This window comes from Hemiscyllium ocellatum, chromosome 20 (genome assembly GCF_020745735.1).
Source record: "Hemiscyllium ocellatum isolate sHemOce1 chromosome 20, sHemOce1.pat.X.cur, whole genome shotgun sequence".
Classification (NCBI taxonomy): Eukaryota; Metazoa; Chordata; class Chondrichthyes; order Orectolobiformes; family Hemiscylliidae; genus Hemiscyllium; species Hemiscyllium ocellatum.
Genome location: NC_083420.1, coordinates 20,899,237 through 21,043,415, shown reverse-complemented (window position 1 = coordinate 21,043,415; position 144,179 = coordinate 20,899,237). Strand labels below are relative to the sequence as shown.

Sequence of the window (144,179 nt, the reverse complement as noted above, 5' to 3'; positions counted from 1 at the left end):
TGATGGATTATGTTCATCTTGGAGCGCAGTTACTAGCGGTGTACCACAAGGATCTGTTTTGGGACCATTGCTTTTTGTTATCTTTATAAATGATCTAGAGGAAGGACTTGAAAGCTGGGTAAGCAAGTTTGCGGATGACACAAAAGTCGGTGGAGTTGTGGATAGTGAGGAAGGAAGTGGTAGGTTACAGCGGGATATAGATAAGTTGCAGAGCTGGGCGGAAATGTGGCAAATGGAATTCAATGTAGCTAAGTGCGAAGTCGTTCACTTTGGTAGGAATAACAAGATGATGGATTACTGGGCTAATGGTAGGCTACTTGGTAGTGTGGATGAGCAGAGGGATCTTGGTGTCCATGTACACAGATCTCTGAAAGTTGCCACCCAGGTAAATAGTGCTGTGAGGAAGGCATATGGTGTACTGGGCTTTATTGGCAGAGGAATTGAGTTCCGGAGTCCTGAGGTCATGTTGCAGTTGTATAAGACTCTGGTGAGGCCTCATCTGGAGTATTGTGTGCAGTTTTGGTCGCCATACTATAGGAAGGATGTGGAAGCTTTAGAACGAGTGCAGAGGAGGTTTACCAGGATGTTGCCTGGAATGGTAGGAAAATCTTATGAGGAAAGGCTGAGGCACTTGGGGCTGTTCTCATTGGAGAAGAGAAGGTTTAGGGGAGATCTGATAGAAGTGTATAAGATGATTAGGGGTTTAGATAGGGTAGATACTAAGAACCTTTTACCACTAATGGAGTCAGGTGTTACTAGGGGACATAGCTTTAAATTAAGGAGTGGTAGGTATAGGACAGATGTTAGGGGTAGATTCTTCACACAGCGGGTTGTGAGTTCATGGAATGCCCTGCCCGTATCAGTGGTGAACTCTCCTTCTTTATGGTCATTTAAGCGGGCATTGGATAGGCATTTGGAAGTTATTGGGCTAGTATAGGTTAGGTAGGATTCGGTCGGCGCAACATCGAGGGCCGAAGGGCCTGTACTGCGCTGTATCCTTCTATGTTCTATGTTCTAAAGTGAGAACTGAAGATTCTGGAGGGTCTGAGTTGAGAAGCGTGGCACTGGAAAAACACAGCAGGCAGCATTCGAGGAGCAGGAGAGTCAACGTTTCGGGCACAGTACCCTTAACAGGGCTTTTTGCCTGAAGCATCGACTCTGCTGCTCCTCGGCTGCTGCCTGATGGGCTGTGCTTTTTCCAGCACCACATTTTTCAACTTCATTCACTCCTGCACAGGCCAATTGGTGTTTCATAAAGTTCCATAATTAATCTACAATTCCTGAACACGCTCAGGCATTTACTTGGATTATGCTGTGAACGACCCTAGGAGAAAAATCCCAGTTGTTTTGAAAAAAGTGTGGTTTATTTTTCATATTTTTTAACCATTTGCTTTGATAGTTGTTATAACTTTACAGGCTGAAGAAAGGGCTGTTGGTCCAGCATAGAAGTAGATGGAATGGGAGATCGCATGACAAAGACTTCAGAAATACATGTAACTAAAGATGAGGAGCCTAACTGCAGATATTCTCAAAATCAACCTGTTCAGAGATAGTCGGGCACACCTCTACAGTAGGTCAGATTTGAGCTCTAGCCACTGGGCTCAGAGTTAAAGGCTTTGCAATGTTTGAAGGTAAATCTTCCAGTTAATATTGGTCACTTTCCAGGACATACATGAACCATTAATCTGTGACAGTGCAAGTAGCCCAGGGTAACAGCAACAATCAGCGCTTGTGAAAAGTAACTGAAGGTACCACTAAATGAACTGCAATACCAATGTAAGTTACCTGAAAACTAATTTGTTCGCAGCTTGTTTTCAGCTGAATAAAATCATTTATAGTTCATTTCCTTGCACTGAACAGAAATAGAAATTGACAGTGAAAGATGGCAAATTTACCTCAGCCTGCTTTCTGCCTGGTGCTGTTTGTAATTGTCTTTCAGGTTTTATTTTACACTGCTGTTTGTAATTACCTCTCCCAAGAAGGCTTCAGTAAATATTCCACATCTGGTCTGTTCCAACAGTCAAGAGGAAATCTTTAATCACAGCTTCTGACATCGATGCTACATTCCCTTCAGTTGCCTGCTATTCCCCAGTGGACCAGTTAGGCTGCGATTTCTGTGTCGATGTGACACTGCCTTCACATCGCAACCATTCACAGACCATTTTATGGTTAATGGGCCAAATGGCTGATTGCTACGAATTCAGTCTGTCCTCGCTGACCTACATTGGCACGTGGTCAAACAGAACAATAACTTTAGGATTCTTATCCTTTGAGTTCAGAACCCTCCATAGTCAGACCCTCACCCTAATCTGTAACCTCATCCAGCCCTACAACTCCAAGAATTCTGTATTCCTTCAATTCTGGAATCCATGCATCCACAATTTCCTTCACTACTCCACTGGTAGCTAGGCCTTCAGTGGTTCAGAATTTAACTCTGGAATTTTCAGATAGCTCATAGGACGCAGATTCCCAGCATACTCAGGACAATAAAATCACCAGCCAGAACTAATAATAATCCACAGTGTGATTTTTACCATGGGGAATACTTCATGTTATAACTAGTCCTGTAAATTCAGTTTCTTTCGAAGGTGGGTGTTAATGTTCGAGAAGCACTGGTATCCTAAAATATTGTTTAACAATTCAATATACCAGCACAGAAATTAAACCTGCTTAATTTACAGTCTGTTAAACTGCATATGTTAATATTGCAAAGTTTTCCTGCTGATTTTTGAACTGGAATTTAATTGAAATTGCAGCTCCTTGTGATTGACATGCCACTCGAATTAGCATATAAAATACTCAGCAGTCTTTCTAACAGACTAGTAATTCAATTAGCTTCTTCCAGACAGCTGCCCTGCATTTTCCATGTTCGCGTGATAAAAGAAGCCAATTTATTTGTGAGTTGAGATATTTTAGAAACTATTTGAAACAAATGAGCAAATTATCCGATTTACCATAAGGCAAGAACTCTTTCCACTAGGACTGTATCCTCAGGTAGCTGTCTCCTATATAGGGAGCGTAGATTGAATAAGCATTTCAAATACGCCGTTTTGCTTTATTGTTCCTGATGTGGTTTTAACATTGGTTAATGGAATGGTTAGAAACCTATAGTTTCTTGAGAATGGTGAGGTGGTATTTGTGTGGATGATTCTAGAAACACTACATTCTCCAAAGCATTTATACCTGATTTTAACATTCGGGATAATTCAGTCACTTCTTCCCTGTCAATACTTGTATTAACCTTTGATGGGATCATCTCAATCTGATGCCAAACTGCTAGTTCTACTTTCTTGGTAGCTAGGCGTTTTAGTTGCCTTTATGTACCACTTCAAAGGCACTGGCTTAATGTGTTCATAAATTCTCTACAGTGCAGGAAGAGGCCATTTGGCCCATTGAGTCTGTACCGAAGAAGAACATGCCACGCAGACAAAGCCCCAATCCTCAACCTATCCCTGACACTTCGCATTCCCCCGGCCAATCCACCTAACCTGCACGCCTTTGGAATGTGGGAGGAAATCGGAGCACCCGGAGGAAACCCAGGCAGGCACGAGGAAAACGTCAAACTCCACATAGGCCGAGGCTGGAATCGAACATGGGTCCTTGGGCTGGAGATGTCAATGTGGTCATTAGCATAGTTAAAGCCAAGAATGACTGGGTTTTAATGGGAACCTAATGTAACATATGAGTCAACTTGCTTAAACTAATGCAAAAGAGGTAACCTAGATTACTAACCTGACAGGTGGCATATGCCTGTGGAGCTGACATTGCCTGCCCCACCACTTCTTCCACCACTAGACCTGACAAACCCTCACTATCCCCTCGAAGACCCCACAACCTGCCCTAAATGTCGCTTTGCCAATGTGTGTCCTCGCATCCTACTTGCTTGTCAAGCTAACCACCTGGACACTATCCACCTGGTACCTTATCCAGTGATATCAGACAGTATGTATGTGTGTGTACATTTAGACACACACCCTCATGTGGCATTGGCAATGTAAACTCATTAACCAATGTCTTTTTGAATAGATAAATTTTCAGGCAAACCATTGAAAATGGTCATTGGGACAAAGGGAGAGAAGGCCATTTGACTCTCTTATATCTTGAAATTAGATCATAGCTCATCTGTCTATTAATTCTATTTAGCCATCTTGGTTCTATATCCCTCCCTTAATTATCCATTCCTAATCCAAACTGATTAATCCCGGTTTTGTTATTTTCTAGTCTCAAAAGTGGTTTGGGGAGAGAGATCCAGATTTTCACTACCCTCTGGGTGAAGAAGTGCTTCCCCACTTCACCCCAAACAGACACTGGTTCAAATTTCAAGGCTGTTCTGTCTGTTCCCCCACCGGGGGGGAAATACTTTCTCTCACAATTCTCTTAAGCATGTGCAGATGGGAACCTGGGCCTTCTGGCTGAGAGGTAGGGACACTATCACTGCACCAGCAAAACATCCTACTCAATCAAATCCTTTAATTGCCTTTATCATCTCAATTACTCATTTAATCCTTAATGATCTATACTTAAGGCAATACAACAATAACAAGAGGTGGTACTTACAGAATATCTTTAAGGTGATCAAGCATTTCACAGATGCAATCCAAACCAAAATATAACACCAAACTATGTGAGATATTAGGGCAGGTACCTTAAAGCTTGCTCAAAGGTATTTTGCCTGGATCTTCCTGGTGAACGGCAATCTGATGTGGGCTGTCATTCCATTCCATTTGCAACTAAACAGCTCTACATTTCTGAAGGGAGATTCTAGTCAGGGCTCCTTCAGAAATGTGGAGTAATGCTCCCATTCTGACAACTCCTACTCCCCCACAGAACAGTCAGGGGAAGGTGAATCAAGTCCTGTTTCTCTCAGCAGTCAGTTGTTGTGTCTGTAATTTAACAGTCCAGCATCACAGGCAGCTACATTGAGAAATGCTGTCAAATGATAATTACAGAAGGTAACTGTGTGGTTAGGGCACATGGAGAGTAAAATGCCCTGGTGGGGTGAAGAGTGCCAGGTGGGTAAGGGTAGTGAGCCAGGTGGATAGGACACCAAATGGGTAGTGTGACAGGTGATTAGGGTACTAATGAGTATTGTGCCATCTGGTTAGGGTACCAGATGGGTAGTGTGCCAGGTGGGTAGCATTCCAGCTGAGTACTAAGCCAGGTGGTTAGGGTACCAGGTGGGTAGTGTGCCAGATGGTTAAGGTACCAGCTGGGTCCTGAGCCAGGTGGATAAGGTACCAGGTGGATAGTGTCCAGGTGGTTAGCTTGACAAGCAAGTAGGATGCGAGGACACACATTGGCAAAGCGACATTTAGGGCAGGTTGTGGGGTCTTCGAGGGGATAGTGAGGGTTTGTCAGGTCTAGTGGTGGAAGAAGTGGTGGGGCAGGCAATGTCAGCTCCAATAATGGGAAAGGAGTTGTTGGGGTCTCCATTTCCAGAGGGGTTGACTGGACTGGTAACATGGTGAGTGCCAGGTCCGCAGAGTAGAGATTGTCAGATCCCAGAGCAAGGTGAGTGTCAGGTCCGTGGGGGAATGAGGTTTTGGCTCAGGATCTAATAGTGTTGTGGATCAGAGAGATATGGCATGAGTAAGAAAACAAAGAGTTTGGGATGATGTCAAGTGGTTCAGTGTAGAAGGCCGTGCAGGAGTGCATTAGAATGGATAGACCCAAGAGTATACATCTTACAGATAAGACCTTTGGGGGGTTTGACAGGGTAGATATGGAAAGATTGTTTCCCCTTGTGGGAGAGTCGAGAACCAAAGGGAAAAATGTCAGGGTAAGGGGTCACCTTTTAGGATAGAGATGAGGAGGAATTTCTTCTGTCAGAAGATGGTGAATCTGTGTAGTTTTTTTCTAGTAGAGAAGACAGCTAACTGTAGAGGCTGGGTTTTTATGTAAGTTCAAGGCTGAGATAGACAGACTTTTTTTAATCAGTAAGGGATCGAGGTTTTGGGGAAAAGACAGGAAATCGGGGCTGAAGACTATCAGATCAGCCATGATCTCATTGAATGGAGGAGGACACTTAATGGGCTGAATGGTCTATTTAGAGGTACACTAAGTCCTAGAGTAATACAGCGCAGAAGAGGCCCTTCAGCCCATCAAGACTATAATAACTTTTCCACCAATCCTACTTGATGGCACTTGACCCAAGAACTTGAACATTATGGTATTTCAAGCGCTGCTCCACATACATTTTAAAGGTTATGAAGTTTCCCACCTCAACTACCTTCCCAGGAAGTGCACTCCAGATTTTCGTCAGATTTTCATCACCCTCTGGATGAAAACATTTTCCTTATATCCCCTCTAAACCCCCAGGCCTACACCTTAAAATCATGCTTCCTTGTTAATGACCCTTCAGCTATGAGGAACAAATACTTCCTGTCCACTCTGTCAATGTCCCTCAAACTTTATGCACCACTATCAGGTTCCCCCTCATCCTTCTCCACTCCTTGATAAGTATGTACTGGTCAGGCAGGGAGGAAGTGGTGGAGCAAGGGAGCCGTGGTTTACTAAGGAAGTTGAATCTCTTGTCAAGAGGAAGAGGAAGGCTTATGTTAGGATGAGATGTGAAGGCTCAGTAAGGGTGCTGGAGAATTACAAGTTACACAGGGAAGCCCTAAAGAGAGAGCTAAGAAGAGCCAGGAGAGGACATGAGAAGTCTTTGGCAGGTAGGATCAAGGAAAACCCTAAAACTTTCTTCAGGTATGCCAGGAATAAAAGAATGATTAAAGTAAGATTAGGGCCAGTCAAGGACAGTAGTGGGAAGCTGTGCCCAGAGTCCAAGAAGAAAGGAATGGCGCTAAATGAATATTTTTGTCAAGGAGATACTGAGATATTATTAGACGAGACTGGATTGAGATTCATAAGGAAGAGGTGTTAGTAATTCTGGGAAGTATGAAAATAGATATGTTCCCTGAGTTTTATCCTAAGATTTATCCTAAGATTCGCTGGGAAGCCAGGGAGGAGTTTGCAGAGCCTTTGGCTTTGATCTTTATGTCGTCATTGTCTACAGGAATAATGGCAGAAGACTGGAGGATAGCAAATGTTGTCCCTTTGTTCAAGAAAGGGAGTAGAGACCATCCTGGTGATTATAGACCAGTGAGCCTTACTTTGGTTCTGGGTAAAGTGTTGAAAAGGATTATAAGAGATAGGATTCATAATCATCTAGAAAGGAATAATTTGATTAGGGATTGTCAACATGATTTTGTGAAGGGTAGGTCGTACCTCATAAACCTTATTGAGTTCTTTGAGAAAGTTACCAAACATATGGATGAGAGTAAAGCAGTTGATGTGGTGAGTATGGATTTCAGTAAAGCATTTGATAAGGTTCCCCGCGGTAGGCTATTGCACAAAATATGGAGAAGGAGAAAGTGAGGACTGCAGATGCTGGATATCAGAGTTGAGAGTGTGGTGCTGGAAAAGCACAGGTCAGGCAGCATCCGAGGAGCAGGAGAATCAATTCTCCTGCTCCTCGGATGCTGCCTGACCTGCTGTACTTTTCCAACACCACACTCTCGACAGAAAGTACAGAGACATGGGATTGAAAGTGATTTAGTGGTGCGGATCTGAAATTAGCTAGGTGTAAGAAAACAGAGGGTGGTGGTTGATGGGAAGTATTCATCCTGGAGTTCAGTTGCTGGTGGTGTACCGCAAGGATCTGTTTTGGGGCCACTGCTGTTTGTCATTTTTATAAATGACCTGGATGAGGGCATAGAAGGATGGGTTAGTAAATTTGTGGATGAGTTTAAGGTCGGTGGAGTTGTGGACAGTGCGAAAGGATGTTTCAGGTTACAAAGGGACATAGATAAGTTGCAGAGTTGTGCTGAGAGGTGGCAAATGGAGTTTAATGCAGAAAATTGTGAGGTGATTCACTTTGGAAGAAGTAACAGGAATACAGAGTACTGGGCTGACGGTAAGATGAGCACAGAGATCTTGGTGTCCGTGTGCGCAGATTCCTGAAAGTTGCCACCCAGATTGATAGGGTTGTTACGAAGCCATATGGTGTGTTTGTTTTATTGGCAGAGGGATTGAGTTTCGGAGCCATGAGGACATGTAGCAGCTGTACAAAACTCTGGTGTGGCCGTACCTAGAGCATTGCGTACAGTTCTGGTCACCGCATTATTGGAAGGATGTGGAAGCGTTGGAAAAGGTGGAGAGGTAATTTACCAGGATGTTGCCTGGTATGGAGGGAAGGGCTTATGAGGAAAGGCTAAAGGACTTGAGGCTGTTTTTGTTAAGAGAAGAAGGTTGAGAGGTGACTTAATAGAGACATACAAGATGACCAGAGGATTAGATAGCGTGGACAGGAAGAGCCTTTTTCTTCAGATGGTGATGGCTAGCAAGAGGGGACATAGTTTTAAATTGAGGGGTGACAAATATAGAACAGATGTCAGAGGTAGTTTCTTTACTCAGAGAGGATTAAGAACATGGAACTCCCTGCCTGCAACAGTAGTTGACTCACCAACTTTAAGGGCATTTAAATGATCATTGGATAAACATATGGATGATAATGGATTAGTGTCGGTTAGATGGGCTTCGGGTTGGTTTCACAGGTCGGTGCAACATCCAGGGCCAAAGGGCCTGTACTGCATTGTAATGTTCTATGTTCTATTTCTATGATTTTTTCCTCCAGTACAATCATATCCTTCCTTTAGTTTAGATTAGATTAGATTACTTACAGTGTGGAAACAGGCCCTTCGGCCCAACAAGTCCACACCGACCCGCCGAAGCATAACCCACCCAGACCCATTCTCCTACATTTGCCCCTTTATCTAACACTACGGCCAATTTAGCATGGTCATGGTCAATTTACCTAACCTGCACTTTTTTGGATTGTGGGAGGAAACTGGAGCACCTGGAGGAAACCCACGCAGACACGGGAAGAATGTGCAAACTCCACACAGAGAGTCACCTGAGGAGGGAATTGAACCCGGGTCTCTGGCGCTGTGAGGCAGCAGTGCTCACCACTGTGCCACCATGCCGCCCACCCACCGTGCCACCCAGGATTATCAGGATTGCACACAGTATGGTCTAACCAAAGTTTTGTACAGCTCTTACATAACCTCCCTGTTGATATCATCTCTGCCACAGCTGGTAAAAGCAAGTGCCCCCATGCACTATTGCATTTTGCTGCCTCTTCCCCATAACCTTGATTCCGTTACTTCTGTTCCTATGACATTTGGTCTTACATGGTCATCCTATTCTCAGAATTTCACCCATTAAATAATCCTAGTGTCACTGTGACATCATTAACCCTTTAGTGAGGGTAGTGCCAAATATTAACTGTTTTTGGTGTCCTGCTCACTGTTTCACTCTCCAGAGACAATAAAATGAACAGAATAAAGCTACCAATTCCAGACTATTATCAGCCTGTAGCTCTGTGGGGAGAATATCTAAAGAACTGAAGGCTCCATCTCAGTGATTTACACATCATGGAATCCCCACAGTGCAGATGTAGGCCATTCAGCCCATCGAGTCTACATTGACGCTCCGAGGAACATCCCACCCCCTACCTTGTAACCCAGCATTTCCCATGGCTAATTCACATATCCTTGGGTAATTTAGCATAGCCAATCCATCCAACCTTTGGACTGTGGGGGGGAAATGGAGTACCCAGGGGAAACCCACACAGGCACAGGGATAACACACAAACTCCACATAGACAGTCACCCAAGGGTGGAACTGAACCTGGGAGCCTGGTGCTGTGAGGTAGCAGTGCTAACCACTGAGCCACTGTGTTGGAACAATCCTGTTGAATGCTCCCAATGCTGAGGGAAAGCTATAGTGAGGGTGATGCCATCTTTTAGCTGATACATTAAAGTATGACCCTACCTGCCCTCCCAGGTATAAGTAAAGGAACCAATAGTACTGTTTCATGGAAAACTGTGAAGCTCTTTGGCCAATAATTATCCTTCAATCTATATCAGTAAAGAAAAGCGACAGATTATCAAGACATTAGTACATTGCTGCTTTTGGGAGCTTACTGTTCTCAACTTGGCTGCTACATTTCCCAGATCACAAACACTTTGCTTGAATGCCTTGGATTCCTCTCAGCACTTTCGAAGCACGCTGAAAAACCTAATGTGAGGTTTACTAAACCAGTTCAGCTTGTATAAAACAGCCTACTGACCCTCACCTCTTTGAAGATCACAGAATTCATTTCTATGGAGAAGGTACTTTGGATTACATCTTTGCCATTTCATCTTTGAGAATCACAGCTTTCGTTTAAGATTAAAGGATATGTTCAAAGTCTGCGTTCACATTTTGAGTTTATAAAATGCAGAAGTCTGCACTTTTACTTTGCTGCACTGGTGGGTGGAGGTGAAGTTGTTGAGTCTGTGGAGCCTGTAAATAAAACTGTTTTGAAACTCCCACTCAATTATTATACAAACAGTCAAATACTAAACTTTTATTAAAGTATCTCCATGTCCCTACATGACTAGATTCCTCTACAGTTTGGACTTCTTATTTGCAAATGCCTGTCTCTGATTAATAAGATAAGTTTGGTTTTGATATATCACAAGTAAGTTCACTAAGTGGAGAATTAGATTAGATTCCCTACAGTGTGGAAACAGGCCGTTCGGCCCAGCAAGTCCACACCAACCCTCTGAAGAGTAACCCACCCAGACCCATTCTTCTACCCTTACTTGGGGATTTAGCATGGCTAATTCACCTGGCCTGCACATCTTTGGATAGCAGGAGGAAACCCACACAGACACGGGGAGAATGTGCAAACTCCATACAGTCATCCGAAGCAGGAATCGAACCCACGTCTCTGGCACTGCAAGGCACAGTGGGCAACTATAAGGTTCTCTGGGAAGGCCAGATTGGTCAGACAGTTACACATTTCTACATGCATTCTGACCATAAAGTTCGCTTTCGTAATTCTATTGGCTTTGGCAGTGCTATATTTTTAAACATTCTAACTACAAAGATTTTAGAGCAGAAACAAAAAGCCCTTTCACATCAGGTCCATACTTCTTTGGCCAGATCCATTTTTCTGTTTTGCATGACTTTCCTCCCTCTCCTGTTCCTCTTGTCTCATCAACAAATCCTTTCAAGATATTATGATTGAACAAAAGTAATTTTTACAAAGCATGTGGTTAAAAACTACCTGGCATAAATCGCACTGATTCATGTGCATGGGACCATATTGCAATTTTACAATTAGAAGCACGTCAGGAGGGAAGCACTAACTTCAATTAAAAACAACTGAAAATAGCTTCATGCTGCGTCTCTACAAGAAGCTTAGCTGATTCATCTGCAATCAGCCTCACATGTGAATACACCAGCACTAACCCATAACCTTATATATATGTGTGTGTATATATATATATATATATATATGTATACAGGAACACTCAGACACAACAGCACTGAACAATGCCAACCAGGTCAACAAGAAAGAAGGAACTTGTATCTATATATCTTTCAAGATCTCAAAACGTAATAAAGCGCTTCACACATAATTGAATATTTTTGAGATGTGGTCACTTTCATAATGCAGGAAATGTGGCAGTGAGTTTGTACAGAGCAAGATCATACAAATGTCCATGAAATAAATCAACCACTCCAGCAGTACTGGTTGTGAGACAACGGGGATAATTCTTCTTCAAATAATAGCTACACAATTATTTAATTCTGCACCAGATAATCCAGAAAGGGCCTGATTTTAACATCTCCATTTGACAGATTCTCCTTGAATAGTGCAGAATTGACTGCATCCTGGAACTGAGAGCACAAGATCCTGGGACAGGATTAGAACCTACAACTCCTTTCATATCCAGGCAAGGCAGGTACCCACAGATGTAGCTGACAAGCCCAAGGATGGGCAACAGCTCTAACAGAGACTGAAATATCAGATTCTTTCACTGCTACTGACATTTTTAAAAAATTCACTCATGGGACAAGGTGGTGATGAGCTGGCTTCTTGAAGCACTGCTGTCCATGTGTTGTCTGCAGAGTCACAATGCCCTTAGCGAGGGATTCCTCATGACCAGCTATGTACCGACAGCGCTTATTTCCAGATTTCCTGTGCCTGAAGTTTTTTTTAATTCATTCATAGGTTTGGATACCTCTGGCATTTATTGCCATCCAGAATTACCCTTGAGAAGGTGATGGTTGTAGCCAAGTGGACCTCATCGAATATGAATTCTCCAATCAGGGAGCTCTGACTGACAGATAGGTGTCAGACCTCCTGCTCACTCTGACAGCTGGTTCTGCGGGAGCTGGATCAGTGTCAAGGACTCTCCGTGTGTAAATAAGGGGTGATTCGGAGGCAGGACACCCGCCTCTGGAGTTATTTCACTGGTGATCTGCCATCTGGAGTACAACTGAATGGCTTGCTAGGCCATTCCAGAGGGCAGTTAAGAGTCAATCACCATTCTGTGGGTCTGCATCAGGTCAGATTTATTTTATTCCTAAAGGGCATCAGTGAGCCAGATGTGTTTTATGACAATCTGGTAATTTCAGGGTCACTTTTAGTAACTTTTATGGCAGATTTATTGAATTAAAATTCCTCAGCTGCTCTGGTGAGAGTTGAACCCTTGACTCGAGATAATTAGTCCAGTCCTCTGGATTACTAGTTCTACAACATAACTATGCGTGTGACTAAACAGCACCTCCTCCCCTCTTGCTCCTCAGCACCGTCCACCTGACACTGACATGTCCGAACACAATCCTGTTTGAATTTGGACATGCAGCATTTTAGCAAAAGCTTTGTAAATAGCACACTATTTGTAGAATTGCCAGCCTTTTTATTTGTTTTAGAAAATTCAGTCATTGTGCACAAACATTTCATAAATACAGTCCAATGAGGTGATTTGACATGGCTCAAGTTATGCTTGACTCTGAACTGTTTAATATCATCACTAGGTGTAAAATAGAAAGTGTTGCATTGTTCTCTCCATTCCCTCCCAATGTAACTATGAAAACCCGTTACTTTAAGATGATCTGTTTCTATGTCTCCAACAGTCTATTTTGATTCATGTGTGTCAATAATTTAAAGAGCCTGGCACAGGCACCAGCTTGTACATCTTGCTTTCAAGAATTTCTGAATATTGTTGTTGCCTCTCTCTAATACTCATCCAGAGGTTGTTCACTGATTCGCTCACAGGAGATACAGTGTCAGCTGATTTCACAGCCTCAGAGTGCTTTCCCCATATGGTCTTGTCTCTCGAGCCCAGGAGAAAAATAATCAGGAAAGGCTGGAAATGCAGAACGGGTCAGACAGCATCTGTGCAGAGGGAATCAGGTCGCATGTTTCAGGGTCATCGGGTGACATTCCTGATTTTATAACATTGGCAGCGATGCCTTGGTTACCTAAACTCTGGAATTTCCTCTCCAACCCTCTTGTCATTGCTCTCATCCTCCCAGTTGCTCTTTTGTCTGCAACCTCTTTGTCCAGACTTTAGATTGCCTGTCTCCATATGCAGCTCAGTGTCCAATTTAGCCTATGTCCTCTTGAGAAAATTTAAAATGCTAAAGGTTCTATATAAATGCAAGTTTATATTTTTCTATTTTTCCCTCTACAAATTCTCCTGACCTGTTGGATATTTTCAGTGCTTTATTCCTGCAATGTATTCCGCTTTGAGAAAGGGATGAGAGCTGAACTCCGAGATTCTCCTCACCCCACATCTGCACAGGTGTTCGGAATGGGAGCACTGACAGCCCAAGGCTTGGGAATGACCACTGCCATTCAGAAGGTCAAGGGCAACAGGTAGTTGGGAACACCACCAGCTCTCTCCCCGCCCCCGCAGGTTTTCCTCCAAGCCACTTGCCATCCTGGACTTGGATATGCATGGCAGTTCCTTCACTGTCGCTGGGTCAGAATCCTGGAATTCCCTCCCCAATGGCTTTGTGGCTCCATCCAGGGCATGTAGATTGCAGCCATTGGGGAAGGCAGCTCACCATCACCTTCCAAGGCAACTGGAGATGGGCAATAAATGCTGGTCCAGCTAGCGGCACTCATGTGCCATGAGTGAATAAAATACTACCAACCACCACATCACAAAAGCAAGCTCAACCTTTGGCAAGTTCTCTTACAGATTTTGGAAAGCGAACGGAGCCTGTTCCAGAGCAAAGGTTACGGTATATCCAGCACTGGCTCTTACATCCCTTCATCAAGGATGTGAGTCTTGGATAGCCTACTGGCATCACAGAAAGCAACTAGAAGCATTCCATCTTCACTGTCTGAGATCTATTTGCAACATCAGGCCTGAGGTTCTTGTCAAATGTTGCATGTACCTCGAGCATGTTCATTAGCTTTGCTGGGTCCGTCATGTGGTTGACATGGAGGATACCTGGATACCAAAGTCAATGACCTACAGCCAGATGAACCCAATCACCCACACCACAGGACACCCCCAGCTTGCATAGTAAGACAAGCTGAAAGTCAACCTTAAAGAGCTTCAAACTGCTCTCCAAAACAACTGACGGGAGACCTTATAGAGCTTTATAAAATCATGAGGGGGATAAACACAGTGAATAGCCAAGGTCTTTTCCCCAGAGGAGAAAAGTCCAAAACTAGAGGGCCTAGGTTTAAGATGAGAGAGAAAAGATCTAAAAGAGACCTGAGGGGCAACCTTTTCACGCAAGGGGTTGTATACGTATGGAACGAGCTGTCAGAGGAGGTGGTGGAGGCTGGTCCAATTACAGCATTTAAGAGGCCTCTGGATGGGTATATGAATAGGAAGGGTTTAGAGAGATATGGGCCAATTGCTCACAAATGGGTCTAGGTCAGTTTTGGATATCTGGTCAGCACAGATGAGTTGGACTGAGGGGTCTGTTTACGTGCTGCCTAATTCCATGACTCTGTGACATGGTGGTAAAAGAATAGACTTAGACAGGTGATTTTGACTTTTGGGGAGACCAGACTGAAGGGTGTTCCCGATGCACAAAGATTTACAGTGTTACACTCATCCTCTCAGTGGAAAGCCATCAGCTCCTAGAAAATAGACCTGAACTTCTCACTTGTTGGGTGGAGCACTTCAACAATCTTTTAAATCAACAATCCTTCATGTGAAATGATGCTATTGATGTCCTCTTGGGAAGGTTTAAAATGTTAAAGGTTCTATATAAATGCAGTTCATTGCTGCTGAAGGTTTACCTCTACTTCTCCCTCCCTTTATTTTAAGACAATCTGGTAATTTCAGGATCACTATTAGTAAGTTTTATGGCAGATTTATTGAACTAAAATTCCCCAGCTGCTCTGGTGAGAGTTGAACCTTTGTCTCGAGATAATTAGTCCAGTCCAATTTCACCAGATGGTCACTCAAGGTGAGAATCAAACCCAGGTTTCTAGTACTGCAAGGCAGCAGTGCTAACCACTGAGCCACCGTGCCACACCATGGTTATTGGAATGTCTGGAGTGGAAATAAATCAAAAAGAGAGACTTGCATTTCTTTTTATCTCAAGATGTCCAAAAGTCTTTCCAGCCAAAGAAGTATTTTTGATGTGTAGCCAGTGAAGGAACACAGCCATCAATTGGTGCACAGCATGATCCCGAAAACACCAAAGTGATAAAGACTCAATAATTGCTTTTTAAGACCTGGATAACTATTGGCCAGAACTCCATGGAGAACACACCTCTTTGCCTCCAAAATAAAGAGACTTGCACAGCACCACTGGTGGGAAAGTTCACATTCCAACTTTCTCAAGCAGAGGGTCACAAAGGCCACAGAGCAATTTTCATGTGAGAAATTTGCAAGGAATTGATGACATTCCATGTGAAGTATTCAGCTATGGAGAGATCCGTTACCACTCAAACAGTAAGGGTAGAAAATTCCCCTCTTTCAATAACGTCAGTGATAGTGCACTCAGAATCCCCACCAGGGTTATTGAGATTAGCACAACATTAGACCATTATTACTCACCACTTTGGCATTCTATTCTCTCCCTTCTCTAACTGCATCTACTTTGCTCCAATTCCCTCAGCTTTCAAATGTTTGCTTAAAAATTATTGTTTCTCTCATGCACCTGGGCTCCTTATGTTAAGCCTATCTTAATGCTCACTCCATATGTGCTGCATTAATGGTGTTGGATGAGCACCTTGTTATATAATTGGGATTCAGTTAACATTTTTATTGGGTAAAGACATCAAGGGATATGAAGCAATGGTGCCATAGAGTCATAGAGTTGTGCAGCACAGAAATCGATCCTTCAGTCCAACTTGTCCATGCCGACCAGATATCCTAAGTTAGTCTAGTCCTATTTGCCAGCATTTGGCCCATATCGCTCTAACCCCTTCCTATTCATGTTCACATACTGATGCCTTTTAAATGTTGCAATTGTAACAGCCTCCCTCTCTTCCTCTGGCAGCTCATTCCATATACATACCACCCTCTGTGTGAAAAAGTTGCCCCTTAGATCCATTTCAAATCTTTCCCCTCTCATCTTGAGCCTATGCCTTGTAGTTCTGGGAAAAGGACCTTGGCTATTCACCCTAGCCATGCCCCTCATGATTTTATAAACCTCTGTAAGTCAAATGGACCCAAGGTGGAGATCAGCCACAGTCTGGAACTATAATAGAACAGGCTCCATTGATTGAATATCCTGTCCCTAATGTTCTGAAATGTACTCAGTGAGATAATCTATAATGTGTGTCATCAATATTAATTTGCAGATATAAGGGTCAGATCCTGAACATAATAATTATCTGACTTGTCTCCCTTAAAAGATTTTGGTCATAATAGAATGATGCTGAAGATGATATGATTTTTGCATGTCAGTACATACATAGCAGAGATTTGATGTGGGTTGCAAGCATGATTAAGATCACTGGTCAACACATTAGAATGATCACTTTGCTAACATTAATGTTTAATTTAAAGGCACAATTTCGTCAAATTAGAGAGACATCTTATTCTAGCATATACTATTTCAAAATGTTTTAATCATTCCAAGTTAAAGAAAAGAGTTCAACCAACCCCCACCTGCCAGACTGCCATTAGTTCCAGTCAATTATAAACTGCTCTGAACATTTGAATTGCAGCAATATTTTAAGAAATGACATGTAGCTGTTTCAGAATCTCAGATGATAATATAAGACATGGTTGCTGCAATTAAGCACAGATATTTTAGTATAAAGGAATTTAAACACAAATCATTTCTCCCTTTAATCGTCATTTAATTGAAATGATTTGTACTCATGTGATTATCATTGGTAAGAAGACTGCGTGCTAACTTGCTCTGTCTGCCGATTTATAGAGAACCTCTTTAATTTTAAAGAAAGGTCTTCATCAGGAAGAAATGGGCCTCAGAAAAAAAAAGCTTTTCATTGAAAGGTGTCTGATTGATCTTTCTTCAGGTTTGTCAATTCAACCTCATTGCGATCATCTAGCAGAGCATCAGGACGACGAAAGTTGATCCTTTGTATGGGTATAAGTCAATGGTCACAAATTTGGTCTCTGAGGCACTGATGGTTTCAGCTTGATGGGGGATCAAAGGAGTTAAAATGATGGCAGATCTGCATTGAATAAGTGGCAGAAAGCATTAACGGGTCTTCTTGTGTTTCTCATTGGTTTAACTGGATTCGGTATGGGGTCGAGATTGGATCCATGGTAAGGGTCAGTGAATTAAATTTAAATGTAAGGAATGTGGATAAAGTTTGTGGGTGTGATGCAGAAGTTGGCAGTTTGGTTGATAATGAGGAAAAATGCTGTTGGCTGCAAGAATTTAGCAATGGACTGGTCAGGCAGAATTCATTCCAGAGAAGTGTGAAGTAATGTATGTGACAAGGACAAACTAGGCAAGGGATTCAACAATGATTAGAAGGAAACTGAGCAGTGAGTTGTGGAAGGGAATGTCCACATAGCTCCAAAAGGAGCATGACAGTAGATAAAGTGGTTAAGAAGGCATACAGGATATTTCTTTTATTATTCAACACAAAATAAATGCTGGTTATGCACAATTAGGAAAGACCATTGACTTGAGTGCTTCCAGCACTTTCTATTGTTAAGTATCTGTTGGGAAAGATAAGGAGGATTTTCAAACCAAAGCTGATTGGTAGAGCTGGCAGGTGAGCCAATTCTTAGTGGGCCAGGCTCAAGTAGGAGTCTCGCATCCTTGTCAGTTTAAGTGTGTGGTGTAGGTAGTCAGTATTGAGCTTTATAGCGTTAGTCACCTCCTCACCCAATAATGAGACTGGCCAACAATAAATAGACACCAGGCAGGTTAGAGAAGTCCACAATCATGAATCATAAGGCAAGTGATGAAAACATTGTAAAACTAAAACAGTTTTCAATTTGATCAGTGGTCAGTCATGACTGTTTGTCAACCTCTCTTATTTATCAGTGTGGCTCAATTAGTAGCAATCTTGCCACTGATTTGCAAGACTTTGCGTTCAGACCCCACTCCAGGATGTGTGTACAAAGTCAAGGCTGACTTTCCAGTGCAGTACTGACAGAAGGCCACACTGTCTGACCTGTTAGCTGATACCTGAGATCTTAAACCAAGGTCCAGTCTGCCTATTCATAACAGACAGCATGGCACTATTTGAAAGAGGCAGGGGCATTATTCCAATATCCTGGCCGATAGCTACCTCCCAGACAGCGTGCCTGGTCATTATCATATTGTGGGAGCTTGCTGTATACATGTTGACTGTGTGTTTCTTACATTACAACAGGCATTACATATTGAAAGTAAAGTACTTCATTAGTAAAGCATTTTGTATTGCCCAGTGATCATGAAAAAGTACTATATAAATGCAAGGATTTCTTCTTTATGTTTTCATCCAAAACAGATGCTTGTCTAAATATAATATATTGATTTTTTTAATAATCAGCTGAATCCTGTAGGATCCTGAATGCCATGGGCTATGGTGAGAAATGTGTGAATTATGAGGTTGAGTCAGGCCTCCTTGAGGTTAGGGGCAACCTGGAGTATTTAGAACCAGAGTTCTGGGTGTCAGAAAGAGATTCTCATTCACATTAGGGAACGGCAAGATGCCGATACATGGCAATATTAACAGCCTCAGTAATGACGAATCTCACCTTAAAAATGGGCAGCTTCTCATTTACCATCTTCATTGGGGAAACTAGACATCGACGTTACCTGAACTGTAACTCTGAATGTGTACCTAGTGACTTCTGTTCCCCACTTGCTACTCTAGAGTGCCATCTTGGACAGTCAGCAACGTCGCAAGGCACAATCCAGGGCTGCAGGCATATCCATGGGCCCTGGCAGCCTTTCAGAACCCTCATGGCACATCTCTGGTCCACTCGCATGAGGTCTCTGCACTTTAACGCTGCACTTCAGGACACACCAGCAATTAGTATTGCAATGCTGCTGCAAGGACACTTTGCAGATAGGACCAGGCATCCAGCCCACAGGTTGGACCAGGCTATACCTCAGAGCAGCTCATTTGCACTGTCAGTGTTTGCTCACTTAGTGCCTAGCTGCATGCACACAGCATCCCTGCATGGCTTTGCCTTTTAGCAACATGGAACTTCAGCCAGAGCTGGAAGGTTCACAATTCATGACATCTGGACTTGATCTTTAGCACAGAGCTAAGCTGCTTGCCATGGTTGTCTTTCGTGATCAGGCCAGGGGATGGACATGGACACAGCAAACACGGGTAACCTACCAAATGGCCAGGTCTCATAGTGGGTGCGCAGTCATCCAGCAAGTCTAAGAGGAGGGTCTATCCTTACTCAGAAAGTGTCCCAGAAGCATCAGTCAATTGAGGAGTCTGTGAACAGTCAAGGGGCTGGGATACGTTCACTCATCCGCAGGGAACACATCTGAGTGCTGTCTGGTGGTTGGCCGATAGTCAGGCCTGAGGGACCAATTAGGGGAATTGCATAGCACCAGTCAGCAAGCTGCAAGCACACTTGTGTGGGATCTGATCGATCCTTTCCTGAACACTGTTTGTTCAAGTCAATCCTAGGGGTCCACATGTTGAATGGTGATGAGGGGCATAAGGGATCTGGTGGCTTGGCAAGGATGGACTGTAGCGAAAGGAGGGAATGGGAACCAGAAGGTCATGTTGAGGTGAGGACAAGGATAGTGAGCAGGGAAAGGTTGAGGTATGAGGCAGGTAAGCAGCACAGAACAGGAAGCCATGAAGTCTATGTGCTGGTATGCGATTCACGTTGACCACAATCATGGCCTCTCTGGTACAGGACCATGCCGGGTATCATTACAGTATAATGTCGGGGTTCAGAGGCAAAAGGGAAAATTGCAGGCGGAGATCCATTGGATGTAATCAGTGGAAATGCAGCCTGGGCAGTGCATAGTAAAATGGAACTGGAGACTCTGGGGAGAGCCTTCTGTGAAACTCAGAAAATTAGCACATAGTCAAAATATCATAAGATTCAGTCTAACATATCTAGAAGCTACAGTTAAAAGTGACCAATAAATATTCTGCAATTTCAGCCTTTTAATGTGCTGGGTAAATCCCATGGATTTTAATGGATGTTTTCTATGTGAGAGCAGGGAAAATTTTAAGTAAACGACAAGGAATAAGAACATTCTTCTGTCTGCTGTCAGGTCCAAAATTTCATCTGGTGCACTGTGCTTGGCAGAGAACATAAACTGAGTATCTGGAAAACAAATCTCATTCAATCAAGCTTCTCAGACAGGGAGGGCTTGACACAAGCACTTTGACAGAACAAAAGATAGAAAGTTCAGTGAGAAACTCAGGTTCAGGCATGTGCTGTCACGTCTGTATAAAAGAAAATGAAAGTATGTCAAAAATTGCAACAGAAAGAGAGTCAAAACAAGCCCAGCTCAATTACAAAGGTAAATCTTTACAACAGTTCTCTCCTGATCGTCTAATAACATTGGCAGAACAGCCTTACAATGATATGAACATAAACCCACCAATTAGCCAATGCTTAGATCAGAGTTCCATCTGGACACTTATTGTATATATTTAACCCATTTTTTCCATCCATTACTTATTTCCCGGTGTGCGCTTTCAACAGCTCTCTCTCTTTCTCTCTCTCCGCAACTCTACCAATCTTTGCAAGGTCCACAAACTTATTAGTTAGACCAGCTACATTTTCCTCCAAATCATTTATGTAGATCATGAACTGCAGAGGTCCCAGCACAGATGCCTGTGGAAAACCACTTGTCACAACCTTCCATTCTGAACAGCATCCTTCACCGCTACCCTCTGCCTCCTATGACTAAGCCAGTTCTGTATCCATCTTGCCAGCTTACTGCTGATACCATGTGGTTTCACCTTTTGTACCAGTCTGGCATGAGAGACCATGTCAAAGGCTTTACTGAAGTCCATGTAGACGCTATCAATCACTTTTCCCTCATTAATCATCTTCGTCACCTCCTCAAAATACTGGATCAAGTTAACGAGGCCCCAACCTCCCCTGCACAAAACCATTCTGCCTGTAACTAATCATTCCATTTGTTCTGAATGTGCATAGGTTTTGTTCCTGAGAATCTTCTCCAATAACTGCCCAACCACCAACATGAGGCTCATAGGCCAGTAAATTCCTGGATTATCCCGACTACCCTTCTTAAACAATGGGACAACATTGGCTATTCTCCAGTCCTCTGGGACCTCACTTGTAACCAAAGAGGATACAAAGATATCTGTCAATGCTCTAGCAACTTGTTCTCTTTATCCCTCAATATTCTGGGATAGATCCCATCAGGACTTACCTACCTTAATACTTTTTGAGACACACAACATCTCTTCCTTTTTAATAGTAACTGGCTGAGAAATTCAAGACTCCCTTACTTGAGATAATCATCCACTAATTCTTCTCTTTGGTGAAACCTGACACAAAGTATTTGTTTAGGACCTCACTTACAGATTAGATTAGATTCCCTACAGTGTGGAAACAGGCCCTTCAGCCCAACCAGTTCACACCAACTCTCCAAAGACTAACCCATCCAGACACATTTCCCTCTGACTAATGCACCTTGCACTAGGGCAATTTAACATGACCAATTCACTTAACCTGCACATCTTTGGACTGTGGGAGGAAACCGGAGCACCCAGAGGAAACCCACGCAGGCACGGGGAGAATGTGCAAACTCCACACAGGCAGTCACCCAAGGCTGGAAATGAACCTAGAACCCTGGTGCTGAGAAGCAGCAATGCTAACCACTGAGTCATCATGCCGCCCATATCTCTTCTAGCATTTTGTTTTTGTGTGTGTGTGCGTGTGTGTCTGTGTGTATGCACCTGTGTGCGTGCGTGTGCGTGTTTGTGTGTGCGCGTGTGTGTTTATGTGTGTGTGTGTGTGTGTCCGCGTGTTTGTGTGTGCATGTGTGTCTGTGTGCATGCGTCTGTGTGTGTTCTGGAGAAGGTTCAGTGAACCCGAACCGTTAACTCTGCTTTCTCATCACAGATGCAGTCAGACCTGCTGAGCTTTTCCAGAAATTTCTGACTTTGTTAAAGATTTGAAGTCCCATTTATGCGGGGCAATGACGAGTGACGAAACTGGGGATTCAGTTGCAGTCTCATTTCTGCGAGCTTTGACTCAGGAGGCAACACAAGTTGACCAAAACTTGGCAACATGAACCATTTGTGATGCTGAGTCAATATGACTGTCAAGAGGGTGCATTATTCCTTGATCAGTTGCTGTCATGTCGGTTGTTAGCTTTGCAGAGCAGGAGGAATGAAAGAAATAGTAGGGTGCTAATTGAAACTCAGTGTGAGAAATCATAGTGCTTCAGCAAGGACAAACAGGCATGAAAGAGAAAAGACATGCAGTTTGTAATCCTGCCTTTAATGGAGATCTCTTCCTCTCCTCTTATAAAAAAGATTTGTCACCACACAGTCAGGCTGTCTGAATGCTTTATTTCTGCTAAGCTGCATAGCTCTTTTTAAAGAATTAAAATATTGTAAAGTAAATGTTCCTCTTAATGTACTTAGATGTGAAAGACTGATTAACATGTGGGGCTGGGAAACTGGGGAGAACTCCCCTGCTCTTCATCAAAGCGATGCTATCGGATTTTTTAAAAATCCACCCAAGAGTTCCATTTTGAAAATGCAGGCGCCACTGCAGTATTTTTTTTTCAGTACTCAAGTAGGAATATCGATCTAGATTCAGGAGTGAAGCTTCAACCACAGTTCTCTCCCTCAGAGATGAGATATCCAGGTACCCTGCAGTTGCAGCTCCCCATATGACATCTTCACGTCCAGTGACCTTTAACGTTCGGCATGTTGGTGTCCTTCAGACAAGCCCAAGAACCTCAGTAAGTGCCACAGAAAATCAACTCCCACATCGCCACTCGTCCTGCATGTGCTGGATGTTTTTGTTCTGTACCCTGAAGACAATGGCAAGAAGCTAGTTTCCTTTTCCAGCTAAAAACTGGAAGCTAGCTGCATTTAATTACAGGCCATGTAACATTATAAGAAGAACAGGCACCACTTATGGAAATAATATGCGCCATTCGGAACGGAAAGACATCGTTGATGCCTATCATTGAAAGATGTCAAGACGGGTAAGATATCCTCTGTGGCTTTGGTTTGGTAAACCACATCCTTGAGTGTTTATACCACAGTAACCTTTATAAAGACAAGCCACTTGAAATATTTTAAGAAGTCTCACTTATTTTGGTGCCTGTGCAGCAAATCACAATGAAACCATTCAGGGACTGGCATGCTATACCTGGTCTATATAATCATGCAGCACAGAAAGAGGCCGTTCAGCCCCTGTCCATTTAAGCCTGTTCACCTTGGCCTTTTGCCACAGGTCTGCAACAACAACAACACCAACCTGCATCTATCAAGCACCTTTAAAGTAGCAAAACAGCCAAGGAGCTTTGCGGAAGCATTACCAGGCAACTTTGACACTGGATCATATCAGGATCGATTTGAACATAGGTCACAACAAACATAAAGCAGGAGAGCGAGGTAAAGAGACAGACATGGTAAAGTGAAGGGGGTGGTGGTTAATTTCGCCCCAGGTTGTACATAGTTCTGGATTCCCAGTGGAACCACTTTCTCCTTTTGCCCTCAACACACCTCACAGTTTAACACTGGATCTCCAACAACGTAACAGAAAGAGCCTTTCTACTTCATACACAGGGACTCAAACAATTCTGGTTTAACCTTAAGAAACCATGCAATTTGTGGTCACTGATCATAGTGATCCTCCACTTGGAGGCCTGGTGCTCACTACAAAGTACTACCTCTAGGATGAAGAGATGCACTATAAAGGATACAATTCTAAACTTGATCCAGGAGAGATGGATCAGTGAGAATATGTTCATCAACATTGAAGGTGTCAGATCAGGCTGAGAAGGCAGTTATTAAACATATGGGATTCTGGGCTTTATAAATAGAGGCATGGAGTACAAAATATACAAAGTCAGGGTGATCAAGTTATGTGAAAAGATTGAAAAAAGGTTTGTCTTTTCTCCTTGGAGAATGACTGTGCAGTATTATCACTGGACTATTGATCCAGACGCCCAGGTAATGTTATGGGGACTTGGGCGCAAGTCCTGCTACAGCAGATGGTGCAATTTGATTTCAGCAAAACCCTGGAATTAAGGATCTAATGATGTCCATGAAGCTATTGTCAATTGTCAGAAAGATCCATCTGACTCACTCCTGTCCTTAAGATAATGTCCTTACCAGGTCTGGCCATCATGTGACTCCAAACCCACAGCAATGTGGTTGACTGCCCTCTGGGCAATAAATGCTGACCTCACCAGCGATGCCCACATCCTCTTAACGAATAAAGAAAGGGAGGCTAAATGAGGTTTAATAGAGGTCTTCCTCGATGCCAACGGTCTTTTTGCAGCAGAGAGCGGCGGGAGCTGGGCGGAAGTGAAGTCGGAGCGCAGAGCTGGTCGGGAAGGTAAGTGATTGTTATTTGAGTGGAGAAGGAACCCGAGACACTACACATGTAGTGTCTCCCACCCTCCCTCCTCCTCTAACCTAAAAGAAAAGGACTCAGTTGGCTGAACAGGTAAGCTACTTAGTGTTCTTGTTTTGGAGACTAAGTGTAGAGTTATGGCAGCGCAGGCAGTGGAATGTTCCTCCTGCAGGATGTTTGAGGCAGGGGTGACCACCGATGCTCCTGCCGACTTCACCTGCAGGAAGTACAGCCAGCTCCAGCTCCTCACAGACCGCGTTAGGGAACTGAAGCTGGAGTTGGATGAACTGAGGATTATTCGAGAGGTTGAGAGGGTGATAGATAGAAGCTACAGGGACATAGTTACTCCAGAGAAAAGAGGTAGCTGGGTAACAGTTAGAGGTGGGAAGGTGAGGAAACAGGCAGTGCAGGGATCCCCTGTGGTCGTTCCCCTCAACAATAAGTATACCGCTTTGAATACTGTTGTGGGGGGAAACGGCCTAGCAGGGGTAAGCTGCAGTGACCGGGTCTCTGGCACGAGGTCCGGCTCTGAGGCTCAGAAGGGAAAGGGGGAGAGGAGGAGAGCGTTGTTATAGGAGACTCTATAGTTCGAGGGACAGACAGGCGGTTCTGTGGATATGGGCGAGACTCTCAGATGGTTTGTTGCCTCCCGGGTGCAGGGTCCGAGATGTCTCGGACCGTGTCTACAGAATACTTAAGGGGGAGGATGTGCAGCTAGAAGTCGTGGTGCACATTGGCACCAATGACATAAGTAGGAAGAGGGGTGGGGAGGTCATTCAGGAGCTCAGGGAGTTAGGCTGGAAGCTAAAAGCTAGGACGGACAGAGTCGTCATCTCTGGGTTGTTGCCGTTGCCACGTGACAATGAGGCAAGGAATAGGGAGAGAGTGAAGTTGAACACGTGGCTGCAAGGATGGTGTAGGAGGGAGGGCTTCAGATATTTGGACAATTGGACTGCATTCTGGGGAAGGTGGGACCTGTACAAGCAGGACGGGTTGCACCTGAACCAGAAGGGCACCAATATCCTGGGAGGTAGGTTTGCTAGCACTCTTCGGGGGGGTTTAAACTAATTTGGCAGGAGGATGGGATCTGGACTTGTGGTCCAGCAAGTAGGTTAGCTGTTTTTCAGGACGTCCAAGAATGTGGGGAGGCTGTGGAGAAAGTATCACTGACAGGGAATACTTGCGGACACAGAGATGGGTTCAAGTGTGTATACTTCAATGCAAGGAGTATCAGAAACAAGGTGGGTGAACTTAAGGCGTGGATCAGTACTTGGGACTACGATGTTGTGGCCATCACGGAAACGTGGATAGAAGATGGACAGGAATGGTTGTTGGAGGTTCCTGGTTACAGATGTTTCAGTAAGATTAGGGAGGGTGGTAAAAAAGGAGGGAGGGTGGCGTTGCTAATTAGAAATGGTATAACGGCTGCAGAAACGCAGTTCGAGGGGGATCTGCCTTTGGAGGTAGTATGGGCTGAAGTCATAAATAGGAAAGGAGCAGTCACCTGGTTGGGTGTTTACTATAGACCCCCCAATAGCAGCAGAGATGTGGAGAAACAGATTGGGAAACAGATTTTGGAAAGGTGCAGAAGCTACAGGGTAGTAGTCATGGGCGATTTCAACTTCCCAAATATTGATTGGAAGCTCTTTAGATCAAGTAGATTGGATGGGGCGGTATTTGTGCAGTGTGTCAAGGAAGCTTTTCTAACTCAGAATGTAGATTGTCTGACCAGAGGGGAGGCCATATTGGATTTGGTACTTGGTAATGAATCGGGACAAGTGATGGGCTTGTTAGTGGGTGAGTATTTTGGTGATGGGGACCACAATTCTATGACTTTCACCTTGGTTATGGAGAGAGATAGGTGCGTGCAACAGGGTAGGTTTTACAATTGGGGGAAGGGTAAATACGATGCTGCAAGACAGGATCTGAGGAGCATAAATTGGGAGCATAGGCTGTCAGGGAAGGATGTCGTTGAAATGTGGAACTTTTTCAAGGAACAGATATGACGTGTCTTTAATATGTATGTACCTGTCAGGCAGGAAAGAGATGGTCGTGTGAGGGAACCTTGGTTTACGAGGGAGGTTGAATGTCTTGTAAAGAGGAATAACGAGGCTTACATAAGGTTGAGGAAACAAGATCACAGGATAGCCAGGAAGGAGCTGAAGAAAGGGATTAGGGGAGCTAAGAGAGGGCATGAAAAATCTTTGGTGGGTAAGATCAAGGAAAACCGCAAGGCCTTTTATGCGTATGTGAGAAATATGAGAATGACGAGAATGAGGGTAGGTCCGATCAAGGACAGTAGTGGGAGACTGTGTATTGAGTCAGAAGAGATAGGAGAGGTCTTGAATGAGTATTTTTCTTCAGTATTTACAAATGAGAGGGACCGTATTGTTGAAGAGAAGAGTATGAAACGGACTGGTAAGCTAGAGGAGATACTTGTTAGGAAGGAAGATGTGTTGGGCATTTTGAAAAACTTGAGGATAGACAAGACCCCGGGCCTGACGGGATATATCCTAGGATTATGTGGAAAGCAAGAGAGGAAATTGCAGAGCCGTTGGCAATGATCTTTTCGTCTTCACTGTCAATGGGGGTGGTACCAGGGGACTGGAGAGTGGCGAATGTTGTGCCCCTGTTCAAAAAAGGGAATAGGGATAACTCCGGGAATTACAGGCCAGTTAGTCTTACTTCGGTGGTTGGCAAAGTAATGGAAAGGGTACTGAGGGATAGGATTTATGAGTATCTGGAAAGACACTGCTTGATTAGGGACAGCCAGCACGGATTTGTGAGGGGTAGGCCTTGCCTTACAAGTCTTATTGAATTCTTTGAGGAGGTGACCAAGCATGTGGATTAGGGTAGAGCAGTGGATGTAGTGTACATGGATTTTAGTAAGGCATTTGATAAGGTTTCCCATGGTAGGCTTATGCGGAAAGTCAGGAAGCATGGGATAGTGGGAAATTTGGCCAGTTGGATAGAGAACTGGCTAACCAGTTGAAGTCAGAGAGTGGTGGTAGACGGTAAATATTCAGCCTGGAGCCCAGTTACAAGTGGAGTTCTGCAGGGATCAGTTCTGGGTCCTCTGCTGTTTGTAATGTTCATTAATGCCTTGGAAGAGGGAGTCAAAGGGTGGGCCAGTAAATTTGCAGACGATACGAAGAAAGGTGGAGTTGTGGATAGTGTGGAGAGCTGTTTTCAGCTGCAAAGGGGCTTAGATATGATGCAGAGCTGGGCTGAGGAGTGGCAGATGGAGTTTAACCCTGTCAAGTGTGAGGTTGTCCATTTTAGAAGGACAAATAAGAATGTGGAATACAGGGTTAACGGTAGGGTTCTTAGTAAGGTGGAGGAGCAGAGGGATCTTGGGGTCTATGTTCATAGCTCTTTGAAAGTTGCCACTCAGGTGGATAGAGCTTGTAAGGCGGCCAATGGTGTATTAGCGTTCATTAGCAGAGGGATTGAATTCAAGAGTCGCGAGGTGATGTTACAGCTGTACAGGACTTTGATAAGGCCATATTTGGAGTACTGTGTGCAGTTCTGGTCGCCTCATTTTAGGAAAGATGTGGAAGCTTTGGAGAGGGTGCAGAGGAGATTTCACAACATGTTGCGTGGAATGGAGAATAGGTCGTACGAGGATAGGTTGAGAGTGTTAGGCCTTTTCTCATTGGAACGGCAAAGGATGAGGGGTGACTTGATAGAGGTTTATAAGATGGTCAGGGGAATAGATAGAGTAGACAGTCAGAGACTTTTTCCCTGGGTACAACAGAGTGTTACAAGGGGACATAAATTTAAGGTGAAGGGTGGAAGGTATGGGGGGATGTCAGGGGTGGGCTCTTCACCCAGAGAGTGTGGGGGCATAGAATGCGCTGCCTGTGGGAGTGGCAGAGTCAAAATCATTGGTGACCTTTAAGCGGCAATTGGATAGGTACATGGATAGGTGCTTAAGCTAGGACAAATGTTCGGCACAACATCTGGGCCAAAGGGCCTGTTCTATGCTATATTGTTCTATGTTCCTAATGGTGACCATCTGGGCAGAGTAGATAGGGAGGAAACTGCTTCCTTTCCAGACAGATTGAGAACCAAAGGACACTGATTTAAGGTGTTTGGCTAAACAAGGAACAACAGCTTGGGGCAAACCGTTTTAATGTGGCGAGTGGATAGGATTTGCCAGACAGTGAAGGAGCCCAATTCATTCGAGGCCGTCAAAGGCGAAATCTATAATTATCTTGCAAGAAAATCTTTGCAGGGCAACCCAAAAATGATGGGGGAGTGGAACTTGGCTTTGTCCTTACTTTTGTCCTCGCAACAGTGAGCAATATCATGATGGACCCAATGGTCTCCTTCTGGGCTGTAATCATTCTATGGTGCTACAGCATATAAGTCTTCCTCTTTGACATGCTGATTTGGTAACAGTCTTAAATTGTGTCATCAAATTTGTCTATCAAATTCTCCCCACATGAGATGGCACCCAAGAGGTCACCAAATTCCAATGTTTTCCATCAGAATGGGATTACTGGGTCTGCTTCTGGGTGGTCACCACTAGATCCTGGTTGGAAGTATTTCATGGGGGGATAGGTTGCTCTGAACTGCCTGTATCTCTTCATTTCTTTGCTTTCCCACACTTGGAGAAGGAACGAGTGTTGCATTTTGGTTGAACAACTTAAGGACACCATGCAAACCGGACTATTTATACACCCTGAGATTTAAATATATCAGAAGCCTTTCATTTCTAGTGTAACTCTTTACTAGTTGAACACCTCGCAAAAAGGACGTTTTTTTTGTGTCATCCAGTCTCATTTTACTGATTAGTCTGTCAAGATACTCGTACTGGTTAGTATTACTGTGTAATTGGGAGAAAGTGAGGACCTGGAGACAGTGAGGTCTGCAGATGCTGGAGATCAGGGTTGACAGTGTGTTGCTGGAAAAGCACAGCAGGTCAGGCAGCATCCACGGAGCAGGAGAATCAATGTTTCAGGCATAAGATTCCTGATGAAGGGTTTATGCCTGAAATGTTGATTCTCCTGCTCTTTAGTAGTGTGTAATTGATTGAAATAAAGAAATGCTGAGCCAGTCCACTCTCTCGGTTTAACTACTTTGATTATTTCAGTGCTGACATCTTAAAGGGGCATTTGTTATACTGGCCTTTTCATCCAGCAACTTTAAATAAACTTTGTCTTTCCAACTAAATTGGGCACATTTCAGAGCTTCAGTAATTTGTCTCTATAGTAACTCACATTCAGGTGGAGATCTATGATTTTCCATAATTAGCTCTTGTCCAAGAGCCTGGGCCAATTGACAGTCTGTGAGTACCCTGATAATGGTGCCCCCCTGATAACAGCATTATTCTATTGGCACATCAAACCTTTCCAGCAACAGGAAGAATAATGGGCTTTAGCATGGTAAATACCATAGTACCATTATGTATCATTATCTGTGCATGACAGCCAACACTGTGGAGCTAAATGAACTAACATCATGAGTCACATTTATTGACAAAACATCAGGTTCGTACATCTTCAACATGCCACAGACGTGAACTTCAATATCTTCAGGAGCCCTTCCACTTCTTGCCTGCCTTTGACTTTTAGAAGCTAAATTATCATGCATCAATATGAGGAGCCCATTAAAGCCGTGGCATGGATTCCTTTTCACTCATCTTCAATTAACCTATTCAATATTTTTATATATTCTTTAATTATTCATAGGCTGTGGATATCAACGGCTGGGCCAACATTTATTGTTCATCAGTGATTGCCCTCAAGTAGGTCATTGTGCCTTGATTATTACAGACCATGTTGTGGATACCCCTGATGTTGTTAGGGAGAGTGTGTCAAGTCTCGGATTGAGCAAGAGTTAAGGAATGCCAATATGTGCTTGGAGGGGAACTTTCAAGTTGCAGCATCCAGTCTGCTTACTATCTTCGTCCTTCTGCGGTCACAAATTTGGAAGGTATTGCTTGAGAATTCTTTACAAATTCATAAGTTGTTAACTGTGGATGATATACAAGATGAAACATTGACCCAGTGGTTTGGGACGTTTTTGACATTTGCAGTTAAATAGTTGTTCCAGAGACTGTGTACAGTGTCTTTCACTCCAACTCAGTAGTGACCAGAGGAGACCATGTTTAAACACACAGCTGTCAGTGTCTACACTACATTGAATGGGATGAGCAGCCAAGCCACCAGTATAGGGTGTGAGAACAGGAGATAGAGGTGGTGAAGACACTGTCATCAGGAATTTAATCCGAAATTTCTTCAGCACTCTCCTGCTCTACCACATAACTTCCATTGAACTTCCTGGGGTTTCAGAAATTTCCAGGCACTTAGTTTGCCTTTTTGATACCTTCCAAACTAAGCTTGGAAGCCAACAGCCAACTGAATATTTCTGGGGGTGGGGGGTAAAACCTTTAACTAAAACAGAAATTGCCAGGAAAACTCAGCAGGTCAGGCAGCATCTGTGGAGCAAAAGCAGAATTAACGTTTTGGATCCAATGATCCTTTCATAGAAGTGCCTCCAACATACAGTTTTTGGTTCTTTTTTTTTAAATAAAACCTTTTAACAGTTTGAGATTTTCTTTTGCTCAGTAGCCAGTTCAATTACTCCTTTCAGGGTTATTGGATCTGTCACGGAATAAAACTCAAGAGTCATTTGCAGAGTGATGTTACCTGGGAAGTGGTTAGAAGGATACATTTCCTTCGAACAGGATTCCAATCCCATTGTGTTGAAAATCAGGACACAAGTCTTTAACTGGTTTAGAAAGCCAGCAAACATAGTCTGGATAGGCTACTGAATTACTACAGTCATAGACTCTTAGAGTCATCGAGTCAAAGAGCACAACTAGTCCATGCCGACTATAATCCCAAACTAAACTAGTCCTGTGCTTGACCCAAATCCCTCCAAACATTTCTTACTGATGTACTTATCCAAATGTCTTTTAAACATAACATAACCTGCATCCACCATGTCCTCTGGAACTTCGTTCTGCACACGAACCATTCTCTGGATACAAAAATCGCCCATCCATGCCTTTTTCGAACCTTTCTCTTCTCACCTTAAAAATATGCCCCTATCCTTGAAACCCCCAACACTAGGGAAAAGACACCTGCCATCGCCCATTCTGTATCCCTCATGATTCCTTAAACCTCGATAAGGTCACCCTTCAGCCTCCTACCTCCAGTGAAAAAGGTCCGATCCTATCCACTGCCTCCTTGTAATTCAAACCCTCCACTCCCAGTAATATCCTGATAAATCTCTACTGAACCCCCTCCAGCTTAATAATATTCTTCCTATAACAGGGCAACCAGAACTGGACACAGTACTCCAGCAGAGGCCTCACCACTGTTTTGTACATGACGTCCCAACTCCAAGACTCAAAGGTCTGAGCAATGAAAGCAAGGGAGCTAAACACTTTCCTAACCACCCCATCAATATGTGATGCAACCTTTAAAACATTATGTACCTGAACCCTGAGCTCTCTGTGTTTAACAAATCTTTTCATTGATGTGATGGTATAATTCTGTGATTGCAACTCAATTTGAAAAGAGATCCTTTGACAAAAGCAGTTGTATGGGTCACTGCTACAAGCAGAGTGGTGCACCTCTATTTTCTATTAGTTCTCAAAGGCAGTCTACACCCAAATGTCAGCATGTTTGCTTTCTTTAAAGACATCAATTGAGCTACATTAGCATCTTTGTTTTGAAGTTAATCAGCTTTCACTGATAAATATGTATCCATAGATTCATTATTCTGACATAAATGGCACACTTAACCCTTGTGGCTCTCTGATCTTTGCCCATGACTGGCATTATCTAGCCGTGAATTCACTGTTCGACATTCTGGTCATTATATTATGTTCCTTTTATCTCCCAGTGCCGGAAGATCTAAGGAATCGATAGCTGCCAGGTGATGGCTGGCCTAGAGAAGATCAGCCCTACTTCCTTAGAAACTTACCATGACAAGAACAAGTTTGAATAATAAATAAATGTTGCACTTCTCAGCTTATCACAATAATGACTGCAGTTGCAGAAAGCATGGGAGTACAAAATGAAATGCTTGGAAGCCTTTTCTGGCAGAAAATCAGTCAGCAATGTGCACTACTTCAGAATAGATTTCTTGTAGCACTGAAAGGTCTGTGAGGCATGCAAATTTTCCCTCTGCTCCACACTATTAACACACTGAGTAGCTATTGCTTTTATCTGTACTGAAATGTTTGCAAAATGTCAGTCGCTCTGGCAACCATGTTATATCTCGCTCTGTGTCAGCACAAGTTTTGTCAGTAATGGATATCCTGCAGATAAAGAGTTGCTCTCCATGAACTGATCGATTGACTCTTGACGGAGAAAAGGCTTTCGTAAAGTTACAGTGCCAATTGATCTTCAATATGTCAATAGGGGGGACAATGGGCTGGACAAGGAAAAAGGTTTGCATAACTGTTTACAGCTGATGATGAGCCTTTATCTATCATCTCAAAGATTTAAGAAGCTATGAAATGTGTCAAAGAACTGAAAGCTCTGCAGGGTATTGAAAAAAGAATTCAGTTGACATGCTTTCAAAATCCACTTCAGTCAAGAAGGCTGATGGTCAGGGGACACATTTCTGATGATAAAAGGTGTGCTATGTAAGCATGGCCACCTATTGTGAGTGAATAAGTCAAATTCTGTTTTTGCTACAGCGATTTTGGGGATTTTACAGATGATCTGGGAATTCATGAAACTCATTATTTTGTGAAAGAATGTAATTGTGTGTTCTTTTGTTTTATACTTATATTCCTTCATCCTTATGGAAAAACATTATTGAGGATAAGAGACAGAGATGATACTGGATTAATAAATGCTATTTGCAGAGCACCTCTAACATAGTATTGTCAACTTTTATTATGAAATATGCTTATTTTAATTTAGCTTCATTCAACATTTATTGGGCATATAAAATAAAAGGTCAGTTATTGAAAAAAAAGGATAGTTTTCATTAACTTGACTCAAAAGCGAATTGTGAGTGATTCAACTGACTCACTGTTTTACTTGTGTTTTTTCTTGCTGTTTTTACTGTTAGGTTCTCTCAAGTTACATGGACTTGGTGTTTTTATTCATTCTTTGGGGTTTATCATGAGTGATTTTGGAGTTAATTTTCTCACTTTTGGCTCCTAACTTATCAATTCTGATTTGCTGTCATTTTACTTTGAAAGAGCAAATGACAAAGAAGAATTTGTACAGGAAGTTCACTCTGGAAGTCTCAAAATGGCTCGATGACAAATTAATTACCTTTGAAGCACACTCACTGTTGCTTTGTAGATACGACCTCAATCAATTGAACACAAAAAGATCGCAGAAAGAGCAAATGAGATGCATGATACTTCTTTTTTTTAAAAAATGATGCTTGAGGGAACAATAATAAATTTTGGGGTTTATTATAGGTTGTCTTCACTGGTACATTTACATGAGCAGAACCTTGGACCTAGTTCTTTGTGGAAATAATTCATCTCAGTGCAACTTAAGGAACAAGATAACAGGCCAAATCTGACGTATTTTGGCTAAGTGCGGGTTTCACTGAGTATTCTGGAAAGTTTCTCACTGTGAGGCCTAGCAGGCTTTCTCACTGTTTCTTACCAAACTGGCCTCAATTATCATTACCCTGCACCTACGGTGTCCCACTCATCCATTTCCAGCTCCATTTCCATTTTCAGAACAAGTTGTCACTGTTAGGATATCCTGGATTAAAGTGGTATCCTTGGTAACTGTGGTATCTTTAAAAGGCCACTGTAGACCTGTTGACATGGAGCTGCCCTGTGTAGTTCCTGACATTTGTCCCGTACATGGCAGAGAGGGAAAATTGATGCTCCGCATTTTGGGTAATGACCTGGAGGTCTTGCTGGATGGGATGGCCTATGGGTGGCACATCTTCTTTGCCCAGAAGCAGCAAAGAACGTTCTGACCAGGCAGCCGGTCAGAGGTTTGCCACCTGGGTCAGTGCAGACTCAGCTATCTGAGGGAGTGGTCAGCAGTGTAGGTCAATGACTTTTCTCTCTCGGCCAGCGTATGTTCCAAGATCTTCTCACTGATACCTCACACTCACTGTATCTCTGTATCACTGTATTTTTCACCATGCTCTACCACTCTGTACTATTGCCCACTACATTTTCCCTAACTCACTCTCACCCAACCCAATCCCCAATACCACTAAACAAAAAAAGTCAAAGAACTGCAGATGCTGGAAATCAGAAACAAAAATATCTCCATAGATGCTACCAGATCTGTTGAGTTTTTCCAGCAATTTCTGTTTTTATTCCCAATACCACTAACTGTACATACCCTTCTACACTGCCTCAGCTCACCCTCTCAGGTCACTTCCCCACCTGCACCAACAGAAATAGCTGCGCCCCCACCTGCTTTTATCTCCTGAAATACTGTGTCACTCTCACTCCAGGAGAAAAGCAACCTACTATAGGGCAGAAAGGGGCTTGGCAGTTGGTGGGCTACCCAAGTTTGGCTCCTCAGCCATTTATGTGGACAGCATCACTGACTCTGACTAATCCGAGTGATGAACAGACTGACTGACATTATGCAAGCGTCTGGAGTGGTATCAGAGGCTGCCCTTGACATTGTGCTGTGACCCCCAACTGAAGGTTATCCCCTTGACTTGATTGCTGACTGCTAACAACTTCCTGGCTTTGTGTCTATGCTAAATGACGAGGCAGACAAGCAGGAAAGTGGGAGAACACAGCAAGCCAGGTTGCATCAGGAGGTGGACAAGTGAACGTTTCGGGGTTGTACCTGAACCATTGACTGCCCACCTCCTGATGCTGTCTGGCTTGCTGTGTTCTCCTAGCCTCCTGCTCCTCTACCTTGGATTCTAGCATCTGCAGCTTTTGTATCTCTAATCAAATGAAAAGCCAGCAGTACCATGAGGCTAGTATCTTTGGCTGAGAGAGGCAACATGCAAAAAGGAAAACAAGGCATTGGAAGATGGGGGTGCTTATACATCCAGGGTCACTCAGACTGGGTGTATGTTATGACAGTAAGCAAGCAGATTGGAGACCCAGCCTGGTCCAGTCTATGAGCTGGGTACATTTTCCTGAGCACACAGTGTCCTTTCACCACATTACAATGATAGTTATCTGTGCAGCATTGATACATGGAAGCATCCTGTGATTGGATTGGAGAGGTATTATATGGTGGTTTTTAGAGGCTGGCACAGGTAGAGTGCCAATGTCCCTGGTCCCTGCAGCATTCCTGGGGAGGTTCCTGACCAACATCCAACATGAAAGCCATTCACAGTCTGTGATGAGCTGAAGTCACCAGGTCCCTGCTCTGACTTCATGGAGAACTCTCAGCATCTGGTTTGTTTGGTAAGATAGGTAAGTGAATATTAAAGATGCAAGCTGTGGCATTAATACTATAATCCTCCCAATTGGCAGCTCGGTGGCACAGTGGCTCAGTGGTTAGCACTGTTGCCTCACAGCGCTAGGGACCTGGGTTCGATTCCAGCCTCAGGTGACTAACTGTGTAGAACTTGTGCATTCTCCCCGTGTCTGTGTGGGTTTCCTCTGGGTGCTCTGGTTTCCTCCCACAATCCAAAAGATGTGCAGGTTATGTAAATTGGCAATGTTAAATTATCCATATTGTTCAGGGATGTGGAGGTTAGATGCATTAGTCGGGGTAAATGTAGAATAATAGGGTTAGGGAATGGGTCTGGGAGGGATACTGTTCAGAGGGTCAATATGGCCATTGGCCTGTTTCCATGCTGTAGGGATTCTATCTCACTGCAGCCTAGAGAGAACTTTGCCCTGTTGCTCAGCAAATGCAGAAAAGATGCAAAGGGTTGCTCCCAAGGCCAAGAAAGGCCTTGGCTGTTTTCTCACCTGATTCCACCACAAATCTTGTCACAGGCAACACCACGAAAGCTGCTGCAAGTTTCTGCCTTACATTTCACACAGGGATGGAGAGCAGTGCTCCATGAACTCCAGCAGGATTCTCCAGATGTTCAGTACATAGAACATCCTAGATCTTCAATGATGTTAGATAAATGGACTGGTCAGTGATCAGAGGCCTCTCAATTTAAGATCATTAGAAAGTAACTCCAGTGGGTAAATGAAGAGGTTTTCTTTAATGCGGTAAAGTAATGCTGTGACCTACAACGCACAGTCTGAAAGAATGCTAGAAGGCAATTCAATAATAACTCTCAAACGGAAATTAGATATATATTGGCGAGAAAAAGTGTCACACTTATTGGATAGCTTTTTCTAGTCTAATGATGGCCAAATGGCCTCTTTCCTTCCAAGTTTATTGCAGGCAACACTGGAGAATTGTCTCACCTCAGAACTCACAAGATTTAAAATGTCACATTCAATATCTTTTTCAAAAAATGTATAACTTCCATTACACTGACTTGAATTTGTTGGTGCTGAATAAGACCAGTTTGACGTGTCCAGGTTGACGCAGCATGGTACTATTCAAAACTACGGCAAGACTAGCTTAAAGCCCAAGTAATGAATGATTACTTAGGCTTCTAATGGCATGAATGAGTAATTGCCATACTGAACTATGTTAGAAAATTCAAACCAACATGAACATTGTCTGAATGTGCTAGGGCAGGGCTATACCCAGAAGGCAATGATACTCTCTATCAATTACTGCCAGGTAGAAATAATCAAACAGATATTTCAGATTAACTATACAGTGTGTTAAGACTACAGCACACTGCTATAATTCTGTGCTCCTCTTCAGCTAGGTTCTTTGTCTATAACTTGTAATGCAACAGAGTGTTGGTGGTCAATTCAAAGAAATGAACATGTTTCTTCGCAACACCGTCTCCCAAACCCTACACCCACTCCATAAACTCATGTCACACTAGCCTCCAAATTCTGATGACCCTGTGGTCATTATATAAGCATAAACCAGGTGCCAAAGCATCCAGTATGGCAGGCAGTATACAGAGACACAATGTGGACCAAAAATGTGCTACTGCCATCTTAAGAGGTGTCCCTAAGACCGTGACACAGGTTCTCCACAGGCATCAGCCATGGCTCAGTATCTCTAAGAGGAAGGCAATGGTCTAATGATATAAACACTAGACTATCACTCCAGAAACCCAGGTAATGTCCTAGATGCCCAGGTTTGAATCCTACCATGGCAGACAATGGCAACTGAGTTGAAGGCAATTGAAATTGAATTCAATAAAAGTCCAGAATTAAGAATCTCATGATTACCATGAAACAACTGTCGATTATTGGAAAAAACCCACTAATGCCCCTTTGGTTCACTAATACCCCTTTGGGAAAGGAAACCTGCCTTCCCTACTCGGACTGGTCTACATATGACTCCAACCCACAGCAACGTAGTTGATTTTAACTGCCCTCTGGGGCAACTAGAGATAGACAGTAAATGCTGGCCCAGCCAGTGACACCCACCTCCCATGACTGAAGTTTTAAAAAAGCAGAAGTTAATGTGTTCAAGCTCCACTCTAATGACTCAAAAACAGGATCCATGTTAACACTGGGAGAAGGGCAGTACTGTTGGAGGTGCCGTCTTTCTCATGAAATGTTTGAGCACATCCACATCTGCCCTCTCACAACAAATATTAAAGGTTCTGTGACACTAATTGAGAAAGGGTAAAGGCTTTCTCCCACTGTTCTGCACAATAACTAATCCTCAAGCCACATCAAACAAAACAGACTCTCTGGCAAATTATCTGTTTGCTGTTTGAGCTTGCTGTATGCAAATCTTTTCTCTGTTTCCTATGTTACGTTAGTGACTTAATTCAAGAAGTATTTAATTGACCGCAAAAGCATTGTGAGACATTCTGATGTTATTAAAAGTGCTTCTTTTGAGCTCCTTCCAAGATGGCGCAAAGCTCCCCAGCCAGCACTCATTCACTCCATCCATTTCCTTCCTTTTCTGTCTTTATTTCTCTTTTGTGTTGTTTTCCTACTTTCTCGGCCTTTTCTTGAACTCCAGCCTCAGTGTGGACTTGGACTGTCAGCCTCAGCATGGAGTCAGACTCTCGGCCTCAGCACAGACCTAGTGAGGCAGTGTGCCAGCCCACGGTGGACACCAGGAGGTATAGCCCAGTGCGGACTAGACACTGGATTCCAGCATGAACTGGGTTGGAAGGACAGTTATTTCAAACTCTTTATTTTGTTATTTTTCTAGTTTATTCTCATGATCTGTAATGCTGGACTTTTCATTTCTTTATTTTACTCATTTTTTTTTCTCCCTAAGAATTTATAATTAAGAATCTGCACCTGGGTACCTTTGTCTTAAGATGGTTGTCATAAGTAGCAACCTGAAAATGTGTTGCTGGAAAAGCGCAGCAGGTCAGGCAGCATCCAAGGAGCAGGAGAATCGACATTTCGGGCATAAGCCCTTCTTCAGGAATTCTCCTGTTCCTTGGATGCTGCCTGACCTGCTGCGCTTTTCCAGCAACACATTTTCAGCTCTGATCTCCAGCATCTGCAGACCTCACTTTCTTCCATAAGTAGCAACCTGTTAACTTTTCACTGTACTCATGTGACAATAAAGTTAATTCCAATTCTAGTTCTAATTCTACTCAGTAAAATTAAGTTATTTCTTGAAAGGACTTCTTGCACGTTTCATGTTTCCTTTAACAATTTACCTTCCACTGATGAAACCACGGCTTGGCTGGATGCTTCCAGGCAAATTCAGTCTTCAATGTCCATGCAGCTTCACCAGTGGTACTCTGAAAGGGTTGCCCCAAAATAGCATTGGATGTGGAGCCTGGAACGTCAAGTATAGCTGTATATAGTTAACACAGGCCACTGAGAGGAAAGGAGTAAAATGATCTTATTGCAATTTCAACTTTAAGCAGCTTAATGAAAATGGATGCATTAGGAGCAATCAATAACTGGACAATCGATTTGGAAGGCACCTATAAGAATGCTGGTTGTCAAACTAAACAGTCACTAATTGGAGTGCTTTCCTGCTGCAACAGCATAGTCTCTACAATAGACAGAGGGAGGATGAAAAAGGCAGTGCAGCAAAGTGAGGTCAACTCGAGAAGCACGTCATTAGTGCCCAGGAGGCAACGCAAACTTAAATTACCATGGCACAACCATTTAGGTTACCTTCTATTGCTGGTAAGCATTATTAGCAAATGTTCTACCTCTGAGACATATACTGTCATTCACATATACCTTCAAACATAAGTGTTAACCTCAATGATATCACAAGACAATTTTTTTTGTAATGTCATAGCACCTTTCATATTCTCAGAACATCACAAAGCACCTCACAGCCAATGTGTTGCTTTACAAAGGGGAGTTTTATTGGCATCTGAAAGTACTGGGCCAACTTTCACACCAGTGAAATAATCAGTGTCACCACCAACCTCAAAGTAAGTTGCCCATAAAGACTGAGTGTATTTCTATAACCTGGATTTCATCTTTCCCAACATTAGTTTAAATCTGGCACAAAGTCAATGGGATCCTCAAATACCCAGGATTAGTGATGTGGTTAATTTGTGTACAAAGCCAATCACATTCACATGGACAGCGAATCAGAAACCAAAATCCAGTTCTTATTAAGTTTTAATTACAGTCTGCAGAAACTACAATCCATGATTAAAGAATGCAAATGAATTTAAGGTAAAAATGTCAACAAACTTTCGAAAAATATTTTCAAAAAATGATAACTGTTTTCTCATAAGTTCTTAAAATAGCATGAGATCTTGAAGGCCAAAGATATTTTTCAGTAATGGTTATGAACTTAGTACCCTGCTAGAAAAAAAGCCTCATTCAGTAATGTGCACATTTTTCAACAGTATTTACTATTAGGCTAGTAGCATCAAAGGGAAAGTTCTCATTAATCTCGTCATTTCTTTCTGATTGCAAAATGTGAGGACTTCAACTGTATATCTGATGGAGAAGAGCAGGATCACTGTCAGCAACGTTTAGACTTCTGCGTAAGTGCATGTGTACAGTCCAGAAGCTGCTGTCTGTTTCACAGAAGGAATACCAGTACATGTTTCAGTTTTGTTGTCAGTAGCACCATGAAGTCTGTTGTTTGTATGGTTACTTGTGCTTTGCACTTGAAGATGTGCAGCTTCCTAACGTGTCCTATGTTATGGACCGGACTAGACTCCACTCAAAATACTTTAAGGTAACCTAGACCCTAACCTTTTCTTATTTTAAAGGCAGATGTGATATGACTGGTCAAACTACTTGACTTTAAGCAGAACAAAATTTATTTAAATACAAAGTTAGAATAGAAATAAAAGAAAGAGGGATTTAGAATAACTTAATAATTGGAAAACTTAACCAAATAATAGATACAGTACGCATACTAATTAATTGTTCCAATATCGTAACATCCCATAAACACACCCCTTGCCAAAAAGGTAAATTCAGACACAGATTCTTATATGCTGTTCTCCAATCCAGGAGGAAACAACATCAAGATAGATTTCGGAGTAAGTAGCAGCTAGGAATCATTCACTGAAGCTTCCCGCTTTTCAGGAACCCTAAACAGCTTCTGATTGCTACAGCTAAAAAAGCTAGAGAGCCTGGGGTCTGTGAGAACTGGCTACTCCCCTTCCATTGTTACAACTGTTTTAAAAAGCATAAAAACCTCCCAAGTTATTTACTTAAGCCATTTCCAGTAGCCAGCTCGGTATCTCTGCCTTTACAACCTCTCCTCAAAAAAAAACCCAGGACAAAATAACCTCTTTGAAATGATGCCATTGCCACAACTATATCTGGAAATACATTTTAAAAATGACTGGGCTGGAGGAGACCTGTTCCAGTGAGATGGACTTCAGTTAAATCTTGCAGGGACCAGTGTCTCAGTGGATTGATTAATGACAGCTGTAGAGAGGGTTTTTAATTAAATGGAGATAGAGTTCCAGGTTTACAAGGCAAAAAGATACAGCAACATTAAAGGAAGCCATTTAGGTAATAATACTCAAGAGTGGGACAGAAAGGGACACAGTGTAGAAACATTTAAAAAAAGCAAATAGCGTCACAAAAGGAAAAGGTTTTAAAAGAGCCACAATTAAAGTTCTTTACTTAAATGTGTGTAGTATTCAGAATAAACTAAACAGCATATTATTCCAGAAGCAGTCTCACCAATGCTATGTAAAACTGAAGCATAACCTTCCTATTCTTGCATTCAATTCCCCTCACTATAAACCATAATAGACTATTTGGTTTCCTAAGGAGATCAAAACTGGGAATTAAATATTCAAAGGTATTTCATAGTACAAAAGGACAGGCACGAAAGAAAGGCTGGTCAGATAGGAATGGAATAAGTATGATAGCAAGAGATGATCTTGGATCAGAAGATGTCGAATCCATATGGGTGGGGGCAAGAAATGAGAAGGGGGTGAAGACACTGGTAGCTATAGACCCTATAACAATATCTATGTTGTAGGACAGAAGATAAATCAAGAGATAATGAGGCATCAAATACAGAGTTGCCTATTTAAGGCAGAGATGAAGAGCAACTTCTTCCCTCAGATGTGAGTGTGTCTGTGGAATTCTTTATTGCAGAGAACTGTAGAGGTTGGGTGATTTAGAATGTAGAAGAGTAACGCAGCCAAATTCTTAAGGAGTAAGGGAGTGAATGATTAGATTAGATTAGACTTACAGTGTGGAAACAGGCCCTTCGGCCCAACAAGTCCACACCGACCCGCCGAAGCGCAACCCACCCATACCCCCACATTTACCCCCCACCTAACACTACGGGCAATTTAGCATGGCCAATTCACCTGACCCGCACATCTTTGGACTGTGGGAGGAAACCGGAGCACCCGGAGGAAACCCACGCAGACACGGGGAGAACGTGCAAACTCCACACAGTCAGTCGCCTGAGTCGGGAATTGAACCCGGGTCTACAGGCGCTGTGAGGCAGCAGTGCTAACCACTGTGCCACCGTGCCGCCCACTATGCCACCGTGCCGCCCACTGTGCCACCGTGCCGCCCACGAATGGCTTTGGGAAAAGTGACATTGAGGATAATCAGATCAGCAGTGATCTCACTGAATGGCAGAACAGATTTGATGGACTGAATGGTCTATTTCTGCTCCTTTTCTTATGGTCTTATGGCACATACTTTTGCATCTACAATATTTTCACAGATTATCTATTACACAGCACCTAGCAGTGTACCAACACATGATGTGCCCCTGTACCCAACAGGATGCCAATATATTACATATTCTTTATTAATTCATGAAATGTAGCTTTCTCAGTCAAAGCTAGCATTTATTGCCTACTCCTATTCACTTTTCAGATGATATTGGTAGGTCACTTTCTTGAATTGCTGTAATCAATACGTTTGAACTGCTGTTAGGGAGGCAGTTCCATGTATTGGACTCAGTGACAGTGAAGGACGAAAGATATATCTCACAGTCCACATACCCATGATGTTCTTTCGTAACATTCCTGTGTGTCTGTAACCAATGACCCTTCTGCGGTTAGATATGTCAGATTTGAAATTTACTGTCACTGGAATGAAATGAGCTGCCAGAGGAAGTGGTGGAAGCAGGTACAATTACAAATTAAAAGGTATCTGGACGTGTAAATGAATAGGAAGGGTTTAGAGGATATGGGAAAAATGCTGGCAAATGGGACTCGGTCAGATTGGGATGTCTGATTGGTGTGGATGAATTGAACCAAAGGATCTGTTTCCATTCTATATGCTTCCATGGAATCACAGCACTGAACAGTATACCACGACATGTCATACAGCACAGCATCTGAAACTACATATGAGTGACATATACCTTTGTCTTTGATATCGTACTGACATAGCAATGTAACAACTCCTGATTGTATGTTATCACAGAGCAAAAACACTATCTGTTTTAAGATCTTTTAGAAACATGATTTTGAATTTTATTCAGTGTTTTGAATAGTTGAAAATCAGGTCTTACTGCTACCTAATGATGTATTGGTGCAAAATAGTTACCAAGTTTTTACAAATGGCAAGCTAATAAATCTGAGCAGTTTAACTGGCTGGCATGACCTGACATGGACTGTGTTGTCTTCCAGTATTGGGCTGTGACTGCAGAATACAAACTGGGAATCCATGTCAGGGTTTCATGTGTCATCCTGTTCATGCGCATACAGTTTTCCAAGTTACTCAGCAACAGCCACTTTTAAAAGGCTGAAATTAACCTATGATTGGGCAATACAACTCATCGGAAAACAAACAGTTCAAGTTATTGTCACATCTTCCACACACCCCCAAAGCATTTTAACCACAACATCTTTCATAATTTGACAGAATCATGCTGTGCTGGTAAATGTTGTAGCTGCACAGAAAGAGAGAGATGACAACAAAATGGATGTATCTTGGCCAAGGCACCATATCTCAGGAATAATATGTTGGTTTTAGCAGTGTAGATTCACTAGAATAATACTGGGCCTGAAGGGTTTAAATGATGTGGACAGTTTGCAGAAACATGACATGTATCCCCCTGATCACAGAAATCAAGGACTGATGAACTAAACTGAGGTGTTTAAGATAAAGCAGGCAGAGATGAACACTTACTTCTGTGGGGAGCGGAGCCCAGAACAGGGCATATAATTTTAAAATTAAATCTGGACCATTCAGAGATGATGTCAGGAAGCACTTTATCATATACAAGGTGGTGGAAATCTGGAACTTTCCCCTCTGAATGCCTGGAAGTCCATTGAAACATTGTAAATTGACTCTTTTTTTGTTAGACAATGGTATAAATCAATACGGAGTGGTAGGGTGGGAAAAGGAATTAAAAGTAAGAATCAGTCATGGATTAATATAGCATACAGCAGTCCAACTGGTCCATGCCAATCAAGTTTCCCAAACCACATTAGTCCCATTTGCCAGCATTTGGCCCACATCCCTCTAAACTTTTATTCTTCATCTACCTGTCCAAATGTCTTTTAAACTGTACCTATATCCACAACTTCCTCTGGCAGTTCATTCCACACATCAACTACCCACTGCGTGAAAGAGTTGCCCCTCAAGTCCCCTTTAAATTTTTACTCTTCGCACTTTGAACCTATGCCCTCTAGTTTTGGACTCCCCACCCCTCAGAAAAAGTCCTTTGCTATTCACCTTACTGATGCCCCTCATGATTTTATCAATCTTTATAAATCACGCCTGAACCTCCTCCACTCCAGCGAAAAATGTTCCAGCCTCTCCTTACAACCCAAACCCTCCAGTCCTGGCAAAATCCTCGTAACCTTTTTCTGAACCCTCTGCAATTTTGCATTATCCTTCCTATAGCAGGCCACCCAGAACTGTACACAGTACTCCAAAAGTGGCCTCACCAATGCTCTGGACAACATTAAAAAAAATCCAACTCCTACACTCAATGGTCTGAGCAATGAAGGCAAGCAAGCAAAACGTTTTCTTAACTATCCTGGCTACCTGTGATGCAAATTTCAAAAAACTATGTCTCTGAACCCTTGGTCTCTCTGTTTGACTACACTACCCAGGGCCCTATCATTAACTATTTAAGTCCTGCCCTTGTTTGTTTTACCAAGATGCAATATATTTTTAAATTAAACTCCATCTGCAACTTGTCAGCCCATTGGCCCAATTGATCAAGATCTCTTTCATGGAGTCAGAGATGTATAGCACAGAAACAGACCCTTCGGTCCAACTCATCCATGCTGACCAGATATCCCAACGCAATCTAGTCCTACCTGCCAGCACCCAGCCCATATCCCTCCAAACCCTTCCTATTCATATACCCATCCAAATGCCTTTTAAATGCTGCAATTATACCAGCCTCCACCACTTCCTCTGGCAGCTCATTCCATACACGCACCACCCTCTGCGTGAAAATGTTGCCCCTTAGGTCTCTTTTATATCTTGCCCCTCTCATCCTAAACCTATGCCCTCTACTTCTGGACTCCCCCACCCCAGGGAAAAGACTTTGTCTATTTATCCTCTCCATGCCCCTCATGATTTTATAAACCTCTATACGATCACCCCTCAGCCTCCGACGCTCCAAGGAAAACAGCCCCAGCTTGTTCAGCCTGTTCCTATAGCTCAAACCCTCCAACCCTGGCAGCATCCTTGTAAATCTTTTCTGAACCCTTTCAAGTTTCACAACATCTTTCCAATGGGCAGGAGACCAAAAATACACCCAATATTCCAACAGTGGCCTAACCAATTCCTATACATGACCTCCCAACTCCTGTACTCAATACTCTGACCAATAAAGGAAAGCATACCAAATGCCTTCTTCACTATCCTATCTACCTGCGACTCCACTTTCAAGGAGCTATGAACCTGCACTCCAAGGTCTCTTTGTTCAACAAAACTCCCCAGGCCCTTACAATTAAGTATATAAGTCCTGCTAAGATTTGCTTTCCCAAAATGCGCCACCTCACATTTATCTGAATTAAACTCCATCTGCCACTTCTCAGCCCATTTGCCCATCTGATCAGGATCTCGTTGCAATCTGAGGTAACCCTCTTCACTGTCCACTACACCTCCAATTTTGGTGTCATCAGCAAATTTACTAACTGTTTATCTTATGCTCATGTCCAAATCATTTATATAAATGATGAAAAGTAGTGGACTCAGCACTGATCCTTGAGGCACTCCGCTGGTCACAGGCCTCCAGCCTTAAAAACAACCCTCCACCACCACCCTGTCTTCTACGTTTGAGCCAGTTCTGTATCGTCTTAGGGAGCAGTCTTCACTATCGACTATAGCATGTGTTTTGTTTGAAGGATAAAATGGGGCTCTATGGCTGAATGGCCTCCCCCTTTCAAGACTGTTGCAATGTTAAACTGATTAGGTTTTTGGACTATCAAGTATTCACCCAGAGTGCGCTAATAAATACGCTGTCAAATTCGCAAACATAACGATGGTTATTGAACTTCCAAACAGTCCATTCTAAGAAGGGCTTGATAAAGTGCTATATAAATTCAAGTACTGATAAAGGCAGTGAAAGGATATTATTGGCACGCTTCCCCCCACCTTCCCATCCAAATAATGAGGTGCTCAGACAATAAAGAGCTGGCGCATTTAAGCGTGCTTGCAGACATAAAATCTACAAGGGTTGTTTTAACAGAAGCTGAGAACTCTTGAAGTCCCACGTTATTTAACGGCACAGGCCAAGAGGTTAATTATTACCCGAGATTTACTGCCGCCTGCATCAGGTACTCACGGCAGCGACCTGCAAATTTGCAAATTGTTTTCGGGTTGGTTGTCAGGGTGGGCAGATAAGAGGGAAATCTATTGTCCGTGTGGACAATGAGATACGATAATCCATTCAAATTACACATGCTATCGGACACTGACGCCGAATGAACGAAAAATGTCCTTGTGAAACAAAATAATCACCTTCCCCCCCCGCCGCAGATACGTTTAACCAGCTTGTTCAAACACGTTGTGATGCCTTTGTGGCAGAGAGTCTCACCCGGATCTTCCAGCCCAGAGATGTGGACACTATCACTGTTGCACTAACCTTCCTCTGGCATACATAAGTGTACTTTGTTGGAAGGGGATCCGCTCTCTTTATGGAACACTGGTAATGTATACGATCAGGGAAGGATTTACGGCAGAAATTGAGGCCTTTCCGCCCCTCAGGTTTCTGCTTGAATGAATCCTCTGGACTACCACTTGGGGGCGAGAAAAGGGGACGTGCATTGATTGGGTTAATACATATCAGGATCTGGTTCGCTTCATCGGGACTACTTGTTCAGAAATTGAGGGAAACTGGTTGGTTCAGGGTAATCTATGCAAAAATTAAGAAGCTGATTGGTTTGATGCTTTTTTAAAAAAATGTGACATCGCATGAAACCAGGCGGAGGGGGGTTTTGGTCAAATCCCGCTGTCATCTGGAGGCGGGTTCCCTTTAATACTTGGCGCGGAGTCTCTCGGGCAGTTAGGATGTTGTGGGGTGGAGGATCACCATCCCAATGTAACCCTGCTCCCACTCCCTCTGCTGTGTGGGCTGTCTGAGTGCGGAAGCAGAGAGAGATCATTGAGCCGTGCTCTTTAGGACTGGGACGGAATTAAAAATTCTCTCTGGTTGCTGGAGCTGCTGCTAAGATTGCGGAGATGATAATTCCATTAGCCGAAGGGGGGCCTTAGCGATCGAACAAATACCTTCATTTTTCTTTCAATATTGTTTTGCCTTGTAAACTACCAATGTTCTGTCATTGTAACAAGAGGCGCACTTAGGGCGACTACCTTGTGTGGTTCAAGTGTATAATTTATATTCTCTCGCAATGTCAGAGGGTGAGAGAAGGGATGGGTTCTGACAGGTCGGATGCTAGGCAGACGGGGAGGGAGCAGACAAATCCCCGGAAACAACACGGAGATCTCTCTCCACACATGCTGTCTGACCTGCAGAGTATTTTCCAGCATTCCCTGGCTTTATGACCCCTCCCATTTGTGATGGTCACCCAGGAGAGACTGGTTCGAACAAACAGAGAAACTGAAGGCTGTTCCCTTCCTTACAGACAATTGAATGAAGTGTGTAAAGAGATACAGCGACACAAGGTGATAAGCGGAAAAGAGAGAGGGAGACGCAGAGACCGAGAAAGCGAGGCACAGACTGGGGGGGGGGGGGGGGGGAACGAGACTGGGGGAGGCAGAGAGCGGGAGTGGGGCGGGGAGCAGGCGAGGGGAGGGGGTAAGAAAGAGGCTCTGTCCCTTCCCCAGGGTTTTACATTGACAGCCCAAAGCCGAAACGATGAAGCCCGTCAGTGCTGAACCTTCAAGGTGGTATATAAATGGGAGAGTTGACAATGATATGGGCCAAATGCTGACCAATCGGACTACATTAATTTAGGATATCTGGTCGGCATGGGACGGGTTGGCCCGACTGGTCTGTTTCCGTGCTGTACATCTCTATGACTCGGAGTTGTACAGTATCTGATGTGTTCAATGTGGGGACTTATCCCATTATACACTGGCCAGGTTATCGCAGTTATAAACGTGAACCTGAACTTTACATATTCGGCATCAGCCTCAAAGTAAGTCACTGTGGATTGTACAGTCCTGCTGCATTTGCTAACAAGATCCTGGTTTCACCTGAATAAAGGGGTGACAGAATAATGTCATTTCCCGACGATCTGTTCTGACAGGGAGAATGAAGGCGGCGGCCCGCGGGCGCGCAGACTTTACTCGGACATGGGGTCTGTTTGGAAGGAGCGAGGAGACATTCCACAGGGAATTGTGCAAGACTGGCTGTTTCTGTCTGTACATCCCTGTCTGCCTCTGCCTTCCTCCGTCCGTCTCTCTCTCTCTCACACGTCTGTCTTTTCCGTCTCCCGTCTCTTTCTGCTTGTTCCCTGCGTCCGCCTCTTTCTCGCCCCCCTCCCCTCGGCTGTCTCCCTGTCACTGTCGCTCTGTGTCTCCCCCAGTCTCGTTTCCCCCACCCCCCAGTCTGTGCCTCGCTTTCTCCCTCTCTATACCTACTTCCGTTTATCTCCTCATATCTCTTCACATAAACTGTATTTTCTTTGCAATTCTGTTGTTTCTTTTGCAAAGGGGAGTGGGTGGGTGGGGAAGTGGGAGGGTTTCATATAGAGCCGGCCCTTCCCTCTGATTGGCACCCCGGTAGATGAGAGTAGCCTGAGCTCGGGGGTTGGGGGAGGAGGGGAACTTGAGTTTGGCATCAACCCTCCGCCCAAATGTGACGTTTTCCTGCCCTTCATGGGGGCGGCTGAATAAAATATTTGCACATCTGGCAGGCTCATAGTTATTGGAGGCACTCACACACACACACACACCGAGAGAGACGGAGAAGGAGCGAGCTGTAAGGCTTCACTCACTCTGATCCTGTAACAATCTCACAGCCCCACACCTCTCCCTGGGCTGTCAAATGCGGATAGGAGCCTCAGAGCGGAGCTGTCTCGTCTTGGAGGAGGAACTGGGCATTGGGGAGTCTCCTGAGGTGGTGGTAGTGGAGTGGGGAGAGGATTTCGTGTGTCTTATGTGTTCCATTTGGACACTCGACCACCGCCGAGGAGCCGCCGCCGACTCTACATTTTAGAGGGGGGGGGGGAAACATGTTTTATGTTTCTTTGGGGTGACTGTTGTGTCTGGTTTTCGGAGTCAATGAAAGGTTAAGGACGAACAGGAAAACAAACACACTGCGCCAAATAAGATACATTTTATTTTCAGCAGCTGGGGATGCGCCGGGGCTAACGATGGAGACGAACTCAATGCGGATCCTTCCAAATGAGACGGGCCGCTCTGCAGCTGAATTGAAATCGTTTTAAAGTGTGCACGGGTTCGGTTTCGGGAGCCTGAGTTTGTACTGGCCTCTCTCCATCCCTCTCCCCCACGCCCTCGGCTTTCGGTCCCAGCAAAAACAAAATGATGCTGCTCCGCAGATTCCGGGTGCTCATCATTATGGTCTTCCTGATCGCCTGCACCATGCACATTCTGATCGACCTGCTGCCCAGGCTGGAGAGGAGACCGGAGCCGGGGCTGCCCGCCGGAGGGCCAGGAGCAGCGGGCTGCCCGTGTCAGCACCGGGACTCGCTGCTGCAGCCCGGGCTCCCAGCCTGGGGCAAACCGCTGGCCGGGGCCGCTCCCCCAGGAGGGGGTGGCGGGGCAGATGCTGCGAACAAGCACACCCTCCGGATCCTGCAGGACTTCAGCAGCGACCAGGCTGCCACCGGCTCCAACCGCAGCGGCTCACAGTCTGCGGTCAAGGCGGAAGAAGCCGGTCTGCAAGCGGCCAGGGGGCTGATCTCGGAGCGGTTGCTGGAAGCTGTCATCCGAGCCCCCAGCCAGTTCTCCAAACTGACCGCACTCTTCAAACATCCTCTCTACCAGCGACCGATCCCAGCACTGACACAGGGGGAAATCTTGTTCAACATCAACACAGACATAAAATTTAACCCTAAAGTTCCCCGGGACTGGTAAGTCAGTTTGACTCATTTCCCCCACCGCCCCTATCCTGCCCTCGCCCGCACACAGCGCTCTGTCCAGCCTCACTCAGCCTGACCTGTTCCCTCCCCACCGGCTCGGCGCTGCCCAGAGCTCCGTGATTCCTCCAGCCCCCGGGAATCCCACAGCCGCCGCTGCGGAACGAGGAGTCGGGCAAGTTTCTGAACACTTAGCTACAAGGTACCGAGTCACCCAAGGACACCAAGCGGTGCGCTGACAGAGAGGCAGAGGAAGTGACTGACAGATAATGGAAAGCACCCAGATCGAAAGAGCCTGGGAAATTGTCAACAGGGAGCGAGGGAGGGAAAGACTCAGAGAGAGGCAGAGGCAGAGAGAGAGTAACAGCGAGGTAGACAGAGAGAGACGGGGGTAGAGACAGAGGAACAGAGATAGAGAGACAGGGATAGAGACAGAGAGGTGGAGAGAGACAGATGGACAGAGAGAGACAGATGTATAGATAGAGAGACAGGGATAGACAGAGATAGATGGAGAGAGATGAAGAGACAGAGATAGAGAGAGAGAGATGGACAGAGAGAGACAGATGTATAGAGACAGGGATAAAGACAGAGAGAGACAGACAGATTTAGAGACAGTGAGGACTGCAGATGCTGGAGATCAGAGCTGAAAATGTGTTGCTGGAAAAGCGCAGCAGGTCAGGCAGCATCCAAGGAACAGGAAATTCGACGTTTCGGGCATAAGCCCTTCATCAGGAATCAGGAAGATTTAGAGGCAGGCAGACAGAGGAGTCGGAAGAAAGATAAGAGACAGAGAGAGGGAAACAGAGAAAGGCAGAGAGAGGTGGAAAGATAGAGACAGAAAGAAAGCGAGACAATGAAAGGCGAAGAGAGACAGCAAGTGGGGCAAACAGAGAGAGAGAAAGGCAAGCAGAGGAAGACAGGCTGAGAAGTAGACAAGCGAGTTATAAAGGCAAGACAAAAAAAGCTATAAAGGAGACAGGCAGCGACAGAGGTACAGGAAGAGACAGACACAGAATGGGGGGATATACCGTGACAGAAAGATGTGGGGAAATTGAACGAGAGACGGAGAGAAACAGAGAGAAGGAAGAAGGAGAGATCGAGATAGAGGCGAAGCCGCGGAGAATTTCCCGCCCTGAGGAAGCTGCTCCCTGGAGCAAGCTGTGTCATTGTACAACATCCTTTGGCCTGGATTGAGTTCTATCGTTGAGAATGTCCTCCCGCACATCCCCAACTCGCTGGAGAGGGACTAATGTTCCGGACGACTAAATAGCGCAGAATTAACATATTCCCTAACCATATTTTCCCCCTTTAACGTTAAAAAAACCGTCGTCTTCTGCAAAACCAATCTCAGGTAGGTTACCCCCCTCTCTGGGAGTGATATGGATTGAACCCGTACTCGATGTGGTTTAAATAGATTTCCTAGAATGTGGAAACAGGCCCTTCGGCCCAACAAGTCCATACCGACCCCTACCCTATATTTACTCCTAACCTACACATACCTGAACACTATGGGCAATTCATCTAACCCACGCACCGTTGGACTGTGAGCGGAAACCCAGGCAGACACGGGACAAACTCCATACAGTCACCTGAAGCTGGAATCGAACCCAGGTCCCTGGTGCTATGAGGCAGTAGTGCTAACCAATGTAAACACTGTGGCACCCCCATCTCAAAACCCGTTTCGCTCTGTCAGCTACATTGACCATCCTTTGCCTCTGGTCCAGCAGGACCCGGGTCCCTGCCCGTTCCTGCTCTCTCTGTCTTCTCCCTCTGGGTCCCACTCTCTACCTGCTCGCCTCTCACTGCGCTCTGCTTTCTCTCTCTCAATCCTCCCATTGGGACCTCCTTAATGTGTGGGGTCACTCGCACTGCCCGCTCTCCCCAGGAACTTTGTTTCACTCAATCCTCTCTTTTCCAGTCGCCCTTTCTGAAGTAATAGCTTTCTTTGAACGGGTTATTGGGGTATTATTTATACGGCCACACCGTCAAGACAAGGGATGGTATTAGATCCCGTGTGGAGACTCTGGGACCTGGCGAAAGTGGGGACTGCAGATGCTAGAGATCAGAGTCAAGATTAGAGTGGTGCTGGAAAAGCACAGCGGGTCAGGCAGCGTCCGAGGAGCAGGAAAATCGGGACATGGTCTGGCTTTGGTTGAAAGGGAAATTGGGTTTGTGTCACTCTCGCTCCCAAATGTGAGAAGCATTCTGTCCCTATTGTCCCAACTTTACACAGAAGGGTCAGTTCGCTATTCTCAGAAATAGGGTTTCCTGGTTTTATAGTTACCCAGTCTGTGTGTCAGCCCACTCTGAAGCTTCCCTTGGTGGGATTGTGTATGTGGGCTAAATGGAAGCGAATTTAGACGCGCCTTTCCCCCTTCTCCGTCTCCCTCTCCTTTTATTTCTTACCCATCTTTCTCTCACACGCTCTCTCTTGGTGTCCACCGTTCCCCACCTCTCTCCTTCCCTCCCTCTTTTGCTGTCTGTATCACAAACAGAGCCCCCCCTCCCCAGTGATACGGTGACAACTCCGCCAGTAGGTTTGACCCTCCTCCCCCACGCATTCTCTTTCAGGGTGAATGAAGATGAGGAGGATCTTGCAGCGACCGGCGATCCCCCCATAGACTCGTACCCCAACTGGTTAAAATTTCACATCGGGATAAACCGCTATGAGTTATATTCTCGCCACAATCCAGCCATTGAAGCTCTGCTGGGAGATCTACCGAGCCAGCGGATCTCCAGCGTAGGTAAGGAAAATCTCTATTTCAATAAGTGCTCCCTTGCTGTGACATGCCTGTTTGTCCTTGCATATTCCGTACCTCCCCCAAAACTAATTAGAGTTTGCTCCCAGTGTCTCAGGATAGAGAAATGCAGTTGAATGTAATCTGTCTTTGTCAGCCTGGCTGTAATGAGATAAATTGGAAGTGAGTGCACCTCGGAGGATGCGATTCTAAGATTATAGATCTCTCATTGAAAATTATTCCTTGTCAGAGATCATTATCTCGAGTAAGAGGTGCCGGAGAGTGGAGGATGGGAGTTAAGTAGGCTTTTTGGACTGACTTGTCCAGGAAATAAATAATGTTGATGTCTCAGAGGAGAGATGCAAACAGACACTGCAATATCATTATATACCAATCTTAAAGTGAGGTTGCTGAGACTGTGTACTGAGTATGATTTCTAACAAGTACTGGCTGCTGAGAGCACTATGCAAATGCTTCCAATTGACATGATAAACTGCAATATCTTAAGCAAAATACAGCAGTTTTCTTTCTAAACCAGAAGTTGTCCCAACTCCAACTGATTAATTCTAACTCAAGATTCCAGGGATAAGGGACTCCAGTTAATATAAATAGAGGAAGGGTTTAAAGGAGGATATGGACTAAATGCTGGCAAATGGGACTAGATTTATCCAGGATATTTGGTCAGCATGGATGAGTTGGACCAAAGGGCCTGTTTTCATGCAGTACATCTTTATCAGTTGTGGAGATTTTGAGATTATTTTCCACAGAACAGAAAAGGTTCAGAGGGAATTTAATGGAGGGCTTCTAATCCTGAATGGTTCAGGTAGAGAGAAAGAGAAATTTTTTTGCTGTGGCAGAATGATGGGTAACCGGAAGACTGACATTTATGGTGAGTGGCAAACCAAGCAGAGGTAACATGGAGAAACATTTCCCTACACGAGGAATTGTTGTCATCGACAGCAGGTGAGCTGAAAGGGTGGTGCAAACTGATTCAATATTAACTTTCAGAAGAGAACTGAATACAACGTACAAGTGGGTAAAATGACCAGGCTGTGGGGAAGCAGCAAGAGAATTGAATTAATTGGAGAACTCAGCCAAGCAGAAAGCAAGGGGCAAGTTGTCCTTCTCTGAGCTGTCTTGTTCTGGGACTTTGTCAAAGCTTTATCAGAACTGTCCACATGTTCACCTGTCTCCCAGGTTGATGTCAAATCAGTACCAATCAGGCAGGCGTCATCTGCGTTCAAGTCCTATCAAATTACGCTAATGATATGTTAATGGGTAATAATACACTAATTTCTATGTAAGAGCATTTCTGGATATTAACAAAAATATAATAATAGACTTTATCAGGATTTTAAAGTTAAATCCTGACTGCTATTGGTTCAGGCAACTGTAAATTAACATGTTCCATTCATGTTGATTTGTATGTTACTGACTGTCATTTCTTCACATTACTTATGCAAACTGTCAAAAGATTGAGTAGATGCATTTCCTCAATTAATATTGATCTGGCTGCTCAGTGCATCATGATTCACAATGCATTATGCAACCTTTCACAAAATTGTTGCAAATCTCCACTTCCTTTTGTCCTAATTTGCACCAATTCTCCATTGTCGCTGTACTCACTGACCTACATTGGCTCCCAGGCTGGCAATACCACAGGTTTATAATTCTCATCCTTCTTTTTAAATCCCTTCATGCCCTTAGTTCTCAGTATCACTGAAACTTCCTTTAGTCCTACCGCCCTCTATGATTTCCAAGCTTCTCTAATTCTGGCCTCTTGCTCATTCCAAAGTTCCATCACCAGTTTATCTTCAGCTGCAAAGTCATTAGCTCACTCCCAAACCTTTCTGTCTGTTTACTTCGCTGTCCTCAATGTTGCATCTTTACACCAATTTTTTTGACCAAACTTCTGATTTTTGCATCTCCTGCAAATCACAATATCAATTTCTTTTCTTCATAACAGTCCTGTGAACTACCATTAGGCATTACTGTGTTAAAGGTGCTGTATAACTACAATTTGCTGTTCAATTGGAAGCACAGAACAACTTGGGCCTTTCTGCACAGCTTAGATAGGTTCCCATTTCTTAATAGTTATTGTATTCTCCTGAATACAGTGAGTCTGGTATAAAGAAACACCAGCGGCACGGTGGCACAAATGGGCGGCACGGTGGCACAGTGGTTAGCATTGCTGCCTCACAGCGCCAGGGACCTGGGTTCAATTCCCGCCTCAGGCGACTGACTGTGTGGAGTTTGCACGTTCTCCCCGTGTCTGCGTGGGTTTCCTCCGGGTGCTCCGGTTTCCTCCCACAGTCCAAAGATGTGTGGGTCAGGTGAATTGGCTATGCTAAATTGCCCGTAGTGTTAGGTAAGGGGTATATGTAGGGGTATGGGTGGGTTGCGCTTCGGCGGGTCGGTGTGGACTTGTTGGCCGAAGGGCCTGTTTCCACACTGTAAGTAATCTAATCTAATCTCTGCATTGCCTTCCCCAAACTGACCAGCTTGCTGTGGTGAAATCATAACCAAGGCTGGTTGCCTCAGCACATGCTAAGTATGCATGCAACTATTCAACAGATGGTCTCTACTGAACAGGGACCACATCCCAACCCACACTGCCTCACTAATCAGCAAAAGGCATCAAAAGGCTTCTTCTCAACCTCCTACGTCAGTACTTACCTCTCAATCCAAAAGGCAAATGATCTGATCATTTTTCCACTCTACTTTGCATGACCTTGCTTTAAATATACATGGGGCAGTCACAAGTGTTTGATTACTGTACCAATCATTTTACATATTGGAACTGTGAAAGGTGCTGTGAGCTTCTCCAATCCTTTTTTCTTAATAGCTCATGCCATGTTTACGTTTTAGCAAGTTACAAAGTTTCAGAATGTGGGTAGTGCTGATGTTTATTTGTCTGTCCTGAGTCACCCTTTGGGAAGGATGGGCGAGGGCCCAGGTGATTGCAGGACTCGCCCTTCCCAGAACGTTGATTTTCCTGCTCCTTGGATGCTGCCTGATCTGCTGTGCTTTTCCAGCACCACTCTAATCTTCACTCTGATCTCCAGCATCTGCAGTCCTCACTTTCGCCACATGCTGATAAAACTCACTGAACAACTTCATGAGTCTTTTATTACTATCTCACAAAAGAAGAGGAAGACCAGACACCATCTTTCCCTTACAGTACAGCAATTTACATCTCCATCAGTAAATTCTTATAAATCACTGCTTAAATCTCAGCTTAGAGTATTGCATCCAATTCAGGGTACAACATTTCAGTAAGAATGTCAAGATCTTAAAGAAACTGTGAAGAAAATGTCAGCCGGTCTGGCAGCATCTGTGAAGAGAAATCAGAGTTGATGTTTCCGGTCAAGGGACCCTTCTTCAGGGTAGCTGAGAAAATGTTGTTTTTAAGTGGAAGATAGGGTGCGGTGGGGTGGGGGTGAGTAAACAATAGGTGGAGATAGAGCCCAAAGTGAGAGACAAACAGATGTATAAACAGAAGAGTAGGTAACAGTTAGCCGTGGAGAATGAGTAGTTACTAATGGGAACCATTAGTGGCTAACAATGGGTTGGCCAGGGAGCGGGGTGGTGTGTTGCAGTGGCAGGAACTGGAAATTCAGGATCCATTTTGCGGAGAGATTCTCCGAGCTACCATCAGTTCGGAGAAAGGATCTCAAAACGTTAACTCTGATTTCCCTCCACAGATGCTACCAGACCTGCTGAGCTTTTCCAGCAATTTATGTTTTTATTTCTGATGAACAGCATCTGCAGGTCGTTCGTTTTCTTTATTTTGTGAAGAAAATAGATAGGATGAGTGCATATCATCTTTTCCCCCCAGGAATTGGGAATTGAAAGCTGGAGGGCATAGATTTAAGGCAAGAGGTGAAAGATTAAAGGGGCAACTTCCACATGCAGAGAGTGGTGTGTGTATATGGAAATGAGCTGCCAGAGAAAGTGATTGAGGCAGATACAAGAGCGACATTTAAAAAACATTTGGATAAGTACATGAAAAGAAAGGGTTTAGAGGGATGTGGACCAAATGCGAGCAATTAGAACTAGCTGAATGGATACCATGATCAGCATGGACCAGTTTGGGTCAAAAGGCCTATTTCCATGCTATATCACTCTATAAACTAAAAATATACCAAAATGAGTTATTGAGTCATTGTGGCATGAAAGGTTGTCTTTCATCCCTTCAAGACCACGCCATTCTCTGTAGCACAGCGCAGTCAATTGCATTCCACACTGTATCCCTGGAGCCCTGTAAGTTCATTTCCCTCAAGTGCCAATCCAATTTCCTCGATAAATTATTCATTGTCTCTGCATCCTACGCCCTCCTAGGCAGTCAGTTCAGGTCATTGCCTCTTATTGGATAAGAAAGGTTTTCTTCACAGCCTTCTGCATCTCTTGCTCAATACCCTAAATCTGTGTCCCTGAGTCCTTGCCGCATCAGTTAATGAGAACAGCTTTTCTTTGTCTGTCCAAGCCAAAACTGTCATGTTTGCACACCTTAATCTCCTGGCATCAAGACAAAGAATACAGCTTTTTTTAATCTTAAAAATCTATAAACCCTGGGTATATTTTAGTAAATATCCCCTTTATGGTCCCTCACATCCTTCCTAAAAGTGTGGTGACCACAATTGGCAGCTGTGGTCTCACCAGAGCTTTATAAATATTCACCTTAAGTTTCCTGCTTTTGTACTTAATGCCTCTATTTATGTATACCATGATCACATATGCTTTGCTGACCACTGGTGTTATAGGATTTCAACAGTGTTGAGAGATTAAAAGAGCTGGAATTGTTGTCATTAGAATATAGAATGTTAAGAGGTTATTTAATAGCAGTCCTCAAAAGGTTGAGGACTTTCGACAGAGTAAATAGAGAGAAATTATTTCCATTAGCAGAAAGGTCGGTAACTAAAGGGTTTAAATATAATATAATTGTCAGAAAAAGGAAATCAGTAAAAACAAATGTAAGTTGTTACAATCTGGAATGAAAGGATAGTGGAAGCAGAATCAACAGCAACTTTCAAAAGTAATACTGTACACACAAAGGAAAAATCTGTATGGGTGTATACAACAGGGCAATGGGCCTAATTGGATAATGGAAATGGAAGGGGCAATGGCTGTGTTACCAGGTGGAGCTGGAATGCTGTAACAGTGGAACTGGTATCTGCTGTGATTAAGTCAACTTTTCACATTGAAATAAATAACAGAAGGTCACAGTGGAGCATGTACATTCTCTAGAGTATGAACTGATAGACTTTGATAAGCATTTTCAGGACAGATAGTTCCAAACAACAGGACATTTGGAGCCCCTGCACCTGAAATGTATACATTTGTTTCTAATAGATTTGAAGGTTCTGTGCCACTTTGATGTATGGTTTAAAAGAGTACTCTCTGCCCACGCCTTCACTGTCAGTCCCAGGCTCAAGCAAAGTCTTGCTTCTAAAATTCTCGTTCAGTGTTTTCATAGCCTTGCCCTTCCATAACTCTGTAATTTTCATAGCTCCATGACCTCTGAGATATCTATACTCATCTAATTCTGGACTCTTGAGCATCTTTGACTTTAATCTCTCCACATTTGGTGGTTATAACTTATGACCTAATATCTCCTTATGTAGCTTGGTTTCTGAATGAGTTTTGTGTTCCTGAAGAGCACTTAGAAATGTTTTATTTCATTAAATGCTTTGTATAAATACTAGTTGTTGTAGTGATCCTTTGTCCAACTGGCTTATATTAATATGTGGAAATAATTTATATAGCACGTTTCACATCGTCAGGATGTACCAGAGTATTTTTCAGTCAACTAAGTACTCTTTGAAGTATAATCCCTGTTGTAGTGTAATGAATACAACAGTTTAGATGCTCACAGCAACTCTTATAAATGACTTTAAAATAACCAACAAATCATTTCCTTAGTGACATTGAGTGATACAGTGATATGGAGAGAGGCGAGAGTCCTTTGTTTAACTCACTCATGGGATGTGGGCATCCCTGGCTAGGCCAGCATTTATTACCCATCCCTCATTGCCTAAGAGTCAACGACATTGCTGTGGGTCTAGAGTCACATGAAGGCCAGACCAGATAAGGATGACAGATTTCCTTTCCTAAAATACATTAATGAACCAGATGGGTTTTTCCAACAATAGCAATGATTTCATGGTTATCAGTGGACCCTTCATTCCAGATTCTTTATTGAATTCACATTTCACCACCTGCCATGATGGGATTTGAACCGAGGTTCCCAGAATATTAGCTGAGATTCCCTGCTTTGAAGTAGTTTCAAAGCATCTTGCACATCATGAAGGCAGCAGGGCATGGGTTTAATGGGTCACCTGAAAGATCCCACCTCCAACAGTATGAGCCTAGAAAGCGAATGCAGTCAGGCAGTTCAACCTTCAAGGCATCGCAACAGAGCCTGATGTTATCATCAGCCAGTAATCGCAGTTAGAAATGGTCCAGTGATAATAGCTGGATAGCAATCAGCAATGGGAAAGCTCTCTTGAGCAGACACGTGCTGACAGAATCAGATAACTCACTCCAGAGATTAGGAATTAAAACCCAGGAATATTCATTCCTTCAGAAGCTTTTGTTCCACACCAAACAAGGCACTTAACAAATGAACCATCAAGGAAGTCAACGATAGCCTGTAAGGATTCAGAAAGCTATTTAAAAGCTTCCTCATTATAGGACAGCTCAATCTCAAAATCCAGGATCTAGACTAGAGAGTTCAACCAACAATTCCCATCTTCTTCACTTCATCCACATTTCAATCCATCCCAGAAGGAGCAGAATTGGATTTTCATTATTATAAGCTAAACTTGACTGACTAACAGTAATTGGAAGCAAAATACAGAAAGTTTTGTATTTATATAGCATCTTTTTATGGGGCCACAAGATGTCTCAAAGTCCTTAACAGCCAATGAATTATCTTTGAATCATAGTCATGCTGTAATGCAGGAAATATGGCTGCCAATTTGTGCACAGCAAGCAACAATATGATCAGGTAATTTACTTTGTAATGTTTGCTGAGAGCTAGTTCCTGGATAGGCTAGCGTTCCTGTTTTCCTTTGAAACAGTTTTGTATGATCTTTTACATTCATGTATGAGAGCTAACCAGTGGGCCGTGGTTTAATGTCAGATCCCAAAAGAGCACCCTTGACAATGGAATATTCCTTCTGTGCTGCTCTGGGAATGTCATCCTCGATTGTTGTGTGCTGATTCTGGATTCGACTTGAACCCACAAAGTCTGACTCAGAAGCTAGAGTTACACCCATCCAGCCACAGCTTTGTTCTTCATTCTTGAAGCAAAATAGATGTGGTGGAAAGCAGCCTTATTAAAGCCGGGAGTCATGTGAGAGGAGGCTGGGAAATGCAAAAATGTAGCTATCGGCAGAAAGAGAACTATGGTATTTCTAATTAATGCAACAAATTGTCCAAACTGGAAATAAAGATATACCTTTAGAACCTGCATTCTCTGACTCTGGACTGAGATATTACAGTTTAGACAGAGAATGGTTGATCTGTATATTTCATTGTGCTCGGCATTCATAGCTCCATAGAATATCAATATATGTCCGATTATACTCCTACAAAATGCCTTGGGTCATTTTCCTACATTAAAGTTACTCTGAGCGCGCAATTTTGTTAACTGATTGCTTCAAAACAGATTGCAAATTACAGTTACTAATTGAACTCATCTCTATTAGATTAAGATATATGATTATGATAAAATACGCAGAATTTTAAGAAGTGTCAAACCTGGATTTTTCAAAAGAAAATAGATTTATGTTTTGTCATGCAGCTGGCTGTGTAACTCTCAGGTAATAATATTGCAAGGGAATTACCGGGTCCAAAGGCAAAAAATAAATAGCAGAGTAAGAGAGCTGATGTGGGAGTTACAGGGCTACGTCTCAATCAATGCATCTCACTGACAGTCACTTGCAAGAGCCAGGTTCCAATCTTATCAGGGGGAATATATGCCACTTATGCTTTTGAACTTAAAAAATAAATTGGAAACATTGAGCTGGTACAGCTGGTTTGTCAGAGAGGCCAGTAAATGGGAGTCACCAGTTTTAACACAGTGCTGTTGGAACACAACACAATAGTTGATTCAAAGTCCAAAGCACACGAGGATAGCAGCAAATAATTGATGGGACGGCACAAGAAAGCAGATTCACAGTGACAGACCGTGCCATTCTGTAATTGCAATAAATTCTAAATGTGCCATGCAGGCATAGCGACCTGCAAAGATCACTCAACCCTTCCAGCCTAATTCAAAGTCAATTCAATTATGGCTGGTCTGCAACTCATCTCCAATCACCTGCTTTGTTATTATTCCTTAATACCCTTGTCTAACAATATCAATAACCATCTTAGTTTTGCAATTCCCAATTGATCCCCACCCCCAGAGTTCCACTATCTTGTGTAAGGACGTGCTTCCTGGCATAAGCCATGCTTATACTCTCAGGTTATGCTCTATAGTTATGGACTGACTCACCAGAGGAAACAACTTCTCTCTATCCATCGCATCAACTCTTTTAATCATCTTAAACACCACAATTAGATCATCCTTTGAACTTCTACACTCAAGGGAGTGCAAGGCAACTCTGTGGAAGCTGCCTTCATGATTTAACGTGTTTATTCCTGATTTAAAACAATTTGAAACGTATTTCAAGTCAAAAATCATTAACTTACGTCTTCTAAAAATATTTGAGAGTGATAAATGAGTGACGACAAAGTGCCACATGTCACCAGTAATGTCAAAATCTAGAATACCATTCCTATGAGCTTTACGCTTGCTCCAACAACACTCTTCAATATCCTACGTGAACTACTTAAGAATAATTGCTCAATTAGCCAGTGTACAAATTTCAATGTTGTGATAAAAGCAAAATACTGCCGTTGCAATGTTGTGAACCGTGACCTGGTTTGTTGAGCTCCCTACTCATTTCACAATTTTCCTGCACATGACTTATCTTGAAAAACAATTGCTATTTCTAAAACAAGCCAGATTGGTCCTGTCACGTATTCAAAAGGAAACACTTGGAAAATGAAAGATTACTATTGTCCGTGGTGATAGTTGTTCATTCAAGTTGCAAGGTTTGTTCTGTATTATTTCATGGGATGGGGGCATTGATGGTAAGGCCAGTATTTGTCACTCATTGCTAAATGCCCTTGAACAGAATGGATGGCTAGGCCCTTCCAGAGAGTAGTTAAGAATCAACTGCATTCAAGCAAAATACTGCAGAGGCTGGAAATCTGAAACAAAAGAAATGTTGGAGAAACTCAGCAGGTCTGGCAGCATCTGTGGAGAGAGAGAGAGAGAGGGCGACAGTGTGAATATTTTGAATCTGTTAGGACTCTTCTCGTTATAGAGTCATAGAGATGTACAGAACTGAAACAGACCCTTCAGTCCAATTCATCCATGCCAATCAGATATCCTAAATTAATCTGGTTCCATTTGCCAGCATTTGGCTCATATCCCTCTAACCCTTTTATTCATGTGCCCATCCAGCTGTCATTGTACTAGCCTCCACTACTTCCTCTGGTCGTTGTTCTTTCTGTCTCCTCAGATGCTGGCAAACCTGTTGAGTTTTTCCAGCACCTTTTGTGTTTGTTTAAGAGTCAAGCACATTGCTGCAGATCTAGAATTACCTGCAGGCCAGAATTGAATTGAATTGAATTTATTGTCATGTGTACTGAGGAACAGTGAAAAGCTTTGTCTTGCGAGCAATACAGGCAGGTCACAGAGTTAAGTAGCATAGATAAGTAAATAATAGGTAACAGCAGCAAAACAAAAACACAGGTACATGCGAATGTTAAGTTTTTGTGAGTCCATTCAGTATTCTAGCAACAGTAGGGTAGAAACTGTTTCGAAACTGGCTGGTGCGTGTGTTCAGGCTAAAGTTGGCAGGATTATTTCCCCTAAGGGATATTTCTGAACAAAATAGGTTTTTACAACAACCAGTTTTTCATTGCACAATGATTAAGGCTAGCTTTACATTGCCAGACTTGTTAATTGAATTCAAATTTCCACTGGCTGTCACATTGCTATCTTCCCCACCTCTCTCGTAAAGTGCAATAAATATTGGATTATTTCTTCCACATCCATAAAAGTTTTTTTTTAAATCATAGGATGTAGGAGCACAGGAAGATCGGTTAGCTCTTTGAGCCTGCCCTGCTGGTGAAGACGATGATGGCTGATCTGGGACCAACCCACCTTTGACTAAACCCCTTAAGATCGCTGGTTAACAGAATCTTATCAATTACAAATCCCAAATTAATAATTGATGCAGCGTCAACTGCAGTTTGTGGGAGAGAATTCCAAACACCAGCATTGCACAGAAGCCTCCAAGCCCTGGCTCTAACCTATAGGCCGTGACCTCTTGTCCCAGCCTCTCCAGCCAGTGTAAATATTTTTTCACAATTTACCATTTACCATCCCCCTAAATATTAAGAAACCATTGAGCCATTATCACCCTTTAATCGTCTAAATTCCAAGGAATACAACCGTACTTTGTGTAACCTCTCCTCAGAATTTCAGCCAATCTCCAGGTTTCGTTCTGGAAGAACCAAACCTGCATTCCTTCTAATACCAATGTGCATTTTTTTAATGTATACTGTCTAGAATGGAACACTGTTCGCCTCCCTCCTGGACAGAATGTAGGACAATCTGAAGTGCTTTCTTCAACTTGCCCTATCAGTCTCAAACGAACACAAATTACTAGCAGAAGTAGGCCATTCAGCCCCTCGAGCCTGCTCCACCATTCAATTCGAAAATGGATTATCTATCTGTGTTCCATTCCCGTCTCTCTATGATAATCTTTGATTCCCTTGCCTACCAAGAATCAATCTCCTTGCACAGTTAAAGCATTGAATTACTCTACCTCTACTGCCTTCTGAGAGAGTTGCAAAGTCACACAATCCTCTGAGAGAAAGAATCCTGTCATCTCTGTATGTCAAGACGACCCTTACTTTGGAATAGTGTCGACACATACTGCCCTCACCCAAGAGTATAAACAAACTTTCCATGTCCACCTTGTCAAGTTTATTCAGAACCTTACAAACATCAATAAAATCACCCCCTCTCTCTTCTGAACATTTGTGGAAATTCTTCCCTTCCTGCAAACTTGCGATTTGCATGTATTTCTTTTTGTATCTATTTAGCAATTGCCTGTCTAGTTTTGCCAGTTCGCAAGGAAAACCACTCATGATTTATCACAAACTTATATACTTCTTGCATGTTTCATCCTACACAGCGCTTACAGCAATTTGGAGACTATTTCCACAAGTGAATTATTTCTTTTGGTGTGCCTCATCTAGCCCCCAAATCCTGATCTCCTGGCTGAAGGTTGTCTTTAGCTATTGCACCAATATCACCTCTGATTAGCAATACACATTGACCTGGCTTCCCACAATTCTTGAATGTCATATATGTTTCCATATTTGAAATCCATTCTTCGCCATCCAGCAGCCAAGCCTCCTGAAGGTGATCAGATTGTATTTATTCACTGCAATATGCACTATCAATTCATTTACTTCATTATCAATGATATGCACATTCAGATACAGAGCCTTTAACATTTTTATTATCGTTGCCGTATCCAGCCTTGACTGTTAGCCATCACACCCTGGCTAAAGGGCGTGCTGCTACCGAGAATAAAGTGCCCAGGTAATATATTTCCTGATGTGCTAACTGCAGATATGTTGCTTTAGATCACACTGGCATCCTGAAGCTCTCACATTCTGCAATCATCTGCCCTTTCATCTCTAATGTGTGTTCATTAATTACTAATTGCTCATTAATTAATAGATAATTAACAGCCAGCACAGCACAAAATGTTTTAGCACTGCCAGTAAACTTTATAATACTGTTAAAACAATACAATACTTACAGAACCGATAAAAAAATGTTGCTTCTAATAATACCAGTCGCTGATTTATCTGCTTCTGTTGCTGGACAAATCAGGATTGAAATGCTACAGGCTGAAAAATACTAGCTGAAAAATAAAGTGCTTCCTCCCCATCTTCACTGAACTCCCCCCTCAGTACACTTTACTTATTACAGTAAACCTTACTTAAAGCAACTCTTTCTTCTCTGCACTAAATTCCACTCTTGAACTAAATTCTCAGATAGACTCACTTGGCTGCTTTGTCACTCAGACGAGTTCTCCCTCACACTGTTTGTACTTTCTTACTCACTGTGTTGCCTCTTTGCCTTTCTCCATTTCACGGATATTCTTATTTCTTTACAGTTGTAACTGAGTCACTTGTTCTTCGTTATGTTAAAGGGCTTACAAATTATCTCGACAATCAAGCATTAGATCATCTGCCCTAATATCTCCTTACCTAAGTTGGTATCAGATTCTATGTATAACATTCCTGTGAAGCACTTTGGGATATTCATATTGCATTAAGGGTAATATACAAATGCAAGCTATTGCATTTTCACTGTGTTGGGATCAGGAATCATGTATTACTTCCAACATCTCACAAAAAGTCATAGAGAGGTACAGCATGGAAACAGACTCTTCTGTCCAACTCGTCCATGCCAACCAGATATTCCAGCTAATCAATTTCACAAGAACTATTTCCCTTTCGCAAAACTGTATTGACTTTAGCTGATGAATCTATGGTTTTCTAAGTGTGTTGTTGAAAACAGATTTAACAATAGCTGCCAGCGTTTTGTTAATGTCTACTAACAGGATACCTGACCTGCTCTTCACTCCTCTCTTGGATAACAGAGTTAGATCATTGCATCAATTGGAATCATTCTAAAATTGAGCAAATTTTAGAAAATTATAAGTATATCCACCACCACTGCAGCTTACCCTGTTGGAATCCTAGGTTCTGTGGAATTGTTGAATTTTAGTCATTTAAGTTCCTCCGTTACTTTATCTGTGCTCATATTAATGACCTTAAGTTACTCACTCTGGTTACAATCTATTTCTGGTATGTAATTTCAACCTCTTACTGTGAAGACAGACACAAAATATTTGTTCAGTGTTTTTGGCATTTTCTCAACCCCTCACAATAATTTTTACTGCCTGTTTGTAAGGAACCAATCTATAGTTACTCCCCTATTTATAAGAGCTTTTATAATCTGCTGTTAAGTTCCTGGCTTGTTTACTCTGATATCTCATCTTTTTCTTTTTTAAAAGAAGTTTTGATGAGCCTTTGTTGATTTCTACAAATTAACGTTATAAACCACTTGTTTTAACCTAATGCTATCCTTAATTGTTTTACGAAGCAAGGAATAGATCTTCCTTGCTGATTTGTTAAAATGAAGTGTTATTTTGGGTTACTTTTATAAATGTTTCCCACAGTTTATCTGTTGTAATATGTTATTTATCTAACCATATTCAGCTCGTCCTTCATTCTTATGGGATTGGCTTTGTTTAAGCTTTAGATTTTTGTGGGGGGCCTGGAGTATGTATTTTTCAAACTTGATGTGGAATTCAAGATCATATTTTCACAGCAGGTCAGTTACTGAGACTACAAATTAATCCTGCTTCATTGTCCAATACTAGATCTAACATTGGATTATTCCCAACGGTTTCAGGGAAACTGTCCTGAAATCAGGCTGCCAACTCACCGTCCAAACCACCTTTTCTGGTTTGGTTAGTCCAGTCTGTATCTAGATTAAAGTCTTTCACAATTATTGCATTACCTTGGTACGATAATTTCTTGCTCAATATTCTATCCAGTAGTATTCAGTACACCTACCAGCATTTTCTGATCATCATTATTCATTAGGCCACTCACACTTCTTAACTTACCAAGTCAAGATGCTATCTCACTATGGTCCCTATGTCTTTCCTTATTATCAAGGTTACTCCTCCTGGTCTAATCCTCCTCTCCTTCTGAAATTATCCATTTCCTAGCCTTTGTTACCTTGTAACCATGAGCAGAATTGCTTGATTGGTTTGAGTTACTCATTGGGTAATTTTGCTGACGGCATTAATTGACTGGAGAAGACAGAGGAACTTTGATTATCCAAACGAGATGGGTGGATACTATTTCGTTCAGATAATTGATTATTCGGTTAATAGGTTCAATGTCTCTCCTCTGGGACTCGGAGTTTTCGGAAGTTTCCTTTTACCTCGCTCTGCCTGCTTTTCTCCCTCTCTCTGTCTCAGGGTTTATTTCTGAGCAGACACACTTGTGTGTAAGGGACCTGCAGCATTGCTGAAGCCCCTCCCGCACCACACCTCCCCCCTCACCCCCAAACCCAACAGTTGGGATTGACACAGTGAGCACTTGCTAAGTCTGCTCCCTGCTCAGGAGACGCGGCAGCAACACTCCCCCTGCGCCCCCGCCCTGGGGCAGCCAGACTGGACACCAACAGAAAGACTGGTGCTGCATTTGGGGGGGTGAGTCTCCAAATAGCGCACGCACGCGCACACACACACACACACATCCAAATACACAATTTGTTACCGCAACCTTGTGTCAAGTTCCCACTATACCCTGCGCAGGACAATGTCGGAGAGGAGATTATCTGGGGAAGGGGGGTTTAGCGTACATCTTGTGGAGAACTACAGAGAAAGTGTGTGGTGGGGGGGAGGTGGTCAGTCACTTGGAGACAGTGCCTGGACTCCCATCAATGTCCAGGGCTGTTCTCTGCAGTGTTGCAGTAAGCCGGGTTCGTTTTAATCATTGTAAACAAAAGACGCAATCAGTGTTGAAATAGCTCTTTGGTGTAATGTTTCTATCAGGACTCGAGATCTCCTTCGGATAATCTGATGTTTGGATAATTGATATTCGCATAATTGAGGTTCCTCTGTACTGCTAGCGAGTTTGATTAGTTGGCAGGTTAAGAATCTCAGCAGCGCCACCAGGAATGATGGCAACTGCTCAGTGAGACAGGAGCTTTACAGCCTGCAGAAGGTAGGCCAAAGCTAATTTTAGAAACAGAAAAATTATGTGAATGAGCAACATGGTGGCTCAGTGGTCAGCACTGCTGTTTCACAGCACCAGGGACCAAAGGTCGATTGCACACTTGGGCAACTGTGTGGAGTTTGCACATTCTCCCTGTGTCTGTGTGGGTTTCCTCCGGGTGCTCCAGTATCCTCCCACAGACCAAAGATATGCAGGTTGGGTGGGTTAGCCACGGGAACTGCAGGGTTACAGGAATAGGGTAGAGGGTGCAGTTCTTGGTGGGATGCTCTTTGGACAGTCAGTGTGGACTCGATGGGCCGAATGGCCTGTTTCTACACTGTGGGTACTCTATGCTTCTAATGGAGGCGAAGCCCCTATGAGGCAGTCACTGAAGTGAAGGCAGCTGCTTTGCCAACCTGCAGCCCTCATTTTCAATAACCAAAGCTGGGCCCTGCTGTATCTCGGAGGCTGCCTGAATTTGGGTTAGTAAAGCTTTCTGCTTTCTTGTGGCTTGATGCCTGTCCAAAGCTAGTCTTGCCATCAGGAAAAGCCTCTGATGGTGTGACACGTTCAGGGAGCCATGGTTACTTCCACCTCTCAATAACACCGCAACTCTCTCAGCTCCTGCCAAAATCCAAATTTGTACAGGCCAGCTCGATGGTAATTAGATCAAAACCATTTATCTCCATCTGTGCAATTAACTCATTCACCTTCTGGTGAATGCCTTGCACATTCAGATCAAGAACGCTGAATTTTATTTCTTTATTGCTGTTTTTTGCATCGGCCATGTTTATCTGAAGCTGAATGGCAATGGAGAAGTTTCTGAGGGCACTGGTGTGGTTAACCATTTCAAAGACTGCAATCTGGCTGAGAAGGACGAAGGGAAACGAAAGGAAAGCTCATCTTTGTCCGTCATGTCAGGTGTCATTTATGATGTTGCTAAGAGCAATTTCAGTGATGTGACAGGGATAGGAAACTGATTGGACGGATTCATACCCAGACTTCCAGGAAAATAGGAACGGATTTGAGAGGCGATGATACTGTCAAAGGCCTCAGAGAGGAGAGCGAGGTTGGAGAGAAGAGGGTCGTTTGCAAGGAGAGTGTGATCAGCGGTTGGATTTTTGCGGAGAGGACTGATATCGACAGAACTGAAGGAGAGCAAAGCAACAGCTGAAGTACGTACCATAATATCAGCGAACATGGAGGTGGGGGAGAGGGCAGGGTCATCAGCAGTTTAGTGGGAATTGAGTCAAGAGAGCAGCAGGTGGGTCCCCTGTATGTGATGAACAGAGAGACCTTGAAGAGAGATAGCAGAGAAACTGGAGAAAGGTCGGAGTTAGGGCAGGGGGGTCCTGTGGAGGTTGGTGCGCTTTGGGAACGGGCAGGACACCACTGGTCGATTTTAGTGATGAAGAAACACGTGTTGTAGAAGAGGAGAAGGCTTTAAGATATATCTACAGAGAAAGAACAAACTTGGGTAGATCAAATATTCAAGAATTTTACCAGGTCAGAGAAGTGCAGCTGCCCCATGATGCAGGGCTAAACAACATGTTCACCAGCCCCCTTCATGACTGTGGTCTGTGAGCTGAAGGAAGTAGCTATGTTTCAGGAGAATGTCCAGCCTGAGAGAGGATCACACATCAGTCAGATGCTCCCCTGCCTTCCCTTGCTCTCTAATAACTTGCTAACTTTGCAACAAGAGCAAGCCAGGTGAAGACTTAGATCAGACACTCTCCCAAACACTCCACTTGACCTGAGAGCTCCCTCAACTCAGTTTTGTAAACACTGACAGGGTGACGTTGGAAGCCTAAGGTTTTACTGTGGTCATCACACTAACACTTCAACACTGAGGACCAACCCTCTCATTTCATGTTCTGTATGGTTCTCCACTTCAATTTATACTGCTAAGTAGCTTCTCAAACATTTAATACACTTTATATGTCATAAGACCTTTAATGGACAGTATATAAGTGTGGTTCAAATCCACTTCCACCCATATCTTCTGCTTCTACCCTCCAGGTTATGACAAGCAAGTATTTTTGTCTGAATAATTTATATACATCCTGAACCATCTACTCTTTACAATTAACTTGTTAAATGCCTCCTCGTGCTATCTATTACTCTTGTTTTGATGTCCCTTCCTGAAAGTAGTACTACAAATGTGGTCCTCTCAGCCAACACATTCCAACACATTTACCATTTGGCACAAATGATCCACAGTAGTGTTTACAGTCCACATGGGTTTCTTCCACCCACTTCACCTCACCCTATCACTATACCCTTTCATTCCTTTCTCCGTCACGTGTGTTAACTTAACTTTCATTAAATTGTTGAGTTCCATATTGAGACATTCTCTGGTTTAAGATGTTTCTCTCTAATAACTTGCTGGACTTTGCAACAAGAGCAAGCCAGGCAAAGATTTAGATCACTCTCCCAAACACTCCAGTTGACCTGAGAACGTCCTCAGCTCAGTTTTGTAAACACTGGCAGGGTTTATTTATGACTATTTTATTTTTATGTGTCCCGTTCTCCCCTGCAACTGGAATCATATTCTCACTTTTACTCTGTCAATCCATTTATTAATCATAAAGAGTTTCATTTAGTCACCCCCTAAGTCTTTTCAGAAGAAAAGAGCACCAGAATATTCAATTTTTCCCAACAGGTATAACTTCTCAGTTCTAGAAGATATTTTCTAAAACTCGTTTGGTCATAAAGAAATAAAGTATCACTGAAAATGACATGTTTTGTTAAAGCTTTCTGTCTTGAACTATTCAGACCAATTTTAAAGATTCCCAGATAAAGGGAAACAACATTTATACTGTATGAGAGAAAAGTACTGATTTCATGACAGATGAGTGCTGATTGGTAAAGATATTGTCTTGGAGAATGTACCAGTTAAACAACGACTGACAGTCAACTGCCAAGCTGCTTAAATTTTAAACCAGGCATGGTGGCTGCAATATGTATGACTTTGATTGGTCAAGAATAGCTGTCACTCATTTTGTTGAGTTGTAACAGGTGTGGTGTGCCCCATTACATATATAGAAGCCAAAAAGCTTCAACAAAATCTGTCTTCCTTCATCAATACTCAGTTATGTTTTTCTCTCCAGTGCTCTATCTCATTTTTATAGTGTACAACCCCGGATTCCCAAGTGTGATCTAATCAGGTTTCTGTTTTGCAGTTCTATCCCTCTGGAAAACAGCCCCAGTGTTCTTTTTGTATGGCTTTATAAACTGATATTGCTCACTTTACTAATTAGTGTATCTGTCCATCCTTCTCTTCTTTTTATTTTCTCACAGCTATTTTCAAAAGGTCGTCCCCTTAGTCTTCTAGTGTAAGCAGGCAGGAGGCTGGGTGAACACAGCAAGCTAGGCAGCACCAGGGGGTTCTGAAGAAGGGTTACACCCAAAACGCCGACATCTCCACCTCCTGGTGCTGCCTGGCTTGCTGTGTTCTTCCAGCCTCCTGCCTGTCTCCAATGGATTCCAGCATCTGCAGTTTTTTGTCTCCTTAGTCTTCAAACCAAAATGTGCCACATTACATTTATTTATCTGGAAATGGTTTTGCTAGTTTAGGTTTGCATCCTATAATTCTGGCTATATATAATCCAGGACCTTGCTAGCTATTAAAATTGCCTCAGTATATTATCTAGATATTGACGGTAATAAGTCCTCTGTTACCTCAAACCCTTGAAAAACCTTGCTATGCTCATTTATTTGAACTTACGCTGCATATTATTGAATCCAATGTGTATTTGTTAATATTAAATATAACTTTCTAACTGTCAGCCTACTTTGCAGAACATAACTAAATCTTACTTCAAATTCATCTCTACTTCCTTCTGCCTGTCACTTAGAGATCTGACTGTCTGGTTGTGGATTTCAGAATCCAGCTTATTTATAAAATATAAAAAGAAAAGGATTTACACTGAAGTGCAATGTGTGCTTTGTGTTTAAGAGACTGCATTAGATGTTGGCCATTAATCAGTGTTAGCTTATTCTATTAAATGCTTAGCCCTCAAACCAAACATTAGGAACAAATCATTTGGTCATTTTCATATTTTAAGATCTTGAAAAGCATTTTGGGACATTGCACCGCATATATGCAAGTATTTATTTTCTTTTTAACCAGCAATGCAGAAATTGACTGAAAGCTGTCAGGATTTTGTACATTCATCAATGTCATTAGACAATGGAATATTCATTGGAAGATTGCCTCAGTCACGTGAATGGGAGCGTTAAATTGTGAACAAAAGTTTCCATTCATGACACAACTGCATGGAATGCAATGATGCCATAAGAAAATCCTATTCCTATCCAGACTGTAACCAGCAATTATCAAATATTCTGACAGGTGGAAAGGTAGATTGAGACACTTTTGCAAAACAATTTGAACCAAACCTAACCAGAGGAAAGCCAACACAATTGGATGGGTTACTTGATTTACATGTCAAGCTGAATTTGGCTTCCAGCACTTTCCAATGCAGAGTAACTTGGTAGAGGTAGACAGTAAAGTGAAATAAATGGAGAGCAGAGTGAGCCAAGTTAATAAGATCATGAACGGCATGGATAGTATAAATAGTCAAGGTGCTTTTTTTCCACGGTAGGGGAGTCCAAAGCTAGAGGGAATAGGTTTAGGGTGACGGGGAAAGATTTAAAAGGGACCTAAGGGGCAACTTTTTCACACAGAAGCTGGTATGTGAATGGAATAATGCCAAAGAAAGTGGTGGAGGCTGGTACAGTTACAACATTTAAAAGGTATCTGGATGGGTATATGAATAGGAAGGGTTTAGAGGGATATGGGCCAAATGCTGGTAAATGGGACAAGATTAATTTAGGATATCTGGTCAGCACGGACGCATTGGACCGAAGGGTCTGTTTCTGTGCTATATAACTCTATGATTTCAAGACTCTACAACTCAGGAATATAGTGGATGAGATAGAATGTGAAATGGACGGCCCATTCAATACATGGTTTTCCTCTGAGACCCATCTACAACCTCCACAAGCGCATTAACAAACACACCGCCCTCTACTGGAGGTTTCCCTCATCATGGCTTCCCTCTCCATGGCCATTGCTCAGCCGGGATTGCACTACAGTTCCCACTCACCTATCCACGTGAGTTTAAGGTGTAGGTTTAAGGTGAGAGGGGAAAGATTTAAAAAGACACCTAAGGGGCAACTTTTTCACACAGAGAGTGGCGTGTGTTTGGATTGACCTGCCAGTGGACGTGGTGGAGGCTGGTAAAATTACATCATTTAAGAGGCATCCGTATGAGTATATGAATAGGAAGGTTTAGAGGGGGGTGGGCCAAATGCTGGCAAATGGGACTGGATTGTTTAGGGTATCTGGTCAGCATGGTCGAGTTAGACTGAAAGGTCTGTTTCTGTGCTGTACATCTCTCTGACTTTTTAAGGTGCTGATGGGATAAGGTTGTAAAGAGGTTAATGGAAGCTCATTCGGAACATAAGCTTTTGGGCTGAATAGCCTAATTCTAGGCTGTCGATTCAATGCAATTGTACAGTTAAAAAGCACAGCATTGAGTACCACCATCGCCCACACATGAGCTGTAAAGTGCTTTGCTTAAATGCCTTGGCATTCACCGGCTGGAGTCACAGCTTTTCCTGGTGAACTGTGCAACAGGGAGCCCGGCCTATACAGTTCGCCACATCGGGAACTCCTGATTGTAACCGGGCTGGAATTAAAAGGGTCAAATGGAGAGGAAGCCTGTTCGGGGAAGGCCTGGGGGGGATTAGAGATCAGAGTGCAGGTCAGCGCACGCACAGTCTGTGCAGGCGGGAACATAACCCGAGAAGCAGGAGCCCTTTCTCACTTGGGTGGGCTACTCCACCACTGCAGAAGTAATGCGAAAAATAGGCTGAAATCCTAGGGAAGGAGAATAGCAATTGAAGCAATTTTTTTTTGAAATGGTAGTTTTTTTTGCATGTAGGGATTAATTTTCTCCACTCCTGGGAATTATTCTGCACTTCATCTTTATTAAAGATCCTAAGCAGCCTGTCATGTTAATCGAGCCAATGTTGAATGGCCCTGGGCTTGCATTCAAATGGGAAGAAGTGATGCTAAATCTTTACAAATTACTGCTTAGGCTTCAGCTGGTGTGCAGAAGGAGAGCAAGACTTTGGAGAGGGCACAATGTTTCCAGCGCTGGAGGGCGAGACTTGAGAAGCTGGAGTTGTCCTCCTTAGAGTAGAAAAGACTGAGGGGGATTTTGACAGAGGTTTGCAAATGGATATGGTCGAGTAAATCTAGAGAAACCTCTGTCACTGACAGAGGGTTAGGAACGAGACAACACAGATATTTGTGAATAGGCAATCAACCCAAAGAACAGGCTGCGATAGGTGGATTTATTTCTTTTAACCAGTGAATTGTTATTGATCTGCCTGAGGGAATGTTGGAAGCAGACCCTCAATAGTAATTTTCCAAAAGAAATTGGATGAATAATTGGAAAGCAAATGTTTGCTGGGTTAAAGGGAAAGAGCAGAGAGAAATTCTGTGACTTGCACCGGAGCTCCAAGTAAATAATAATCAGACAAATGCATAGCACATCGTGCACGCGAAGGGCAAGGAAGAAAAATAAGCTGCACTGTCATCTCCTAACTCCCAGGGAGCAATGCTGGAGTTCCTCATTTAATAAATATACATCCTAGAAGAAAGAACAAAGAAAATTTACAGCCCAGGAACAGGCCCTTCGGCCCTCCAAGCCTAAGCCGATCCAAATGTACTGTCTAAACCTGCTGGTCAATTCCTAAGCATTTATATTCCTCTACACCCACCTACTCATGCATCTGTCCAGATGCATTTAAATGAATCTACCATGCCTGTCTCTACCACCTCTGCTGGCAACGCGTTACAAACGCTCACCACCCTCTGTGTGAAGTACTTGCTGAGTGTATCCCCCTTAAACTTTCCACCTCTCACCTTGAAAGCGTGACCTCTCATTATTGAATCCTTCACCCTGGGAAAAAAGTTTGTCCCTATCCACCCTGTCTATACCCTTCATGATTTTGTAAACCTCAGTCAGGTCCCCCCGTCAATCTCCTTTTTTTGAGAGAAAATAAACCTAATCTACTCAACCTGTCTTTCATAACTAGCACCTTCCATATCAGGCAACATCCTCGTAAACCTTCTCTGCACCCTCTCCAAAGTGTCCACATCCTTTTGGTAATGTGGCGCCCAGAGTGCACTTAGGTTCAGGAGAAACGTCTTCACCAAGAGGGTGACGGGAATGTGGAAGCCACAGCCTCAAAGAGTGGTTGTCTTGAATACCATAGTTATCTTTATTGGAAATTTTACTTTGCCATATGTAAAGATGTACTCTGAACAATTCCTGAAAGAGGTCATTGGGGGAATTCAGGAGAAAGACAGCACCAGGCTCCAGTGCCATTGGCATTCCAATATGGAGGGTAGAGGGGTCAGCTCTGAAATTGATGCCTTTGCATCCACCTTCCCCGGAAAAGACTGTGATAGTTAATCCAAAGACTGAGTCTGTCACAAGACCCACAGGAGAACCACATTCCCAGGTGTGACTGGTTTCATTTGCAGATTTGGGACTGATAACTGAATGACCCCCACACGTCCCCTAAACACTGCTGTCTCTTCATGGCTGGCTGCCTACAGGCCTTGATGTGCTTGCAGATAGCCGAAATATATCTCCCCAAGTCATCCCTGCGTGCTGGCTGCACTGTGAAAATGGAAGACCTGAAATGAAAGCCATATATTTTGTCGAGTGCTCTGACAGCTGAGACAGCATTGTAGCATGCCTGACTATCATTCAATCTGGGACGGCGTATTTCTGTCTTGCAGCAATAGCTCTGTAGGTGATGGCATTGACCTTTGGTGAGAGATGACACGCATTTACAGCACAGAAACAAGCCATTCGGTCCAACTGATCTATTCTTGTGTTTATGCTGCTTGCCAGCCTCCTCCCAACCCCCCTCACCTCTATCAGAATCTCCTTCTATTCCTCTCTTGCCTCTTGTATTTTCCTAGACTGCCCCTCAAATAAATCTCAGTGCTCAGCTACTCGGTTGTTTTTATTTACCTGTGGAACGTTGCTGAATGGCTAGCAATTTTTGTCTGTCCCTAGTTGCCCTTGAGAAGGTGGAGGTGAGTTGCCTTCTTCAACCATTGCAGTCCACCTGCTGAGGGTTGACCCACAATGCCCTTAGGGAGGGAATTCCAGGATTTTGACCCAGCAACAGTGAAGAAACAGCGATACGTTTCCAAGTCAGGATGATGAGTGGCTTGGAGAGGAACTTATCAGTGGCAGTATTCCCATTTATCAACTGCCCTTGTCCTTCTAGATGGAAGTATTTGTCAGGTTGGAAGGTGCTGCCTGAGGATCAATGGTGAATTTCTGCAGTGCATCCTGTAGGCAGTACACACTGCTGTTACTGAGCATCGGTGGTAGAGGGAGTGAATGCTTGTGCATGTTGCATCTTTCAACTCATTCCTGTATTGCCACATTACCATAGTCAGGTGATAAGAAACGAGAGTTATACTTCCTAGAATTTAGTGCCTTAAAGGGCTAATTTGATCGGAGTTCAAGACTTTAAATGGAACCGATAGGAAGAAACCATCTATCCTACTTTCACTGGCTGGGGAATCTAACACTAAGAGATATAGCCTAAAACGTAGAGCCAAACTTTGCAGGAATGGCATTAGGAAACACATAGAAAGAATGATAGAAGTTTGAAATTCTCTTCTGCATATATCAAACATTAAACCTGAGCTTGGTTGACTTTTGTCAACAAAATGTCTTAGTGGATATGAGTCAAAGGGGTCAGAGTCAGCTCTCAGATCAATCACTGAATGGTGGAATACACTCAATGAGTTATAAATGGTCTCCCTTTGTTCTTGTCACATACGGTCAGAGCTTGGACATGTTTGGAGGCATTTGCTTCATCAGGAACTCCAATATATGGAAAAGGCTGGCCTTCCCTTCATTGGTCATATTGTAAATTAGGTGATGTTTGGACCAAGACTATTCTTTAAGGAATGGCTCCTCATAAGCAAAGGAATTGAGAGCTGGAATTCCCTTCTATTGCCAGGGTTATAATGCCAGAGAGTGGTGTGTCTTTCCTGAAGGAATCAGGCTGGGCTAAGCTGAAAAATGAGTTATGGTACTGACATGGTGGCTCAGTGATTAGCACTGCTGCCTCATAGTGCCGGGGACCTTGGTTTGATTCTATCCTCGCGTGACTGTCTGTGTGGAGTTTGCACATTCTCCCCATGTCTGCATGGGTTTCCTTTGGGTGCATCGGTTTCCTCCCACAATCCAAGGATGCGCCATGCTAAATTGCTCATAGTGTACAGGCTAGGTGGATTAGCCATGGGGAATGCAGGGTTACAGGGAAGGGGTGCGTCTGGGTGGGATGCTCTTTGGAGGGTTGGTGTAGACTTGATGGGCTGAAAGGCTGGCTTTAACACTGTAGGGATTCTGTGATAGCCGGGGCTTTACTGAGCCATTCCTGGTGATGAGTGAGTGAAGTCAATTTTATCCCAAAAGTACGTTGTCCCTTCTAAAATGCTAACAGCAAAGAGTTGTCCTTTGAAACACAGAAATGAATGAGGCAACAATTGAGCCTTCTGTTTAATCTAAGTACTCCTTGAAACTTGCCCAGTGTGTCAACAGAACAGGTTAAACATAACATGAAACAGTATTGATTTGTGTATTAGCAGTAAAATACCCCAATCATTAATCTTAAAATCCTTCTTATCAGCCAGCACTTAAGAGACTTTGGACAGTAATGGCATGGTCAGTGGCCTTCTGAGCTGATTCTGAGTGAAATCAGTTTAATAAAGAGCATGGTGACCTCGACAATGGACTGCCCAGTCAATCATAGCCTACCCAACACCTTTCATTTTAATATGCTCACTAAGCCCCTCTCCATTGCCCTTAGCAACATATGGGGTCGTTGCAAAGACACAGCCAAGGGATTAGTAAGCCCTCCAGGATCACCCTGGGGTCTCCCAGAATTGGAGACTAATCTCGAGGATACTCATGTGAGGAAACTCCCAGGAGAAAAGTCACAGTCACATTAAACAAAGTTGTGTCTCACAGGAATTTGTTGAACATTTCAGTCGGAAAATGAAAGTGACACAGCTAAGAATCAAGAATCATCCAATCGGATAACAAGGGGATTATCCTGTTTCCTATTGGTGCATGAAAGCGAGGCACTGGAAGGGTGGAAATGTTAGGCGACTAATGGTGAGAGTGTGGCTCGAAGCAATTTGGGAGCAAGAGGCCACAAATTTCTTGCACCACATGACACGTTTCCATCACTGACAGAGTTTAACACAATGAAAGGAGGCTATTCAGTCCATTGTGTGCACACCAACCAGCAGGAAACTATCCTGCCACCAAATTTTCAGCTCTTGATCCATGAGCCTTGTAGGTACCATCGCTTCAACTGCATAGCCAAGAACCTTTCACTTGTTGTGACCATTTCAGGCTCTGGATTTCTTCAGTGTCTTCGGAATTGTAAAATATAAGGTGCTTGATAGGAGGTTTATGAAAGAAAAGTGACACAGAGCCTAAAAGAGAGAGAAAGCAGGACAATTGACAAGAAATTTGGTCAAAGAAGTAACCTCGATGGAGCGGAGGACAAGACATTCAGAGGCAGAGAGTTGTGGGGAGGGAGTTCCAGAGATTGGAGTGAGGCAGGTGAAGCAAGGCTGCCAAGTGTTGGGGCAATTAAAATTTGTGCTGCCTCAGGTTAGAATTTGAGAGAATATGCAGGATTACAGGGTCTGGAGAAGGTTAGAGAAAGATAGAGAGGGTTGTTGGGGTTTTGGGAGGTTACAGAGATGGGGAGGGTGATAGGGATGGAGGAATTTACAGAAATGGAGGATTGTTGGAAGTGCAGGAGGTTACAGAGACAAGGAGAGATGTTAGAGCTGCAGGAAGTTACAGAGATAGGGAGGGATGTTGGGGCTGGAGGAGGTTACAGAGATAGAGAGAGTTGTTGGAGCTGGAGGAGATTACAGAGATAGGGAGAGATTTTAGGGCTGGAGGAGGTTACAGAGATAGGGAGGGATGTTGGGGCTGGAGGAGATTACAGAGATAGGAAGGGATGTTAGGGCTGGAGGAGGTTACAGAGATAGGGAGGGATGTTTGGGCTGGAGGAGGTTACAGAGATAGGGAGGGATGTTAGGACTGGAGGAGGTTACAGAGATAGGGAGGGATGTTGGGGCTGGAAGGGATTACAGAGAAAGGGAGGGCTGATGTGGCTGGAGGAGGTTACAGAGATACGGAGGGGTGTTGGGGCTGGAGGAGTTTACAGAGATAGGGAGACCTGTTGGGGCTTGAGGAGGTTACAGAGATAGGGAGGGATGTTGTGGCTGGAGGAGGTTACAGAGATAGGGAGGGTTGTTGGGGCTGGAGGAGGTTACAGAGATAAGGAGGGTTGTTGTGGCTGGAGGAGGTTACAGAGATAGGGAGGGGTGTTGGGGCTGGAGGAGATTACAGAGTGTATTTCTTTTAAATCTGATTCAGATAACCCTGTATCTAAAGTACAAATATTAACTAGGTCCAAGTACAAATGAAGACAAACAATTGTTGTCTGTTTCGAAGTGTGGAACAACGGTAATTCAGTATACAGTACTGTCTCACACACGATACAGTATACAATAATTCAGTATACAGTACTGTGTCACACACGATACAGTATACAGTATACAATTATTCCATATACAGTACTGTGTAATACACGATACAGTATACGGTATACAGTAATTCAGTATACAGTACTGTCACACATGATACAGTATACAGTATACAGTAATTCAGTATACAGTAATTCAGTGTACAGTACTGTGTAACACACAATACAGTATACAGTAATTCAGTATACAGTAATTCAGCGTACAGTACTGTGTAACACACGATACAATATACAGTAATTCAGTGTACAATACTGTGTCTCACACGATACAGTATACAGTAATTCAGTGTACAGTGCTGTGTAACATATGATACAGTATACAGTAATTCAGTGTACAGTACTGTGTCACACACGATACAGTATACAGTAACTCAGTATACAGTAATTCAGTGTACAGTACTGTGTAACACACAATACAGTATACAGTAATTCAGTATACAGTACTGTGTCACACACGATACAGTATGCACTATACAGTAATTCAGTGTACAGTACTGTGTAACACATGATACAGTATACAGTAATTCAGTGTATAGTACTGTGTGACACATGATACAGAATACAGTCATTCAGTATACAGTACTGTGTCACACACGATACAGTATACAGTAATTCAGTATACAGTAGTGTCACACATGATACAGTATACAGTAATTAGGTATAGCGTAATTCAGTAATTCAGTATACAGTACTGTGTCACACACGATACAGTATACAGTAATTCAGTACACTGTAATTCAGTATACAGTACTGTGTCATACACGATAGTATACAGTATACAGTAATTCAGTGTACTGTAATTCAGTAATTCAGTATACAGTAGTGTCATACACGATAGTATACAGTATACAGTAATTCAGTAATTCAGTATACAATACTGTGTCACACATGATAAAGTTAACAGAGATCCTTTCAATATCCCAGTGCAGTCAATGATCTAAATTTAAATTTGAATTTGAATGATTCATTGTCACTTGCATTGTATCGTGAATAACCCAGGAAAATACAGTGAAAAGCTTCAACTGTTACCATAATACAGCACCATTTTGAATAGTTTTAGAAATAAAACAAGTAAAAAGATCTAACTGAAGGAGAGACAATATTTGTTTTGCCACCACCATGTGCCTTGTCCCATGACACCTGTGTTCCCACCCCTCCCCCCCCACCACCTCACCACCATCTGTCCCAGACCCACCAGCATAGCAGGTGCCAATGTTTAGAATCCATGTCTTTGTTGCTGGGCCCACCTCACTGATGCTGAGACCCATGCTGAACCCACACTCACCCCAATACCAGGAGTCCTCGGCTCCGCCGCCAGGCCAGGCTGCTGCCGTGCCAGGAGTCCTGCACTGGCTGCCGCCCTCCGAGATGGCACTTGCCAGTGCCGCCATCTTGAAGAGTTTGTTGCCACCGCCGCTGCCTCCAATCACTGGAGGGGCCACCTCCATCACTACCACCTCCGACCACCAGGAGGCCGCCACCACTCTGCGCATGGCCAGCTTTCGCTGCTACTTAAAGAACAGAAAAACAAATCAGAAAGACCAGAAGTTAAAATAGAAACAATAGAAAGCAGATTGGCGCGGATGAGCCCTGGACAAGAGCCTGCATACAGCCGTGCTACCCTGCCGCCATCTTGGATCTGGACCAATAACAACTGCTCATGTTCAGTTCCACCAATAGAGCCAGTGCTTATTGAGACCTATTCTTAGTAGCAACACATGCATGAACAGGAATAAGCTTTTTTTTCACAAAGCCCTTCTCCTTCATCTCACCATCAGTGGAACACAAGAACATCTGCATAGGATGCCTAATGATACAGAGTCTGAGCGACCAACACTGAACCACCAAGTGAGACAGTATCCTAGTGAACGATACTGGACACTCAAGTTTCCAAAGTACTTCACTAAGCCAAGTATTATTAATATAATTGTAAAGTGTAAGATCCAATGAAGAATCCATTGTATTTGTAAACCTGGTTTGCCGCACTGACTTCTGCTGAAATATTTTATTCATCACCAGTTAATTCAAGGTGACGTTCTCATCTTGGAAGAACGAAGCAAAGATTATTTCTTTTTTTCCCCCTCAGGTCAACCACTAATATCATCAGGTGCACACAATATGTGAAAAAAGGGCCTATTTTAAAATTTATGAGGGCCTGCAGCTAATCAGAGGGATAGCTCATGATTACCTAAGCAAGGAAGGAGATTCTATTCATTGGCTGGATTCCAGAATCGCTTTGGTCTCAATATGAAAATGTCTCTTTTTAATCTGAAAACCACAGCATCCTTATACAAAACTGGGTCATTGCAAAATTGGAGGAAGGGGATGGACTAGATTGTATATTGTTTGTTGAGATGAAGTTGTATCTGAAGTGGTGCGACTTCCATCTCAAATATAAATATTCACTGTTCTATCATCTGGATTAGAGTGGTGCTGGAAAAGCACAGCAGTTCAGGCAGCATCCGAGGAACAGTAGGCATTTGCAGTCATTGTTTTTACCTCCTGTTCTATCATCATCAGTTAAGGAACAGGAGACCATTCAGCCCCTTAAAGTCCATTCTACCATTCAATTTGATCATGGCTGATCTTCTAGCTAACTCCATCTACCCATTTTTGTTCTGTCATTCCGTTAATATTCTTCATTGAACAAAAGAATACCATCAATCTCAGTTTTGAAATTGACTTGTCAGCTCCATAGTTCCTTTGATGGGAGCATATTTTCCCTGAAATCAAGTCCCCTTTGGGTGAAAATGTCTCCCTCACAGGACAATTCCTATTCTGATTTCAAGATTCAATTCAGAAGTCACATGATACCAGGTTACAGTCCAACAGGTCTATTGAAATCACAAGCTTTCTGAGCGCTGCTCCTTCATCAGGTGAAGTGGGGGGAATTGCACAGGCAGAGAATTTATAGGTGGAGAGATCATTGTAACTTTCCAACTAATTAAGAGTGTGAAAAGATAGTACAAATAGTGTAAATTGAGATTTGACAGGCTGAATGTCAAGTTTTTGCAGGTAATCAAAAGTGTCAAACGTGACCTACAATCCAGTTAATTGAGGCAGAGAGATAATTACAAAAAATCAAAAATAAGGTGGCGCTAGAGACAAACCAAATGACTGGAATAACATGATAGGTATAAGAGTCACATGACAAAGGGTCTAACCAAAGTAATAAGTAATCCAACACTGCTCAAACTAATTAAGGTAGAGCGATAATAATGAGTTATCAAGGAGATGCTGTCAAAGGATTTCAAAGTTACCCAGCAAAACATTATTTATCATAAAAACAAAAGGTAGGATGAAGCAGGAAGATGAGAAGGAAGGCACTAGGTTGGAATTTTCGAGGTAAAAACAATGACTGCAGATGCTGGAAACCAGATTCTGGATTAGTGGTGCTGGAAAAGCACAGCAGTTCAGACAGCATCCGAGGAGCAGTAAAATCGATGTTTCGGGCAAAAGCCCTTCATCAGGAATACAGTTGGAATTTTCTGTCAATCTGGAATGATGCCTCCCTCCATTCCAACAGCAATCAGGTGGGAACTTTGAATCAGAGAAAAGAATGAGTGAACAACTCAGGGAGCTGAAAAGGAATTTCACCCAGGGCTCCTTCTTCTCATTAACACAGATATCCTGCTGTACAGATCAGGAAGGGCAGCAGTGACGCCCAGTACAACATAAAAGCTTGAATGTATATAGTGTCTTTCATGCAGTATAGCACCACAAAGTGCCTCCCCAAAGCAAATACCACGCAAAATCTGATATAGTGAAAACAGGGTGGCTCAGTGGTTAGCACTGCTGCCTCACAGCAACAGGGTTCTGTGTTCAATTCCTGTCTCGGGCAACTGTCTGTGTGGAGTTTGCACATTCTCTCTGTGACTGCATGGGTTTCCTCCCACAATCAAAAGATGTGCAGGCCAGGTGATTTGCCCATGCTAAATTGCCTTTGGTGTTAGGTGCATTAGTCAGAGGTAAATGTAGGGCAGGGGAATGGGTTGGAGTGGGTTACTCTCCAGAGGGTTGGTGTGGACTTGTTGGCCTGAAGGGGCCTGTTTCCATACTGTAGGGAATTTAATCTAAAGAGGTACTAGGCTGGATGATGTCAGAGAGATAGGCTTTAAGGAGCACTCATGTTTCCCTTGCTTGAGGACTGTACAGAATAAGGGATCAGTCTCAGGATACATCATAGGGCATTTGTGTCTGAGATAAGGAGGGATTTCTTCCCTCAGAATGGGGGAAACCTGAGGAGTGCTCTACCACAGAATGTTGTCAAGGCCAAGTTGGGGAAGACAAAGTCGAGGGGTGTGGAGCGAGAGCTTGAGCATGGTATTGAGATAACGGGTCAGCTGTGATCATTTCGAATGCTGGAGCAAGCCCAATTCTGCACCTATTTCTTATTGGAAAGGTGGAGAGAGAGGCAGAGAGATTTGGGGAGGGAGCTCCAGAGGTTAGGGTCCAGGCACCAATGAAATCGCGGATGGTCAAGAAACCAGAGTTGGAGGACTGGGACTAGAGGAGACTCCGGAGGTGGGGAGGGATTTGAAAACAGGGAAGAAAGTTTTGAAATGAAGTGAGGCCAGGAGCTAATGTAGATCAGCGAGCACTGGGGTGATGAGTGAACAGAACCTGTTTAGGGCACACGTAGCAGTGGACTGAGTGAGTTTGGGGTTTACAGAGGATGGGAGAGCAGCCTGCTATGGCCTGTGAATTGACACACGCATTAGAGCTCCCCGAGGAAGAAGGGAATTGTTCAGTACCATGAAGAAGGGGCTGGGGGCTATCTGGAATAAGAAAGCTGTAAGCAGGGTAGCTAAGGAACAGATCACTGAATATATTTCCGAGGGTTAGTGAAAGGAATGATCCTGCTCTATGTTACTGATTGTTCTTTGTTCTCCAATCCCTGTAGTCACCGTGATGGTGCAGGCTACATCCTCCCATTCATCTGCAACAAACAAGGCTTTCATTTCTATTCAGATACAGTCAGTGACAAAGAATCATTATTCTCTCATGTACTGACCGTGTGACAAAGTGCCTAAAGGCACGGCCTCTCACCCACACAAGCCTGTTCAACTAGATGACTCTGTTTTGACTGTTTCCCACCCAAGTTGAGTTAGCACCTCCATTTCCTTCGATGGAAACCATAAAATACATCGGGAATGTGTTACAAACGGGCCCCATCTCACTGGCACAGGGCCTTTTGGTTATAGCCAAGGATTCATACCCCATAGAGGAAACCCATTCAGTCCATCATGCCTGTGCCAACTCTTTAATAGGGCTATCCAATCAGCCTCTTGTCCCTTGCATTTACTCTATTGCCTTGCAAAGCTTCCTTTTTCAGGTCCAAATGTAGCCAAGTGTAACTTCCGACAGTACACCAGTTATTTTTAAATCTGTTTCTACCACACGACCTCCCCACCCCGACCCCATCCACTCCAACCTTTTTACAGGCAGTGCATTCCAGATCAGAACTCACTGTGTTAAAGCTATATTCCACACGCCGTCCACTCTCGGTCTTTTGATAATCACTCTGGTTGTGTCCTGTGGTAGCCATCTTTGTTATCAGCTTCAGTTTCTCCTGATTCATTATATCAAAACCCTTAGCAATCTTGAACATCTCTCTTAAGCCTCCCTTTAACTTCTCTGCTTGAAGAAGACCACCTCTGCCTTCCCTGGTGTTCCCACTGAACAGGTGGAAAGCAAAAGCGGAATGGGAGTTGTTTTTGATTGGAGTGATGTTCTGTGGAGCTATTTACATTTGATCCAATTCACACCGGTCTTGTTGGGTTAGATACACAAAACTATGTCCTCGCGGGGCGGGAAATCTCAAAATTAGAACAAGACTACTGAGGAGTAAACAAACACAGAGGTTGCTGGAAAAGCTCAGCAGGTCTGGCAGCATCTGTGAAAAGAAGTCGGAGTTAACGTTTCAGATGTGAAACCCTTCCTCAGGAAGGGTCGCCGGACCTGAAACGTTAACTCCAATTTCTCTTCACAGATGCTGCCAGACCTGCTGAGCTTTTCCAGCAACCTCTGTGTTTGTTTCTGATTTACAGCGTCCAGAGTTCTTTCGGTTCTAAATTAGGAGTAAATTTTGAAAATGAAGGATGTTGGGAGTCTGAAATTCCTTTCTGCGGAAGATGAGATGTTTTGGGTCAAAAATTAAGTTGAGGACAGACAGCAATTGATTTTGATTAATTCAATTAAGAGTAAAAAGTAAAACCACCATAATCCCACAGTTACAGCAAAGAGAAGCAACTGGTGGTGGTTTAACGTAAGAGTTTCCTTACCTCAGTGAGCAGTTGAGAAAAGAGCCCTTTGTGGTAACTGTAGCTGGTGTGGGAATTGAACCCATACTATTAGCACCACACTGCAGTATAAACCAGCTGGCAAGCTAACTGACCCCTTACTTGAGTATATCAGAGATATAAAACAAATGTAGGTGAATGGAATCGAGATAGCATAGCCATGAATAGTGGGCTGGCTTTCAGGGTTTTAGATTAGATTAGATTAGATTACTTACAGTGTGGAAACAGGCCCTTCAGCCCAACCAGTCCACACTGACCCTCCGAAGAGGGCCTCTTCCTCGCCCAATTGATGTGATGCAACTTATAAAAGAATGACTCATCCCTCAAATTCGAAAATAATTTGCATTTTGATTAAAATATTTGTTGCATTTTAATTAACCATCCATTTGTATTTTCCTCACAGCAATGAAATCTGGAGGCACACAGTTAAAACTCATCATGTCTTTCCAAAACTATGGCCAGGCGCTCTTTAAACCAATGAAGTGAGTATGTTCTTCATCTATCTTGTTCATTTATGTGGTTACGAGCTGCATGTAAATCAGCAATGAACGAGATATTCCCATCAATCCTTCCACTTGTTACAACAAATAATCGGTTCGCTTTCTATGAATTTTGATTTGTTCGAACAATTTGTTTCTTCATGATGACAACGTTTATACAGTAAACTTAACATTGTTTAACATGGCGAAATGTTCTTTTATTGCCTCAGAAACAAACTTTGATACCAAGACACATGAAATATTAGTGCCAAATTGCTTGGTTAAAGAGGTAGATTTTAACACGCAGCTTAAAGGAGCAGAGGGAGTGGACAGGCAGAAAGGTGAGGGAAGGAATTCCAGAGCTTAGTGTACGTGCAGCTGAAGACAAAACTGCTAATTCCCATTCAGGCATATGCACCAGGTCCACAGAGGTATGGGAGAGGTGTATGGTAACAAGACGGCTAATGAAGCAAATCCAGGCAATTGTTTGAAAACAAGGATCAGAAGTTTAAACTTGAGGTGTTGCTGGGTAAGGAAGCAGTGTAGGTCAGTGAGCACAGGGTGGATGAGAGCCTGACTTTTTAGTTGGGAAGTGTGAGGGTTGTCAGTTAGCAGACTGTTTTGAGGACAATATCCCTGTCAGACACATTCCCAGCAAGAGAAGATCCAGACCCCCACTGGGTGTTTATTTGAGGGTCTGAAGGCAGCCAGAACAAATGGGTTCCTCTGGTGGAAGAGTCCAGGACAAGGGAGTCCAATACTTCAGAATTGAAGCGTTCAGGGTGATGACCCGGTTCGACTTTTTCCCACACAGGACAGTGAAAATCTGGAACTTTCACTCCTGGGAAAAGTGCTCAACATTGAGAATCAGTGAAGAATTCCAGAACTGAGTTTGATGCTTTTCAATTTGGCAAGGGTACAAAGGGATGTGGAACTAATGCAGTCAATGAAGTTAAAATACAGACCAGCCATGACCTCATTGAATGGCAGAACAGGTTCATGGAACCAAAAAGACTTCTGTGCCCTTGATCCTAAAACATTCAAATATGAGATACATTATGGGCAAGTGTTTAATATTGCAATCCCCTTCTCCCATCTCCACTTCCACCTCCCAATCAAATATTGGAGGCAGGTTTGTTGCATAATTCCTGAATTATTGAGCCTTGCATTGTAAAGAAATGGATATCAGCAATTTCACAAGAAAGCACAACAGTTAAAAAAAATTATTGGAATACAAGTCAATAATGCAAGACAGACAATGTGGAATGAGGACATCATTCTTCACTGATGAGTGTTCAATGTTCTGGATGAGTTTTTTTTAATATCTAGAGCACTCAGGGGAGGGAAACTATAGCCAAAGATGGAATCAGTTTCTCTCCTGCCCTGGATATCTGCCACCCACTTGCTCCCACATTCTCTCTGTCACCTCTCTAATCTGTGAGAAAGTGAGGACTGCAGCTTAGATTCCTTACAGTGTGGAAACAGGCCCTTCAGCCCAACAAGTCCATACCAACCTTCCAAAGAGTAACCCACCCAGACCCATTCCCCACTAATGCACCTATCACTATGGGCAATTTACCATGGCCAATTCACCTGACCTGCACATCTTTGGACTGTGGGAGGATACCGATGCAGACACGGGGAGAATGTGCAAACCCCACGCAAACAGTCGCCCAAGGCTGGATTCGAACTCAGGTCCCTGGCGTTGCGAGGCAGCAGTGCTAACCACTGAGCCACCCTGCCACCCTTTTGCATGCTGGAGAGTCAGACTCAAAAAGTGTGGCGCTGGAAAAGCACAGCAGGTCAGGCAGCATCCGAGGAGCAGGACAGTCGACGTTTCAGGCATAAACTCTTGGGCATTCTCGACTCTATCTAACTGTTTGTAGACACTGCTGAGGCAGGAGGAGTCAGCAGGTGTGCTGGGAGCTATTCCTGTCACCATTACGTCACTGCGGTGTGGACATGGACAGCCAACCTTTGTGCTGGGCGATAGGTGGACCAGGATGGCGAAGGGTGTGAGCAAAGTTCAGGGGCTCAGTTATGGGGATATCTCTTCACTATTTCTTCAAATCACATCAGTTCCATTATTTCCGTATCACACAGGTAGACTTCCCTGTATTATAACATCGATCATTCAAGTGACTTTGAGGTTTTTGCCTCCATGCCATGTGGGGATGGTGCTTTCTCTGGGAAGTAATATCCTGACCTCAGCCCTGCGTTTGCCATTCCCCAAATTGAATGTATGTCTTTGTCTTGCTGTAACAGTTTCATTGAAGTAGCATTCCAGACAGAACTCATTCTGAACTCTGTTCTTCTTCACAGTTATCTGTCCATCAAAACTAAAAAGCACAATTTCTGTCAGTTTTCCCCTAACCCTGACCTGGATTCCAGGCTTCACTTTATTCTGCTCTAACTCCACATGGCGTTGATTCCTCAGTGACCATACAGCCTAGAGCCATAGAGTCCTACAGCATGGAGATAGGCCCTTTGGCCCAAACTGGTCCCTGCCACTCAAACTGTCCATCCACACTAACCCCATTTCCCCGCATTTGGCCCATATCCTAATAACCTTTTCCTATCAGTGTGTTTGTCCAAATGCCTTTTAAATGTTGTTAATGTATCCACCTCAACCACTTCTGCTGGCAGCTCATTCCATATGCGTACCACACTGTCTGTTTAAAAAGGTTGCTCCTCAGGTTCCCTTTTATACTTTCCCCTCTAACCTTAAACTGATGCCCTCTAGTCTTCGAATCCCCAGCCCTGGGAAAAAGACTGAGTGCATTCACCTTATCCACACTTCTCCCTGATCTTATTCACCTCTCTAAGGTCTGCCCTTAGACTCCTACACTCTGAAGAAGAAAATCCTCACTTGTCCAATCTCTCCCTATAACTTAGACCATTGAGTCCAGGCAACATCCTTGTAAATTTCTTCTGCACTCTTTCCAGCTTAATAACATCCTTCCCATAACAAGGTGACCAAAGCTGAACACAATACTCCCAAGTGCGCCTCACCAACATCCTGTATAACTGCAACTAAATTTCCCAACTTCTATACTCAGTGCCCTGACTGAAGAAGGCCAGTGTGCCAAAAGCCTTCTTCACTGCCCTGTCTACCTGTGACTCCACTTTCAAGAACTGTGAACCTAAACTCCAAGATCCCTCCATTCCACGACACTCTTTTTGGCCCTACCATTCACCATGAAACTCCCACTTTGATTTGACTTTCCAAAATGTGAGAACTCACACTTATCTATATTAAACTCCATTTGCCATTTCTCGGCCCACTTCCTCAGCTGATCAAAGTCCTGCTGCAATTTCTGATAACCTTCCTCACCGTCCACGATGCCACCTATTTTAAAAAGCTTCCTAATCATGCCTTGTACAATCTCATCCAAATCATTGATATAGATAACAATCAGAATCAAAAACTGTGCTCCGTTGGACAAAAAGCCAGAGCACTTGATGCTTGTTGTCAACAGAGCTTAGTGGGTAACCCACTTGCCATTTGGGTTAGTGCGCTCTGGGTTCCAGCCTCAATCCAAAAGTACAGATGGTGCACAACGCTGCCAGAGGTGGCGCTATTTGGGTAAGGTGCAAAACTGAATCCACCTGTCCTCTTGGGTGGACATGAACAATCCCAGGAACTGATTGAATGAAGAGGAGGGGAGTGCTGGTTGCAGGATCTTCCTGTGTCCAAACTAGCTGTCATACTTCCCTACATTAACAGTGACTACCTTTGCCATTGGCTGTAAAATGCTTCTGGACAAGTTACAGTCATGAAAGATGCAATATAAATGTAAGATCTCTCTCCTGTGACAAAGATGATTAATGAAGATAGGGCAGTGGATGTTGTCGACATGGATTTTGGGAAAGGATTTAACAAAGTCCGTCATGGCAGGCTGGTCCAGAAGATGAAGTCATATGGGGTCCACAGTGAGTTGGATGCATAATTGGCTTGGTCATAGAAGACATGGTGTATTTGTATTTTTCTGACTGGAGGTCTGTAACCAATGATGTCCTGCAAGGATCAGTACTGGGACCTCTGCTGCTTGTAATATTGATAAATTATTTGGATGAAAATCTAGATGGTCCGATTAGTAAATGTGCAGATGACACAAAAATTGGTGAAGTTGTGGATAGCAAGGAAGGTTGTCAATAGCAGAATATGGATCAGTTGGAAACTGGGCAGAGAAATTGCAGATGGAACATAATCCAGACCTGTGTGAGATCATGCATTTTGGGAGGTCAAATGCAAGACAAAAGTATAGTGTAAACAGTCAGACAGCCAGAGCATTGATATCCAGAGAGATCTTTTGCTGCAAATCCATAGCCCCCTGTAAGTGGCAACACAACTGGATAAGGTGGTAAAGAAGACAAATGGCATGTTTACCTTCATTGGATGGGCACTGAGTATAAAAGTTGCAAGTTATGTTGCAGCCATATAAGACTTTTGACAGGTTACGTTGGAAATATTTTGTGCAGTTCTGGTTGCCGCATGATAGGAGGGATGTGGAGAAAGCAGAGGAGGCTTACCAGAACGTTGCCTGATTTGGAGTGTATTAACTATAAGAAGGGATTGGACAAACTTGGATTGTTCTTGCTAGAGCATCAGAGACTGAGGGACAACCTGATAAAAGTGTATAATATTATGAGAGGCAAGGATAGGGTGGATAGTCAGAGTCTTTTTCCTAGGGTGCAAATGCCAAATACTAGGAGGCAGAGGTTAAAGATAAGAGGGGCAAGTATAAAGGAGATGTATGAGGCAATATTTTTAAATAGAGGGTGTTTGGAATGCACCGTCAGGGGAGGAGGTAGAAGCAGATAAGACAGCAACATTTAAGAGTCATTTAGAGAGACACATGAACAAGGGAATAGAGGGATACGGATCAGCACGTGGGATTAGTTTAGAATGCCACCATAATTGACACAGGACGAAAGTGAGCACTGCAGATGCTGGAGATTAGATCAAGATTAGAGTGGTGCTGGGAAAGCACAGTAGGTCAGGCAGCATCCGAGGAGCAGGAGAATCGACGTTTCGGGCAAAAGCCCTTCACAGACGAGGTGGGCTGAAGGGCTTGTTCCTGTGCTGTACTGTTCTATGTTCTGTGTCTTATGACATATCATTTGCAGAAAGAGTGAACTCTCACCTGGACTGATCCATGATATTAGACCTTCCAGTTGATGGAGATATCAAACTGAGGCATCTTATTTCAAATGTTTCTGGCATTTAGGTACAAACGCACAGGCTCAATTTGGCAAAAGCTTCAATTCAGTTTGTTTCTTTGTTTCATTTTATTTTGCCACAATTCACCTCCTCCATTAAATTCTAATCCTCCACTTAGCCACAATCCAATTTGACCCATCGACTTTAAAATACTCGTTTTATGATGAAAGGGGTGGGGTTCAGAGCCATGGATCAGATATAGGAGTAGGTAGTGAACAGCCAGACACAGCATGCAAGGAGTCTGTGAGGAAGGATAGATACTTGGATAGGGCAAAGTTGCAGTCAGTGTGATGGGTTGAAGTGTGTCTATATTAATGCAAGAAATATCACGAGTAAGGGTGACAAATTCAGAACATGGATCAGTAGTTGGAAGTATGATGTTGTGGCCATTACAGAGACTTGGATATCACAGAAGCAAGTATAGTAGTTGGATGCTCTACAGTTCAGATGTTTCAAAAGGAATAGTGGGGGGAAGATAAAAGAGGGGGAGGAGTGGTATTGCTAATCAGGGATCGCATCACCGCCGCGGAAAGGGAGGTCATTGAGGAGGGTTTGTCTACAGAGTCAGTCTGGGTGGAAGTCAGAAACAGGAAAGGAGCAGTCACTTTATTGGGAGTTTTCTAGAAAGTCCCCAATAGCAACAGAGACACACGGAGGAGCAGAATGGGAGGTAGATTTTGGAAAGATACAGAAGTAACAGGGCTATTGTCATGGATGACTTTAACTTCCATAATATTGGTTAGAACCTCCTCATTTCAAATGGTTTGGATGGAGCAGTTTTTGTCAGGCGTGTCTAGGAAGGGTTCCTGACTCAATATGTAGATAAGCCAACTAGAGGGGAGGCCATCTTGCATTTGGTGCTTGGCAACGAACCAGGCCAAGTGTCAGATCTCTCAGTGGGAGAGCATTTTGATGATAATGATCACAAGTCCCTGAACTTTACTGTACTCTAGGAGAGGATAGGAGCAGACAGTATAGGCAAGTATTTAATTGGGGGAGGGGGAATTACAATGCTGTTAGACAGGAACTGGGGCACCTAAACTGGGAACAGGTGTTCTCAGGAAAATGTACAACAGAAATGTGGAGGTTGTTTAGGAAGTACCAGCTGACAGTGCCAGACAGGTTTGTCCCACTGAGGGAAGGTAGAGTGAAAGAACCTTGGGTGACAAGGGATGTGGAACATCTAGTTAAGAGAAAGAAGAAAGCTTACCTAAGTTTGAGGAGGCGCGGATAAGACGGGGCTCTAGAGGGTTACAAGGGAGCCCAGAAGGCCCTGAAAAATGGAGTTAGGAGATTTAGAAGGGGACATGAAAAAGCTTTAGCAGGTAAGTTTAAGGAAAACTCTAAGGTGTTCTACACTAGTGTGAGGAACAAGAGGATGGCCTGATTGAGGGTAGGGCCGATCAGGGATAGTAGAGGGAACTTGTGTCTGGAGTAGGAAGAGGTAGAGGAGGTCCTTAATGAATACCGTGATTCAGTATTCAGTATTGAGAAGGACCTTGACATTTCTGAGGACAGTATGAAACAGACTGATACGCTGGAACAGGTTGATGTTAGGAAGGAGGATGTGCTGAAAAGGCTTAAAATCATAAGGTTAGATATATCCCCTGGGCCAGACAGGATATACCAAAGCTTGCTACAGGAAACGAGTGAAGAGATTGCTGTTTTTTGGCAATGATCTTTGCACCCTCACTACGTTCTGTAATAGTACCAGATGATTGGAGGGCGGCCAATGTTATTCCCTTGTTCAAGAAAGGGAATAGGGAAAATCCTGGGAATTACAGACTGGTCAATCTCATGTCTGTGGTGGGTAAAGTATTGGAGAGGATTCTGAGAACAGGATTTATGATCACTTGGAAAACCATAGTTTGATTAGACGTAGTCAGAATGGCTTTGAGAGGGTCAGGTCATACCTCAGAAACCTTACTTTGAGGATGTGACAAAACACATTGATGAAGATAGAGCAGTGGATGTGGTGTACATAGATTTCAGCAAGGCATTCGATAAGGTTCCCATGGTAGGCTCATTCAGAAAGTAAGGAGGTATGGGATACAGGGAAATCTGGCCATCTGGATACAGAATTGGCTGGCCCATAGAAGACAGAGGGTGGTGGTAGACGGAAAATATTCAGCCTGGAGCTTTGTGACTAGTGGTGTTCCAGAGGGATCAGTTCTGGGACCTATGTTCTTTGTGGTTTTTATAAGGAAGTGGAAAGTGGGGTTAGTAAGTTTGCCAATAACACAAAGGTTGGTGGAGTTGTGGATAGTGTGGAGGGTTGTTATAGGTTGCAACAAGATATTGACAGGATGCAGAACTGGGCTGATAAGTGGCAGATGGAGTTCAACCTGGAAAAGTGTGGTGATTCACTTTAGAAGGTCAAATTTGAATGCAGATTACAGGATTAAAGACAGGAATCTTGGCAGTGTGGAGGAACAGAGGGATCTTGAGGTCCATGTCCATTGTTCCCTCAAAGTTGCAACCCAAGTTGATAGGGTTGCCAAGAAGGTGTATGGTGTGTTGGCTTTCATTAGCGGGGAATTGAGTTTAAGACCTTTGAGGTTATGCTGCAACTCTATAAAGCCTTGGTTGGACCACACTTGGAATATTGTGTTCAGTTCTGGTCACCTCATTATAGGGAAGATGTGGAAGCTTTAGAAAGGGTTCAGGGAGATTTACCAGGATGCTGCCTGGACTGGAGGGCATGTCTTAAGAAGAAAGATTGAGGGAGCTAGGGCTTTACTCATTGGAGTGAAGAAGGATGAGAGGTGACTTGATAGAGGTGTACACGATGATGAGAGGCAGAGATAGAGTGGATAGCCATAGACCTTTTTTTCCGGGGCGGAAATGACTATCAAAAAGGGTCATAACTTTAAGGTGATTGAAGGAAGGTTTGGTGGAGATGTCAGAGGTAGGTTCTTTACACAGAGAGTGGTGGGTGCATAGAATGCAAATACATTAGGGACATTTAAGTGACTCTTAGATAGGCATTGAGAAGATGGAGGGTATGTAGGCAGAAGTGGGTATTGCAGATGCTGGAGATTAGTGTGGTGCTGGAAAAGCACAGCAGGTCAGGCAGCATCTGAGGAGCAAGAAAATCGACCTTTTGGGCAAAAGCCCTTCATCATGAAGGGTATGTAGGTTAGACGGATTTTAGAGTAGGTAAAAGTTCGGCACAACATTGAGGGCCGAAGGGCCTGTACTGTGCTGTACTGTTCTAGGTTCTATATTCTTTACCATCTGGTTGGTCTATCCCTGGGGAGATGTGAGGGGGTCATCAGGACTCATTCACTTTAAAAAAAACAACTGCTGTGAGCGAGAAAGCAATGGTTAGTTACTCTAACCCTCAAATGGCTAAAGTTTTAGCAGCTCCTCCTATGTATCTTATATTTAGGTCAACGCGTACTTTAATGTTAAGGAAGTTGCTAGAGATAACAGAATAAGCACAATACACCAGGGAGTGTCGGGCTAGAATTTAAGGTTAAACCTGTGGATTGAGAGCCAACCCATAAACTTCTGCCATTAGAGCAAGAGTCTAATCTACTGAGGCACAGAAACTATTGGCCCCAGGCTCAGAGGTGAGAGCTAGATTCAAATTGACAAAAAAGAGTGGTTATAAAGCTAATCATTTTTGCAGAAATAGTACCCCAAGACCATGGATAAAACCCAGCGCAAACAACAGAAAGCCAAATGACGACAAAGAGAAACATGAAGCCCTTTCACAGAGTCACGTTCTGTCCCGGCAATGTTAGGGCAGAGAGCAGGAGAGTCTTTCCATATCTCACTTGAGATCTGTCTTTCTGAAAGTGCAATCAGCTAACTGAGCTATGGTCTAATTAGAAGGTATACCCTTTACTGACATGATGATGTTTTGCTCTGGAACAACACTCTCAGATACAAATGATCTTGCTGTAAGTCAGATATCCCAAGGGTTCGAGTGGCATATTGCCAAAGTATTTCTAATATTGCCTCACAACCTTAACTCTTCAGGTGCTTGGGCCCTTAAAACCTACATTGAAATTATTTTTCTGCACAACATTCAGAATCAAGAGTTTATTCTTCAGATTTCGATAGCGCTGATTCACTACTACTTGAAGGGGATATTGTGGGCAAAATGGGCCTGGAACCAGGCTGGCCTGAAATTGGGCCTTGGGTTTCACTTTAACAATTGAGTAGGTTGCCTGTCGTGTGTTTAAAGGCTTCTCGGATGTAGGGTGAAAGCAGGAATATGACACTGAGATAGAGAATCATCCATGGTCAGACTGAATGGCGGATCAGGCTTGAAGGGGCAGATGGCCTGTAGCTGCTCCTAATTCCTGTCCTTCATGGGTAGTTCACCTGTCACCGGAGACACTGGGGAACGCTCGCCTCTCTTCCAGAGCTCTTCAAGTTAGTCCCAAGGTGAGGAACTGACAAGGGAACATGCAATGCCATCGGGACAGCTACGCTGTCAAGAGGAATGGTCCTGATCTGCCTAGTCCCATGCGAATGAACGAAAAGCTAATTGACGATGGCTGGTTGTTTTCATTCAGTTGCGGGATATGGGCATTTCTGGCTAGACAGCATTTATTGCTTGTCGCTAGCTTCCCTTGAGAAGGTGGTGGTGAGCTGCCTTCTTGAAGTGCCCTTAGGGAGGGAATTCCAGGATTTTGACCCAGCCACAGTGAAGGAACGGCAATATATTTCCAAGTCAGGATGGAGAGTGGCTTGGAGGGGAACTTACCGGTGGTGGTGTTCCCATGTGACTGCTGTCCTTGTCCTTCGAAATGGTGGTGGTTATGGGTTTTGAAGGTGCTGTTTAAGCAGCTCGAGTAAACAGGTTGAGCACTTTCTGGAAACCTGGCCTTTTAAAGCCTACTCCAATCCCACAGCTTGATTGCTCAAGAGGGTCTCTGAAGCAGCCGTTAAGTCACATATTGGCCTAAGTCTATTATAGATGGCCAGCCCAAATGCCTGAAGTATGGCTTGAGTCAATCCCAGGTTGAACTTTCTTCAGGGGCCCTTGGGTAGAGCACATCAGTGCCTGTAATTGGGCTCACTGCACTTATTTACACCTGTGAAACATTGTGTACGCACACAAAATGTACTTTACGCATATATTTGCATAGCAAATAATGGCTAGCTCTCAGTAACCAAGGAACTAAAGCAATCACAGTAATCAGAAAACATTGTCATGGTCTGTTGGTCATTATTCCATTTCACCAAAAACCTCACAAAGTGTAAGTTCACATCATGTGAATGGGGATTGGGATCACACAGATCCAGTAAGAGACCTGGGAGTTACACTGGGCAGACTTTGCTGTACATGCCAACATTAAAGTAAGGCATTAAGGGGTGCACATGAGGCATATTGGGTGTGTAATTTCCCTTTGACCCAGGGCCCAAACCTGATTTGAGAAGCATTGTGACAGACCAGCTCTGAAGTCACACCTCTGACCTGACATTGATAGGTGGGGTGGAACAAACCTCTCTGAAGGAAGTGGTTTTTCCTCCTTTTCACCTGGTACTCACTTTGGGTGTTAATATGTTGTCCACACTCCACAACCGCATCCGAAACCTGTAAGAGTCCAAATCGCAATCAAAAACTTGCAGTGTCCCGCACTGCCTGATGTTCCATTTCAACAGACCGAGACATCTCCCGTGACAGTCGCTCTATTGGTTAAACCCTGACTAATACGCTGCACTGTGCAACATCTAACAGAATCCTGTAAAACCAACCGTTTTAAAACTAAATCTGTCAGCAAGTAATCATCACACAAAACATATGCCCAGAAATGTACATTCACCTTTAGGGCTGCCCCAAGTGTTACTGCCTCAAATCCAAAGTAAAAAATCACACAACACCAGGTTATAGTCCAACAGGTTTAATTGGAAACAGTAGCTTTTGGAGCGACGCTCCTTCATCAGGTGATTGTCAAATCCAGTTGCCTCAAATCCAGTTGCAGAAGCAGCAGATTGTATTTACATAGCACACCCCAAGCTTCATAGGAGAATAATTACAATCCATGTGACACCGAGGCACATAATGAGAAATTAAAACATGTGACCAAAAAGTGTACTCACCATTTGAGAAGCATTTGAAAGGTGGGGACTGATGGAGAGCTTAGAGCCGAGCCAGCAGATAATGGAGACTGCAAGAGGCCAGAGTTGAAAGTCCACAGTGATCTTGGAAGGTTTTAGGACTGGAGGAAGCTACAGAGTTACGAAGCAGTGAGACATTGGACAGACTTGACCAGAAAGATGAGAGTATTTAAATCCAGGCATCACTGGACTAGGAGCTGGTCTCAATGAGCGGAGATGAACAGGACTCGGTGTGAGTTTGTGAGCAGAGTTTCTGTTCTGTGGTAAACACATGAGAAAGCATCTGGTAAAAATGTGATCAGGCTTTCTTCCAGATGCTGTCTGATGGAAAGCATGTGATAGATGAAAGATTCCAACAGCAGTCTAAGCTCACAATGTTAATGATACTTCCTGAATGTTAACATTCTTTTTAAGTAAGAACGTACATAGTTTCCAATTGAGGAAGCAGTGCTGTAATCTTTAATCGCCATTCAGAGTGAACAACTCACACAACAGCTGCCTGTAAATATTCTGACTTAGCATTTATTATTCACCACACCTTTTACATCTTTGCAAAATATTCATATAATTTGCATCGCATGTTATTATGTTTTGGAAGAGAATATGTATATAACATGATTAGTGCTCGGTGTGGCCGCAGCAACAGCTATCAGTGTCAACTGTGCCTCAGTGGAGAACTCTTGACTGTGAAATCAAAGGTTGTGTGTTCAAGCCCAGCCTGGACACTTGAGCACACAATTCACGACTGACACGCTGACTGTAACACTGAGGGGATGCTGCACTGTCATCATGAGAAGAGATGCAGGTAGCTGTTATAGCACAGCCCCTCCACCAACTCTGGTCAAGTGGCCGACATGGCCTCACCATTTTGCTGCTAACCTGGTGTTCTGCAGAGCTGACAATCTGTATCAAACCCCAGGAGGGGAAGAGGGTTGCTAATTTGCAAGATACATAAATAGCATCAAAACAGGAATTCTGTTCATTATGACAAGTGTTGATTATCTATTAATCATTTCAAGCCAAGTATAAGCAAAGAGAGCACACTCAGCACGATTAAATGAATTAATCACTCACAGATGAGTGCACACTGCACTGTTTGATCAATGATAGTGTTGTGGCACAGATTTCAGACTGGACAAGCTTATGCCTTTAAGATGGTTAGATAGCATCATGAGATGCAATGTTCCAGTATAAAGATACTTACCTTACTGGCAGTCACTCTCTCTGTGTAATGGAGTCTGTCAATTTTGGGTATGTTGTATAGTAACATCAGTAAGAATAGAACTAAAATATAACCTTACAAATAGTTACTGTTGTAAGTAAACTTGAGCTATCAGACTCAAGGAAAACCTGTCTGTAGAATATTATAAGGATCTAACTTAGAGAAAATTAGATCATCTGGTGGGATGGTTACTGCTCAGCTAAAGACTCACCACTTTTTGGCATGATGGTGCAAACTATTACTTGTTATTTATTGAACATCATGGCAACGTTAGAACAGATGCAGCAAGTGGAATCGAATTCAGTCACCTGTGTCCAACCCTCAGTCAGGCAGACACTGAGGACCCTCTGAGTAATTCTCCTGCATCCCTGAACAGCCCACCATTACGGCAAAGTTGCATCTCTGCTTCTTCCTTTTCTTTCATTATACTTTATAATAAAGAGCAAACTCCTTTCAGGGGCAAGTCCACCAAGAATGTAATTTCTGTTTTAATGGTGCCTAATTGATTAGCAGCTGGTTTGTGGAGTTCACAGGCCCTGTTGTCACAGTTAAGTGGTTATTCCTCCAGGGGGTATCAATAGCTGTTTCTGTGTATAATAGTGTATCGGTAAACTAAACTTCAGGCTCAGTTGCCATCCTGCTTTTTTCCTGTAGCCCAGCACACTTTACTGCTGTAGGAATTTAGAGTCATACCGTACGGAAACAGATCCTTCAGTCCACACTGACCAAGCTTTCCAGACTAAACTCATTTGCCTGCATTAAGTTGTTATTCAATCTGCCTCAACACCCTTTCAGGCATTTCTACGAGATTAGATTAGATTCCCTACAGTGTGGAAACAGGCCCTTCGGCCCAACAAGTCCACACCGATCATCCGAAGAGCAACCCACCCAGACCCGTTCCCCTACATTTACCCCTTCACCTAACACTATGGGCAATTTATCATGGCCAATTCATCGAACCTGCACATCTTTGGACTGTGAGAGGAAACCGGAGCACCCGGAGGAAACCCACGTAGACACAGGGAGAATGTGCAAGCTCCACACAGACAGTTGCCCGAGGTGGGAATTGAACCCTGGCACTGTGAAGCAGCAGTGCTAACCACTGAGCCACCGTGCCGCCCATCATTAAAACTTACTGTGTCACTATTTTACCCTTATATCACTTCTGTTTCCTCTGCTGATTAAATTTCATGCTTTGGACTGAAACGAACCAGTAGCTAAGGTGAATGATGTTAAGCAGAGCTTTCAGCCTAAACTGGGGGGCAGCTGAAGTTACAATGCAGATCAGCCATGACCTTTTTGAAAGGTGGAACAGAGGGCTGAAACTGCATCTTCCTGTTCTGATTTTACTCGCCTGTGACGTCAAGTTACTTTTGGTGATTCTTTACAGCTGTTGAGTGGAGGCAGAGCCCTTGACAACTCTGATTAAACCCATCACCCAGTGTCATACTGACCCAGAGGTTCTGCTGAGTCTTGTTCCTGCAACCTGAGTTCTTCAAATGGAATCAGCCTCTCAGCCTTAAATGGACACTCTCTTCAGAAGGCTGTTCATTCTGCAGCGAGTAGCTCAAAGTGATTTTTGGCTTCTTTTCTCTTTTCAAACATATAATCCCCAAAAATATTTGCATGAGGTGGGCAAACCTAAAGATCCATCGTTCTGGCCAATATTCAGCTCATCTTCCAGGGTTGACTTTAATCCATACGACCTTGGCCTCTTCAATCTGAATCTGAGCTCCTACCCACATTTTTCCATGATGCACCTTGCTGCCTCCATCTCTTTCTTTTCTCTCCCCATCTCTCACATGCTCACAAACTGATCCTGTCTATGAAGTTCGGTGAAATTTAGGAATATTTGCAAGCAATTCCTAGAGTGGTTTCCTCTAGACTCAATCACTCTCAAAGCCCATTTCCATGACAAGATGGCACACATGGGCCTTGTTTCCAGGTAGAAACACTTACAAACTACCCTCTAGGCCTCTGGCTCCATTCTGTCTTGGAGTTAATGTACAGATCAAGATACAACCAATTACAAAATCTGACCCCTCTTTGGGATTTAAAGACCAGCAGTCTATCCATCGTCAGCCCACTTGCTCAGGCCATTATTTGTAGGTACAAATATCTCCTTCTCAGTAATACCTTCTTCCCAATAAAATAATTTGGAGTCTGCCTTAAACTTTAACACACAAGCCATCCAGCCTCATCATCAATGGAATTCAGAGCAGGGTCACATAGATTCATAGAGATGTACACCATGGAAACGCACCCTTCGGTCCAACTCGTCCATGCCGACCAGATATCCCAACCCAATCTAGTCCCACTTGCCAGCACCCGGCCCAAATCCCTCTACACCCTTCCTATTCATATACCCACCCAGATGCCTTCATGATCTCTTTCACACCCCATCTGACCCAAAGTGAAAGACACAGTCCCAAATTATAACAACCTTACAAATTTCTTCATTGTGACTCTTTCCTCCAATTGATGGTGGATCATCAGCTGAGTAAGGAGATAAAGTCAAGAGCTACCAGGATAACAGTCTGAGCTTCATGATCAGAAAGGGTCTGGGCTACAATTGGATCTGCAGATTTGAGTCTGTGGTCAACATTCACAGTCTTTTTAATTGCCTTCTGATGACAATCTCATTAAAACAATGTTGATGCTTTTAAAAAAAGACATCAAGTATGACTTTGCTAAGATTTTATTTCTTCAGTGGATTAAGCAGCACTTTAATTAAACTATAGCATTTGATAAATGGCATCGCACAGTTATCCCCCACAACAGACTTGGCATTTATTCCCAGCAATTCAATTACATTGTGCAAAAGGCCTGGCAATCTGATGGGGTTTTGTGAAATTCAAATGGCCCATTTATAACCAGTGGTGCACTGTTAGCTGCTAGAGTATAAGCCAAGTCTGGTAAATGATACCTTTGGTCATGGAGAGGACTCAGAATCTGAATCCTACCACATCCACGGTTCCAATTATTATTTCAGTTAGAAGCCTGTTTTGATCCTGAGCCACAGACTGAAGCTGCACAAACATAGAGTCCCAGGCCACCTGGCTATATTTGGCCTGGCTTTTTGGTGCTTATGTTTTGCTAAGGCTTAATGGTAGCCCTCTTACCTCTGAGTCAGGAAGTAAGTCAGTGGGTAAGAATTCCACTCCAGAGGTTTGACAACCCTTTACTCTGATGCTGCAGTGCAGCGCTGCAGGGGGTGCTGTGTTGGTGGAGGTGCCACTATGGGAATGAGACTTCAAAAGGATACAGGCCCATTTTGGAATCTCACAGCACCATTTCACAGAAGGGCAAGTTCTCCCCATGCTAACATGTTCAGACCACGCAGCCAGTTATTAGACCATATGGGAGGCATTTGACATCCAGATGAATCTGTTTTCCAGTGATGGTCACCACGGAGACAGTCAGGGTCAGAAAGCCAGGCTTCTTCTCAACTAGCAATGAAAAGAAAAACAAAATCATTTAATAGCATCTTTTTGATAACTGCTTTCATGGCCTCAGGATGTATGGAAGCATTTAAGAGCCATTTACCGACTTTTGTTTCAAAGTGTAGTCATTATTGTAGTGAAGGAAACAATACAGCTCATTTGTGCACAGCAAGATCCCATAAGCAGACATGATAATAGCCATAATGTCTGTCATGTGATTTTGGTTGGAGGGTAAGTATAGGCCAGTCGATCTTTTCGGACTGTCCAAGAGGGCAGATGGCCTCAGTTTCATCTATCAGTTAGAATGATGGGACCTCAAACAGCATTCACACTCTCCCAGTGCTTGTGCTAGTGTAGGTGACAGCCTTGATTTGGGCTAATTTTTCTGCTGGATCTGAGTAAGTTCCTAGTCCCACTCTGTCTCCTTTTAATAATAGCTATGACTTAAAGCCACAACCATCTGACTCAGAATTGAGAGTCCTAACCACTGAGACACAGCTGACTTCAGCTGTGAGCTTGTTTCATGTTGTTCAAAAATACAGTAAGTCAGGCTCCATGTTACACACTACCCTGAAGAAAAGAATCGAGGGTAAAGATTTGTGGGACTTGAACTTCAGTCCAGAGACTTGAGTTAATGAGCTTCTAACAACTCAAACATCATTTGAGAGGAATAATTTTGAGACAGATGTCAAGTTTGTTTGGAGATTCCTGGTCAAGAACACAGGCCTAAATCTTAAGAGGCCAGAATTCAAATCTGCATCAATTATCTGACTCATAGCAGAGGAGGTAAGGGGGTTAGATGTTCAAAATTTTCAGGGGTTTTGGTAGAGTAAATAAAGACAATTTCTTTCATTGGCCATGATGTGGAGGCACTGGTGTTGGACTGGGGTAGGCAAGTTATAAATCACACAACACTAGGTTATAGTCCAACAGGTTTGTTTGGAAGTACTAGCTTTCATTGCACTGCTCCTTTTGGACCATAACCTGATATTGTGTGATTTTTAACTCTTTCATTGGCAGAAAAGTTGGAGGATGTACCTTTAAGTTAATTGGTCAGAGAGCAGGAGAGGGGAGGTGGAACAATTTGTTCACACAGCGATCTGGAATGTACTGCCTGAATATGTAGTGGAAGCAAAATTCAAAGTCACTTCCAAAAGCTATGTAGGATAACAAGGAACAAGCAATGAGGTAGGACCTTAGAGCAGGCCACCGACACAATGGGCCATACAGGCAAAGTGAGGACTGCAGATGTTGGAGATTAGAGTGTAAATTAGAGTCTAGATTAGAGATTCCTGATGAAGGGCTCCAGCCCGAAACGTCGATTTTCCTGCTCTTTGGATGCCGCCTGATCTGCGTGCTTTTCCAGCACCACTCTAATTTTGACAATGGGCCAGACAACCTGCCTTGCCGAATGAGTCTACATTTTATGAAAAAGAACTGGCAAGAGAACGTTCAGGGTTGGGGAGAGGAAGTGGATTAATGCACTATTTCTGACTGGCTGAAGATTTTTTGTCTTGACTTAGAGTATCGAATGACAGCTAGCCTGGTCAGCCAGTCAGCAATGCTCTTTACAGATAAGGTGGGCTTGATCTGTGACCCAGTAACATTGGATAGACTTCTTGTTGATAATAATCCTTCATTCAGTCAGATAGGGGACACCCAATGTTCATTGTATAACCATGGGCATCTATAAAAATCCATATTGCCAGGGCTCATGAATCAGGATCAAGAACTTTACCTTCTCTTCGGTTAAGAGGATATCACAAGCCCTGACAGAAAACTCAGCAGGTTAGGCAGTATCTGTGAAGAGATACGGTGAACAGACAAGGTCTTTTTCCACGGACAGCGAAGTCCAAAATAGAGGTCAACTAGAGGTGAGAGGGGAAGGATTTACAAGGAACCCGAGGGGTCGTGTTTTCACGCAGAGGATGGTGTGTGTATGGAATGAACTGCCAAAGGAAGTGGTGGAGGCAGGTACTTTCACACCAGTTAAAAGACATTTAGATAGGTACATGGAGTGGAAGGATATAAAGGGATATGGGCCCAATGCTGGCTAATCAGACTGGACCAGGTAGGGAAACCTGGTCAGTACGGATGAGTTGGACCAAAGAGTCTGTTTCCGTACTGTATGACTCTATTACTCTAAGAGATTTTTTAAAAAACAGTTTAACGGCTCTGATATTTAACAGAGCATGACTTCCAAGTGGAGTGGAGAGAGTGGGATCTGGTGTTTAATTCCAAGGGCCTGAATGTTTTCTTCCAACAGGCTTCCCCTCCCTAAAGCTGATCTGAATGACAAGCACAGCTTTCTGCAGGCTGGGCAACGTTCTGAATGAGACAGCCCAGGAACAGACAGGTTTTCTGGTGTTCTAGGATAGAGATCATGTAGGGTGGCTGGTGCACTGGGGAGTGGGAAGTGTTTGCGGGCTGTTTTGGAGAGGCTGGGGCCAAGGATAACAGTGGAGTTCAATGATCACCAGGGGCAGGTAGACAGAGGGGATGGATAGGGGATCAGGTAACCTTGGAGGAAGGAGGGCAAGAGGATACCTACAAATCCTGGCCCACACACAGTGCTCTAAAGGCTGTGTGGTGGTTCTCATCTCCCTTTAGCAACTGGCATTCTCAAGGCTGGTTAGGATTAAACCTTGGAAAAGGAACAAAATCAGGGACACGATGGATTGTTATATATTCAAACAAGAAAGCCACCTCCTCGATATAGATTGGTCTCTCAGCCTCCATTGGGGGGGGGGGGGCGGGGGGGGGGGGGCGAGGTTTCAAGTAGGGTTAGATTCCAGTGTTGTCACATTCTAACACTAGAACCCAGAGTTTCCGCTGGGTGACTTTTCAGTCATTGTGAGATGTAAACTCATTGGACATAGCGGTCACATGCTTTACTTAAGGTAGAGTTTGAAGCCCAATATCGATTGGTCACCACAAGAAAAATCAACATTCCTCTCTGGACTGGAAAGGCTCTCAGTTTGGGGGAAATGGATTAAAGGTTGTTGGAGCCTGATGGAAGGGAGCTGTTTCAAACTCGATTGGTTGGTAGGACAGAGCTAAAGGTTTCATAACCAAAGCATTCAAGTTACTTTCTCATACTGTTGACGAAAGATGACAAAACTGAGGCAAAACAGAAGAAAGGTGAACTGATGGTTTTTGAGTGTCCCAGTTACACATATTTTCATTAAACACATAACCCTAAACAGGTTAAAATAAAAACAGTTTTGAATGGCTTTTAATTGTCATCAAACCACTTCCTGATGCAAGTCAATAGTTGACTTTGGAAAAGTATCATTGAGACCCATGGTATAGTTTGAAAGATATTGCCCTATTTGACAGAGTAGGCTGAGGTACCCAGTGCTGTACTGAGGGAGTGCTGCACTGTTGCAATCTCTATTGATGAGATGATAAACCAAGTGTGCCATTTTGGCAGCATGGTGGCTCAGTGGTTAGCATGGCCCTCCTCACAGCGCCAGGGAGCAAGGTTCATTTGCAGCCTTTGGCGACTGTCTGTGTGGAGTTTGCACACTCTCCCCGTGTCTGCATGGATTTCGTCAGGGTGCTGCGGTTTCCTCCCACAGTCCAAAGCTGTACAGCTAAGGTGGATTGGCCATGAGAAATGCAAGGTTATAGGGATAGGGTGGGTCTGGCTGGGATGTTCTTTGGTGGGTCAGTGTGGACTCGATGGGCCTGTTTCACATTGTCTTTCAGGCTGTGGTAGCTGACCTGTGGTATAAATTTAAAGTACAGTATAACAAAGGGAACTATCCCCAGAGTCCAGGTCAGCGTTATCCCTCATCTAACACCGTGGCCCAAACACTGTTTGGACTGAGAGGGGAGTGATTTCAGTCAAATCTGTGCAGCATAACCTTTAAACAAAACACAAGCAGCACAGTCGAACATGTTGGAAATTCAGTGACATAAACAAAGAGAGCACGTTGAGTTCTGTCCGGTTTGGAAATAGCTCTGTTTAGACATTGTAACCACAAGTATGACAGGAACCTGTTTACATCATCACAGCACAGAACAGACTCTTCCAACACTATCAGCTGCCAGTTGGGAAAACAGCATAACTTTATTATTCAGACAATTCATTCTGTTTAAAATAAAATTCAGTCACAAATGGCAAACAATCCCAGACTCATCTTTCCATTTGCAATTATTCCATGTTGTAACACCCATGATTTACCGTCACGATAGAAATGTTACGGGTTTATGGAAGACTAAGTCAGTCTGTGTCTTTACTATACAGAATTGCGTTGTCCTATTCATCAATATTTACCTATATACTAATGTCATGTTATAAATGTTTCTTTGGTGGGCTTTTGTCCAGCTGCCTGCAGCTGTGAAACTGCTCAGGGGTTCAGTGAGTTAAAATAGTCCCAGTTTTGTTGCAATCACGTGTGGATCATGTGGATGTGCAAGTGACAGTGTCATTGGAAACGATTCCGCAGCATGGGTCACTGTCAATGCCACATTCATACCCAGTTTTACACACACACACACACACACACACACACACACACACACACACACACACACACACAATGATGAACACTGGCACGACGACACACTGGTGAGATTCACACTCACACAGTACCCAGACACTGGTGAGATTCACTGACATCACACAGTAACTAGACACTAGTGAGATTCACTCTCACACTCTCACACTTTAACTAAACACTGGTGAGATTCACACACATTCACCTAGTAACTAGACACTGGTGAGATTCACTTGCACACTCTCACACAGTAACTAGACACTGGTGAAATTCACACTGACACACAAGCTCAGTAACTAGACATTGGTGAGATTCACACACAGTAACTAGACACTGATGAGATTCACTCTCACATCACACACAGTAACTAGACACAGGTGAGTTTCACACTCAAACAACAACTGGATACTAGTGAGACTCACTTATACACTCACACAGTAACTAGACACTGGTGAGATTCACCTCACACACACACAATAACTAGACACTGGTGAGGTTCACTCTCACACTCACACAGTAACTAAAGACTGGTGAGATTCACACTCACACAGTAACTAGACACTGATGAGATTCACTCACACTCACACAGTAACTAAAGACTGGTGAGATTCACACTCACACAGTAACTCGACACTGGTAAGATTCACTCACACTCACGCAGTAACTAGACACTGGTGAAATTCACACTGACACACTCGCTCAGTAACTAGACACTGGTGAGATTCACACTCACACAGTAACCACATACTGATGAGATTCACTCTCACAGACACACACAGTAATTAGACACTGGTGAGATTCACACTCTCGCACTCTTACACAGTAACTAGAAACTGGTGAAATTCACACTGACACACTCGCTCAGTAACTAGACACTGGTGAGATTCACACACAGTAACTAGACACTGATGAGATTCACACTCATTCTCACATAGTAACTAGACACTGATGAGATTCACTCTCACACTCACACCGCAACTAGACACTGGTGAGATTCCCTCTCACACTCACACACAGTAACTATACACTGGTGAGGTTCACACACACTCACCTAGTAACTAGACACTGGTGAGATTCACTCTCACACTCACACACATTAACTAGACACTGAAGAGATTCACTCTCACACTCACACTGTAACTAGACACTGGTGAAATTCACACTGACACACTCGCTCAGTAACTAGACACTGGTGAGATTCACACTCACACAGTAACCACATAGTGATGAGATTCATTCTCACACACTCACACAGTAACTAGACAGTGGTGAGATTCATTCTCACACTCATACAGATTAACTAGACACTGGTGAAATTCACATTCACACTCTCACACAGTAACTAGACACTGGTGAGATTCACTCTCACACTCACGCACAGGAACGAGACACTGGTGAGATTCACACTCACTCTTACACAGTAAGTAGACACTGGTGAGATTCACTCTCACATACTCATGCAATAACTAGACAGTGGTGAAATTCACACTGACACACTCGCTCAGTAACTATACACTGGTGAGATTCACACACACTCACCTAGTAACTAGACACTGATGAGATTCACTCTCACACACACAGGAACTAGACACTGGTGAGATTCACACTCACTCTCATACAGTAACTAGAACTGGTGAGATTCACTCTCACACACTCACGCAGTAACTAGACAGTGGTGAAAGTCACACTGACACACTCACTCAGTAACTAGACACTAGTGAAATTCACACTCATACAGTAACTAGACACAGGTGAGATTCACACTCACACAGTAACTAGACATTGATGAGATTCATTCTCACACTCATACACATTAACTAGACACTGGTGAGATTCACACACACACAGGAACTAGACACTGGCGAGATTCACACTCACTTTCACACAGTAACTAGACACTGGTGGGATTCACTCTCACACACTCTCGCAGTAACTAGACAGTGGTGAAAGTCACACTGACACACTCACTCAGTAACTAGACACTGGTGAGATTCACACTCATACAGTAACTAGACACAGGTGAGATTCCCACTCACACTCTCATGCATTGGTGAGATTCACTGGTGAGATTCACACTGACACACTCACACAGTAACTAGACCCCGGTGAGATTCACACTCACACATTCACAGCTACCAGACACTGGTGAGATTCACTCTCATTCATACAGTAACTAGACATTGATGAGATTCACAGTCACCCTCATACAGTGACTAGACAATGGTAAGATTCACACTCACACAGTAACTAGACACTGATGAGATTCACTCTCACACTCACACACATTAACTAGACACTGGTGAGATTCACACTGACACACTCACACAGTAACTAAACACTGATGAGATTCACTTTCACACTCTGACACTCTCACACAGTAACTAGACTGATGAGATTCATTCTCACACTCATACACATTAACTAGATGCTGGTGAGATTTACACTCACACTCTCACACAGTAACTAGAGACTGGTGAGATTCAGAGCTGAAAATGTGTTGCTGGAAAAGCGCAGCAGGTCAGGTAGCATCCAAGGAATAGGAGATTTAACGTTTCGGGCATAAGCCCTTCTTCAGGAAGCCCTTCTTCGGGCTTATGCCCGAAATGTCGAATCTCCTGTTCCTTGGATGCTGCCTGACCTGCTGCGCTTTTATAACAACACATTGTCAGCTCTGATCTCCAGCATCTGCAGTCCTCACTTTCTTCTACTGGTGAGATTCACACACACGCAGTAACTTGACACTGATGAGATTCACTCTCACAATCACACAGTAACTAGACACATGTGAGATTCACACTGACACACTCACACAGTAACTAGACACTGGTGAGATTCACACTCACACAGTAACCACACACTGATGAGATTCACTCTCACTCATACAGTAACTAGACATTGATGAGATTCACAGTCACCCTCACACAGTAACTAGACACTGGTGAGATTCACACTCACACAGTAACTAAACACTGGTACGGTTCACACTCACACACACACAGTAACTATACACTGGTGAGATTCACAATCATATATTAACTAGACACTGGTGAGATTCACTCTCATTCTCACACAGTAACTAGACAATTGTGAGATTCAGTCTCACACTCACACAGTAACTAGACAATTGTGAGATTCAGTCTCACACTCACACAATAACTAGACACTGGTGAGATTCACACTCAATCTCTCACACAGTAACTAGAGACTGGTGAGATTCACACTCACGCAGTAACTCGACACTGGTGAGATTCACACTGACACACTCGCACAGTAACAAACTTCGGTGAGATTCAGGCTCACACAGTAAGTAGACACTGATGAGATTCACTCTCACGCACTAATTAGACATTGGTGAGATTCACTCTCACACTCACACACATTAACTAGACACTGGTGAGATTCACACTCACTTTTACAGTAACTTGACACTGGTGAGATTCACATGATATACTTGCACAGTAACTAAATACTGGTGAGATTCACACATGCTCACCTAGTAACTAGACACTGGTGAGATTCACTCTCACTCACACAGTAACTAGACACTGGTGAGATTCACACACACTCACACAGTAACTAGACACTGGTGAAATTCACACTGACACACTCGCTCAGTAACTAGACACTGGTGAGATTCACACACAGTAACTACCCACTGATGAGATTCACACTCACTCTCACACAGAGTAACTGGAGACTGGTGAGTTTCACACTCACTCATATAGTAACTGGATACTGGGGAGATTCACTCTCACACACTCACACATTAACTAGACACTGGTGAGATTCACATGATATACTTGCACAGTAACTAATCATTGGTGAGATTCACACACACTCACCTAGTAACTAGACACTGGTGAGATTCACTCTCACACTCTCACACAGTAACTAGACACTGGTGAGATTCACACACACTCACGCAGTAACTAGACACTGGTGAAATTCACACTGACACACTCGCTCAGTAACTAGACACTGGTGAGATTCACGCACAGTAACTAGTCACTGATGAGATTCACACTCACTCTCACATAGTAACTAGACACTGATGAGATTCACTCTCACACTCACACACAGTAACTGGACACTGGTGAGTTTCACACTCACTCATACAGTAACTGGATACTGGTGAGATTCACTCTCACACTCACACAGTAACTAAACATTGGATATTCACTCTCACACTCACATAGTAACTAGACACTGGTGAGATTCACACACGCTCACCTAGTAACTAGACACTGGTGAGATTCACACTCACTCTCACACAGTAACTAGACACTGGTGAGATTCACTCTCACACATTCACGCAGTAACTAGACAGTGGTGAAAGTCACACTGACACACTCACTCAGTAACTAGACACTGGTGAGATTCACACTCATAGTAACTAGACACAGGTGAGATTCGCACACGCTCACCTAGTAACTAGACACTGGTGAGATTCACTTTCACACACACACAGGAACTAGACACTGGTGAGATTCGCTCTCACACACTCTCGCAGTAACTAGACAGTGGTGAAAGTCACACTGACACACTCCCTCAGTAACTAGACACTAGTGATATTCACACCCTGACTCACATAGTAACTAGACACTGGTGAGATTCACTCTCACACACTCACGCAGTAACTAGACAGTGGTGAAAGTCACACTGACACACTCACTCAGTAAATAGACACTGGTGAGATTCACACTCATACAGTAACTAGACACAGGTGAGATTCACTCTCACACACACAGAGGAATAGACACTGGTGAGATTCACACTCACTCTCACACAGTAACTAGACACTGGTGATATTCACTCTCACACACTCACGCAATAACTAGACAGTGGTGAAAGTCACACTGACACACTCACTCAGTAACTAGACACTAGTGAGATTCACTCTCATACAGTAACTAGACACTGGTGAGATTCACTCTCACATATTCACAGCTACCAGACACTGGTGAGATTCACTCTCACTCATACAGTAACTAGACACTGATGAGATTCGCAGTCACCCTCACACAGTAACTAGAAACTGGTGAGATTCTCACACACACACACACACACACAGTGACTAGACACTGGTGAGATTCAGTCTCACACAGTAACTAGACACTGTTGAGATTTACACTTGCACAGTAACTGGACACTGATGAGATTCACTCTCACACTCACACAGTAACTAGATACTGGTGAGATTCACTCTCACATACTCACGCAGTAACTAGACACTGGTGAGATTCACACACTCACACAGTAACTAGACACTGATGAGATTCACTCTCACACACACACTGTAACTAGACACTGGAGAGGTTCACACTCACAGTAACTCGACACTGGTGAGATTCACACTTGCACAGTAACTAGACACTGATGAAATTCACTCTCACACACTCACACAATAACTAGACACTGGTGAGATTCACTCTCACACACTCACACAGTAACTAGACACTGGTGAGATTCACACTGACACACTCACACAGTAACTAGACACTGGTGCGATTCACATTCACACACTCACTAGAGATTGATGAGATTCACACTCACACCCACACAATCAAGCATGCTGCCTATTGGGGAATTTCACACATTCACTCACAGAGTAACTGCACAGATGGGAATCCACATGGACATGCAATAACTGTACACAGATGAGATTCACACACTGCACAGTATAACTGAACACAAACTCCCATGCAAAATTGACACCGATTTATTTGAGGGATCACACGGCAGATCCTCTCTATTGGCCCAGCATGATCTGTCTCAATACTACCACCTTGTGGGATATTGCATCCTTAAACCTTTCTCTCTCTCTCTCTCTCTCTCTCTGCTGAAGACAGACTGCATTGTGAAATTAAGGCTAATTTCAGCGCCCCTAATTCCAACTTGATTGAGATCAGCTTGATCCACACAGTCCCTTCATGTCTCAGTGTCCCACTGTGCATCACTTTGACAGACAGCTCCAAACCGGTCGTGTTTTGAATTCATGGGTCACTGCAACCCCCAATTCTAATTTAAAATAAAACTTCTTGGTCCGTTCGCAACCTTAGGATATCCCAAAACTACTGCTTTGTGTTTGTACTGTAGAGTCTGTTGCAATATAGAAAACATTGCAGTTAATTTGCACCCAGGTGGTTTGTCTCAAATTTGCTGATTGTTACTGATGTTGATTAAGGGATGAATATTGACCAGGATGCGTTGCCCTGCTGGTCTTCAAAACAGCATTGTGGAATCTTTCACAATTGACAGACAATAGACAGGACTTTACGTTAATGTTTTACCTGAAAGGGGACCCCTTTGACAGTGCAGCACCCTCTCAATGCTCAACTAGACTCTGTGCTTGAGTCTTTGGAGTGAAGCTTAAAACCTCTGACTCAGAGATCGAATTCTTTCCACTGAGCAACAGCTTACATAACTTTACTGGATTTGTTTTGGAGGATTTGCAGTAAATCTTCAAGCATTGTTACACCTCACTGAGGGACAATGATTTGGAAACTATTGTGTGGTGCCAGCTATACGAAGAATTAATTTGAGGTTGTGACCATCACTTTCCACAGAGACAATAGCCTCAAATTCCCAACAGTCTCCAGCTCACTGCTGAACAGGCAGGAATGGTGGAGGGACGGCGGTTTTTCTTTTTAAAATATTCATCAGGATGTTGCTGTTGCCGGGAAGGTGGCCCATTCCTCGTTTGCCCTTGAGGGTGCTTGTAATGGACCTTCTTCTTGAACCGACTGTGGTACATTTGGTCAAGGTGCTCTCGCAATGGGAGTACAGTAACAAAGCAGCCATGATTTTGATAAGCCACAGGCTTAGCTTCATATTCTGGAGACCCAAGTTCAAATCCCACCACGGCCCCTGGGGAAGTTAACTGGAACCAAAATACAGCAGATGCTGGAAATTGAAAACAAACAAGCAAAATGGTAGAGAAACTCAGCAACTCCTACAGCATCTGCGGGGAGAGAAACTGGGTTAAGAAGAGTTGTAGCAAACTCGAAACGTTTACTGTCTCTCTCTCTCGCTCTCTCTACAGAGGCTGTCAGAGCTGCTGTTGCCTGGGGAAGTGAACTTCAGTTCATTAAATAAATCTGAAATGAGAAGTTAGCATTAGCATTGGGGAATGTAACATTACAGGGGGTCCCGGATTTACGAACATCTGAAAACTCATACTTATGACTGCGATTCCATATATAGTTTTACATTTTAAAGACTGACGTACAAACATTTCGAGTTGTTACGAACAGTTGCTTCCCAGTGTCCTGCATTGTGCTCCAACTGCATACAAAGCGACTTGCAAACAGACTGTAGAAATGAACCCATTCACAACCAGGGGACAACAGGACTGTCATTAGAAATGTACCTCTATCCTGCTGACCCCATAGTCAGGAAGCTTACAAATCAAACCAGGCTACATTGAAAGTTTAATAATTGATCCAAGTATTTGTTTGGTTCATTAGCCAATGTGACAGCAGGATACAGGGGGCACAGTGGCTTGGAATTCCTATGGCTAACACAGTCAACCGTGGGTCAGTATGTACTGCACTCACCTGGAGTCAGAAACTGTGAATTCAATCACCACACCAGAGACCTGTCCATTATTCCAGCATGGCAGTGCCCAGTGCAGGACTGAGGGAGTGCTACACTGTCAAAAGCATTGACTTTCACCAGAGAGCTTAACCCAGGGGCCGCATCTGCTCTCTTGGGTGAATGTAAAGGATTCCATCACCTTCACTTGAAGAGATCCCCCCAGACTCCAATATTTATCCCCCAATCAGCTTAACAAGAACAGATTGCACAGTCTGGCTAGAAATCTAAAAACAGATAGTAAGAGTTTCCACGCATATTTTAAAAAAAGAGTTAACCAAGTTAACGTTGATCTTATAAAAAAGTGAGTCTGGGGAATTAGTAATGAAAAATAGGTGAATTGAATAGATACTTTGCATTAGTCTTCACTTTAGAGTATATGTTAACAGCATGAAATATTTGCAAATCAGGAAGTGGAAGCGAGGGGTCAACTGAAGAAAATTACAATCATTGGGGAAGTGGCCTGAGCTAATTGTTGGAGCTGTTGCCTGTAACCTGACAGACTTCATCCTAGAGTCTTAAAAAAAGTGGCTAGTGACATGCTTGCTGCTTTTTTTTAGTTTTCAAAATTCCCTGGATTTGGGGAAAGTTCCACTGTGGGTGGCACAGTGGCTCAGTGGTTAGCACTGCTGCCTCACAGCACCAGAGACCCGGGTTCAACTCCTGACTCAGGCGACTGACTGTGTGGAGTTTGCACATTCTCTCCATGTCTATGTGGGTTTCCTCTGGGTGCTCCAGTTTCCTCCCACAGTCTAAAGACGTGCAGGTTAAGTGAATTGGTCATGCCCGTAATGTTAGGTAAGGGGTAAATGTAGGGAAATGGGTGGGTTGCGCTTTGGCGGGTTGGTGTGGACTTGTTGGGCCAAAGGGCCTTTTCTACACTGTAAGTAATATAATCTAATTGGAAAATGGCAGATGTTTTATTTTTTTATTTAGAAAAGCAGGGAGACAGGAAACCAAATGCCAATTAACTCAATATCTGTCTTTGGAATGTGGTTACAAACCATTATTAAGGATGTTCTCACAGGGCAGTTAAAGCACTTCAAAGCAATCAGGCAGAGTCAACATGGTTTTGTGAAAGGAAGATACATTGAACCAACTTATGGAGTTCATTGATGCTGTGGATAAAGGGGAACACATTGGTGTATTGTACTAAGGTTTTCAGCAGGCATTTAAGGTCTTATGGAAAATAAGAGTTTGTGGTATAGGGAGTAGTAACATATTGACATGGATAGAAGATTGATTAGCTAATAGAAAACAAAGAGCAGGTATAAATGGTTCATTGTTTCGGAAGATGTAATGAATGCTGTGCCACAGGTATCAGTGCTGGAGTCTCAACTATTTACAATGAATGCAAATTACTTGATGACAGAACTGGAGGTATTGTTGCCAAATTTGTTGATGTCTCGTAGATAGATATGAAAGTAAATTGCAAAGAGGACATGAGGTGTCTCCAAAGGGATATAAATAGGTTAAGTGAGTAGCTGAAGATCTAGCAAATGGAGTATAATTTGGGAAAATGTAAAATTATCAATTTTCATGGGAAGAATAAAAAGAAGCACATTATCTAAATGGTGAGATGTTACAGACCTCTGCAAATCTGAGAGATCTGAGTGTCTTAGTGAATAAATTGCAAAAGGTTGTAATGCAGGTATAGCATCTAATTAGGAAAGCTAGTGGAATTGTTTTGCTTATTTCATGGGGAATTTAACACAAACGTATATTTCAGCTGTGCAGGGCATTGTGAGGTGACATTCAGAGTGCTGTGTACTGGATTTGTCTGTTTATTTGAGGAAGGATGCAGTTCAGAGAAGGTTTACTAAACTAACATTTAACATAGCATTACTCTGTAGGTTGTCTTATGAGGAAAAGATGGATAAGGCCAGAGGTCTGTTAAAGTATATAAGATCCTGAGGGGTCTTGACAGAGTAATTGTGGACAGTACTGGGATCAAAAAGAACTAAAGGTCACAGTTTCAAAATACAATATCATCCATTTCAGAAAGAGACCCTCAATGGGATCACATGTCTTTGCAATTCTCTTCCTCATGAAATAATAAAAGCAGAATGTTTAGATCCTGAAAAGGCAGAGATAGATTCACGATAACCAAGGGTGGTGTGAAAGGTTACTGTAGATGGGCAGGAATATGAAACTAATCAGATTAGCCTTGATTTTATAGAATGCCGAGTGGGCTCAAGGGGCTGAGTGGCCTACTCCTACATGACTGTATTTTCATGTCTATTATAACATCGCTGTTTGAGGGGCCTTGCTATTAAACTGGCCTCCAAGTTTCCAACATTGCAACACATCAGATATGTTCAAAGTTGGCTATCAAGCCCTTTGGTAAATCCTGTAGGTTGTGAAAGGTGCTATGTAAATGCAAGTTTGTACTTCCTTTCTAATTTGTGCGTTCACAAAATGGGAATTGACTCCATTTGTGGGGTCTACAAAACCAGAGGGATAAGTAACAGTGGCCCTTTTATGATTTGGAGATGCCGGTGTTGGACTGGGGTGTACAAAGTTAAAAATCATACAACCACCTGATGGAGGAGCAGCGCTCCGAAAGCTAGTGCTTCCAAATACAGTGGTGTTGTGTGATTTTTAACTTTGGCCTGTTTTTGGAATGGCAGTAAAGCCTGTATTTGGGAGCTCACCTGCAATTCTGGCTGCTGTTGCTTTTTTTATTCAGTCATAGGTTGAGAGCATCGTTAGCCAGGCCACCATTGCCCATCCATAATTGCCCAGAGGGATTGTTATGCGTCTGCAGTCACACATAGGCCAGACCACATAAGGATGGCTGAGCTGAAATTACACCATCTGTCGTGGTAAGATTCGAACCTGGGTCCCCGGATATTACCTGGGACAATACCACTAGGCCATTGCCTCCCCATTGCCTCAGCTTGTCCACTCACACAGGCAGTGAGAACACCTGCCTTAATTGTAAGCTTCAGCCTGGGCCTTCAGATTAAGCATTCCTCTGTAAAGAGAGGCTTCATTCCACAAAGACGTTCAGAGGCCATCACAGTCAGGGCCTGGTGAAGACTCGCAGGAAGCCTCTGTGTTTTGTTCGTTAAGAAATTATATATTTGGATTCCGTGGAAAAAATAAGATTCAATTCAATTAATCTGACGGAAACCTATGATTTTCTCGTTGACATGTCTTGGGCCACGTTCATTGAATTAAGATTGGAGTAAACCCAGAATTAAAGAAGCAATTACTGTCGCCATGACAATGTGCAATTACTGCTGCTCCTGTTGTGCATTTGACATTTGGCCCACTTTTTGCAGACAGGAGGGAACTCAGTTGATCTGCATTCTGATGGCAAGAATATGAACATTCAGAATGATACTCAGTGATAATCGTTCTCGTTTACTCAGCTGGGAGAAGGAATTTCCCACCCGCCTGTAACCAGAGACTGTGTGACTCTACCTCCCAGCCCCAGCTGGTTCACGTTCTCCAGTTCACATCCTGAGCTGAGGCCTCATTTCCAGACATGGGAGACCAACTCCCTCAGTTAATGGCTGTACAGGGTGGGGGCTGTACAGGGTGGGGGCTGGGAAGCCCCTCAACCTCATGAGAGAATTGGCAAAGTCAGTGTATACATACCTGCAGGGTCTGGATCAAGGGTAATTCTGAGGGAGTGATACAAGGTCAGGCCAAGGTAATCCTGAGGGAGTAAAAAGTGAGGTCTGCAGATGCTGGAGATCAGAGCTGAAAATGTGTTGCTGGTTAAAGCACAGCAGGTCAGGCAGCATCCAAGGAGCAGGAGAGTCGACGTTTCAGGCCAGAGCCCTTCATCAGGAATCCTGAGGGAGTGCTACAGCGTCAGGATATTCCTGAGGGATTACTGAAGGAGGCAGGCTCAGGGTAATCCTGAAGGAGTGCTGCAGGATCAGGGTAATCCTGAGGGAGTGCTGCAGGGTCAGGGTAATCCTGAGGGAGTGCTGCAGGGGGCAGGCTCAGGGTAATCCTGAGAGAGTGCTCCAAGGGGCAGGGTAATCCTAAGGGAGTGCTGCAGGGTCAGGGTAATCCTGAGGGTGTGCTACAGGGTCAGGCCCAGGGTAATCCTGAGAGAGTGCTGCAAGGGGCAGGGTAATCCTAAGGGAGTGCTACAGGGTCAGAATAATCTTGAGGGATTACTTCAGGGTCAGGCCCAGGGTAATCCTGAGGGAGGGCTGCAGGGTCAGGCCCAGGATAATCCTGAGGGAGGGCTGCAGGGTCAGGATCGAGGGTAATCCTGAGGGAGTGCTATTGGGTCAGGATCGAGGGTAATCTTGAGGGAGTGCTGTTGGGTCAGGATTGAGGGTAATCCTGAGGGAGTGTTGCAGGGTCAGGATCAAAGCTAATCCTGAGGGAGTGTGGCAAGGTCAGGACCGAGGGTAATCCTGAGGGAGTGTGGCAGGGTCAGGACAAAAGGTGATCCTGAGGGAGTGTGGCAGGGTCAGGACCGAGGGTAATCCTGAGGGAGTGTCGCAGGGTCAGGATCAAAGCTAATCCTGAGGGAGTGTGGCATGGTCAGGATTGAGGGTAACCCTGAGAGAGCGCTGTTGGGTCAGGATCGAGGGTAATCCTGAGGGAGTGTGGCAGGGTCAGGATCAAGGGTAATCCTGAGGGAGTGCATGTTGGGTCAGGATCGAGGGTAATCCTGAGGGAGTGTGGCAGGGTCAGGACCGAGGGTAATCCTGAGGGAGTGTTGCAGGGTCAGGATCAAAGCTAATCCTGAGGGAGTGTGGCAGGGTCAGGACCGAGGGTAATCCTGAGGGAGTGTGGCAGGGTCAGGACAAAAGGTGATCCTGAGGGAGTGTGGCAGGGTCAGGACCGAGGGTAATCCTGAGGGAGTGTGGCAGGGTCAGGATTGAGGGTAATCCTGAGGGGGTGTGGCAAGGTCAGGGCAAAAGGTGATCCTGAGGGAGTGCTGTTGGGTCAGGATCGAGGGTAATCCTGAGGGAGTGTGGCAGGGTCAGGACAAAAGGTGATCCTGAGGGAGTGTGGCAGGGTCAGGATCGAGGGTAATCCTGAGAAAGCGCTGTTGGGTCAGGATCGAGGGTAATCCTGAGGGAGTGTGGCAGGGTCAGGATCGAGGGTAATCCTGAGGGGGCGTGGCAGGGTCAGGACCAAAGGTGATCCTGAGGGAGTGCTGCTGGGTCAGAGTGCTGCCATTTTCTAGTGGGATATTTAACTGGGACCATCGTCTCCGTCACATATGGAGGAGTAGAAGCCATTTGGAAAAAGAGCAGTGGAATTCTCCACAGTGACCCGGTCAATATTTCTCCCACAATCCACGTCACAAAAACAGATTGACACATTATTATCACCCTGCTGTTTTGGGATTTGAAAATTGCCTACTTTGTTTCCTATGAAATAGTGAATAAAATACTTCATTGATGTAAAACCTACAAATAGAACTCCCCAAGTCATCCTTATCCAATTTGATCTCCATGTGACTCCAGACCCAGTGCAGTGTGGGTGATTGTTAGCTGCTTGCTGAGGTAACTTTCCAAGTATCTCATACTCAAAGGTTTGTTAGAGATGGCCCAGCCAACGACACCCACGTCTCATGGAAGAATAAATTAAAATGTTTTGGGATGTCCTGGCATCCTAAGCAGCTAAATATAGATTTTTTGCTTTCTTTATGAGTTGTAACACTTTAATTATTTTTGGTTTACTCTCCTGACGCATAAAAGCTGCCAACATGAACAAGTTCCACTCTCTTCCTTATTCTTGTCTGTGCCGATTCTTTGAAAGAGTTATTTGTTTAATCCCACTTACCTCCTCTTTCCAAAAGGGACAGTTTTTTTCCCCCTTATGCAGTTGTCCGATTCCCTTTCGGAAATCCCTATTAAGCCTGTTCCCAGCACCCTCTCAGGCAGCGTGTTCCAAATCATAACCACTTTGTAAATTACAAACAGATTGAGTCTGGGCTGACACTCGTATTGCAACACTGTGGATACCAGATTCTCAGCTGGGATGTTAAAACAATTTCCCATTTGCCTACTGAGGTGGCTATAAATGATCCCAAAGGCAAGCTAGGGAATCATCCCTGGTATCCAGAATAATGCTTATCCCTCAACCAACACCACTTTATTGATGATCTGACCATTATTACTTTGATGTCCATAGGAGCTTGCTGTGTGTACATTGGCTGCCACATTACAAGTGTTATCAGTGACACTGCACTGGCAGTAAAGTGCTCTGGGATGAAGCCTGGAAGGTGCTGTGGAAATGAAGTCTGTCTGATTGGACATTCCTGAACCATGACACAGCCTCTTGTGACCACTTGTGTTTAGTTTTGGCATGAGGTTTGGAGCTGGTTCACAGATTAACTCCTCACAGTAGTCAGGTTCAGTCCGGTACTGAGAACTCTGATCCATTTCTGACACATTTGAGCCTGTCTTTGCTGTTGACACCTTTGAGACTTGTCAACTGTCCATCCAAACCACCCCTCCTTTGGTACCATTGCTCCCATGTAGTGGTGAATGCACCAGACCCTGCTCCTCTTTCACATCCCCCCCCAATTGGCAGTGCAGCTAGAAGCAGTGGACCAACAGATTGTTGGCAAAGGAAACTGAGAAAAGAGAGCTTTGTTTTTTGCTTTTAGTTGCAAGTGGTTTTGATATAGAACATGCTTCCTGTAAGGGCAGTGAAAGCAGACTTAATCAGGATTTACTAAAGGCTAACTCCATAAAAGAGAGGAACAAAAACCTTCCTTTTAGAAAGAGGTGGGAGTGGGATTAAAGAGATAATTTTCCAAAGAATCAGTGCAGATATGAAATGGGCCAAATGGCCCCCAAAGCTGTTTTTTTTTCTGAAATCTATCCAAATTGTTGTCTCTGTCCTGGAGAGGTGCCCATCAGGAATGATCCCAGTTATTAACCCTTGGAATGTTGGTCAGGAGCAGGGAGGGCTAAATGTGAGTCAAGTGGGGAGACTGAAATGAACGTGAGAGGAATGAGGAAAGCATTGTGCATGAAAGAGCAAGTAAATGAATAATGATACAAAGAAGGAGGGCTGGAAGGATGGAAAAATCAAACCCTGCTTTAAGACCAGAGAGTGTTCCCACTAGGATTGACATTAACAACTGGAACTGCAGTGAGGCTTATCCACAGAGGGTTGGTCTCCAGTAACTTGGTTGACTAATAGATAAGTTTAATCTAAAGGTGCAACACCATTGTGGTTACCTCATAGACCAGTTACGCGGGGGACTGGGCTAATTAACAGGAAATATTAATTCAAATCCCTCTTGGGCATCTGGGAAATTTAAATTAAATTCATTGAATATATCTGCAATTACAAAGCCATGATTGATCATGGGGTTGATGGAACTGCTGAATTGTTATAAAAGCCTGACGGATTCACTAATGTTCATTAAGTGAAGGAAATCTGCCATCCTTACATGGTCTGACCTACATGTGACTCCAGACCCTCGGTTTCACTGTAAAAGGACATTGCAAAAGGTTTAGTTTTATTCAGCATGGTGGCTCAGTGCCACTCTCCAGGTGAGATGAGTGATGGGCATGAACTACCAGCGTTACCAGTCATGTCGACATCCCGTGGGTAAATGAAGATTACGTCTACCTGCTGTTCTTTTCCAGACAAACCAGAGAGCAGGAGACGCCTCCAGATTTCTTCTATTTTTCCGATTTCGAGCGACACAACTCTGAGATTGCTGCCTTCCACCTGGACAGGTAAGTGCTCTGGTGAAAGAGAAGATTGTTTTACATCGCTCCTTTGTTCTCGCCATGACGTAACATCCTCGCTTCTCTCCCTCTTGAAGAATTCTGGACTTCCGCCGTGTGCCTCCTGTTGCCGGGCGACTGGTTAACATGACCAGAGAAATCCGAGATGTGACCCGGGACAAGAAGCTCTGGAAGACATTCTTCATCTCCCCAGGTATGGGGGTGCTCACTCCCATTTCATACCTTCATGTTGCACCGTTCATACTGACAATCCTTCTAATGGGGGTGGAGGAGGGGGTGGGGGGTGTCCAGGGATTGCAGTGAATAGGCTGGCCATCAGCAGGAGGGGAGGAAAGGTTCATGGCTCAGAACCCCAGCCAAGATTACAGCATTTAATGCAAACTGACCCTGTGATTTACTCAACTTGATTCAGTCTCCCCAGAAACTTCTTTTCTCTAAGGAGAACAATGCCAGCCTGTCTTGTCTCAGGGCTATCTGAAACTCCACATTGCCAGTATCAAAAGTGACCACTGTGCTTCAACATGGAGCATTTCCACCTCTGAGTCAGAAAGTCTCAATCAACACAAATGTAACATTCAGATCATAGAACATCGAACAATACAGCACTGAACAGGCCCTTCAGCCCTCGCCTTGCACTGACCTGTGAACTAATCTAAGCCCATCCCCCTACACTATCCCATCATCATCCATAATCTCCCTGATGTGGCTGAGTTAACTGCATTGGCAGGCAGGGCATTCCACACCCTTACCACTCTCTGAGTAAAGAACCAGCTCTGACATCTGTCTTAAATCCATCACTCCTCAATTTGTAATTATGACCCCTCGTAGAAGCTGATGTCATCATCCTAAGAAAAAGATTCTCACTGCCCACCCAGTCTAATCCTCTGATCATCTTGTATGTCTCTATCAAATCCGCTCTTAGCCTTCTTCTGTCCAATGAGAACAGATCGAAGTCTCTCAGCCTTTCTTCATAAGATCTTCACTCCAGACCAGGCAACATCCTGGTAAATCTCCTCAGCGCCTTTCCCAATGCCTCCACATCCTTTCTGTAATGTGGCGACCAGAACTGTACACAATATTCCAAGTGAGGCCACACTAGTGTTTTGTATAGTTGCAGCATGTCTGCCTCAGTTATACTAGGGGAGTGATGCACCACCGTGAGAGCTTCAAATGAGGGTTAAATGACCACCCTGTCCTGTGAATTCCCATTATCATTATTTCCAAAGAGAGTTGTGGAGAGGAATATCTTAGTCAATATTGATTTCTCATTTTTATAGTCTAAATCCAAAACATGAACCAAATACCTCTTCTGCCCCTGTTTCAGCTGAAAATAACACCAAGGACAGTAGGGAATCGCTCTGTCAGTGAACACAGATCAAAGAATTGCGGCTCTGCATTGTAGGACTAACAGCAGAAAGATCTCTTTCCAGGGTAAATGTCCCCATTAGGAGTGTAACCTTCACCCTTTCAGAGGGATCAGATGCTAGCCTGGTGTGGAAGTGTTGCTGGATAGTGGGGACATGTAGAGTGTGAGGTAAGGTCCCCCAAGATTCAGGACTGAGCCACATTGTGGGGTAAAGGTAATGGGAACTTTACTCCATAACTCACTGTGTCGAACCTCACAAACAGGCAGTGAGTGCCCAGTGAGTTTGTGCCCACTGCAAGTTAGATCTTTCTTTATAAACGTCTACTGCCCTTCAGGTTTGCTTGGAATGTTTAATATTCTTGTTCATCAAATTGTGAAAGAATATTCACAGGGTCTGCTGAGGTAAGGAAAATATTTACTTTATTTAAGAAGCATCTAAGGGTGGTTTAAATTTTCCACTACGGTGCAAGGGGGAAGCAAAATCATGTGATATTACATCACATCTTGTCATGATGTAAACTGTCACCTTAGTGTTTCACACAGTCAGACTTAAACCTTTCTCATGGAGTTTGAGTCCTTTGTTGAGGCAGTGGTGCTGATGCATACACTGGGCTGTATTGTAGTTCAGAGTGCTTGCTTTAAGACAATAATGAGTCACCAACTGCTATACAGTTTCCTGTGGCCATTCTGGTCAGTCTTTGACTTGACTTTCGCTGGAGATTCTTTCCAAATAATTGCAGCTGTGATGCTCCCACTTGCCCGTGATACCCTTGCATCTGACAACTTAAAGGGAGTTTGTATCAATTTACCCACAGGCTGGTGTGGCTCTGGAACATATTGGCTGTACGTCAATGCATTTTAAAAAAATTCTTGCCAATTCACTTGAAATGTCGCAGCTGACAGAACTATAGACCAAGAGCTGAAAATTGAGAATAAGTTGGATGGCTCTGTTTTGTCCAGAATGGACAAGAGGAGTTGAATAATCAGGAGGGGCATAGTTAAGGTGAGTGACAAGAGTCTTTTCCCTCGGATGGGGGGAGTTCAAAACTAAGGGGTATATTTTGAAGGTGAGAGGAGAAAGATTTAAAAGACACTTTAGGGGCAACTTGTTCACACAGAGGGTGGTCCATATGTGAATAAACTGCCAGACGAAGTAGGAGATGCAGGTACAGTTACAACATTTAAAAGACATTTGGATAGGTACATGAATAGAAAAGGTTTAGAAGGATCTGGGCCAAACACAGGAAAGTGGGACTGATTTAGTTTGGGAAACCTTATCAGCATGGACGAGTTGTTTCCGCGCTGTATGACACTATGATTCTAAATGTTCTACGACTTGTAAATGTTGATGGTCTTTGTACATCTCTGTGTCATCCACCAGCCAACAATGTGTGCTTCTACGGAGAGTGTTCCTACTACTGTTCAACTGAGCACGCTCTATGTGGGAAGCCTGACCAGATTGAAGGCTCACTAGCTGCTTTCCTACCTGATCTGGCACTGGCTAAAAGGAAAACCTGGAGGAATCCATGGCGACGGTCTTACCACAAACGCAAGAGAGCAGAGTAAGTTCAAGTAAGGCTGGTTTGAGTATTGCTGAGAAAAGACACGTCTCATTGAAGCTTTTCTTCGCACAGCACTCAGAACACTTCACAAGAATACCAATTCACAGCAGAGCGATGAGAGCATCAGATAAGAGTGCTGATTTGTTGCGAGTGGACTATATGGTGGAGATGCTGCCATGAGAAATACACCCAGTAATGCAGATTGACAGTTAACTTCCAGACTTTGTTTACATCAGAAAAGATTTACAAGGATGTTGCCAGGGTTAGAGGATCTGAGCTACAGGGAGAGGCTGAACAGGCTGGGACTGTTTTCCCTGGAGCGTCGGAGGCTGAGGGGTGACCTTATAGAGGTTTACAAAATTATGAGGGGCATGGATAGGGTAAATAGACAAAGTCTTTTCCCTGAGGTCGGGGAGTTCAGAACTAGAGGGCATAGGTTTAGGATGAGAGGGGAAAGATATAAAAGAGACCTAAGGGGCAACTTTTTCACGCAGAGGGTGTATGGAATGAGCTGCCAGAGGAAGTGGTGGAGGCTGGTACAATTGCAAAATTTAAGAGGCATTTGGATGGGTATATGAATAGGAAGGGTTTGGAGTGATATGGGCTGGGTGCTGGCAGGTGGGACTAGATTGGGTTGGGATATCTGGTCGTTATGGACAGGTTGGACTGAAGGGTCTGTTTCTATGCTGTATATCTCTATGACTCTATGACTAAATGTTAAACTGGGCAGGTTGACTCTGAGTTTTGCAGAGCAATGCCCTGGTCATTCAGAGTCAACCTGCCTGGTCCTTGCAAACTGTCCTGAAAAGTGCAGGATGAAAATCGTCTCCAAGTTATGTCTTTTTTCAACAACGCTCAAGCTCTGCATTAACAAATGGCTGTAAGGACAACTTTTCAAAGGCATGAAGTGTTTTTTAAAGGTGGGGTAGTGTTGTATTGAGGCAGTTTGTCAATGGTCATTTAAAGTACCATGGAAATAGTCCAGTAGCTTCACCCACCAACATGTTTGTTGAAGAAACGGTGTTTTTTTGAAGACTGCATTGACAAATTCCTCACTGTCTTACATCAACCTATTCAATGTCAGTAAAAGGTCAGGAATATGAGATTAGCGTTGCTGCATATTGATTTTTGAATGACTGTATTAACTGTGATTCTGTCAAGGTACTGAATGAACACCAAGTACAGTCAGTTCTGCTATAATGCAGTGGTTCCATTCTCATGCAATCCTGTGTTATAAGATAGCAGCACCATTTAAACTAATGGGGCCGGAATCACATAATAACCAGTATTTGCTTTAGGAACAGTGTCCCCAATTCATTAGTCATGTTATAGCAAATTCGCATTAACCAAACGTGTGTTATAGCAGAATGAACTGTAGACAGTGCAATGCAGATACCTGCCAGGAGGCCACATATTCTTATATATCACATGACTCCCCATTAACCATAAGTCTCTCGTGTGAAACCATTTCAACCAACATGCACTGCACTACATGTACCCTGCAGTTATTACTTCAAAGGACTTTTGCACAACTGACTAACCAAAACCTGTTCTTTCGAAATCCACGCTTCGGTTGATTCAGATTATGCCAAATGCTTAAAGGTTTCATCTGGCATTTTGACAGAGGAGTAAAAGCCGACCCATGAGGTCAAATCGATGCCATACACCGAAATCCTTCATGTTCCCTTCCTGGAGTAACATTTCCTTCTGAAACTATCCACCAAAAACACCGTTAATGTGATTAAACCATCCCAAGGTGCTTCATAGGATCATTTAGTAACCAAGATTTTGACACCATTCCCCCTTTTTAGGACAGATAATCAAAACTTCGAGCAAAGTGGGTAGATTTTAAGGGGTGAATCAAAGGAAGAAAACAAGCAGCAGTGGGACTAATTGTTGAATCCTCTGGCACAATCCACAAAAGATGGAGTTAAAGTTGAAATCTAGGAGCTTCAACAATGACTGTTATGTTGCAGACTGTTGTATGTGTTTAAATAGATTGCAGTGCCACCCAACTGAAAAGCTGCTATTAAGTGCTGGGATGAATGGAGACATTATCACCAGCTGACTGCCTCAGTTCAGGACAGTTTAGCAGAGAAGTGACAAGGTGCTGAGATCTCACTCGCTGCAGAATGGCAGCACACTCTTTTACAAAAACTTTCTGTTCACTTTCAACAGGTGGGAGGTTGATCCTGACTATTGCGAGGAAGTTAAACAGACTGCCCCTTACAACAGTGGCACCCGGCTTCTCGATCTCATCGACATGACTATTTTTGACTTCCTTATGGGTAACTAAGTTTGCTTTTTTTCTGAAATTTGGGAGAAAAAAATACTTGCGCGGGGAGGCAGTGGTGTGGCGGTGTTATCACTGGATTGATAATCTAGAAACCCAGGAAATCTTCTGGGGACCTGGGTTAGAATCCCACCACAGCGGATAGTGGAATTTTAATTCAGGGCAAATCTGGAATTAAGGGTCTAATGATAACAATTGATCCATTGCCGATTGTCAGAAAACCCATCTGGGTCAATAATGTCCTTTAGGGAAGGAAACTGCCATCGTTATGTGGTCGGGCCTACCTGTGACTCTAGATCCACAGTAATATGATTGACTCTTAACAGCCCTTTGGGCTATGATGGATGGGCAATAATTGCTGGGCTAGGCAACAATGCCCCATGAATGAATTTTTAAAATTATACAGCACCTTACATGATATCCCTAAGATATTTATAGCAACTGAAATACTTTTGAAGTGCAGTTGCTGTTGCATTGTGGACAGTGAGGCAGCTAGTTGAACACAGCAATGTGATTATGCCCAGATCTGTCGCTGTGATGTTGATTGAGGAATAAATAATGACCCAGGGCATCGGAGAGAACGGCTGGGTTCTAACTGCAAGGGGCAGTCTTACTGCAAATGCAGCTGCACTGTATCTGATGTCACTGGTAATGGTGCCCCAGGTAGCTTTCTGCATTGAAAGAAAAGGTAATAAATCAAAATGGATTTTAATAAGCACAGCGCCAATAAAATGTGCTCATTTTTAAATGTTTCGCAGATGTGCAGTCTCCTCTCATCATATCCTGCCAGCCTAATAGCATCGTTAAGGATTGCGGTTTTCAGAGAATATTGAACCCAAGGCACCAGTCAAACTTCCTGAGCATGCGATTTGCTAGCTGCTCCACTGCCGAGCCTCAGACTGCCTCGCTCAGCATTTCACTCACTGTCCCTCCCGCTGCCTCATGGTCTGTCCAGTTCCTGACCCTCGCAGCCTCTGTTCTGTTCGTTAACCTGAACCCTCTGTGTTTACTGCTCCATATAAAGCAGACGGAGACAGAGGGGTTCAGGATGGTGTGGTGAGTGAAACAGTTAATATGTTGAGAAAATAGATGGCAAGCATAGAGACATCACCCACACCTAAAAGTGCACTGGGTGCCACCATCCTTCTGAGAGTACAACAACGGTATCATCAACATTGTTCCAGTACATTCCAAGGAGGTACACTGCAGAAGAACTCACCTGCTCCTTAAAATAATGCAATGGAATCTTTAACAACTGCCCAGAAAGGGCAGCCATCACCTCAGACAATGCAGCTCTCCACCAGTACTGCACTGAGACTGTTAGCTTTGATGTCATGAGTTCAAGACCTGGAGTAAGTCTTAAAGCCATAATCCTATGACTCAGAGCTGAGCATGTGGCGCACTGACAAATGGCTGAAAGGTTTGAGAGACTTTTGTGTTCTGCTGGTAAATTGGTAAAGACGCTGAACAGGAAGAACAGAAATATAATTTTCAATCTGTGCTAAAACAACTAATGGCACATAGAACACAGGAGTAGGAAGACAGAAATTAATCTCCAGGATATCACTTAGAGTGAGCAAAAGCTTGTGGAAAAAGTCAAGACAGCTCTGAAGCAAATTATGTGGCTTTTGTCATCTCACCCCTCAAGCCTGTTCACTTGATTCCATGGCCATTAATCTGTTTGTAATGAACATTAACCATTCTCAGTTCCAAACTCTTTAATTGACCCCTATCAGCAGTAGCTTTCTGTATGTGGTTGGCAACATTCCAAAATGACCCTGAAATTTTCAGGAATTGAAAATTAATCTCCAGGATATCTCTTAGAGTGAGTAAAAGCCTGTGGGAAAAGTCAAGACAGTTCTGAAGCAAGTTATGTGGCTTTTGTTTTATTTTCACCTTATTAGTTGTAAAAGCTACTCATGTTGAGAGAAATAGTCTGTTTTACAATCAAGAGGCATCCAAACAGATAATTGAGTCTGCTTTCCAATCAGAAGGCAAGAGAAGGTGGGCTTCCATAAGAATGGATACATTAGGGAACAAATCAAAAGTGGTTAGGGGCAGTGAACTTGGCAGCAGATGGTCATTTAATGAAACCTCTAGTCATTAGCCCACCACAAATTGGTCACTCCAGCTATTGGCCAAGAGACTGCCTTGGTCATCCCTCATGACAAGGGCAGATCAGACTGAGTGTCCACTCCTGGCCCAGTGATTCCTGGTGGTAAGTCAGGCGTGGTTGAGGTCAGGATGTAACATGTCTGCAGAACGACTCCCTCCATTTTTCATGCACTGTCAGAGCTGCATCAGGAGGATTGCTGGGTTCAGGGCTGTTGAATCCAGCCAGAAGCAGATGGGCCCAGGGCTGGTTCCGTGGTGTTAGCCATGTGATGTACCCGTGGTCTGACTGCTTTCTCGTTCCTTCCTCTTCTAGGAAATATGGATCGGCACCATTATGAAACATTTGAAAAGTTTGGAAATGATTCATTTATTATTCATCTGGATAATGGACGAGGGTAAGGATCGACAGAAGATACTGCCTACTGCTCTAATGAATATGTGTGTATGTGTGTGTGTGCGTGTGTGTTTGAGCATGTTGGATATGTATGAGTGTGTGTGTGTGTGAGTGTGTGTGTGTGTGTGTGTGTGTGTGCATTTACGTGTGAACACAAATGTCTAGGTGTGTGTATGTGAGCATGGGTGCATGGCCACACAAACGAGTACATGTTTGCGTGTGAATATATGTTTGCGCAATAGCTGTATGTCTCTCACTCGAGAGTTGACATGACTGTTATCACAATTCTGTTTTTACAATTTATCTCCAAATGTCTGAGAAAAAAAAACAGAAACAAGGCCACCTACCTGGTGAATACAATGACCCTGTACCAAACAGAAAGGTGCCTTAGTCGATTGACACTTCATGCTGAGTAAATTGCTCAAGGAAAGAAATTCACAGGATTTATTAAAAAAAAGCTATAAATATTTCCGTGCTAAAGTTGGACAGGGTTTGACAGTCACTTGATTGTTCCACTACAATACCAGTGAAAGCAGCAATGTCTTTCGTCATATATGTGTAGGCCAAAGGTGATATCCTGGCCTGAATTTCGATGCAGTCATTGGGAAAATTAGTCCCAGAGGATCTATTGTTCTTTCTGAGTTCTGCCCTGGAGCCAGAGCAACACCATCATAAACCAAACCTTGAGGGGCTGCCGAATCAGGCTTTAGAGTCAAGGGGAAGGGACCACATCTCAAACTACTCTTGATCCTTCAGGGAAAGGTCCCTGCGCCACATACTCCATCATTTTGTTTTAAACCCATTCACAGGATATGAGCATCAATGGCTGAACCAGCATCTATTGCCTATCTCTAATTGCCCTTGAGAAGGTGGTGGTGAGCTGTCTTCTTGAATCATTGCCCTGTCCTAAGGGTGTAGGAATAACGATGGTGCTGTTAGAACTGGAGTTCTAGGATTTTTACCCAATGACAGGCAAGAAACAGAGATATAATTCTTTGTCAGGTAGTGTATAGCTTAGAGGGGAAATTGGTGTTCCCATGTATCTGCTGTTCCTTATCCTTCGAGGTGGCAGAGGTCATTGGTTTGGTAAGTGCTGTGAAAGGAACCTTGCTGGGTGATTGCAGTGCGTCATGTAGATGGTACACAGTCTATTTCAGGAGTGAAGGTAGTGACAGTTGAAGGTACTAGATAAGGTGTCAGTTCAGCTGTCCACTTTGCCCTGGGTGGTGTCAAATTTTATAGTGTTGTTGAAACTGCAAACATCGAGGCAAATTGAGATTATTCCACCACCTTCCTGACTTGTATCATGTGGACAATTATTGAGGAAGCAGGAGATAAATTACTTAGCACAAAATGCTTAGCTCTGACCTACTCTTGTACTCCCAGTACTTACACTCTGACCCAGTTCAGAGGACAGTCAATGGTAAACCCCAGTTTAATAATAGTGGAAGATTCAGTCATGATAATGTCATTGAACATCAAGGGACAACGATTAGATTCTCTGCTATTGGAGATTATCATTGCCTGGCATTTGTGTGTGGCATGCATGTTATTTGCCACTTAGTAGACCAAGCATCAGGATTTGATGAGTCACAATGACTTTAGAAATTGTGCAATTTTGAGCATCTGACCTTATGATGAAGGAAAGGTCAATACAGTAGAAACCAAAACTGTACATTCCAAGTTATAAATAGCTGCCAAAGTGGTTTGCTCACTGAATAGTTCAGCAGTGATGTCAAACCGTTACGCTATTCTGATTTATCTGTCCTGATCTCACAATGTCCTATCCATTTCCCCAAGTCAGCAGCTGATAGTTCATCAATGCTTGGATAAGCAGCACCAGAAAACTAGAGCCTTCATTGATGACTGAGAGATCCAAGGCCACAGCTAATGGTCTCATCAACAGAAGGGAGATGGGCATAGAGCTGGCATCTCCAGCTTGTCAATCCTGTATCATGCCACAGCAACAGATTTACTCTTTGCCAGAGCCTTTAGACAGCCAGAGAGTACAAAAGTTATGAAGTTACATTCAATCTTGTATGGACCTCTACTTAGCTCTCAGCTGGGTCACTGAACCCAGTTCTGGGCACCAACTTTGTGAGAAGATTGTCAGGGCCTTGACAAGGATGCAAAGGAGATTCATAAGGACCCGCAATGATATGGCTTCCCTTGAACCCTCAGGCCATCTCAAAGCCCTTCACAGCCAGTAAAATGGAGTGACTGTTGTACTGTAGGAAATATAGCAGCCAAAATGTGCACGAAAAGATTCTACAAACAGCAATATAATCATGAGCCAATGATCTGTTTGACAACATAGAGTCATAGAGATGTACAGCATGGAAACAGACCCTTCAGTCCAACCCGTCCATGCCAACCATGCCAATCTAGTCCCACCTGCCAGCACCCGGCCCATATCCCTCCAAACCCTTCCTATTCATATATCAATCCAAATGCTTCTTAAATGTTGCAATTGTACCAGCCTCCACCACATCCTCTGGCAGCTCATTCCATACACGTTCCACCCTTTCAGGAAATAAAAGAACAGGAATTGACCAGAGTTTCCTTCAAGACTGCATCCACCTCTGACGAGAAAACCAAGGCCCTGTCTTGAGGGCTTTTGAACAGAGTGAGTTGGTTATGGTGGCCTAGCTCAGAATGGTCAGGTCAACACCAGACACTCAATCGATGTTAAGGAAGGGATAAAAAGAGGCCAGGATACCAGGGAGAAACACTCTGGTTCTCGGAAGCTGTGCAGTGGTGATGTTTACATCGTCCCACAAGACCCAACAGAGCCGAGGCTAAACGATTTGACTGAACAACACTGTACAGGCTGGGTCAGTCTGGATCTGGGATCAATCCTTTGGTGTGGGCCATTGCCCACTGAACCAAACCTGGCATCTCGACTTACCAGACTGGCACAGGGATGACGGACTGCAATAGTGTGGAAAGACTAGAGGAGTTCTTCTTGGTGTAGAGAATGAAAAGGGAAGATTTCATATAGGCGTTCAAAGATTATGAGAGATTTTGGTAAAGTAGATAAGGAGAAATAATTTCCATAGCAGAGAGGAAAGAGAGAGAGAGCTATCACATCTATACTTTCCATAGTATTCTTATTCACCTGCTCACAGATCCAAAGCGTTTAAGTCAACCTGAATCAGATTAACCTCCCTGTCTGAAATATAATTGCCATATTTAGTTTACCCGCTTGAAGCCTTCAAGATTCAATGAAGGGGACTGCCAAAACAGATCAATTGCACATTCTTTATTGAGCACAGGTTCAAATTCAAGGGTCCGAGGTTAAAAATAAGGAGGTCAAGTGCAACATTTTCAAAGGGGAATGGTATATGGAACACATAATGAAGGAAAGTCAGAAGAATGAGTTCTGAGAAATAGTGAAGAAATCACAAGCTATGCTTCGGAAGACACAGAGGGAACAGCACTGTGGGTGGACCTACGTCACAAGGACTGCAGCAGTTCACTACCACCTTCACAATTTGGGATCTTACTAGCAGCACCCACGTTCCATGGACACATCTTCAAACCTTCAAAGGGTATTGGATGTAAAATCAGTCTATACATCCAGAGTGACACTGTGCTCATAGGCAGCCCACATACTGGTTAAGTGAGTTGTGGGTGTTGTTGCTTGTCTCAACCTGGAAGGCTGTTGCATAAACTGTGAGGAATGTTAACAGTGTTATGTGAATGTGCAGAGTGTTAATGCTGTGCCATGTGAATTCTGTAGATGCTGTGATGTGTGAAAGTGTGTGGAGTGTTAGCACCTTGTGTTGTGTGAACCAAGAGGAATGTTAACATTAAACCTGTCTGAACACAGGAGCTTTAGCACTGTGCTTTTAGTGTTAAAATATTATTATCATGTCCAATGGGTTTCTCTGATAGAAAGAGGAATTTATAGATTACTTGTAATCCATTTCACTGCATAATGCAAACTTTATAGTCTCAGGTGACCGCAGAATTCTTTCAAACTCTTGCACGATAATTCTCAACTTGCGTATAACAATGTAGATGACAAATTTGTAGGTATTACAATTTACTTTTATTCAGACCTGTCCCAGCAGCAGCACTTGTCAGAACTTCTGCAAAAATACATAAAAACCTGAGAAACAAGAACAGGGGAAAATCATTTTTGGAAAATGTCATGGCTGATCATGTTTCATTGAGATCATCTCTCATTGTTTAAACTCCAGGGAATATAGGGCTAGTCCACTTAATCAGTCCTCATAAGGCAATCCTCTTATCCCAGGAATCAGTTTAATATACAAAGTAATCTTTGTTGCATTCTCTCTGTGACAGATATATTCTTCTTTAGTTAAGGGACTGCACACACAGTTCTCCAGCTGTGGTCTTGCCCTATCAAATCACAATAAGACATCCGGATTCTTGTACTCCAACCCTTAATGGCTAACATATCACTTGCCACCCTAATTCATGACTGTACCTGTGCATTAACTGTCTGTTATTTCTGTATAAAATGCCTCTGTGTGGCAATATTTCTCAGTCTCTCCACTAAGTGAAAAATATTCTGCTCTTCAGTTTTCCCCACAAAACTTCACATTTTGTCCACATTAGGCAGGACGTTTTTACAACCCTTGCTCAAATTTAAACCTCACCAACTTTAGATCGAAGTAAACTGTTAACAAGAAACAAAAACTCCAATTCAGCAAGTTTGAACTCAATGCAGTTCAAATTTCCATGTTTCAACAATTTTGTGATGTGTTGTTCAATCTCATTTCCCACTAATTCACCTTGTCATTATTTTCAAATTCTGCATCATTAACCAATTAAACTTTAAAATATTTTATGAATTTTGTTGTTATACGCCATTTGTAGCTAGTACGTACATTGAATAGAATTAAATTTATTAATGTTTCAAGTTACACAAGGACTTCTTGAACACACAATTCTGTTTAACATATTTTGAACACACACGTAACCTGTTTAAATCCTTCAACTGCACGGCTTATTTTCCCACCTAGCTCTGCCATCAGCCCACAAACCTGAATGAATAAAATCACTCCCCTCCACTTAATATTTTCTAACCAACCTGATCAAAGATGCTATTACAAACTTCTGGAGCGGGTAGGATATGAACTGAGGCCTCATGGTTCAGAGATATGGACACTACCACTGTGCCACAAGCATCTTCAAAACATGGAAGGTTTCATCCCTGATGGTGTCAAACCACCAACTTTTCTGTTAACAGCCAAAAGCGCTGACCAGTAGTGCCAGAGACTCTGCTATTTGTTTTTTCATATCCAGAAGTGTTCTTACTCACAACTGAATATCTTTTTCTTTCCCATCACCAAATCACATTTTTTCCCCATCAATTAACCACCCCCCCCAGTAAATTACCCAATTTTCCAATTGAATAATTTAAGTGCAAAGCCCACTAAGGGTAAACACTAAAATATTTATATATTGTAAACAGTGGAGCCCAAGGACATATCCTCACAGTACCTATTAGTTAAAGCTTGACAGTCTGAAAATGAACCATTTATTCCAATTTTCTGTTTCTGTAAACTTTATTACTCATGAGCTTTACTTTTGTGTCTCTATCTTCTGTGTTGCAAAAGATTTTCAAAACTCAAAACGCACTACTTCCACTTATCCCCTTTATCTACCACTACACATTTATCAATTTGTCTTCCTTAAATTTATGTTGTCTCTGCCCTGGTGCTCTCTCTAAGCCATGCAGTAGCTGACATGACGTGTACATATGTCAGCACATTGTCTCCCAGTTCCAGTTAGTGACTGCTGTGTTCAAACCTCAGAGGTCTACATAGCAGCCAGCATATTTACAGGAAGCAGAAATCTGCCCAGTGATATCCCTGGTGAACTGTTGACGTGTCCCAAATTAAAATCTCGTATTTTTCCCAACTGGTAATATCCAGCTGCTTCAAGCTCCGCTTAAAAGGTGTTTTACCAGACAACTTACCTGAATCTCAGGAAGAGTGCTTGGAAATCCATCCACACTTTCTAATGTTGTGAATCCCTCCCACAGGTTTGGGAAACATTCACATGATGAGCTATCCATCCTGGTGCCACTGAGTCAGTGCTGCAGGTAAGTGCAGAAAGTGAGAGATCTGCCCTGCTGACTTTACTATGTCCAACCTGCCTGCCTCCTCTATCCACAATTCAGAGTCCGTGCAAAATCTCTCATTCCGAATTAAGAAATGGGCTGGAACTTTCAGTTTGGTTTGATAATGTAAAACTGAACTTATGGATCACGACAGCTTTGAACAAGCTTCAGGTCGAGAGGAATTATATTCTGCTTGTAGCTATTTTTTGATCAATCTACTTAGACATCTCGGGAGCAAGCAGAACTTGAACCTTGAGCCTGGAATAATACCATTACAGTATTTCACACGTACGTTGACGACAACCATCATTTCTTGACCCTCCACTGTTGCTAAATTATCAGATAGCTTATCTAAAATCACAACCACCTGATGAAGGAGTCGCGCTCTGAAAGCTGGTGCTTCTATTTAAACCAATTGGACTATAACCTGGTGCTTTGTGATTTTTAAATTTGTACATCCCAGTCCAACACTGGCATCTCCAAATCATATCTAAAATCCAGTATTGAATAAATAGTGATTTCCTCAATTTAAATATTCAGTTTCCCCTTTAACTCCACTCTCTAACTACAGACTCCAATGTCCCCACTGATAACAGTCTGAAATTCAGCTAATCCCTTCACAAATTTGGTGTCAGAATTGAAACCCTCAGGTGAACTCCCAGTGTCATATTTGTGCCATCATGACTTGTGTCATATTGCTCGGCTTTTGGCCCTCTGTTATGGCACATCTATTGCTGAACTCCTAACCATACCTTTGTCAGCTTTCTAGTTGATTGTTCAAGCACACTTCTGAATTGTTTCACACATTTGCTGTTAACCTGAGATTGACCCATCTCTGCTGTTTGTGTCTTCACTTGCAGCAAGACTCCTTCCCCGAAAACCCTTTTGTTCACTGAGCTACATTAGCTGCCAATTGATGACGTTGTGATTTTAAAATTCTCATCCTTGTATTTCGAAGTACTCTAGGTTTTGTCCCTCCCTATTTCTGTAACCTTCTCCAACCCCACAAACCTTTGGGATATCAGCTCTCCTCCAATCCTGGCATTTGGTGCATTCTCAAATGTATTTTGTCCACATTTGCTGACTATGCCTTCCACTGCCTAAGCTCCAAGCTCTGGAACTTCCTTCCTATTCATCTCACCCTCTTTATCTCACTTAGGGACAATTATCAAAACATATCATTTTGATCTGGCTTTTGGTTATCTGACTAAACACCTCCTTGTGTAGCTTGCCATCATACTTTAACAATGCCCTTTGAAAGTACCTTTCAATACATCAAAAGGCTATATAAATAAAAGGTCATTGTTATTTTTGTTGCTGTGTCGAGTTACCTAGATCTCTGGGGCAAACACCACAGCAGACTTCCAATCACAGCCTTGAGCTGTTCCTGAGATGTGTCAGGGTTAGGGTAGAGGGTCACTGCGTATACGGTAGAGGGTCACATTGGTTCACGAAGGCCATTGTGGGTCATTGAGGTCACTGCTACACAGTGGCCATTACGGTGCAGAGGTCGTTAGACAGAAAGGTCACATGCATGACATCATGACTGCAGTCAATTTCACTCTTAAATCCCTTGAACTCTTCAGACATCCTGTTGTTCAGCTCCTGTCAGACCCAGGACATCATTTGGAGAGAGATATTAGACACAATGCCAGGTTCCATATGGATGCCAAAGCACTGGCCTTCATCTCACCACCATCTCTCTCTCTCTCTCTCTCTCTTTCTGTCCCTCCACTGCCTTACTGTTGACATAATGTTTGACCAATGCCCAGTTCCCGATGAACGATTTCATTCATTTGAAGCAAAGCTGTTGCCTTGACTGCTCAGCACAATCTCTGTTTCCCTTGCCTTTGGCTCCAGCCCCCAGCCCCTCAGGCCACAGGCTGAGACCAGTCTGACTTCACCCAAACGAGAGTAGCTGGGATTTACACGTGAGATCGCCCCGAGGTGCTTCACAGGAAGAGAATCTGGCTCTCAGCCACAGAAGGAGAAGTCAGGCTGGGTGACCAAAAGCTTGAAAGGGTATGAAAGGGCTTGGAGGCTGACCAGTGGAGAACTGCTTCACAGCGGGAATTTGTGAGAGGCCGGAATTGGAGATTTGGAAAGGTTGCGGGGCTGAAGGAGAAAGGCAGAGTGGAAGGATTTGAAAACAAGGATGAGATTTTTAAAAATCTACCCACTGCCAGATAATGTAGATCACCATGGGGTGATGGATGAAGGTACACAGCAGGATTTGGGCAGCATAGCTCAAAGCTGGGGGGATACCGTTGTTGACCCCGTTAATGGTCAAATCTCTGCAGTCAATGGTGTTGCTTCTGTCCAACAGAATAAAGGAGTCGACCTACCGCCGGCTACAGCTTCTGGCAAAAGAAGAATACAAGCTGAGTGAGGTAATGGCTGAGTCACTGGAACGGGACAAACTCTCACCCATTCTAATAGAGCCGCACCTGAAAGCCATGGACAGGAGGTTACGAATCGTTCTAAGATCAGTCAGCGACTGTGTGGAAAAGGAAGGACGAAGCGCTGTGGTGGAGAACGACATAGACTACAATATCAATTCAGTCGCGACCAATAGGTAGTAGAGGGAGGATGACCTCTTCTCTCACTTTTTTTTAACTCGTGTAAGTGAGAAATGGAAAGTCTTGCAGAGACTGGCTATTTATGTTACTTTTTGAATTCAGTGAATTCAGAACAGAGATGTAATTGTTCCCAAATATGTAAAGTATAGACTCCATCCCAGATTATTATAACTAAAGTTTCTAAGTTAAAGCATTTATTTGTTTTTCTCGATGATATCCAGTTCTGAGGTGTGAATATTGAACAGGTAGGAGTGTGCAATCCCAAAATCGAAGACAATTTTTCAAATAGATATATATATATATAGAGAGAGATATATATAAAGAGGAATCATGCTAATGAGTGAAAATACTTGAAAGCTGATTAAACTGATCTGAGCAACCCTGGGCATTGCTCATTCCAAAATGGGGCAGCAAAGCTGTAATGTTGATTCTCCTTGGAACCTTCCGGCACATGTCAAGCAGCCACTGCCAGTTTTGCTTTTTGAATTCTTTACATACAGGTCCAGGCAGGTGAGCTGGTTACTTGTGGCTGTTAGCTTTTGCATTCGCAATGTTCTCGGAGTGGGGGGGGTGGGCACGGTGGGGGTGGGGGTGGGGGGGACGCGGTGCAGTTTGTGGTAAATGTTTTTGCGATATGGTGAAAGTGCAATAAAGATTATGGCAACAGCTTTTCTCTGGTCTGTATCTCGAGATTGATTCGGCGGGGCAGTGGGGAACTGAGGGAGGGGCTGTTCAGTGGCAGTCTTTGAAAGGTCAGATGCGGCCTAACTAAAGATGCCACACCCCACAGTGTCCTGACCTACTTCCCACTGGCACACTGCCCCATGGTGGCCAGTTGCCCTCTAACTCTTCACCCGAGGGGCTGCTGAAGATCAAAAGGACATTGGCAATTTGAAATAATCAATCCTACAGCCCAGGAGGAAGCCATTCCGCCCATCGAGCCTCTGCCAGCTCTTCGAAAAGGATATCCAATTAGTTCTGTTTCTTCTTGTTCTGTTCCTACGGCCCAGCAAATGTTTGCTTTTCAATGGTTTTTTTCCCAATTAGCTTGTATTGTTGTTTTCACATCTGCTACAATTGAATCTCCTGCTGCTATTACTATTTACTATCATTATTTGTTAAATCTGCCCCCCACCATCCCTTCAGGCAGCATGTGCAGGATCATAACACCTCGGGTAAACTGAAGTCTCCTCATTTTCTGAAGTTGGTTCTGTTGTTGATTACTAAAATCTGCATCCTATGGTTACCAACCTGATACCCATGGACACATCTTCTCCCTGTTTGTTCAATGGAAGCCCTTCACAGTTGTGAATGCCTCTAATAAATTTCCCCTTAACCTTCTCTTGATTAGGGAGAGCAATCCCAGCTACTCCAATCTTTGCACATATTTGACAAGCATCACTTCAGGGAGCATGCTCAGAAACTACCTCTCTAACCCCTGGAGATCCTTCTTGAAAGGATTTACTTTAATAGCCATGTGTACTGAGCAAACATTATTTGGTGCTATCCTCAGGGGACGCATGCTTACTCACCAAGAACAGGGCCCCCCTTGTGTGAATTGCAGCTTCCCATTTCTAGGGCCAGGGAAACAAAATAAAACAACAATCTGCTTTCGTGTAGCGTCTTTGATATCGTAAAACATCCCCTGTTGCTTGACAAGAAAATGATCAAATGAAAGTTTGCAGGGACCGGTGCACAGTGATATTAGGACACTGGTTAGAGAGGGAGGGAAGGAAGGTTATGTTGAAGATGGAGAGTTGGCGAGCTAGTGATTCTAGGGGGGTGGGTTTCCAGAGTTTAGGGCTGAGGCAGTGTTGGACACATTCACATCAGGGAAACTCAGATATTCAGATTCGGGGAAGGAAAGATATCCCAGGAAGGCTGGCGGAAATTGCAAAGGTAAGACATTGCAAGGCCATAGAGGGATGAGAGAACAAAGAGAAGGATTTTATAATGGGGGGAGCTGTGATTAATGGAGTCTGCTTTGAAATGGGTCTCAAAGGATCAGATGATCCTTCCTGGGGCAGTGAAATGTTTCAGGGTAAATTTGAATTCTTAAATGATCTGTGCCCCCATCCTGTGTTGACAACATCTACCAGTCTCCTGTTTCCTCCAATCTCCACACTTCATCTTGGTGCCATTGGTAGTGCAGCCTTCATTGCACTTGTCCCCAGATCCTTGCCAAAACTCTTCAACATCTCAACATCCCTTCCTCCTTTCTCTGAAACGTTTTGTGACGCATATCTTTGGGGTTGGGAATGTTTGGTTGTGATGCTCCAGTCACTGTGATAGCAAGGCCAAACTGTTGAGTCTTTTCTGTACATTCTTCAACATAAAAGATACTATACAAAACATTCGTTGGTCCCATCTTCCCCTCAACACTGATCCAGAGAATCTCTCAGTAAAGAATTATAGCAAAGAATGAATTATTAGGGAAGCGTTTCATATGCTTTCTCCAGAACAGGGGGCTATTGCTAATAAATCCAAACAAGATACCCCTCAAACAAACATGTAAAATCTTCTGTTTCTTCTGAATTGTCCCTTGGCTTCTCAACATTACCCTGTAAAATACAAGCCACCTTTGTCATCATTTGCTGAGATGAGTGAAACTTCAACAATGCTCAAGGAGTTTGACAAAACAGTCCACTTGGCACTCCATCTGATACCTTTACCATTCACATTCTTGACAATTGGTGCGTGTTACAAGACACACTGCAGTGACTCATCTCGGCTGTTTCAGAATACGAGCACACGCACACAGCTAACAATGATAAAGTACAGTACATTTCAAAGGGAAGACATACAAGACACAGAGAAGATGGACTGAATGACCTGTACTGTATCAGTCTATGATTGTGTTGTATGAAGGCTTGATAAAGTTTTGTGCAGTTAAGAGGACGCTTGATGCATATATGAGGAGGAAATGAATATATTAAAATGGAACAGAGTAGGGAGAGGCACGAAGAGCAATTAGAGAATCATGTGAAGTGTATACATATGCATTGCATAGTTGGGCAGAATGGCCTGTACCCACATTGTTGTACTTGGGATGACCAACACATATGTCATGAGCTGACTGGCCTTTCCACTCTCTAACACTCGGATACTGACAGCTTCCACAGACATGAATGGGATTGCAAAACTAAGTACAGGTGATAGTTTGGCCTTTATAAACCAGCCAACAATAAAAACAATCCAGGATCATTAAAACATTCTAAGGTATAGAATCTTCCAACACAGAAGGAGGCCATTCAACCCATCATGCCCAGGCTAGCTAATCCTTTGGAAGAGCTTTTCAATTAGTCGCAGTCTCCTGCTCTCTCCACATCATCCTGCAAAGTTTTCATATCAAGTAATTATCCAATTTGCTTTGTGCCAGGACATTGCCGTTCACAACAACTCATTACATAAGAAACTTTCCTCATCTTGCCCTCTGGTTCATTTGCCAATTATCTTTGATGCCAACGGAAGCAGTTTTCCCCTTAACCAGCTCTACCCAAACCCCTCATCAATTTGTATACATCTGAAGCAGTTTAAAGTAATGCTGATCCATAGCTTGTAACTAGAGACTGAAAAAAAAACATTCCTTTCACTGGTCAGAGCAAAAACAGCCAGGGGCTGAGGTATGTTTTAGACACACAAATAAACCACAGAGACTTGGGACCCGGCCAGCCAAGAGCGGCTGTCGATATAAAGGGCTTTTTTAAACATTGCTACATCAAGTGAAGTGGGGGAGGTGCTGTTTTCTCAGCTTTCAAGCACATAGACATGCATGCCTGTTCATATACAAGCACATCCATACAGACACACACAAAAGCTTACACATTCAAACCTACACTCTTCCCTCAGGCCCGTATTGACATGTAAACACACATACACAAACACACGCAAACATACAAACACTAAAAGAGACATAAGCAAACACACATAGACACATTCACACTGGCACAGCACATACATAAGAATACAGAAACACACAAGCGCATACACACATGGAACTGCACTCACAAATGCACTCATACACACTTCTTTCTATTGTCCGAGTGAAATAAAGCACGAAGAAACATGCAAACCGTCTCACTTCAGACAAAACTCTGCCTACTTGCTGAAGAAAATGTCGCTTTTTAACATTTAGCTTTGGACTTCCTGCAAATTATACGTTCGAATAATATCCAGACAAGGATCTAATCAAAGAGCTTGATGTCGCCTGTATAAAGTATAATGAATAACTGGGAGTGAGTTACAGGCTGGAATTTAATTGAGAGCTTCAGATGGTTTATGTAAGGAATAATAGGGTGAATACAGGCAGAAGCTCAGTTGATTTATACAGAGAATAATGGATATAATTAAGAATGATTACCAGGCAATAATCTACTTCAGCAGTTCAACTGATATCAAAAAATAAAACTGCAAAGCTTAAATGGTTTATAACTGTCATCTGAACTCAGTGATGGATTATCATCTTGATTCTCCCTCAGGGTTCTTGCTATTACATATCAAGAAATGCAGATCATAAACTTGTGACTGCATTACTCAGTTACTTCTGATAATTGCTGTCAATGATGTCCAAAGCAGGGCTGACAATTGAGACATAGTGAGAGAGGTGGGTAGCCATTAGCACCGTAAACGTATTGTTCTCTGCTCCATAACCCCTTGTACTATCTGGGTTCTATCTGGGCAGAAAATCTGCCTTATTTCATCCTCACTACCCCATTCATAACAACTGCAAAATAGGGAGAATGTTGGAAATTTGAAATAAAAATAAAATTGCTGGAAACCACTCAATGAGTCAGATTGTGCCTGTGAAGAGAGAATCAAATCCTGTATCAGGGTTAGGACCTTGCTTCAGCCAAAAACAAAACTTTTGTCATATTCTTTAGACATTTTGGCTCATCCTCCATCCCTCCTGCCCTCCCAAGTCCCAGTTCAACTGCCAAACTTTGAGTTGGAGTCGACGGCTGGTCTTCAGGCTTTATCGACTGTTCTGCCTGAAACAGGCTTGAGAAGGCTGAATAGCCTTCCTTGGTCCTCTGTTCTGAATGGCTGGCCTTTGGTGCTGGGGGTAAAACCCATACCTGAGCCCACTTTCTAATCAAGGCAACATTGCATGTTTATCTAATGTCTTGGTATCCCAAGTTAACCCTTTGATAACGCACTGGCAGAAATGATTTGTAGCCAAACGCTTTCGGTCCCTAATTATATTGTCCACCACCTACAAGGCACAAGTGGGTGGCACGGTGGCACAGTGGTTAGCACTGCTGCCTCACAGCGCCAGAGATCCAGAT

The 144,179-nt window shown here is 43.5% G+C and overlaps 1 protein-coding gene across 1 annotated transcript; it reads left to right on the top strand.

Annotated features, from left to right (window-relative positions):
- Nucleotides 1-49,472: 49,472 nt before the first annotated feature.
- Nucleotides 49,473-139,456, top strand: LOC132825371 (extracellular serine/threonine protein kinase FAM20C-like). The gene is made up of 10 exons (XM_060840561.1): nt 49,473-50,627; nt 53,205-53,377; nt 86,651-86,729; nt 122,384-122,476; nt 122,566-122,681; nt 125,236-125,416; nt 127,595-127,704; nt 130,138-130,219; nt 136,238-136,297; nt 138,642-139,456. The coding sequence occupies exons 1-10, from the start codon at nt 50,077-50,079 to the stop codon at nt 138,892-138,894; spliced, it is 1,698 nt and encodes a 565-aa protein (XP_060696544.1). The 5' UTR covers nt 49,473-50,076; the 3' UTR covers nt 138,895-139,456.
- The last annotated feature ends 4,723 nt before the right edge of the window (nt 139,457-144,179 follow it).

Bases quoted from the DNA above. Each gene is read 5' to 3' on its own strand.
- LOC132825371 (XM_060840561.1), top strand. From the start codon at position 50,077: ATGATGCTGCTCCGCAGATTCCGGGTGCTCATCATTATGGTCTTCCTG. The intron at 86,730-122,383 runs GTGAGTATGTTC...GTTCTTTTCCAG, and splicing joins GCGCTCTTTAAACCAATGAA to ACAAACCAGAGAGCAGGAGA. The intron at 136,298-138,641 runs GTAAGTGCAGAA...TCTGTCCAACAG, and splicing joins CCACTGAGTCAGTGCTGCAG to AATAAAGGAGTCGACCTACC.